The sequence below is a fragment of the Rutidosis leptorrhynchoides genome, chromosome 8 (assembly GCF_046630445.1).
Source record: "Rutidosis leptorrhynchoides isolate AG116_Rl617_1_P2 chromosome 8, CSIRO_AGI_Rlap_v1, whole genome shotgun sequence".
NCBI classification, from domain to species: Eukaryota; Viridiplantae; Streptophyta; class Magnoliopsida; order Asterales; family Asteraceae; genus Rutidosis; species Rutidosis leptorrhynchoides.
Window position 1 is genome coordinate 102,522,424 of NC_092340.1, and position 144,179 is coordinate 102,666,602.

A 144,179-nucleotide genomic window follows, 5' to 3' on the forward strand; every position below is an offset into this window, starting at 1 on the left:
CTTCAATGAATTTATGGATCAATACTTCATCGTTCATTGTTGTAGATACTCCTTGGTATCTATGGTGCGTATGATGTTGATGTTCGTGGGACAGATTGTGATGTTGAGGTATGGGATGCGGATGTTGCTGTTGGTGGTGGTGATGGTACTGTTAATGTTGCTGATGGTGGTACTGTTGGTGCCAGTGACGTTGTTGAAGATGGTACGTTTTGCACCATATTTTTCAAGGCTACAACTCGGGTGCAAAGCTCGTTGACTTCTGTTATTACTCCGGGATGATTGTCGATAGGAACAAGTGGATGAATAAGGTTTAGAATTTGGGATATCATATAATCGTTGTGAGATATCCTGGCAATGAGGGTGAATATGGTGTTTCGGACAGGTTCACCGGTAAGTGCTTCAGGTTCTTCACCAAGAGGTGAATTCGGTTGATGGGAGGGATCGCCTCCTTCGCGTCTCCATTGATTAAGTCGACTACGAACCCATCCCCAATTCATCCAGAATTGATGATGGGTAATTGGTTGATCCATTCCGGTCACACTGCTTCCGGAGCTTAGGTGAACATCCATGTCGGAATAGCTGTCGGGTTCCGAAGAACTTGAACTAGTGACGAGTTCCATTTCATAAGATTGAGTAAATGATTTTTCGATATGAATGATTTCCGTCTATCGGATGGTATTCTAATTACATAGAATATATATATATATATATATATATATATATATATATATATATATATATATATATATATATATATATATATATATATATATATATATAGAATAAAAGATTTCGTAGATTACGGAGGAATTTACAGAATATATCAGGCAAGGTTTACAGTAACAGATACGCTAAGATATGATTTAGCAGATACGCTAAGATATGAATTTTGTCTATACACTATTCATGCAATCAATGCAGTAAGATGTGTCTAGACTAAGAATGATAAGCATGTAATTTCCTACGGATGATAAGTAGATGATTTCCGACTAGGAATGATAAGCAAAACTTTTGACATGCAGACACGGTCGAAGTCCAGACTCACTAATGCATCTAAAAAACTATCAGTTAGACACACTAATGCAAGACCTGGTTCGCTAAGACCACCGCTCTGATACCACCTGTAGTTAGTGGGGACGCATCCCACTCAGTGCCTTCCCAGCTAACTGCCTGGTGACCACTGAGCGTACCTCAGACACTGATTTTAGTACCATGCCTCTCGGCAAAACCAACCATATTTGGACCGCGAGGAGTAAGAGCCAATGCTTCGTCACATGTAACACTGTGAGAACCCCCTCTACGATTAAGCTGACGACACAGCTTAAACAAGCTCTGATACCACCTATAATGACTAGTCCTAATCCATCTGGAATTAATACATTACATTTGGTTACATCGCGAGGTACTTGACCTCTATATGATACATTTTACAAACATTGCATTCGTTTTTAAAAGACAAACTTTCATTTCAATGAAAGTTGATGGCATGCATACCATTTCATAATATATCCAACTATAATTGACTTAATAATAATCTTGATGAACTCAACTACTCGAATGCAACGTCTTTTGAAATATGTCATGAATGAATCCAAGTAATATCTCTAAAATGAGCAAATGCACCACGGAAGATTTCTTTCATACCTGAGAATAAACATGCTTTAAAGTGTCAACCAAAAGGTTGGTGAGTTCATTAGTTTATCAAATCAATCATTTTCATCATTTTAATAGAGCACAAGATTTCATATATTTAATTGTACACGTAACCCGAGTACAAAATAACACGCGTAACCCGCGAATTAAAAATCATTCATATGGTGAACGCTTGATAACCGACTTAACTTTAATGCATAGAATATCCCCAAACAAAACCTCTCGTCTGTATAATAATAATAATCTCGAAGTACTAAAGCATCCATAACCCGGATGAGACTTGTCGAGGTCCATAGATCTATCTTTAGGATTCGCGTCAATTAGGGGCCATACCCGTTTTCTAATTATTAGGTTACCAAGCTAAAAAGGGGTGATATTCAATATTCATAATCCAGCCATAGAATGTAGTTTTTGATCATTTGTATCTATTTCGTAAAACATTAATAAAATCAGTGCATGTATTCTCAGTCCCAAAAATATATATAAAAATGGAGTAATGAAACTCACAATACTGTATTCTGTAGTAAAAATACATATGACGGCATTGAACAAGTGTAGGGTTGACCTCGGATTCACGAACCTATATCATTTGTATATTCATTAATACATATAATAGTAATCGAACAAATATTTATATTATTATTAGTGATAATTTTTATATTAATAACTTATATATTTTATTATATATTCATTTTGTATATTTTAAATAAAGTATTTATATATATTTAAGTTATGGTTATTATGTATATTTTTATATAAATAATCTTTTGTTTACAAAATAATAGTTATAGTAATACTAGAGTAATATTATTAATAATAAAAATGATAATAATTATAATACTTAATATTACTAATTAAGATAATAATGGTTATGATTTCATTAGTGATAAAAATAATGATATTAATACTAATAATATACTTATATTAATAATAATGGTTCTAATATTTATAAAGCGATAATAATACTAATATTTATGAAAATAATAATAATTTGTATTATTTTCACAATAATAATAATAATAATAACAATAATAATAATAATAATCATTTTCATATACTCATAACAATAATACTAATAATAATAATAATAACCAAAATCATAATAATAACAATGGTAAAAATTATAATTTTAGTAATAATAATAATAGTAGTTGATCGATCCTAAATCAAGTTATTACTTAATTAAGGATCGAGTGCAATAATAAGATGGAAGATGGGATGTTTGATGATTATTTTGGGCCCCGATGATCATCTTTCACTTTAGCAATCAAGTGATCAACCACCCCGACCCAGTCTTGATTGTCAATTAGCATGATTTACCTTAGCGCGATGTAAAAATCCCTTGGGCAAGATCACAAGTGGAAATCACAAAGGCTCGGGCGAATGGCAGAGAATCAACAACCTATAAATGAGAGGCCATGCTCTCTATTTATAGTATTCGAAATATCCGCGGTTTGTGGATTGCTTAACTATCCGCAGAAACTTAGCGGATTAAACCGTAGTCTTTTGTTAATGCGAAAACATAACTGATGTGCTTATTTTCAGCGAATGTTGCATAACTTTGGATTATAATTCGCGTAATTCTGTTTTTAGCTCTTGGCAAATAAAATATACATATACAATACTATGTATATGATCAAGTCCCTCAGTTTATTATGATACATCTCGCATAGCAGATGTATCATGATAAACTCTAAAAATAAAACCATGCCTCCTTAAAATATATTCGTGATGTGTGCAGCGTGGGGTACGAAATACTATATATTTATAATACGAAATACGATACAAATTACATAAATTTTAATTATTTATTTACAGATGAGATATACCTAAACCTTGCAACAACACTATAGGCAGTGTACCTAATCGTAGAGTAGTATAATTTTTAGTAAGTCCGGTTCGTTCCACAGGGAGACGGCTTATTTTACACTATATTTTTAAATAACTATATTTGTAGAAAAAATATATATATATATATATATATATATATATATATATATATATATATATATATATATATATTACAATTATTATTATTATTATTATTATAAAAGGGGGTTTTACCGTTTAATGACTGGTTTGTCGATTTTATATTTTAAGCGAATCGTAATGTAAATGACAATAATTAAAGTGCGTAAACTAAATAACAATAATTAAAATAACAAAAAAATTAAAGTTACGAGGAAATATGAAATAAAATATATTATGCTTATTTAAACTTCCGTACTCATGATGTTTGACGTTTTGATTTTTATTTATTACCCTGGGTTAATTGTCCTTTGTCCTGGATTATTCGATAAGTCCATCTGGTTTTGCCCATAATAGTCCATCGGTCATAATTATAAAGTGCGAGGGTCTTCTCCAAATTAACCTTATACCCGAAGTCAAATATTCCAACTAATTGGGGATTTTAACCGTAATAAGGTCTTAATACTTTGTTTAATGATTACACCAGGTTATCGACTGCGTGTAATCCAAGGTTTTAATACTTTATTAACAATTACACCAATTACCCTTGTATGTAATCCACCCCTGTTTTAATGAGTCCATTGATTATTAATCCATTCCCCGTGTCCGATCAAATGAACAATTATTAGTATTTATAAATATCCCGCCTACCGTACCCGATCAAGCGTATGTGGTTATATATAACTACGTCAAATTGTAAATCTCTATATTAATCAAATATAAAGTCCATTAATAACCCATAGTCTCATTTCCACAAGTGTCGTTGTTTTGTCCAAACCCCAATTATGGCCCAAAGCCCAATAACCCCGTTTTAATATTTAGCCCAACATCATGATTACTTCGGCTTAAATAAGCATAATAATAACTTAAGTACGAGACATTATTTAAAAAGGAGAACATAGCTTACATTGATTATTTATCGCGTTGTGTTACACGGACAGAACTTCGACTTCAAAACCCGTAAAATAACTGTTACAATACCCAAACTAATCTAATATAAAACTAAACTATATTTATATTATATATAATATATATTATAGACAGAGAGATAGATTGATGGTGGTTCTCTCGGCTGAATTCGATGGCTTTTATAGGCCATTTCTGAAACAGACAGCTCTGCGAGTGCGGAGTTTTTACCCTTTACAGCTTCGCGAGTGTGGAGTTTCAGATTCCAGCTCACCAAATTTTGGATCCTAGCTTTGTCTAAATATTTATTATATATATATATAATATATAAATAATTTATATAATTATTTATATATTATATTTTATTCTTGTGCATAGTTGACTTGTAATTTTAGGTCCGTTGCGTCGCGCATTTACGCCTGGTTTATGTCCTGGTTCCGGATTTTCGAACGTCCTTTCGTACGCGTAGATATCTTGTACTTTGCATTTCGCGTCTTGTACTCTTGTAATTTTTAAACGTTTCTCATCAATAATTTAAACCACTTGAATTGTACCTTGTACATTTGAGCTTTTTGGACGTTTGCGTCTTCAAATCGTCGTTTTTGCCTTTTGTCTTCGCACTTATTTATTTAAATGAATATTACATAAAAATAGAACAATTGCAACTAAAAGCTTTACATATTGGAAGGATATTGCTACTAAATATATGTTCATTTGGAGCACTATCAAATATCCCCACACTTGAGCGTTGCTTTTCCTCAAGCAATACAGAACTTGAAATTAAATCACACTTCACTCAAATCACTTTTTTTATTCTCACACTTTATACATCAGTGATTTTGATACGGCGGTATAAACAATGATAGTAACGATGTGATTTACAGTCCCACATGACTATGAAAATTTAGATCCTTTAAGGAAATTAGATCTTTATGAAAACATTTGATCTTTTGAAAATTCATTCTAGCTTTTACCCTAGATAAGTTTTCCGGAATAACCCTTCACCGGTGTTTGCAAAATATTTTTGTGGGTTGCGTGGGTTTCAGATTTGAAAATTTTAGCTCAAAACTTATGGTTTTGTGTGACCCACTTGCTAACCTTGTATTGGGAAAGCAACACGTCTAGTATACTTGCTCCGTATATTACCTTTCGGTAAACTACCATCCGGTTGTAAAGGAAAGCGTTGAACAAGCAACTGTTAAGGTAATGTCCCGTGACATGCTTTTAATTATGGTCTATATCGTGTCGGATGCAATTACTATCCTTTGTAGGAGCAATAGTAAAGATCACCCTATAGTTTTTCGGACTGGCACAAGGTCTTGTCTTCGACCATGCTATGCAACCACCGTTCTTACGGTTGACACCCGATTTGGTTCAGGTGACCTAATGAATTCCAGGTGAATTCCTAGGATTTTACGTTCAATGGTAATGAACGCATTGAAAATAGGTTTTCAGAAAACAAATCGGTTTTAATTTGATCAAAATATTTTCTCGTTCAAGCTCGAGTTTAGATTTCATCGAATTCCATGAGTTTGTAATTCTCAATCTTTAAAGTCAATCTCAAGGATTGAGTAATATCAGGCTTAAAAACTGATTTTTAATCTTTAAGGAGATTATCCTTTCTGGGGGTCTGATTCATTAGTCTTATCAAGCTAATTTGCACGGCGCCCTCCCCATTTTACGAGGCAGATCCTCTCATGGTTAGGATAAGTCTGACCACTTGGTGACCCTGTTTGATGCTGAAGTCTGTGAATTTCCTGCTGATTTTAGAGATGACTTTTCTAGATTTTTCGTCAACCTACAGCTGGTCTGGACGACAACTTCCTGACCTAAATCAAGAAGCGCGTGTCTTTTTCGGAAGACTTTACTTCCTTTTAATGATGGAATTAATTCATCGTGTAGATCCATCTTTTCTTTCAAATATATTATAAGAAATTGGGTAAAACTGATAAAATTGTCCAAAACAAAAGTATCTTCAGTTATTTGTACAAAAATATGTGATATATGTTTTAAATAACTTGGTAAATTTTTCCCACACTTGGCTTTTATTTTCCTTTCTTTGCCTTTTTATTGTCCTCTATTCCATTTTAAATGAATTCTAACATTTTGGGTTGTTTCTCAATTTATGTTCTTTCCGAGGTAACAATAATTTCGGTGTTAACACCTAGTTTTATCGTTCATAAATATGTATAAACATGATTTTGAATTCATTTATTTGAAAATTTTGAAATTTTTTACTAGAATTGGGTAGTCAGTATATAAGATTAGGGCTGTTCTTTATTATCAGAGAGCACTAGATTCTAATACAACTACTGTGTTACTAGTATTTTTAATGGTAACCAATTGTATAAGTCAAAAAAATTTTAAAAATCCGAAAGAATTTAACCCCTTCCCACACTTAAGATCTTGCAATGCCCTCATTTGCAAGAAATTAGTACAATTTAAATTATTGAGGGTGATTAGTATAGAAAAATGATTAAATTTTACCAAAGTTTCCAAACATATTGGCGTTTGTTTTTTTTAAATGTTTTTGGCATACCTTAATTCAATAAGATTAAAAATAATGATAATAAAAGTTCTCGTCCCTCCCTTAGGTAAAGCAATTTCGGTTCAACGACCTAGTCTTCAACTCACGACGAATTTTAAAAATCATTTTTTTAACTCAATAAAATAAAGTAAATTTTTGTTTTTAAATTCACACCAAACTTAAATTTAAAATGCATAAAATTAAAAATTCATATAAATATTATTAATAATTTTATACATTAATTTTACAAACTTATATTAAAAATAATAATTTTTTAAAATATTTACAAACTTAAATATATGAATTTATAAAAATTTATAATATTAATTTAATATTTATATATTAATTTTAAAAACAAGTTAAAAATAAAATTAAAAATCTTTTTGGTCTTTTATCCCACTTTAATCAATCAAATATAATCAAAAATATACGCCCCTCTTTTGGGTAAAGTAATTTCGACTATATTACCTAGTTTTACTCCTGACGAATTTTTGAAATATTTTGGGTTGATTGATTAAAGATATTTATACCTTAAGAATAAACGGTAAATTTCGCAGTGATGTAATAAATTTTTGTATGATATCAATAATTTCGGTTACGCATACCTAATTTTATTGAATACCAATTTAATACTTTATAGCGAACGATTCAGCGTTTATTATCAAAAGGTTAAAAGCAATAAAATAAAAATAAAAATAAAAATTGTACATACTTACCTGTGAGAAAGAATTCTCAGAGACCTGCTTTAGCCGACTCATAGGAGAGTCGTGTGATTTGGTTCTCCATAGCTACATAAGCGTAACCTTGATTCTTCAATATCTTTTCTTCTAAACATATGAACGGTCCTTCTCTGCATAGAGTAACAAATTCGGTATTTGAATATGTTTGATTATTTGAACATTTTCCTTCGTGTGACCATTTTCCGCATTTATAACATCTTTCAAGGTGTCGTGCTCTTATTTTTGTTGCGGATTTTGATTTTTCTTTACCAAAATGTATCTTATGATGATCTTTCTTGAGTTCTTTTCTTACTCCGTCCATTTTTTCTCTTATGAATGATACCAATTCACTCGGAAGTGTGTCATTATTACGTTTAGTAATCATAGCATGTAGCATTAGACCATGGTTCAGATCAAAGGAATTCTTCATCTCGTAAAACCTAAAAAAATAAAAATTCAAAATGGGGGGAGAAGACTAGTTCTTTAGGGTCTGCTAGGGAAAGACCATTCGGATTCTATTCTCGGAAATTACACGAAAACAGAATATCTAACTCTAACAGAAATATATATTACCCTAAAAATATTCGAACCTTCCCACACTTAGTTAGCTGTGGTGTCGAAATTGTGATTAACTTCATCTTCAACTTCCATTGGACTATCTATGTAATGTTTAACTCTGTGACCATTAACTTTAAATTCAATCCCATTTGAATTTATTAACTCTACTGTTCCATATGGAAAAACTATTTTGACTATGAATGGTCCAGACCATCTTGATTTCAATTTTCCAGGAAATAGCTTGAATCGTGAATTGAAAAGAAGAACTCTGTCTCCTTCTTTAAATTCTTTTGAACTTCTGATTCTTTTATCATGCCATTTCTTCGTTCTTTCCTTATAGATTAATGAATTTTCATATGCTTCAAGTCTTAATTCTTCTAATTCATTTAGTTGACTTAATCGTAGACGTCCGGCTTCATGTAAATCAAGATTACATGTCTTCAAAGCCTAAAATGCTTTGTGTTCAATTTCTACTGGAAGATGACATGCTTTTCCGTAAACGAGTTTAAAAGGTGTGATTCCAATTGGAGTTTTGTAGGCTGTTCTAAAAGCCCAGAGTGCATCCTCCAATTTCATGGACCATTCCTTCGGATTTGATCCTATGGTTTTCTCTAGAATACATTTTAAAGCACGGTTGGTATTTTCAACTTGTCCACTTGTTTGTGGATGATAAGCGGTTGAGATTTTATGAGTTACTCCATATCTTTTAAGAACTTTCTCAAGTTGATTATTACAGAAATGAGTACCCCGATCACTTATTAAAGCTTTTGGTGTTCCGAACCTTGCAAAAAGACGTTTTAAGAAGTTGACTACAACTCGTGCATCGTTAGTTGGGAGAGTTTGTGCTTCCGCCCATTTAGATACATAATCAATGGCAACGAGAATGTAGAGATTATTATGAGATTTTGGAAATGGACCCATAAAGTCAATACCGTAAACGTCAAATACTTCACATACTTGAATGACATTTTATGGCATTTCATCACGTTGACTTATTTTTCCGACCCTTTGACAAGCATCACAGGATTTGCAAAGAAGGTGTGCGTCTTTGAAAATTGTAGGCCAATAGAATCCAGCATTGTAAACTTTTCTTGCTGTAAGTTGAGGCCCATAATGCCCTCTTGTTGGTCCTGTGTGACAATGGTTTAAGATTTGACTAGCTTCATCTCCGAATATACATCGGCGTATTATTCTATCGGGACAACTTTTAAGCAAATGTGGATCTTCCCAGAAATAGTGTTTTATATCACTAAAGAATTTCTTTCGTTTTTGGTACGACAACCCTTTTTCAAGGAATCCACATACTAAGTAGTTTGCATAGTCTGCAAACCATGGAATTTCATTATAATTTATCTTCAAAAGATATTCATCAGGGAAGTTATCTTGTATGTCCGATTCATTTAGAACTTCTAATTCAGGATTTTCATGACGAGAAAGATGATCAGTGGCGAGATTTTCTGCTCCCTTTTTATCTCGAATTTCAATATCGAACTCTTGTAAGAGTAAGATCCAACGGATTAATCGTGGTTTAGCATCTTGTTTCGAAAATAAGTATCTAAGAGCAGAATGGTCGATATAGACCACAGTTTTAGCTAGAACGAGATATGAACGAAATTTGTCAAAAGCAAAGACAATAGCAAGGATTTCTTTTTCAGTAGTTGTGTAATTTGTTTGTGCTCCTTGTAACATCTTACTAGCATAATATATAGGTTGAAATCGTTTTTCAATCCTTTGTTCTAAAACGGCTCCCATTGCAAAATCACTTGCATCGCACATAAGTTCAAACGGTAGATTTCAATTTGGAGTTATCATAATCGGCGCATTAGTGAGTTTCTCTTTAAGAATATTAAAATATTTGATGCATTCATCTAAAAAGATGAATGTAACATCTTTTTCTAGGAGTTTATTCATAGAAGTGGCAATTTTAAAAAAATCTTTTATGAAACGTCGGTAAAAACCGGCATGCCCTAAAAAACTCCCAACTCCTCTAACATTGGTGGGATGTGGAAGTTTAGCAATTACATCTACTTTAGCTCTATCCACTTCAATTCCTTCCTTTGAAATTTTATGACCAAGAACGATGCCTTCTTTAACCATGAAATGACATTTCTCCCAATTTAGTACTAGATTTGATTGTTCGCATCTAATAAGCATTCGTTCAAGATTAACTAGACATGATTCAAAAGTATCACCGAAGACTGAAAAGTCATCCATGAAAACTTCCATGCATTCTTCTATCATGTTGTGAAAAATCACCATCATGCACCTTTGAAAGGTTGCAGGGGCGTTGCAAAGTCCAAATGGCATGCGTTTGTAAGCAAAAGTACCATAAGGACACGTGAAAGTGGTTTTCTCTTGGTCCTCAGGTGCTATTGGAATTTGAAAGTATCCGGAAAAACCGTCAAGAAAACAATAGTAACTATTTCCGGCTAATCTTTCCAACATTTGATCAATGAAAGGTAAGGGAAAGTGATCTTTTCTGGTGGCGTCATTTAATTTTATATAATCAATACAAACACACCATCCTGTTACAGTCCTAGTAGGAATAAGCTCATTTTTTTCATTTGTGATGACAGTCATGCCACCCTTCTTAGGTACACATTGAACTGGGCTTACCCATGGACTATCAGAGATTGGATAAATTAAACCTGCATCGAGCAGTTTAATAATTTCTTTCTTAACAACATCTTGCATATTAGGATTTAGTCTTCGTTGGCGTTGCACATACGTTTTATGACCTTCTTCCATAAGGATTTTATGTGTGCAATACGAAGGACTTATTCCTTTAATATCATGAATCTTCCATGCAATAGCTGGTTTATGAGCTTTTAGCACAGAAATGAGTCGAGATTTTTCATTTTTCGTAAGAGAAGACGATATTATTACAGGTAATTCAGATTCACCATGTAAATTAGCATATTCTAAATGGTTTGGAAGTGGCTTTAACTCTAATGTCGGTGGTTCTTCTATCGATGATTTATATCGATATCTGTCTTCCTCTTTTAGCATTTGAATTTCTTTTGTTGTTGGTGCATATCCATTAGCCATAAGTGTAGCTAACATTTCAGTTTCATCAATTGGTTCAGTTCCTTCAGATAAAGAACATTCTCCCGTTCCTTGTAATTCTGGAAATTCTTCTAACAATTCTGCATGTGAATCTATAGTTTGAATATAATAACATGTATCATCTACAGATTGCGGTTGTTGCATGGCTCTATCAACTGAAAAGGTAACACTCTCGTCCTCTATACTTAGGGTCAATTTCTTACCGAACACGTCTATTATTGCTTTAGGCGTGTTTAAGAATGGTCTTCCTAATATGAGAGGAACTCGAGAATCTTCTTCCATGTCTAGAATAATAAAATCTACTGGAAATACTAAAGTACCAACTTTAACTAGCATGTTCTCTGTAGTGACCCGAACTTTTCCATGTTTATATATATTAATTGAGATTGATAGTTACATGATTAAATGTTTCCAACATGTTAAGCAATCAAACTTGTTAAGACTTGATTAATTGAAATATGTTTCATATAGACAATTGACCACCCAAGTTGACCGGTGATTCACGAACGTTAAAACTTGTAAAAACTATATGATGACATATATATGGATATATATATAGTTAACATGATACTATGATAAGTAAACATATCATTAAGTATATTAACAATGAACTACATATGTAAAAACAAGACTACTAACTTAATGATTTTTAAACGAGACATATATGTAACGATTATCGTTGTAAAGACATTTAATGTATATATATCATATTAAGAGATATTCATACATGATAATATCATGATAATATAATAATTTAAAATCTCATTTGATATTATAAACATTGGGTAAACAACATTTAACAAGATCGTTAACCTAAAGGTTTCAAAACAACACTTACATGTAACGACTAACGATGACTTAACGACTCAGTTAAAATGTATATACATGTAGTGTTTTAATATGTATTTATACACTTTTGAAAGACTTCAATACACTTATCAAAATACTTCTACTTAACAAAAATGCTTACAATTACATCCTCGTTCAGTTTCATCAACAATTCTACTCGTATGCACCCGTATTCGTACTCGTACAATACACAGCTTTTAGATGTATGTACTATTGGTATATACACTCCAATGATTAGCTCTTATCAGCCCATGTGAGTCACCTAACACATGTGGGAACCATCATTTGGCAACTAGCATGAAATATCTCATAAAATTACAAAAATATGAGTAATCATTCATGACTTATTTACATGAAAACAAAATTACATATCCTTTATATCTAATCCATACACCAATGACCAAAAACACCTAAAAACACTTTCATTCTTCAATTTTCTTCATCTAATTGATCTCTCTCAAGTTCTATCTTCAAGTTCTAAGTGTTCTTCATATATTCTACAAGTTCTAGTTACATAAAATCAAGAATACTTTCAAGTTTGCTAGCTCACTTCCAATCTTGTAAGGTGATCATCCAACCTCAAGAAATCTTTGTTTCTTACAGTAGGTTATCATTCTAATACAAAGTAATAATCATATTCAAACTTTGGTTCAATTTCTATAACTATAACAATCTTATTTCAAGTGATGATCTTACTTGAACTTATTTTCGTGTCATGATTCTGCTTCAAGAACTTCGAGCCATCCAAGGATCCGTTGAAGCTAGATCCATTTTTCTCTTTTCCAGTAGGTTTATCCAAGGAACTTAAGGTAGTAATGATGTTCATAACATCATTCGATTCATACATATAAAGCTATCTTATTCGAAGGTTTAAACTTGTAATCACTAGAACATAGTTTAGTTAATTCTAAACTTGTTCGCAAACAAAAGTTAATCCTTCTAACTTGACTTTTAAAATCAACTAAACACATGTTCTATATCTATATGATATGCTAACTTAATGATTTAAAACCTGGAAACACGAAAAACACCGTAAAACCGGATTTACGCCTTCGTAGTAACACCGCGGGCTGTTTTGGGTTAGTTAATTAAAAACTATGATAAACTTTGATTTAAAAGTTGTTATTCTGAGAAAATGATTTTTATTATGAACATGAAACTATATCCAAAAATTATGGTTAAACTCAAAGTGGAAGTATGTTTTCTAAAATGGTCATCTAGACGTCGTTCTTTCGACTGAAATGACTACCTTTACAAAAAAGACTTGTAACTTATTTTTCTGACTATAAACCTATACTTTTTCTGTTTAGATTCATAAAATAGAGTTCAATATGAAACCATAGCAATTTGATTCACTCAAAACGGATTTAAAATGAAGAAGTTATGGGTAAAACAAGATTGGATAAATTTTCTCATTTTAGCTACGTGAAAATTGGTAACAAATCTATTCCAACCATAACTTAATCAATTTGTATTTTATATTATGTAATCTTGAGATACCATAGACACGTATATAATGTTTTGACCTATCATGTCGACACATCTATATATATTTCGGAACAACCATAGACACTCTATATGTGAATGTTGGAGTTAGCTATACAGGGTTGAGGTTGATTCCAAAATATATATAGTTTGAGTTGTGATCAATACTGAGATACGTATACACTGGGTCGTGGATTGATTCAAGATAATATTTATCGATTTATTTCTGTACATCTAACTGTGGACAACTAGTTGTAGGTTACTAACAAGGACAGCTGACTTAATAAACTTAAAACATCAAAATATATTAAAAGTGTTGTAAATATATTTTGAACATACTTTGATATATATGCATATATTGTTATAGGTTCGTGAATCAACCAGTGGCCAAGTCTTACTTCCCGACGAAGTAAAAATCTGTGAAAGTGAGTTATAGTCCCACTTTTAAAAATCTAATATTTTTGGGATGAGAATACATGCAGGATTTATAAATGATTTACAAAATAGACACAAGTACGTGAAACTACATTCTATGGTTGAATTATCGAAATTGAATATGCCCCTTTTTATTAAGTCTGGTAATCTAAGAATTAGGGAACAGACACCCTAATTGACGCGAATCCTAAAGATAGATCTATTGGGCCCAACAAGCCCCATCCAAAGTACCGGATGCTTTAGTACTTCGAAATTTATATCATATCCGAAGGGTGTCCCGAAATGATGGGGATATTCTTATATATGCATCTTGTTAATGTCGGTTACCAGGTGTTCACCATATGAATGATTTTTATCTCTATGTATGGGATGTGTATTGAAATATGAAATCTTGTGGTCTATTATTATGATTTGATATATATAGGTTAAACCTATAACTCACCAACATTTTTGTTGACGTTTTAAGCATGTTTATTCTCAGGTGATTATTAAGAGCTTCCGCTGTCGCATACTTAAATAAGGACGAGATTTGGAGTCCATGCTTGTATGATATTGTGTAAAAACTGCATTCAAGAAACTTATTTTGTTGTAACATATTTGTATTGTAAACCATTATGTAATGGTCGTGTGTAAACAGGATATTTTAGATTATCATTATTTGATAATCTACGTAAAGCTTTTTAAACCTTTATTGATGAAATAAAGGTTATGGTTTGTTTTAAAATGACTGCAGTCTTTGAAAAACGTCTCATATAGAGGTCAAAACCTCGCAACGAAATCAATTAATATGGAACGTTTTTAATCAATAAGAACGGGACATTTCATTCTCCATTATCCCTCTAGGATATTTTACTGATCGATTGACTAGTTGTATGCTTATTCGTGTTGGTTTCAATTCTCCAAGGTCTAGTTTAGCGTATAATGAATACAATATTAAATTTATACTAGCAACTAAGTCTGCCAATGCTTCTATTGAACTAAGACTTCCCAGAAAACATGGAATTGTGAAACTTCCTGGATCTGAAAGTTTTTTTGGTATCTTATTCAACAGCACTGCAGAACAATTAGCATTCATAGTAACAACCGAGAGTTCTTCCATTTTCTTTCTATTTGTGATTAGATCTTTCAGAAATTTAGCATATCTAGGCATTCCTGAAATCACATCAGTGAAAGGAAGATTTACATTTATTTGTTTAAACATATCCAAGAATTTGGATTGTTCAGCTTCAAGTCTCTCTTTTCTCATTTTACTCGGGTAAGGAAGTGGTGGTTGGTATGGTTTAACATAAGGTTTTGCCTTAACTGTGTTATCCTCATTAACCTTTTCAACTACCGGTTCTTTTTCCCTATCTTGTTCAGATTGTAGTTCTTGTGGAGTAGGAATAGAGTCATCAGAAATTACAGGCATTTCAGGTGGTTTAAGTGTAATACCACTTCTTGTGGTAATGGCTTTAGCTGTTTCATTCCGGGGGTTAGCATTTGTATCGCTAAGTAGACTTCCCGGTTTTCTTTCACCTATCAACCTTGCTAGGTTGCTCACTTCTTGTTCCAAATTTTGAATAGAAGCTTGTTGATTTCTAAATGCTTGAGCATTTTGTTTATTCGTTTGTTTCTGAGATGTGAAAAATTGAGTTTGAGATTCAACTAGCTTCGACATCATATCTTCAAAATTTTGCTTTTTATCATCGGTTTGTAGTGGTTTATTTTGAAAAATAGGTCTTTGCTGATTGTAAGTATTGTTGGATACTTGTTGATTGCTAGGACCTTGTTGGTTGTTGTATGGAACATTTCGGTTATAATTCTGGTTTTGATTGTAAATTGGTCTTGGCGGTTGATAATTATTCTGATAATTATTTCCAGTCCTTTGGTTCATATATGAAACATTCTCTCTTTGTTCCATTGTTTGTTCAATACTGAGACAATCTTTTGTCAAATGTGGTCCTCCACATTGCTCACAACTAATTCGTATTGAGTGAATATCTTTAGTCATCTTTTCCATTCGTCTCTCGACAGCATCTATCTTTGCAGAAATGGAATCAAAGCAATGGCTAGAATTGGCTCTAGCCGCTTTAGATGATCTAACGATATCTTTTTCTTGGTGCCACTCATGTGAGTGGGAAGCAGTGTTATCAATAATTTTGTAAGTTTCAGTTGCTGTTTTCTTCATAATGGAACCACCAGCTGCTATATCGATGTCTTTTCGTGTAGTGATGTCGCATCCTTGTTAGAATATTTGTACTATTTGATAAGTGTCTAAACCATGTTGCGGACATACTCTTAACAACTTTCCAAATCTTGTCCCCTGCTTCATATAAAGTTTCATTTGGCTTTTGTGTGAACGTAACTATTTCTCCTTGAAGTCTCACGGCTTTAGATGCCGGAAAGAATTGTTTAAGAAAATTTTCAACTAAAACGTCCCATGTATCAATCGCCCCTTCAGGTAACGATTCTAACCAATCTTTGGCTTCTCCCTTTAAAGTCCAGGGAAATAACAAGAGATATTGATGTGTGCGAGGTGGTGAATAAAATAGTTTATATTTTTACAAGAAAATACTATTAAATACGATACAATTTTACACAAGATATTTTTTATTTATAGAATGGATATACCTAAACTTTGCTACAACACTTATAGGCAGTGTACCTAATCGTACAGTAGTGTAGTTTTTAGTAAGTCCGGTTCGTCCACAGGGAACTCTAATAAACTAGTTCAACGCTATATTTTTTTAAAACTATATTTGTAAAAGTATAAATATAAATATAAATATAAATATAAGTAGTATTATTATTATAAAAGGGGGGGGGGGGGTTTACCATTTAATGACCGGTTTGTCGATTTTAAAACTTTAGTCGCAGTTAAAACCTAATGTAAAATATTAAAAATAAATATAACTTAATTTAAAGCGTAAAGTAAATAACGATAATGAAATTGCGATAAATCAAAATGCGATAAATTAAATGACAATAAATAAAAGTGCGATAATTAAAAGTGCAATTAAATATGAAATAAAGGAAATTAAATATGAAATAAAGGAATTATGCTTATTTAAACTTCCGTAATCATGAAGTTTGACGTGTTGATTTTAGTTTATTCCCATGGGTTAATTGTCCTTTGTCCTGGATTATTCAATATGTCCGTCTGGTTTTTGTCCATAACAGTCCATCAGTCATAAATATAAAGTGCGAGTGTCCTCGTCAAATTATCCTTATATCCGAAGTCAAATATTCCAACTAATTGGGGACTTAAACTATAATTACACCAAGTGTCCTTGTATATAATTCACCCCTATTTTAATAAGTCCATTAACTATTAATCCATTCCCGTGTCCGGTTAAATGAACGATTATTAATATTTATAAATATCCCGCCCATTGTGTCCGATCGAGTGTATATGGTTATTTATAGGTACGTCCAATTGTAAATCTTTATATTAAATTAACAAACTATCATTTAATTAAACAAATATAAAGCCCACTAATAGCCCATAGTCTAATTTTCACAAGTGTCGTTCTTTTGTCCAAACCCCAATTATGGTACAAAGCCCAATTACCCAATTTTAATATTTAGCCCAACATCATGATTACTTTGGCTTAAATAAGCATAATAATAACTTAGCTACGAGACATTAATTTAAAAAAGCTGAACATAACTTACAATGATTAATAATAGCGTAGCGTTACACGGACAGAATTTCGACTTACACCCTTACAACATTTGCTTACATACCCTTATTATTAAAATTAAAATTATAATATATATATATATATATATATATATATATATATATATATATATATATATATATATATATATATATATATATATATATATATATATATATATATATTACGAGTGAGAGATAGGAAGAGAAAAGATATGTTAATTGATCACCAAACTGCAAAATTTATAGGAGTGTGGCCAGCTACCTACTGCCATGCGATCGCATGGAAAATGCACCTCCAGGCCATGCGATCGCATGGCCTCTTTTTCCAGCTCACATGAGCTTGTTTTCTTTCTTGCCGACGGTATTTAATAACAATATATAAATAATTTATAGAATTATTTAAATATTATATTATATTCGTGTGCATAGTTGACTTATAATTTTTAGTCCGTTGCGTCGAGCGTTGAGAGTTGACTCTGGTCCCGGTTCCGGATTTTCGAACGTCTTTTCGTATAATTTAATATCTTGTACTTTGCTTTTGATATTATGTGATAGATGTCTACCTCTAGAACAAGTCCCATTGACTCACCTAATAATAATGAAGAGTCAAATGTAAATTGGAATAATTCGTGGACTGATTCACAAGTTCCCGAAAAGGAACCGGAAGAAGAGTCGGAACCGGAAGAAGAATTGGAACCGGAAGAAGAATCGGAACCGGATGAAGAAATAGAATCGGTGGGGGAAATAATAAAACGGTTAAGTAAAAGAAAATCCTCAACCAACCGACCAAGGTTAATTATGGTCAATGGTGTTTCCGCCAAGGAAGCAAAATATTGGGAGGATTACCAATTCTCCGATGAATCAGATTCCGACGAGAATTCCGATGATGTTATAGAAATTACCCCAACTGAATTTAAAAAGGCAAAAGAAAATAATAAGGGAAAGGGCATAAAAATAGAGAAATCTAATTCCAACCCTGATGAACTTTATATGTATCGTCAACCCCCGAAGTCCTTAAGTTGTAACAATGACCCGGGAACCTCTAAACCACCAGGTTTTTCTAAACCAATGTGGAAAACGATGGCTCGTTTTAGGGGAACATCATATATCCCTAGAAACTTGGCAAAACGAACCAAAACCGAAGAAGAAGAAACAAGCGAGTCGAAATAAGATAGTTGTATTCGTGTGGTGTAATATATGTAATATAGTGTGCTTATGCTTTATGATATATGTAAAAATTGCTTGTACTAATAAGTATTTTTTTTATGAATCTAACTCTTGTCTATTTTACAGTATAAAAACACAAAATGGATAGACAATCCAATATTTTAAGAGACCTACCCGGAGACATGATTGATGAAATCTTGTCTAGAGTCGGTCAGAATTCCTCGGCACAACTATTTAAGGCGAGATCAGTTTGTAAGACATTCAAAGAACGTTCCAAGAATGTCTTGGTTTATAAGAGACTTTCGTTTGAAAGATGGGGGATATCACATTGGGAAACCCATAAGTTACGATGTGTTTACTTTGACGCATATATTGCGGGGAACCCAAATGCTATTTTACGCAACGGGTTAAGAAATTATTTTGACTCAATATATCCGAATATTGGACTTCGTGATTTAGAAAAAGCGGCTAACATGCAACATAAAGAAGCATGTTATGCTTACGGGTTAGTAATGTTCGCTTCTCACCAAAGTGAGAACAAGAACATCGGGCTACAACTATTAAACAAAACGTTTCCACAAGTGACGGAGTCGGTAATTGGGGTAAGAAATGAGGTTTTTAGATTGTTACGGGACTGTTGGACATTACGTAACCCTCGTCCCTTTGACAACGTTACAACACGCTGTCTTATCAACGGCCATAACGGTTATGTTCCACAAGATCAAGGATGGGAAGTAATCCTAGTAAAACCAGAATGCATGACTTGTTTCTGGACGTATGAATTACGTGTCTTTATTGCCTTTACTGAACAACTTGTGTACTAGCTAGAATTATCTTCACAACCATCTTGTATCAAATTTATTGTGTGCTATATTTCATGCTATATGTAAAATAAGCGGTATTGTAAGTTTGTAAAATATTGTGTAAAAGTTTGAACGCGAAATATTATTATAATCAGTTTTTCATATAGAATTGTAGTAATTGAATTGTATATTAGCTACTAAGTATGAACTTAACGGGTAGGTACTACCCGAATTTAAACTTATAAAACGCTAATATGAAGAAAAAGCTTTTATAAATGAGTTCATATTATGCTATGAAATACTATTAACTACTCTTAATATTCTGTATGATTAACTTGTTCCATTTGACTATTTTGAAGGAAATGGCACCGACTACTCGACACACCGTGAATATGAATGAAGAGGAATTCCGTACTTTTCTAGCTTCAAACATAGCCGCAGTACAGGCTGCGCTACATACCAACAATAACCTTGGATCTAGCAGTACAGGAAATCGTGTAGGATGCACCTACAAAGAATTCACTGCCTGCAAACCTTTGGAATTTGATGGAACCGAAGGACCGATCGGATTGAAACGGTGGACCGAGAAGGTCGAATCGGTGTTTGCCATAAGTAAGTGTACTGAAGAGGACAAAGTGAAGTACGCTACGCATACCTTCATAGGTTCTGCGTTAACATGGTGGAATACCTATCTAGAGCAAGTGGGACAAGATGATGTGTACGCACTACCGTGGTCAGCATTCAAGCACTTGATGAACGAGAAATACCGTCCCAGAACCGAGGTCAATAAGCTCAAGACAGAACTTAGAGGGTTACGAACCCAAGGATTTGATATTACCACGTACGAAAGACGATTCACAGAATTGTGCCTATTGTGTCCGGGAGCATTCGAAGATGAGGAAGAGAAGATCGACGCGTTTGTGAAAGGATTACCGGAAAGAATCCAAGAAGATATAAGTTCACACGAGCCCGCCTCCATACAACAGGCATGTAGAATGGCTCACAAACTAGTGAACCAGATTGAAGAAAGAATTAAAGAACAGACTACTAAAGAGGCCAATGTGAAGCAAGTCAAAAGAAAGTGGGAGGAAAACGGTGATAAGAATCACCAATACAACAACAACAGCAATTACAACAATAATCGTAACAATTATCCCAACAATCGCAACATCAATCGCAACTACAACAAACGGCCCAACAACAACAACAACAACAACAACAACAGCAACTACAACAACCATCCCAACAACAATAATAACCGCAACAACAACAACAATCAGAAGCAGCTATGCCAAAGGTGTGAAAAGTATCACTCGGGGTTCTGCACCAAATTTTGCAACAAGTGTAAAAGAAATGGTCATAGCGCGGCGAAGTGTGAGGTCTACGGACCAGGGGTTAATAGAACGAAAGGAACAAATGGTGTCGGAACGAGTAATGGTGGAGCAAGTAGTGTCGAAGCAAGTTATGCAAATGTAGTTTGTTATAAATGTGGAAAACCGGGCCACATTATTAGAAATTGCCCGAACCAGGAGAACACGAATGGACAAGGCCGCGGAAGAGTTTTCAATATTAATGCGGCAGAGGCACAGGAAGACCCGGAGCTTGTTACGGGTACGTTTCTTATTGACAATAAATCTGCTTACGTTTTATTTGATTCGGGTGCAAATAGAAGCTATATGAGTAGAGATTTTTGTGCTAAATTAAGTTGTCCATTGACGCCTTTGGATAGTAAATTTTTACTCGAATTAGCAAATGGTAAATTAATTTCAGCAGATAATATATGTCGGAATCGAGAAATTAAACTGGTTAGCGAAACATTTAAGATTGATTTGATACCAGTAGAGTTAGGGAGTTTTGATGTGATAATCGGTATGGACTGGTTGAAAGAAGTGAAAGCAGAGATCGTTTGTTACAAAAATGCAATTCGCATTATACGAGAAAAAGGAAAACCCTTAATGGTGTACGGAGAAAAGGGCAACACGAAGCTACATCTTATTAGTAATTTGAAGGCACAAAAACTAATAAGAAAAGGTTGCTATGCTGTTCTAGCACACGTCGAGAAAGTACAAACTGAAGAAAAGAGCATCAATGATGTTCCCATTGCAAAAGAATTTCCCGATGTATTTCCGAAAGAATTACCGGGATTACCCCCACATCGATCCGTTGAATTTCAAATAGATCTTTTACCAGGAGCTGCACCAATAGCTCGTGCTCCTTACAGACTCGCACCCAGCGAGATGAAAGAACTGCAAAGCCAATTACAAGAACTTTTAGAGCGTGGTTTCATTCGACCAAGCACATCATCGTGGGGAGCTCCTGTTTTGTTTTTCAAGAAGAAAGATGGTACATTCAGGTTGTGTATCGACTACCGAGAGTTGAACAAACTTACCATCAAGAACCGCTACCCACTACCGAGAATCGACGACTTATTTGATCAACTACAAGGCTCGTCTGTTTATTCAAAGATTGACTTACGTTCTGGGTATCATCAAATGCGGGTGAAAGAAGATGATATTCCAAAGACTGCTTTCAGAACACGTTACGGTCATTACGAGTTTATGGTCATGCCGTTTGGTTTAACTAATGCACCAGCTGTGTTCATGGACCTTATGAACCGAGTGTGTGGACCATACCTTGACAAGTTTGTCATTGTTTTCATTGATGACATACTTATTTACTCAAAGAATGACCAAGAACACGGTGAACATTTGAGAAAGGTGTTAGAAGTATTGAGGAAGGAAGAATTGTACGCTAAGTTTTCAAAGTGTGCATTTTGGTTGGAAGAAGTTCAATTCCTCGGTCACATAGTGAACAAAGAAGGTATTAAGGTGGATCCGGCAAAGATAGAAACTGTTGAAAAGTGGGAAACCCCGAAAACTCCGAAACACATACGACAGTTTTTAGGACTAGCTGGTTACTACAGAAGGTTCATCCAAGACTTTTCCAGAATAGCAAAACCCTTGACTGCATTAACGCATAAAGGGAAGAAATTTGAATGGAATGATGAATAAGAGAAAGCGTTTCAGTTATTGAAGAAAAAACTAACTACGGCACCTATATTGTCATTGCCTGAAGGGAATGATGATTTTGTGATTTATTGTGACGCATCAAAGCAAGGTCTCGGTTGTGTATTAATGCAACGAACGAAGGTGATTGCTTATGCGTCTAGACAATTGAAGATTCACGAACAAAATTATACGACGCATGATTTGGAATTAGGCGCGGTTGTTTTTGCATTAAAGACTTGGAGGCACTACTTATATGGGGTCAAAAGTATTATATATACCGACCACAAAAGTCTTCAACACATATTTAATCAGAAACAACTGAATATGAGGCAGCGTAGGTGGATTGAATTATTGAATGATTACGACTTTGAGATTCGTTACCACCCGGGGAAGGCAAATGTGGTAGCCGATGCCTTGAGCAGGAAGGACAGAGAACCCATTCGAGTAAAATCTATGAATATAATGATTCATAATAACCTTACTACTCAAATAAAGGAGGCGCAACAAGGAGTTTTAAAAAAGGGAAATTTAAAGGATGAAATACCCAAAGGATCGGAGAAGCATCTTAATATTCGGGAAGACGGAACCCGGTATAGGGCTGAAAGGATTTGGGTACCAAAATTTGGAGATATGAGAGAAATGGTACTTAAAGAAGCTCATAAAACCAGATACTCAATACATCCTGGAACGGGGAAGATGTACAAGGATCTCAAGAAACATTTTTGGTGGCCGGGTATGAAAGTCGATGTTGCTAAATACGTAGGAGAATGTTTGACGTGTTCTAAGGTCAAAGCTGAGCATCAGAAACCATCAGGTCTACTTCAACAACCCGAAATCCCGGAATGGAAATGGGAAAACATTACCATGGATTTCATCACTAAATTGCCAAGGACTGCAAGCGGTTTTGATACTATTTGGGTAATAGTTGATCGTCTCACCAAATCAGCACACTTCCTGCCAATAAGAGAAGATGACAAGATGGAGAAGTTAGCACGACTGTATTTGAAGGAAGTCGTCTCCAGACATGGAATACCAATCTCTATTATCTCTGATAGGGATGGCAGATTTATTTCAAGATTCTGGCAGACATTACAGCAAGGATTAGGAACTCGTCTAGACATGAGTACTGCCTATCATCCACAAACTGATGGGTAGAGCGAAAGGACGATACAAACACTTGAAGACATACTACGAGCATGTGTTATTGATTTCGGAAACAGTTGGGATCGACATCTACCGTTAGCAGAATTTTCCTACAACAACAGCTACCATTCAAGCATTGAGATGGCGCCGTTTGAAGCACTTTATGGTAGAAAGTGCAGGTCTCCAATTTGTTGGAGTGAAGTGGGGGATAGACAGATTACGGGTCCGGAGATTATACAAGAAACTACCGAGAAGATCATCAAAATTCAACAACGGTTGAAAACCGCCCAAAGTCGACAAAAGAGCTACGCTGACATTAAAAGAAAAGATATAGAATTTGAAATTGGAGAGATGGTCATGCTTAAAGTTGCACCTTGGAAAGGCGTTGTTCGATTTGGTAAACGAGGGAAATTAAATCCAAGGTATATTGGACCATTCAAGATTATTGATCGTGTCGGACCAGTAGCTTACCGACTTGAGTTACCTCAACAACTCGCGGCTGTACATAACACTTTCCACGTCTCGAATTTGAAGAAATGTTTTGCTAAAGAAGATCTCACTATTCCGTTAGATGAAATCCAAATCAACGAAAAACTTCAATTCATCGAAGAACCCGTCGAAATAATGGATCGTGAGGTTAAAAGACTTAAGCAAAACAAGATACCAATTGTTAAGGTTTGATGGAATGCTCGTAGAGGACCCGAGTTCACCTGGGAACGTGAAGATCAGATGAAGAAGAAATACCCGCATCTATTTCCAGAAGATTCGTCAACACCTTCAACAGCTTAAAATTTCGGGACGAAATTTATTTAACGGGTAGGTACTGTAGTGACCCGAACTTTTCCATGTTTATATATATTAATTGAGATTGATATTTACATGATTAAATGTTTCCAACATGTTAAGCAATCAAACTTGTTAAGAATTGATTAATTGAAATATGTTTCATATAGACAATTGACCACCCAAGTTGACCGGTGATTCACGAACGTTAAAACTTGTAAAAACTATATGATGACATATATATGGATATATATATAGTTAACATGATACTATGATAAGTAAACATATCATTAAGTATATTAACAATGAACTACATATGTAAAAACAAGACTACTAACTTAATGATTTTTAAACGAGACATATATGTAACGATTATCGTTGTAAAGACATTTAATGTATATATATCATATTAAGAGATATTCATACATGATAATATCATGATAATATAATAATTTAAAATCTTGTTTGATATTATAAATATTGGGTTAACAACATTTAACAAGATCGTTAACCTAAAGGTTTCAAAACAACACTTACATGTAACGACTAACGATGACTTAACGACTCAATTAAAATGTATATACATGTAGTGTTTTAATATGTATTTATACACTTTTGAAAGACTTCAATACACTTATCAAAATACTTCTACTTAACAAAAATGCTTACAATTACATCCTCGTTCAGTTTCATCAACAATTCTACTCGTATGCACCCGTATTCGTACTCGTACAATACACAGCTTTTAGATGTATGTACTATTGGTATATACACTCCAATGATCAGCTCTTAGCAGCCCATGTGAGTCACCTAACACATGTGGGAACCATCATTTGGCAACTAGCATGAAATATCTCATAAAATTACAAAAATATGAGTAATCATTCATGACTTATTTACATGAAAACAAAATTACATATCCTTTATATCTAATCCATACACCAACGACCAAAAACACCTACAAACACTTTCATTATTCAATTTTATTCATCTAATTGATCTCTCTCAAGTTCTATCTTCAAGTTCTAAGTGTTCTTCATATATTCTACAAGTTCTAGTTACATAAAATCAAGAATACTTTCAAGTTTGCTAGCTCACTTCCAATCTTGTAAGGTGATCATCCAACCTCAAGAAATCTTTGTTTCTAACAGTAGGTTATCATTCTAATACAAGGTAATAATCATATTCAAACTTTGGTTCAATTTCTATAACTATAACAATCTTATTTCAAGTGATGATCTTACTTGAACTTGTTTTCGTGTCATGATTCTGCTTCAAGAACTTCGAGCCATCCAAGGATCCGTTGAAGCTAGATCCATTTTTCTCTTTTCCAGTAGGTTTATCCAAGGAACTTAAGGTAGTAATGATGTTCATAACATCATTCGATTCATACATATAAAGCTATCTTATTCGAAGGTTTAAACTTGTAATCACTAGAACATAGTTTAGTTAATTCTAAACTTGTTCGCAAACAAAAGTTAATCCTTCTAACTTGACTTTTAAAATCAACTAAACACATGTTCTATATCTATATTATATGCTAACTTAATGATTTAAAACCTGGAAACACGAAAAACACCGTAAAACCGGATTTACGCCTTCGTAGTAACACCGCGGGCTGTTTTGGGTTAGTTAATTAAAAACTATGATAAACTTTGATTTAAAAGTTGTTATTCTGAGAAAATGATTTTTATTATGAACATGAAACTATATCCAAAAATTATGGTTAAACTCAAAGTGGAAGTATGTTTTCTAAAATGGTCATCTAGACGTCGTTCTTTCGACTGAAATGACTACCTTTACAAAAAAGACTTGTAACTTATTTTTCTGACTATAAACCTATACTTTTTCTGTTTAGATTCATAAAATAGAGTTCAATATGAAACCATAGCAATTTGATTCACTCAAAACGGATTTAAAATGAAGAAGTTATGGGTAAAACAAGATTGGATAAATTTTCTCATTTTAGCTACGTGAAAATTGGTAACAAATCTATTCCAACCATAACTTAATAAATTTGTATTTTATATTATGTAATCTTGAGATACCATAGACACGTATACAATGTTTCGACCTATCATGTCGACACATCTATATATATTTCGGAACAACCATAGACACTCTATATGTGAATGTTGGAGTTAGCTATACAGGGTTGAGGTTGATTCCAAAATATATATAGTTTGAGTTGTGATCAATACTGAGATACGTATACACTGGGTCGTGGATTGATTCAAGATAATATTTATCGATTTATTTCTGTACATCTAACTGTGGACAACTAGTTGTAGGTTACTAACAAGGACAGCTGACTTAATAAACTTAAAACATCAAAATATATTAAAAGTGTTGTAAATATATTTTGAACATACTTTGATATATATGTATATATTGTTATAGGTTCGTGAATCAACTAGTGGCCAAGTCTTACTTCCCGGCGAAGTAAAAATCTGTGAAAGAGAGTTATAGTCCCACTTTTAAAAATCTAATATTTTTGGGATGAGAATACATGCAGGATTTATAAATGATTTACAAAATAGACACAAGTACGTGAAACTACATTCTATGGTTGAATTATCGAAATCGAATATGCCCCTTTTTATTAAGTCTGGTAATCTAAGAATTAGGGAACAGACACCCTAATTGACGCGAATCCTAAAGATAGATCTATTGGGCCCAACAAGCCCCATCCAAAGTACTGGATGCTTTAGTACTTCGAAATTTATATCATATCCGAAGGGTGTCCCGGAATGATGGGGATATTCTTATATATGCATCTTGTTAATGTCGGTTACCAGGTGTTCACCATATGAATGATTTTTATCTCTATGTATGGGATGTGTATTGAAATATGAAATCTTGTGGTCTATTATTATGATTTGATATATATAGGTTAAACCTATAACTCACCAACATTTTTGTTGACATTTTAAGCATGTTTATTCTCAGGTGATTATTAAGAGCTTCCGCTATCGCATACTTAAATAAGGACGAGATTTGGAGTCCATGCTTGTATGATATTGTGTAAAAACTGCATTCAAGAAACTTATTTTGTTGTAACATATTTGTATTGTAAACCATTATGTAATGGTCGTGTGTAAACAGGATATTTTAGATTATCATTATTTGATAATCTACGTAAAGCTTTTTAAACCTTTATTGATGAAATAAAGGTTATGGTTTGTTTTAAAATGAATGCAGTCTTTGAAAAACGTCTCATATAGAGGTCAAAACCTCGCAACGAAATCAATTAATATGGAACGTTTTTAATCAATAAGAACGGGACATTTCATTCTCCATTATCCCTCTAGGATATTTTACTGATCGATCGACTAGTTGTATGCTTATTCGTGTTGGTTTCAATTCTCCAAGGTCTAGTTTAGCGTATAATGAATACAATATTAAATTTATACTAGCAACTAAGTCTGCCAATGCTTCTATTGAACTAAGACTTCCCAGAAAACATGGAATTGTGAAACTTCCTGGATCTGAAAGTTTTTTTGGTATCTTATTCAACAGCACTGCAGAACAATTAGCATTCATAGTAACAACCGAGAGTTCTTCCATTTTCTTTCTATTTGTGATTAGATCTTTCAGAAATTTAGCATATCTAGGCATTCCTGAAATCACATCAGTGAAAGGAAGATTTACATTTATTTGTTTAAACATATCCAAGAATTTGGATTGTTCAGCTTCAAGTCTCTCTTTTCTCATTTTACTCGGGTAAGGAAGTGGTGGTTGGTATGGTTTAACATAAGGTTTTGCCTTAACTGTGTTATCCTCATTAACCTTTTCAACTACCGGTTCTTTTTCCCTATCTTGTTCAGATTGTAGTTCTTGTGGAGTAGGAATAGAGTCATCAGAAATTACAGGCATTTCAGGTGGTTTAAGTGTAATACCACTTCTTGTGGTAATGGCTTTAGTTGTTTCATTCCGGGGGTTAGCATTTGTATCGCTAAGTAGACTTCCCGATTTTCTTTCACCTATCAACCTTGCTAGGTTGCTCACTTCTTGTTCCAAATTTTGAATAGAAGCTTGTTGATTTCTAAATGCTTGAGCATTTTGTTTATTCGTTTGTTTCTGAGATGTGAAAAATTGAGTTTGAGATTCAACTAGCTTCGACATCATATCTTCAAAATTTGGCTTTTTATCATCGGTTTGTAGTGGTTTATTTTGAAAAATAGGTCTTTGTTGATTGTAAGTATTGTTGGATACTTGTTGATTGCTAGGACCTTGTTGGTTGTTGTATGGAACATTTCGGTTATAATTCTGGTTTTGATTGTAAATTGGTCTTGGCGGTTGATAATTATTCTGATAATTATTTCCAGGCCTTTGGTTCATATATGAAACATTCTCTCTTTGTTCCATTGTTTGTTCAATACTGAGACAATCTTTTGTCAAATGTGGTCCTCCACATTGCTCACAACTAATTCGTATTGAGTGAATATCTTTAGTCATCTTTTCCATTCGTCTCTCGACAGCATCTATCTTTGCAGAAATGGAATCAAAGCAATGGCTAGAATTGGCTCTAGCCGCTTTAGATGATCTAACGATATCTTTTTTTTGGTGCCACTCATGTGAGTGGGAAGCAGTGTTATCAATAATTTTGTAAGCTTCAGTTGCTGTTTTCTTCATAATGGAACCACCAGCTGCTATATCGATGTCTTTTCGTGTAGTGATGTCGCATCCTTGTTAGAATATTTGTACTATTTGATAAGTGTCTAAACCATGTTGCGGACATACTCTTAACAACTTTCCAAATCTTGTCCCCTGCTTTATATAAAGTTTCATTTGGCTTTTGTGTGAACGTAACTATTTCTCCTTGAAGTCTCACGGCTTTAGATGCCGGAAAGAATTGTTTAAGAAAATTTTCAACTAAAACGTCCCATGTATCAATCGCCCCTTCAGGTAACGATTCTAACCAATCTTTGGCTTCTCCCTTTAAAGTCCAGGGAAATAACAAGAGATATTGATGTGTGCGAGGTGGTGTATAAAATAGTTTATATTTTTACAAGAAAATACTATTAAATACGATACAATTTTACACAAGATATTTTTTATTTATAGAATAGATATACCTAAACCTTGCTACAACACTTATAGGCAGTGTACCTAATCGTACAGTAGTGTAGTTTTTAGTAAGTCCGGTTCGTCCACAGGGAACTCTAATAAACTAGTTCAACGCTATATTTTATTAAAACTATATTTGTAAAAGTATAAATATAAATATAAATATAAGTAGTATTATTATTATAAAGGGGGGGGGGGGGGGGGGGGTTTACCATTTAATGACCGGTTTGTCGATTTTAAAACTTTAGTCGCAGTTAAAACCTAAAGTAAAATATTAAAAATAAATATAACTTAATTTAAAGCGTAAAGTAAATAACGATAATGAAATTGCGATAAATCAAAATGCGCTAAATAAAATGACAATAAATAAAAGTGCGATAATTAAAAGTGCAATTAAATATGAAATAAAGGAAATTAAATATGAAATAAAGGAATTATGCTTATTTAAACTTCCGTAATCATGAAGTTTGACGTGTTGATTTTAGTTTATTCCCATGGGTTAATTGTCCTTTGTCCTGGATTATTCAATATGTCCGTCTGGTTTTTGTCCATAACAGTCCATCAGTCATAAATATAAAGTGCGAGTGTCCTCGTCAAATTATCCTTATATCCGAAGTCAAATATTCCAACTAATTGGGGACTTAAACTATAATTACACCAAGTGTCCTTGTATATAATTCACCCCTATTTTAATAAGTCCATTAACTATTAATCCATTCCCGTGTCCCGTTAAATGAACGATTATTAATATTTATAAATATCCCGCCCATTGTGTCCGATCGAGTGTATATGGTTATTTATAGGTACGTCCAATTGTAAATCTTTATATTAAATTAAAAAACTATCATTTAATTAAACAAATATAAAGCCCATTAATAGCCCATAGTCTAATTTTCACAAGTGTAGTTCTTTTGTCCAAACCCCAATTATGGTACAAAGCCCAATTACCCAATTTTAATATTTAGCCCAACATCATGATTACTTAGGCTTAAATAAGCATAATAATAACTTAGCTACGAGACATTAATTTAAAAAAGCTGAACATAACTTACAATGATTAATAATAGCGTAGCGTTACACGGACAGAATTTCGACTTACACCCTTACAACATTTGCTTACATACCCTTATTATTATAATTAAAATTATAATATATATATATATATATATATATATATATATATATATATATATATATATATATATATTACGAGTGAGAGATAGGAAGAGAAAAGATATGTTAATTGATCACCAAACTGCGAAATTTATAGGAGTGTGGCCAGCTACCTACTGCCATGCGATCGCATGGAAAATGCACCTCCAGGCCATGCGATCGCATGGCCTCTTTTTCCAGCTCACATGAGCTTGTTTTTTTCTTGCCGACGGTATTTAATAACAATATATAAATAATTTATAGAATTATTTAAATATTATATTATATTTGTGTGCATAGTTGACTTATAATTTTTAGTCCGTTGCGTCGAGCGTTGAGAGTTGACTCTGGTCCCGGTTCCGGATTTTCGAACGTCTTTTCGTATAATTTAATATCTTGTACTTTGCGTTTTGCAATTTGTAATTTGCACAAAAAATTATTTTCCTTAACTCCCAAAATCCGCGCAAGTCTTTAACTCACTTTTAGTGGCACTTTTGAGTGCACTATGGCTTTAGTGGCACTTTTCAGGCTTTAGTGGCACTTTTTCTTCAATTCTTTAATCTTCGTGCTTTGTCTTCACGTTTATTTATTTAAACGATTAAAACTTAAAAATAGAATAATTACAACTAAAAACTTTACATATTGGGATGATATTGCGACTAAATATATGTTTGTTTGGAGCACTATCAAATATCCCCACACTTGAGCGTTGCTTGTCCTCAAGCAATACAGAACTTGAAATTAAATCACACGAATCACTTCTTTATTCTTCACACTTTATACATTAGTGATTTTGATATGGTGGTATAAACAATGATAGTAACGATGTGGTTTACAGTCCCACATGACTATAAAAATTTAGATCCTTAAGGAAATTGGATCTTTATGAAAACATTTGATCTTTTGAAAATTCATTCTAGCTTTTACCCTAGATAAGTTTTTCAGAGTAACCCTTCACCGGTGTTTGCAAAATGTTTTTGTGGGTTTGGTGGGTTTCAGATTTTAAAATTTTAGCTCAAAACTTGCGGTTTTGTGTCACCCACTTGCTAACCTTGTATTAGGAAAGCACACGTCCAAAATACTTGCTCCGTATATTACCTTTCGGTAAACTACCATCCGGTTGTAAAGGAAAGCGTTGAATAAGCAACTGTTAAGGCGATGTCTAATGACTTGCAGATGTTCATGGTCTAAAATGTGTCAGATGCAGTTACTATCCTTTGTAGGAGCAATAGTAAAGATCACCCTATAGTTTTTCGGTCTGGCACAAGGTCCTGTCTTCGACCATACTATGCAACCACTGTTCTTAGGGTTGACACCCAATTTGGTTCAGGTGACCTAATGAATTCCAGGTGAATTCCTAGGATTTTACGTTCAATGGTAATGAACGCATTGAAAATTGGTTTTCGAAAAACAAATCGGTTTTAATTTGATCAAAATATTTTCTCGTTCAAGCTCGAGTTTAGATTTCATCGAATTCCATGAGTTTGTAATTCTCAATCTTTAAAGTCAATCTCAAGGATTGAGTAATATCAGGCTTAAATGCTGATTTTTTAATCTTTAAGGAGAGTATCCTTTCTGGGGGTCTGATTCATTAGTCTTATCAAGCTAATTTGCACGGCACCCTCCCCATTTTACGAGACAGATCCTCTCATGGTTAGGATAAGTCTGAATACATGGCGACCCTGTTTGATGCTGAGGTCCGTGGATTTCCTGCTGATTTTAGAGATGACTTTTCTAGATTTTTCGTCAACCTACAGCTGGTCTGGACGACAACTTCCTGACCTAAATCAAGAAGCGCGTGTCTTTTTCTGAAGACTTTACTTCATTTTAATGATGGAATTGATTCATTGTGTAGATCCATCTTTCTTTCAAATATATTACAGTTTTCCGAGTAAAGCGATTAATTTTGTCCAAAACAAAAGTATCTTCAATTATTTGTACAAAAATATGTGATATATGTTCAAAATAACTTGGTAAATTTTTCCCACACTTGGCTTTTATTTTCCTTTCTTTGCCTTTTTATTGTCCTCTACTCCATTTTAAATGAATTCTAACATTTTGGGTTGTTTCTCAATTTATGTCCTTTCCGAGGTAACAATAATTTCGGTGTTAATACCTAGTTTCATCGCTCATAAATATGTATAAACATGATTTTGAGTTCATTTAATTGAAAATTTTGAAATTTTTTTACTAGAATTGGGTAGTCAGTATATAAGACTAGGGCTGTTCTTTATTATCAGAGAGCACTAGATTCTAATACAACTACTGCGTTACTAGTATTTTTAATGGTAACCAAGTGTATAAGTTAAAATTTTAAAAATCCGAAAGAATTTAACCCCTTCCCACACTTAAGATCTTGCAATGCCCTCATTTGCAAGAAATCAGTAACAATTTTAAATTATTGAGGGTGATTAGCGTAGAAAAATGATTAAATTTTACCAAAGTTTCCAAACATATTGGCGTTTGTTTGTTGAATGATAAATGGTGCACATCATTTGTTCATTCCGTCTTGTTGTTACATCACATTTGTTTTTCGTTTTGTCATCAAAATTAGTAGCTTTTGCTAAACTTAATGCCAGTCTTTGAAAATGCGCTGTTTTACCCTGTTGTGTACAATTGACAATATACATACATACAAATAATAACATGCATGGTAATTTGAAATGGGACTTAAAATCCCACTTTCAAATCAAATATGAAACATTAGTACAACATAATAAAAATATTAAACAATACATAAAAGTATCAAAATATTATATGTTTAAACATAAATAAATAAAAATAATAAATAATAAAAATCATAGAAATCACCAACTGGAACTATATCAATCTGGATAGGGGTTCCAGTTCATGTTGTCGTCCGGGTTCCATGGTTGGTGATAGGTGTACTGGTAGGCCTGGTTAGGGTCGTGGAGAGTATATGGTGGTCTCATCTCGGGCTGGTGTGGAGGATAGTAAGTGGGTCGGGTCAGTACGTAGTGATCCTGAGGTGATAGCTGGCTCATGATCTGACGCTGATGATAGTCCCATCTATCATGCTGTCGTTTCCTGGAATGCTCGTAATCATTCCGGGCTTGCCACTGTTCCATCCGACTAAATCTCTTCCCGTTTGTCATATCTACCTCATCTACACGCTGGTAGACGTTAGTCATAGCCTCCCTAATGACATCCCTAATGTCATCCGCTTCCTCCATTTCCTCATCTGATCCTCTCTCTACCTGTGGATGACGACCTTCATAGGGTACTGCCTGGTTGCGTCTGCTCTTTAATACCTTAGCACCCTGATAGACCCTCAATCCTAAAGGCTCAACCTGTTCCCTACATTCCAAAAGTGGACCCCCTTGATCCCTATCTACACCCAAATAATCTCCAATGAGAGTAACAAAAATACCACCTCCTATTATTCCCCCTACCTGTATTCCTTCTACCATCTTAGACAAATAAAAACCAACACAGTAAGGGATATTAACAAAGCCTCTTGGGTCTCGAATACACTTTAGGAAAAATAAATCATGTAAGGTCATTTTCTCCTTATTATGACCTCTCTGTGTAATCGAGTTAGCCAAAAATCTATGAATTATACGAAGCTCAGCTTTGTTAATATGTAAGTAGGAGTGTCTTCCTCCCAGTGTAAAAACATTATAATCTGACATACGCCTCCAGACGGCGTTCGCGTCAAAATTCCTATCTACCCTTTCACCACGATAAATCAAATTCATATAATCGGGTAGTAGTAATTCACCAGGAGTATATATCTGCAAAGCCCTGGCCATGTCCAGCATGGACATCCTGTACATCCTACGGCCAAGTATAAATCTAAGAAAACTTCTATCATCTAATCTATCTACATCTGCATTTAACGCTATAGTACTCATAAGCTCAATACACCATTCCTTATATACAGGTCTACGAATGGTGAATAGACGTTCCCAATCGTGAAAAGAAGAGCGGCCGTACCTTTGGATCAAATACTGTCTAACTGAGTTAGCAAGTTGGACCCTTTCCAAAGGCTCCCAATCGATTACCCTTGGCACTTCTACATTTTTCGGTATCATTTTGAATTTGTTACTTTGATATGTCGGGTAATCTCTCCAGCTTCTATCGAATCTCATATTAGGATGCAACGTGTGTTCATGAATCGTTGGGTATTCTACTGGCGGATGCATCGGAAATACTATAAAGGCATCAACAAATTGTAGCGGATCATAATAAGGTACGTGTTGATCAGGTTACTGTTGTTGTTCCTGTTGTGGTTCTTGTTCAGGTTCATATTGCATTTTTGGTTCAGGCTCTGGAGCAGGTTGTCTAGATGATGATGATGCACCTCCAGTTTCAGTATTAGTAAATCTCTGCAAAACACATTAAACACAAAATTTGTGCATCCAAATATGCATTAGTTTTAGCAAAATAACAACTTGAAACAATTATAATAACATGTTTAATCAAAATTAAACTTATACACATTTTCACAATTTTAACAATTCTACACTTTTTCAAATAAGCATATATGAAAATGTTTACAAAGTTCATAAGCATTCAATTCAAATATCATGTTAAAACAACTATTACTAGCAATTAAACAAGTTTCAAATGGCATTTACATCAATTTAATCAAGTTCATGAATTTTATACCTAAAAAGTCCACTTTAATTCTCAAAAATCATGTTTAGGATCAAAGTTTGGATCATTTAGCTACCTAAACATGTTACACTACTTAATTTAGCAATAATTCATGACAAAAATCTGCCATAACCTGTTTATATCAAAAAGCCCCAAATTGCTCAAGAACACAAACCCCTAGATTCCTAAAAATTTTGAAGTTTTTGGCTTCAAATCATGTTAAATAGCATCAATCTAGGTTATACATGCATAAAATACTAGCAATTTAACTCTAATTACACTAGAAATTAACAAAATAAAATTAGGTAAAATATAGCTCAAGAACACTAAAAATTAAATTTAAAGAGGTTTAGGGGTGAAATTGTTACCCTTCTTGATAAACTTCTTATCAAATTCATGTTTAGAGCGGATTGTAGCAAGAAATTTGGTGAATAAATGATGATTTTAGGGTGATATGTGTGTATGTGTTCGTGTGTTTGTGTACGTGTGGAGTGGAGACAGAAGCAGAACTCGCTGGCCTTAAGTTTCTGCCCAGATATTTGGCACCATGCGATCGCATGGTGTTTGTGAAGGAACCCCATGCGATCGCATGGGATCTGTTTTTTTTTTTATTTTTATAAAACCTTTAACTTATTAAAACATAAATTAATAAAATTTTAAAAATTTGTTTCTTTTTAGGAGTGAGGGCGTTTCGAATCGTTGTCCTAGTCCGTCCCTCGACAAAATTTTAAAATTTGTCAAATTAAAGCGCGGTTTTAAAAGTAAAGATTTTTGGGTTTTTAATGTTTTTGGCTTACTTTAATTCAATAAGATTAAAAATAATGATAATAAAAGTTCTCGTCCCTCCCTTGGGAAGAGCAATTTCGGTTCAATGACCTAGTTTTCAACTCACGACGAATTTTAAAAATCATATTTTTATCTTAGTGAAATAAAGTAAATTTTTGTTTTTAAATTCACACCAAACTTAAATTTAAATTGCATAAAATCAAAAATTCATATTATTAAAATTTTAAAAATTCACACCAAATTTATATTATATTTTTGTTTTTATACATACAAACTTATTTTAAAAATATTAATTTTTCTTCAAATATTTACAAACTTAAATATATTGATTTTAAAAAGTTTACAATATTAATTTAATATTTATATATTAATTTTAAAAATATGGTAAAAATTAGAAATTAAAAATCTTTTTAGTTTTTTTATCCCACTTTAATCAATCAAATATTATCAAAAATATATGCCCCTCTTTTCGGTAAAGTAATTTCGGCTATATTACCTAGTTTCACTCCTGACAAACTTTTGAAATATTTTGGGTTGATTGATTACAGATATTTATACCTTAAGAATAAACGTTAAATTTCGCAGTGATGTAATAAATTTTTGTATGATATCAATAATTTTGGTTACGCATACCTAATTTTATTGAATACCAATTTAATACTTTATAGCGAATGATTCAGCGTTTATTATCAAAAGGTTAAAAGCAATAAAAATAAAAATAAAAACTGTACATACTTACCTGTGAGAAAGAAGTCTCAGAGACCTGCTTTAGCCCACTCATAAGATAGTCGGACTAATTGGTTTTCCATAGCTACATAGGCATAACCTCGAGCATTCAACGATTTTTCTTCGAAACATATGAACGGTCCTTCTCTGCATAAAGTAACGAACTCGGTATTGGAATATGTCTGATTCGTCGAGCATTTTCCTTCGGGTGACCATTTTCCGCATTTGTGACATCTTTCAAGGTGTCGTGCTCTTCTTTTCGCTGTGGATTTTGATTTTCCTTTACCAAAATGTAACTTATTATGATCGTTCCAGAGTTCTTTTCTTACTCCGTCCAATTTGGCTCTTATTACTGATATCAGGTCACTCGGGAGTGTGTCATTATTACGTTTAGTGATCAAAGCGTGTAGCATTAGATCATGGTTTAGTTCACAGGAATTCTTCATCTCGTAAAACCTAAAAAAAATAAAAATTCCGAATGGGGGGAGAAGACTAGTTCTTTAGGGTCTGCTAGGGAAAGACCATTCGGATTCCATTCTCGAGAACTACACGAAAACAGAATATCTAACTCTAACAGAAATACATATTACCCTAAAAAGATTCGAATCTCCCCATACTTAGTTAGCTGTGGTGTCGAAATTATGATTAACTTCGTTGTCAACTTCCATCAGACCATGTATGTAATGTTTAACTCTGTGACCATTAACTTTAAATTCAATCCCATTTGAATTTATTAACTCTATTGTTCCGTATGGGAAAACTCTTTTGACTATAAATGGTCCAGACCATCTTGATTTCAATTTTCCAGGAAATAGCTTGAATCGTGAATTGAAAAGAAGAACTCTGTCTCCTTCCTTAAATTCTTTTGAACTTCTGATTCTTTTATCATGCCATTTCTTCGTTCTTTCTTTATAGATTAACGAATTTTCGTATGCTTCATGTCTTAATTCTTCTAATTCATTTAGTTGACTTAATAGTAGACATCCGGCTTCATGTAAATCAAGATTACATGTCTTCAAAGCCCAAAATGCTTTGTGTTCAATTTCTACTGGAAGATGACATGCTTTTCCGTAAACGAGTTTAAAAGGTGTGGTTCCAATTGGAGTTTTGTAGGTTGTTCTAAAAGCTCAGAGTGCATCCTCCAATTTCATGGACCATTCCTTCAGATTTGATCCTACGGTTTTCTCTAGAATACGTTTTAATGCTCGGTTGGTATTTTCAACTTGTCCACTTGTTTGTGGATGATAAGCGGTGGAGATTTTATGATTTACTCCATATCTTTTGAGAACTTTCTCAAGTTGATTATTACAAAAATGAGTACCCCGATCACTTATTAAAGCTTTCGGTGTTCCAAACCTTGTAAAAAGATATTTTAAAAAGTTGACTACAACTCGTGCATCGTTAGTTGGGAGAGCTTGTGCTTCCGCCCATTTAGATACATAATCAATGGCAACGAGAATGTAGAGATTATTATGAGATTTTGGAAATGGACCCATAAAGTCAATACCCCAAATGTCAAATACTTCACATACTTGAATGACATTTTGTGGCATTTCATCACGTTGACTTATTTTTCCGGCCCTTTGACAAGCATCACAGGATTTGCAAAGAAGGTGTGCGTCTTTGAAAATTGTAGGCCAATAGAACCCAGCATCGTAAACTTTTCTTGCTGTGAGTTGAGGCCCATAATGCCCTCCTGTTGGTCCTGTGTGACAGTGGTTTAAGATTTGACTGGCTTCATCTCCGAATACACATCGGCGTATTATTCCATCGGGACAACTTTTAAACAAATGTGGATCTTCCCAGAAATAGTGTTTTATATCACTAAAGAATTTCTTTCGTTTTTGGTACGATAATCCTTTTTCAAGGAATCCACATACTAAGTAGTTTTCATAGTCTGCAAACCATGGAATTTTATTATAATCTATCTTCAATAGATATTCATCAGGAAAGTTGTCTTGTATGGCCGATTCATTTAGAACTTCTAATTCAGGATTTTCAAGACGAGAAAGATGATCAGCTGCGAAATTTTCTGCTCCCTTTTTATCTCAGATTTCAATATCGAACTCTTGTAAGAGTAAGATCTAACGGATTAATCGTGTTTTAGCATCTTGTTTCGAAAATAGGTATCTAAGAGCAGAATGGTCGGTACAGACCACCGTTTTTGCTAGAACGAGATATGAACGAAATTTGTCAAAAGCAAAGACAATAGCAAGGAGTTCTTTTTCAGTAGTTGTATAGTTTTTTTGTGCTCCTTGTAACGTCTTACTAGCATAATATATAGGTTGAAATTGTTTTTCAATCCTTTGTCCTAAAACGGCTCCCATTGCAAAATCACTCGCATCGCACATGAGTTTAAACGGTAGATTCCAATTTAGAGTTATCATGATCAGCGCATTAGTGAGTTTTACATTAAGAATATTAAAAGATTTGATGCATTCATCTGAAAAGATGAATGGTTCATCTTTTTCTAGGAGTTTATTCATAGGAGTGGCAATTTTAGAAAAATCTTTTATGAAACGTCGGTAAAAATCGGCATGCCCTAGAAAACTCCTAACTCCTCTAACATTGGTGAGATGTGGAAGTTTAGCAATTACATCTACTTTAGCTCTATCCACTTCAATTCCTTCCTTTGAAATCTTATGACCAAGAACGATGCCTTCTTTAACCATGAAATGGCATTTCTCCCAATTAAGAACTAGATTTGATTGTTCGCATCTAATAAGCATTCGTTCAAGATTAACTGGACATGATTCAAAAGTATCACCGAAGACTGAAAAGTCATCCATGAAAACTTCCATGCATTCTTCTATCATGTGGTGAAAAATCGCCATCATGCACCTTTGAAAGGTTGCAGGGGCGTTGCAAAGTCCAAATGGCATGCGTTTATAAGAAAAAGTACCATAAGGGCACGTGAACGTGGTTTTCTCTTGGTCCTCAGGTGCTATTGGAATTTGAAAGTATCCGGAAAAACCATCAAGAAAACAATAGTAACTATTTCCGGCTAATCTTTCCAACATTTGATCAATGAAAGGTAAGGGAAAGTGATCTTTTCTGGTGGCGTCATTTAATTTTCTATAATCAATACAAACACGCCATCCTGTTACAGTCCTAGTAGGAATAAGCTCATTTTTTTCATTTGTGATGACAGTCATGCCACCCTTCTTAGGTAGGCATTGAACTGGGCTTACCCATGGACTATCAGAGATTGGATAAATTAAACCTGCATCAAGTAGTTTAATAATTTCTTTCTTAACAACATCTTGCATATTAGGATTTAGTCTTCGTTGGCGTTGCACATACGTTTTATGACCTTCTTCCATAAGGATTTTATGTGTGCAATACGAAGGACTTATTCCTTTAATATCATGAATTTTCCATGCAATAGTTAGTTTATGAGCTTTTAGCACAGAAATGAGTTGAGATTTTTTATTTTCAGTAAGAGAAGACGATATTATTACAGGTAATTCAGATTCACCAGGTAAATAAGCATATTCCAAATGGTTTGGAAGTGGCTTTAACTCTAATGTCGGTGGTTCTTCTATCGATGATTTATATCGATATCTGTCTTCTTCTTTTAGCATTTGAATTTCTTCTGTTGTTGGTGCATATCCATTAGCCATAAGTGTAGCTAACATTTCAGTTTCATCAATTGGTTCAGTTCCTTCTCCTAAAGAACATTCTCCAGTTGCTTGTAATTCTGGAAATTCTTCTAACAATTCTGCATGTGAATCTATAGTTTGAATATAATAACATGTATCATTTGCAGATTGCGGTTGTTGCATTGCTCTATCAACAGAAAAGGTAACACTCTCGTCCTCTATACTTAGGGTTAGTTTCTTACCAAACACGTCTATTATTGCTTTGGTCGTGTTTAAGAATGGTCTTCCTAATATGAGAGGAACTCGAGAATCTTCATCCATGTCTAGAATAACAAAATCTACTGGAAATACTAAAGTACCAACTTTAACTATCATGTTCTCCATTATCCCTCTAGGATATTTTACTGATCGATCAGCTAGTTGTATGCTTATTCGTGTTGGTTTCAATTCTCCAAGGTCTAGTTTAGCGTATAGTGAATACGGCATTAGATTTATACTAGCACCTAAATCTGCCAATGCTTCTATTGAACTAAGACTACCCAGAAAACATGGAATCGTGAAACTTCCTGGATCAGATAATTTTTCTGGTATCTTATTCAACAGCACTGCAGAACAATTAGCATTCATAGTAACAGCCGAGAGTTCTTCCATTTTCTTTCTATTTGTGATTAGATCTTTCAAGAATTTAGCATATCTAGGCATTCCTGAAATCACATCAATGAAAGGAAGATTAATATTTATTTGTTTAAACATATTCAAGAATTTAGATTGCTCGGCTTCAAGTCTCTCTTTTCTCATTTTACTCGGGTAAGGAAGTGGTGGTTGGTATGGTTTAACATAAGGTTTTGCCTTAACTGTGTTATCTTCATTAACCTTTTCAACTACCGGTTCTGTTTCCTTATCTTGCTCAGGTTGTGGTTCTTGTGGAGTAGGAATAGCTTCATCAGAAATTACAGGTATTTCAGGTAGTTTAAGTGTAATAACACTTCTCGTGGTAATGGCTTTAGCCGTTTCATTCTGGGGGTTAGCATTTGTATCACTAGGTAGACTTCCCGGTTTTCTTTCACCTATTAACCTTGCTAGGTTACTTACTTCTTGTTCCAAATTTTGAATAGAAGCTTGTTGATTTCTAAATGCTTGAGCATTTTGTTCATTGGTTTGTTTCTGGGATGTGAAAAATTGAGTTTGAGATTCAACTAGCTTCGACATCATATCATCTAAATTTGGCTTTTTATCATCGGTTTGTGGTGGTTTGTTTTGAAAAATAGGTCTTTGTTGGTTGCAAGTATTATTGGATACTTGCTGATTGCTGGGACCTTGTTGGTTGTTGTATGGAACATTTCGGTTATAATTCTGATTTTGATTGTAGATTGGTCTTGGCGGTTGATAATTTTTCTGATAATTATTTCCTGGCCTTTGGTTTATGTATGAAACATTCTCTCTTTGTTCCATTGTTAGTTCAATACTGAGACAATCTTTTGTCAAATGTGGTCCTCCACACTGCTCACACCTAATTCGTATTGAGTGGATATCTTTAGTCATCTTTTTCATTCGTCTCTCGACAGCATCTATCTTTGCGGAAATGGAATCAAGGTCATGGCTAGAATTGGCTCTAGCTGCTTTAGATGATCTAACGATATCTTTTTCTTGGTGCCAATCATGTGAGTGGGAAGCAGTGTTATCAATAATTTTGTAAGCGTCAGTTGCGGTTTTCTTCATAATGGAACCACCAGCTGCTATATCGATGTCTTTCCTTGTAGTGATGTCGCATCCTTGGTAGAATATTTGTACTATTTGACAGGTGTCTAAACCATGTTGCGGAAATCCTCTTAATAACTGATGTGGTAGCGTGGGGGTACGTGATAGTACTATATTTTACTACGAAATACGACGAAATATAATACAAGTTTTAATTAATTTATTTACATATGGGACATACCTAAACCTTGCTACAACACTATAGGCAGTGTACCTAATCGTAGAGTAGTATAGTTTTTAGTAAGTCCGGTTCGTTCCACAGGGAGCGGGCTTATTGCACACTATATTTTTAAACAACTATATTTGTACAAAATATATATAATTATATATAATAATATATAAAAGGGGATTTTACCGTTTAATGACCGGTTTGTCGATTTTATATTCTAAGCGAAGCGTAAAGTAAATGACGATATTTAACTAACAATATAAAATAAATAACAATAATTAAAATGACAATAAATAAAAGTACGAGGAAATATGAAATAAAATATATTATGCTTATTTAAGCTTCCGTAACCATGATGTTTGATATTTTGATTATTTATTACCCTGGGTTAATTGTCCTTTGTTCTGGATTATTTGATAAGTCCATCTGGTTTTTGTCCATAACAGTCCATCAGTCATAAATATAAAGTGCGAGTATCCTCGTCAAATTATCCTTATACCCGAAGTCAAATATTCCAACTAATTGGGGACTTAAACTGTAACAAGGTTTTAATACTTTATTTAATAATTACATCAGGATGTCAACTGCGTATAATCCAAGGTTTTAATACTTTGTTATCAATTATGCCAAGTGTCCATGTACATAATTTCACCCCTGTTTTAATAATTTTAGTGATTAGTGACTATTAATCCATTCCCGTGTCCGGTTAAATGAACGATTATTCGTACATATAAATACCCCGCCCATCGTGTCCGATCGAGTGTATATGGTTATTTATAGGTACATCTAATTGTAAATCTTTATATTAAAATTAACAAACAATCATTTAGCTAAACAAATATAAAGCCCATTAATAGCCCATAGTCTAATTTCCACAAGTGTCGTTCTTTTGTCCAAACCCCAATTATGGTACAAAGCCCAATTACCCAATTTTAGATATTTTTAGCCCAACATCATGATTACTTCGGATTAAATAAGCATAATAATAACTTAGCTACGAGACATTAATGTAAAAAGGAGAACATAACTTACATTGAGTATTTTGTCGCGTAGTGTTACACGGACAGAATTTCGACTTCAAAACCCGTAAAATAACTTTTACATAACCCAAACTAATCTAATATAACACTAATCTATACTATATATATATATATATATATATTATATATATATATATATATTTATTTATATTATACTACAGAGTATTATTATTATTTATTATATTTTTACTCGGCAGAATGCATGACCTTTTATAGGCGTTTTGATTTCTGATAGCTCCGCGAGTCGTGGAGTTTTAAGCCTGCAAACTCCGCGAGTCGTGGAGTTTGAAAATCCAGCTCACATAATTTTAGAACCTTGCTTGTCGACATAATTTATATATAAATATAAAATATAAATAATTAATATAATTATTTATATATTATATTATATTCTTGTGCATAGTAGACTTGTAATTTTTAGTCCGTTGCGTCGGGCGTTGATAGTTGACTCATATCCTGGTTCCGGATTTTCGAACGTCCTTGCGTACAATTTAATATCATGTACTTTGCATTTTGTAACTTGTACTCTTGTCATTTTGAGACGTTTCTCATCAATAAATTGAACCACTTGGATTGTATCTTGTACATTTGAGCTTTTTGGACATTTTTGTCTTCAAATCTTCGTTTTCGCCTTTTGTCTTCGCACTTATTTATTTAAACAATTACAATGAAAATATAATTGTATTACATATGAAAACCTATTATTTAGGAGGGATATTGCTATGAAATATATGTTCCTTTTTAGTCTTATCAAATATCCCCACACTTGAGCGTTGCTTGTCCTCAAGCAATACAGAACATGAAATAAAAACATACATGAATCACTTTTTTATTCATCACACTTTGTACATTAGTGATTTTGATATGGTGGTATAAACAATGATAGTAACGATAGAACCATGGTTAAAGGTGGGTGTGTCATCCACCGTTGCCTCGGGTTTAGGTCAACGACACTTGCAATCAAATAGCCGATTTACTTTAGGTTTCCAAAGCAAAGTGCACATTTGAAAGGCGGTTTACAGTCCCACATGACTATGAAAATTTAGATCCGTTAGGAAATTGGATCTTTATGAAAACATTTGATCTTTTGAAAATTTATTCTAGCTTTTACCCTAGATAAGTTTTCCTTGCAAAATGTTTTTGTGGGTTTTGTGGGTTTCAGATTTGAAAATTTTAGCTCAAAACTTGCGATTTTGTGTCACCCACTTGCTAACCTTGTATTGGGAAAGCAACACGTCAAGTATACTTGCTCCGTATATTACCTTTCGGTAAACTACCGTCCGGTTGTAAAGGAAAGCGATGAACAAGCAACTGTTAAGGCAATGTCCCCTGACATGCTTTTAATTATGGTCTATAACATGTCGGACGCAATTACTATCCTTTGTAGGAGCAATAGTAAAGCTCACCCTTATAATTTTTTGGTCTGGCACAAGGTCCTGTCTTCGACCATGCTATGCAACCACCGTTCTTACAGTTGACACCCGATTTAGTTCAGGTGACCTAATGAATTCCAGGTGAATTCCTAGGATTTTACGTTCAATGGTAATGAACGCATTGAAAATAGGTTTTCAGAAAACAAATCGGTTTTAATTTTGATCAAAATATTTTCTCGTTCAAGTTCGAGTTTAGATATCATTGAATTCCATGAGTTTGTAATTCTTAATCTTTAAGGTCAATCTCAATGATTGAGTAATATCAGGCTTAAAAGCTGATTTTTAATCTTTAAAGAGATTATCCTTTCTGGGGATCTGATTCATTAGTCTTATCAAGCTAATTTGCACGGCGCCCTCCCCATTTTACGAGACAGATCCTCTCATGGCTAGGATAAGTCTGACCACATGGAAACCCTGTTTGATGCTGAGGTCCGTGGATTTCCAGCTGATTTTCGAGAAAAATTTTCAAGGTTTTTCGTAGACTCTACAACTGGTCTGGATGACAACTTCCTGACCTAAATCAAGAAGCGCGTTTCTTTTTCGAAAGACTTTACTTCCTTTTAATGATGGAATTGATTCATCGTGTAGATCCATCTTTTCTTTTCTTTCATCGGGTAAAACAGTTAATTTAGTCCAAAACAAAAGCACCTGTAATAACTTTACAGAAACATGTGATAGATAGTTTTTAATTGAACAACTTGGTACATTCTCCCCACACTTGGCTTTTATTTATTTCTTTCTTTGCCTTTTTATTCTCCTCTTTTCCATTTTAAATGAATTCAAGCATTTTAGGTTGTTTCTCAATTTATGTCCTTTCCGAGGTAACGATAATTTTGGTATTAACACCTAGTTTTTATCGTTCATAAATATATATAAACATGATTTTGAAATCATTTAGTTAAAAAATTTTCAAATTTTCACAAAATTTAGCAAATAAACCAAGTGCAAACTCGAGAGAATTTATAACCCTTCCCCACACTTGAGATCATGCAATGTCCTCATTTGCATGAAATCAGACTCTAATTATAAATTCACGAGGGTGATAAGTATAGAAAAGTAATTAAAAATACCCAGTTTGTAATTACAAAGCTCGTCGAATGATAGATGGCGCGCCTCATCGTTCATTCCTTCTTGTTTTATCACCCATGTTTTTCTTCAAAAACGGTTGCTTTTCTGAACTGTTTGCTAATATTTGAAAATGCGTCTTTTACCCTTACTTATTATGCATGTTTATTTAACGAGTTATGCACTAACCCGAACCCCTAATTTAACGTTAAGTGGGGTTAAACTTCCCCACACTTAGCTGACGACATGTGAAGTCGGTAGAATAAGTTCCACGAATTAAAATAGTGAGCCACTTATTTACATCTCGGGTGGTATAAAATATATCAATGGGTTTAAAGTTTAGACCCACCCGAATATCACTACTTAATTCTTTTTTAAGTGTAGCTTTTAGTAAATGGATATGTCTCTTTTCTGGTTCTTGGTCAAATGGATCGATATACACCGACATACATATTATAGGGTGGACAATTTCTAATGTTTCCTTCCTTTTATTCTCGAGATCAAAGGTTTCACCTCTATTACCCAATTGGGTGAAATTCGAGGTGTCATTATCTATTACAGCTCGTAGTTCATTTCCGTTGGATGACTCGTCTATTGAGAATATTGGGTTGGAAGGTTGTGGAATGGTGAATTTCAGGATCAAAGCAAATTCTTCTTCATTAATGGTACTTATTGGTCTCACCATTTTGGTCTCGGGGGCAAAATTTTCAAAGTTATCGTTTTCCCAAGAGTACCAATTTGTCACCCTTACTTCTTCTTCATTCATTGATGGATCGATGATTTTGTCGGTATAGGCTAATGTGTCAATATATTGTGAAATTGGTAAAACTGAATAAAAAGTATCATCGGGATAGTTGGTGATTTCAAAGCTCTCGAATTCATCAAAATTCGATGATATGAGATTTTCTTGCACACGACTCCTCAGATCAACAGGTGTGTAATCTGATAGAGTTTCAGCTTGCCTATTTACAAACTCTCTCATTTGTTCATTTTGAGCATCAAGTTCTTCGAGTTTAATTTTCATATTGTCTAATAAATTTTCAGACACATAATTTTCCTCGTCTACTGGTTGTTGAGTTTGGAAATATTCTTGGGAATAATCCCAATTTGAATTGTATTCTTCATAATCATTCCATTCAGGTTCCGTGGGTGCGTAATTTTCCATAGGAACGTAATAATAACATTCCCATGTTGAGTGATAATCTCCACAGATTTCACAACCAGTTATTGTTTCGTCATTCGTGATCCAAGATTGACCGAACGAATTGTCATCAACACTCGGTTTAGAGTATTGATTTCGTATGTCGTAAAGAGTTTCCAAAATATCTTCGAGACTTTTCATAATGCGCTTATTACTAAATTTTAATTATCCTATTAGTTATAAAATAAAAAAAATTATATAAGTTATCAAATTAATAGACTTTTCTGCTTTTGCCCACGTTTCGAATAGCCAATAGATGCAGCAGGGAGCCAGAACCCTTTAAATCGGAAGCTCACAACTCAGCCACTAACAAATCCAACTATTACTACGAACCAGAAAATTTGGATGTCTATCAATTTAACCGCTTAAAATAATTTTTCGTTTGGAATTTTAGAGAAGAAGTAGAGAAAATTTCTAAGTCCTAAAAACTAGCGTGTCGAGAAATAAGAAAGAAAAAGAGTGCGCGTCGAAAAAACGTTGAAAAATAAAAATAAGAAAGAAAAACGTCGAAACTTAAAAGTCTAAAAATTAAATCTAAAAAGTTACGCCTAAAGGTATTAAAGCTTAAAGGAATTCTATATCCAAAACGGCAATAACTTAAAAGGCACTTAAATTTAAAATGGCGTTGTAAAATTCTAAAGCGCCTAAATCTTAATCTAAAGAAAAAGCACTTAAGGGATTTTACGGCAAAGCCTAAAAATCTAGAAAATAAAAATAAGCTACGGCAAAATACTAAATTTAAAACTAGCTACGAACAATAAAAATACAAATATTACGATTAACCGATTAAAAAGATACAAAAATAAAAATAAGCTTAAATTTTGATAAAATTATTTATTTTTATAAAAATATTATTTTTATATATTTATTTTATAAAAGTATTAATTTATATATATAAATAAAACTAATTAAAATTTAAAATACAATTTAATTAAAAATTAAAACTAATTATATTAAACTAATAAAGTAATTAGGGTTTAAAAATAATAATAAATAATATTACTCCGTAATTAAAGCGAAAATAGGGTTTCTGTCAGCGCGTCAGGGCGGCTCCGCGAGTCGCGTTGCCACGTGACCTAAAATTCCGCAAGTCGCGGAGTTTGCATTTTCGTTTTTTTATATAATTTTATATTGTTTTTCTAAAAATATATATAAATATATTTATACAAAAATAAATTAAAAATATAGAGTTTCGCCGAGTCCCCGGCAGCGGCGCCAAAAACTTGATGTGGTAGCGTGGGGGTACGTGATAGTACTATATTTTACTACGAAATACGAAGAAATATAATACAAGTTTTAATTAATTTATTTACAGATGGGATATACCTAAACCTTGCTACAACACTATAGGTAGTGTACCTAATCGTAGAGTAGTATAGTTTTTAGTAAGTCCGGTTCGTTCCACAGGGAGCGGGCTTATTGCACACTATATTTTTAAACAACTATATTTGTACAAAATATATATAATTATATATAATAATATATAAAAGGGGGTTTTACCGTTTAATGACCGGTTTGTCGATTTTATATTTTAAGCGAAGAGTAAAGTAAATGACGATGTTTAACTAACAATATAAAAGAAATAACAATAATTAAAATGACAATCAATAAAAGTACGAGGAAATATGAAATAAAATATATTATGCTTATTTAAGCTTCCGTAACCATGATGTTTGACGTTTTGATTATTTATTACCCTGGGTTAATTGTCCTTTGTCCTGGATTATTTGATAAGTCCATCTGGTTTTTGTCCATAACAGTCCATCAGTCATAAATATAAAGTGCGAGTATCCTCGTCAAATTATCCTTATACCCGAAGTCAAATATTCCAACTAATTGGGGACTTAAACTGTAACAAGGTTTTAATACTTTGTTTAATAATTACATCAGGACATCAACTTTGTGTAATCCAAGATTTTAATACTTTGTTATCAATTATGCCAAGTGTCCTTGTACATAATTTCACCCCTGTTTTAATAATTCTAGTGACTATTAATCCATTCCCGTGTCCGGTTAAATGAACGATTATTCGTACATATAAATACCCCGCCCATCGTGTCCGATCGAGTGTATATGGTTATTTATAGGTATGTCCAATTGTAAATCTTTATATTAAAATTAACAAACTATCATTTAGCTAAACAAATATAAAGCCCATTAATAGCCCATAGTCTAATTTCCACAAGTGTCGTTCTTTTGTCCAAACCCCAATTATGGTACAAAGCCCAATTACCCAATTTTAGATATTTTTAGCCAAACATCATGATTACTTCGGATTAAATAAGCATAATAATAACTTAGCTACGAGACATTAATGTAAAAAGGAGAACATAACTTACATTGAGTATTTATCGCGTAGTGTTACACGGACAGAATTTCGACTTCAAAACCCGTAAAATAACTTTTACATAACCCAAACTAATCTAATATAACACTAATCTATACTATATATATATATATATATATATATATATATATATATATATATATATATGTATATATATATTATACTACAGAGTATTATTATTATTTATTATATTTTTACTCGGCAGAATGCATGGCCTTTTATAGGCATATTGATTTCTGACAGCTCCGCGAGTCGTGGAGTTTTAAGCCTGCAAACTCCGCGAGTCGTGGAGTTTGAAAATCCAGCTCACATAATTTTGGAACCTTGCTTGTCGACATAATTTATATATAAATATAAAATATAAATAATTAATATAATTATTTATATATTATATTATATTCTTGTGCATAGTAGACTTGTAATTTTTAGTCCGTTGCGTCGGGCGTTGATAGTTGACTCATATCCCGGTTCTGGATTTTCGAACGTCCTTGCGTACAATTTAATATCATGTACTTTGCGTTTTGTAACTTGTACTCTTGTCATTTTGAGACGTTTCTCATCAATAAATTGAACCACTTGGATTGTATCTTGTACATTTGAGCTTTTTGGACGTTTTTGTCTTCAAATCTTCGTTTTCGCCTTTTATCTTCGCACTTATTTATTTAAACAATTACAATGAAAATATAATACAATTACATATGAAAACCTATTATTTAGGAGGGATATTGCTATGAAATATATGTTCCTTTTTAGTCTTATCTATAACTTTCCAAATCTTGTCCACGCCTCATATAGAGTTTCATTTGGCTTTTGTGTGAACGTAACAATTTCTCCTTGAAGTCTCACGGCTTTAGATGCCGGAAAGAATTGTTTAAGAAATTTTTCAACTAAAACGTCCCATGTATCAATCGCCCCTTCAGGTAATGATTCTAACCAATCTTTGGCTTCTCCCTTTAAAGTCCAGGGAAATAACATGAGATATTGATGTGTGTGAGGTGGTGTATAAAATAGTTTATATTTTTACAAGAAAATACTATTAAATACGATACAATTTTACACAAGATATTTATTTATTTATAGAATGGATATACCTAAACCTTGCTACAACACTTATAGGCAGTGTACCTAATCGTATAGTAGTGTAGTTTTTAGTAAGTCCGGTTCGTCCACAGGGAACTCTAATAAATTAGTTCAACGCTATATTTTTTTAAAACTATATTTGTAAAAGTATAAATATAAATATAAGTAGTATTATTATTATAAAAGGGGGTTTTTACCGTTTAATGACCGGTTTGTCACCTAATGTAAAATATTAAAAATAAATATAACTTAATTTAAAGCGAAAAGTAAATAACGATAATGAAATTGCGATAAATAAAAATGCGATAAATAAAATGACAATAAATAAAAGTGCTATAATTAAAAGTGCAATTAAATATGAAATAAAGGAAATTAAATATGAAATAAAGAAATTATGCTTATTTAAACTTCCGTAATCATGATGTTTGACGTGTTGATTTTAGTTTATTCCCATGGGTTAATTGTCCTTTGTCCTGGATTATTCAATATGTCCGTCTGGTTTTTGTCCATAACAGTCCATCAGTCATAAATATAAAGTGCGAGTGTCCTCGTCAAATTATCCTTATATCCGAAGTCAAATATTCCAACTAATTGGGGACTTAAACTATAATTACACCAAGTTTCCTTGTATATAATTCACCCCTGTTTTAATAAGTCCATTAACTATTAATCTATTTCCATGTCCGGTTAAATGAACGATTATTAATAATTATAAATATCCCGCCCATCGTGTCCGATCGAGTGTATATGGTTATTTATAGGTACGTCCAATTGTAAATCTTTATATTAAATTAACAAACTATCATTTAATTAAACAAATATAAAGCCCATTAATAGCCCATAGTCTAATTTCCACAAGTGTCGTTCTTTTGTCCAAACCTCAATTATGGTACAAAGCCCAATTACCCAATTTTAATATTTAGCCCAACATCATGATTACTTTGGCTTAAATAAGCAAAATAATAACTTAGCTACGAGACATTAATTTAAAAAGGTTGAACATAACTTACAATGATTAATAATAGCGTAGCGTTACACGAACAGAATTTCGACTTACACCCTTACAACATTCGCTAACATACCCTTATTATTAAAATTAAAATTAAAATTAAAATTATAATATATATGTATATATATATATATATATATATATATATATATATATATATATATATATATTACGAGTGAGAGATAGGAAGAGAAAAGATATGTTAATTGATCACCAAACTGCGAAATTTATAGGAGTGTGGCCAACTACCTACTGCCATGCGATCGCATGGAAAATGCACCTCCAGGCTATGCGATCGCATGGCCTCTTTTTCCAGCTCAAATGAGCTTGTTTTCTTTCTTGCCGACAGTATTTAATAATAATATATAAATAATTTATAGAATTATTTAAATATTATATTATATTCGTGTGCATAGTTGACTTGTAATTTTTAGTCCGTTGCGTTGAGCGTTGAGAGTTGACTCTGGTCCCGTTTCTGGATTTTCGAACGTGTTTTCGTATAATTTAATATCTTGTACTTTGCGTTTTGCAATTTGTAATTTGCACAAAAAATTATTTTCCTTAACTCCCAAAATCCGCGCAAGTCTTTAACTCACTTTTAGTGGCACTTTTGAGTGCACTATGGCTTTAGTGGCACTTTTCAGGCTTTAGTGGCACTTTTTCTTTAATTCTTTAATCTTCGTGCTTTGTCTTCACATTTATTTATTTAAACGATTACAACTTAAAAATAGAATAATTACAACTAAAAACTTTACATATTGGGATGATATTGCGACTAAATATATGTTTGTTTGGAGCACTATCAGATATATATGTTCATCCTCCACTTCTCTTATTTTGAATAAAGTACAAATCATATTAAAGGTACGAAGATGTTCGTTTGGATCTTCCTTCGGCGCACCACTAAATTGGCATTGATTAGTTACCATGTGTAGGATTTGTCCTTTGATTTCATAATCTGGCGCATTAATGTCTGGTTGAGTAATTGCGTGACCTTGGCCAGTACGTTTAGCTCTCATTCGGTCTTCCATACTTAGAGGTTCTAGATTTTCCATGATTGAATTTGTTGAATCTGAATCACTAGAGGATTCTGATTTAATGTTTTGTTCCTCGACAATATCTGTTTGAATGATTGGTGGTTCCGGAGGAAAGATTAATGGTTCGGGATCTCTGAATTGTCCCTGAATATCCTCCAGATTCTCAATTGTGAGGTCGGGTTCAAAAAATGGATTATCGAAAATTTGAATTGGAGTACTTGGTCAACTGGATGACGATTCTAAAGAAAAATCAGCGGCAACAATATTGGCTAGATGTCTTGATCGAGTTACAGGTGATGAACGTATAAAAGGTGGTGAACGTTTTGCTCGGTGCATTCACTGAATATCCTATTAGTTATAAAAGATAAAAATTATATAAGTTATCAAATTAATAGACTTTTCTAATTTTGCCCACGTTTCGAATAGCCAATAGATGCAGCAGGTAGCCAGGACCCTTTAAATTGGAAGCCCACAACTCGCCACTAACAAATCCAACTATTACTACGAACCAGAAAATTTTAGATGTCTATCAATTTAACCGCTTAAAATAATTTTTCGTTTTGAATTATTAGAGAAGAAGTAGAGAAAATTCTAAGTCCTAAAAACTAGAGCGGCGAGAAATAAGAAAGAAAAAGAGTGCGTCGAAAAACGTCGAAAAATAAAAGGTCGAAAAATAAGACGTCGAAAAATAAAAATAGAGTAGCGCGTCGAAACTTAAAAAAAACTAAAATTTATAAACAGCGTCGCAAAATTCTAAAGCACCTAAATCATAGTCTAAAGAAAAAGCACTTAAGGGATTTTACGGCAAAGCCTAAAAATCTAGAAATATAAAATAACTACGGCAAATACTAGTCTTAAAACTAATTACGAACGATAAATATATAAGTGACGAATTAATGATTAAAAAGGTACGAAATAAAAATAAAACTTAAAGTTGTAAAAAAAATACAATTTTTATAAAAATATTATTTTTATATTTTTTTTATTTTATAAAAGTAATAAGTTTATAAATTAATAAAACTAATTAAAACTAAAAATATAAAATTAAATAAACTTAAAACTAATTAATATTAAACCAAAACCTAATTATAATTAATTATATATAATTATAAACCCTAAATCATAATTAATGATGTACCAGGTCAGGCGTGTCAGAGGGGCTCCGCGAGTGCGGATTTTCGATACCCCCGAACTCCGCGAGTGTGGAGATTACAGTTTCAAATGAGGTGCAGGTCGAAAATTTGCAGGTTCAAATGTTTTATTATTTTTTTTTCAAAAATTTATATATAGAGAAAATTTATATAAAATAAAATAAACTTATATTTTAAAAATTAAAGTTAAAAACTAATATACTTTATATTTTTTAAAAAAAATATATGTTTTTCTTTTCTTTTTTATATATATTTTTTATTTATTTATATTTTTACAAATATAAATTAAAAATATAGCGGTTCGCTTTTCCCCGGCAGCGGCGCCAAAAACTTGATGTGTGCAGTGTGGGGTACGAAATACTATATATTTTTAATACGAAATACGATACAAATTACACAAGTTTTAATTATTTATTTACAGATGTGATATACCTAAACCTTGCTACAACACTATAGGCAGTGTACCTAATTGTAGAGTAGTATAGTTTTTAGTAAGTCCGGTTCGTTTCACAGGGAGACGGCTTATTTTACACTATATTTTTAAATAACTATATTTGTACAAAATATATATATTACAATTATTATTATTATAAAAGGGGGTTTTACCGTTTAATGACTGGTTTGTCGATTTTATATTTTAAGCGAATCGTAAAGTAAATGACAATAATTAAAGTGCGTAAAATAAATAACAATAATTAAAATAACAAAAAAGTAAAAGTACGAGGAAATATGAAATAAAATATATTATGCTTATTTAAACTTTCGTACTCATGATGTTTGACGTTTTGATTTTTATTTATTACCCTGGGTTAATTGTCCTTTGTCCTGGATTATTCGATAAGTCTATCTGGTTTTGCCCATAATAATCCATCGGTCATAATTATAAAGTGCGAGGGTCTTCTCCAAATTAACCTTATACCCGAAGTCAAATATTCCAACTAATTGGGGATTTAAACCGTAATAAGGTCTTAATACTTTGTTTAATGATTACACCAGGTTATCGACTGCGTGTAATTCAAGGTTTTAATACTTTATTAACAATTACACCAATTACCCTTGTATGTAATCCACCCCTGTTTTAATGAGTCCATTGATTATTAATCCATTCCCCGTGTCCGGTGAAATGAACAATTATTAGTATTTATAAATATCCCACCTACCGTACCCGATCAAGCGTATGTGGTTATATATAACTACGTTAAATTGTAAATCTCTATATTAATCAAATATAAAGTCCATTAATAACCCATAGTCTCATTTCCACAAGTGTCGTTCTTTTGTCCAAACCCCAATTATGGTCCAAAGCCCAATAACCCCGTCTTAATATTTAGCCCAACATCATGATTACTTCGGCTCAAATAAGCATAATAATAACTTAAGTACGAGACATTAATTTAAAAAGGAGAACATAGCTTACATTGATTATTTATCGCGTAGTGTTTCACGGACAGAACTTCGACTTCAAAACCCATAAAATAACTGTTACAATACCCAAACTAAACTAATATAAAACTAAACTATATTTATATTATATATAATATATATTATAGACAGAGAGATAGATTGATGGTGGTTCTCTCGGCTGAATTCGATGGCTTTTATAGGCCATTTCTGAAACAGACAGCTCCGCGAGTGCGGAGTTTCATATTCCAGCTCACCAAATTTTGGATCCTAGCTTTGTCGACATATTTATTATATATATAATATAAAAATAATTTATATAATTATTTATATATTATATTTTATTCTTGTGCATAGTTGACTTGTAATTTTAGGTCCGTTGCGTCGCGCATTTACGCCCGGTTTATGTCCTGGTTCCGGATTTTCGAACGTCCTTTCGTACGCGTAGATATCTTGTACTTTGCGTTTCGCGGCTTGTACTCTTGTAATTTTTAGACATTTCTCATCAATAATTTGAACCACTTGAATTGTATCTTGTACATTTGAGTTTTTTGGACGTTTGCGTCTTCAAATCGTCGTTTTCGCCTTTTGTCTTCGCACTTATTTATTTAAACGAATATTACATAAAAATAGAACAATTGCAACTAAAAGCTTTACATATTGGAAGGATATTGCTACTAAATATATGTTCATTTGGAGCACTATCAATTCGCAGGTGATTTTTTAATAATTTTTACCATCGAATTATTACCGTTGATTTTATGAAGTTCAACGCATAATTACAACGGTAACTATCGCAAAACTGTCAAATTAGAAACGCTGTAACGGCTAGAAAGTTACCGTTTACACGTTGCAGTAATTTTAGCCGTTTAAAAGTAATCATTACTCCTTCGACCTAGTCGCCCTAACTTCAATTATAAATAGCTGAATTACTCGCATAAAAAACTTTACGCTTTCTCACTCAATCACGTGTTCAATCAAATTCATCTGTTCACACGCGTTTTTTGCAATTAATCAAGTCAGCCCTTAATACCTTCAATTCATCATTCGTTTTACTTATCTTACTATAAATGACATCTTCTTGGACTGACCATACTCCTGGAGGTTTCGTTTCATATATGACGGAAGCGAAACTCCGAACCCTACATCAGTGGTATCCCCCACTTGCTCAATTTGTTCCCACCACACCATCAGTGGAAGATCGAGCAAACGCTCCCCTTAAGGGGATGATTACTGTTTATGAGGCCGCCATCTCTCAAGGCAACCTATGCTTTCCACTTACCCAATTTTTTCGCAGTGTTTGCGAATATTACAAGATCGCTATTGCTCAACTTCATCCAAACGCGATTAACAAAATCTTGTTGTTTGAGATGTACTGTAATGCTATTAACAAACAACCGCTGCTTAACGTGTTTCACTCATGCAATAGCCTTGTGCTATACGAGGGGGATGGTTCTCTTTCCGCAGTAAGCTTGGTGTAATGACTTCGCCAAAAGACTCGATTGGCAACTGGCGCAGTTCTTTCTTTTTTATCAACAACACCGCTCATGTGGATAGTAGTATACCAAAAAAGTGGTGCACTGAACTTGATGGCACTCTTAATGACAGGGTTGCGCTTGACGATCTTGAATCTGACATTCTTAAAACAATCAAGGGTGCAGGCCTAATCCTGCGAACATACTCAAACGTACCGCTGTATATTGGTAGGGTTTCGATCCAGTGGCCGTGGAGCGACTGCGATGCACTTTTAATCGACCAAATGAATAATGGTATTTCGCCTAAACTTTTCGCATTATTTAATTTTCTTTTTGCGTCTTCGCATATCCTTATGCGTTTTGATTTTCGCAGTGATTGAGCTTGACCTAATCATGAGGTCAGCAGATATTAGCAGGATCAGACCTGCTCGCCGCTTAAAAAATGGCAACGGCGAGATTATCCCAGTTGATGAACCAATCATCAACACGCTTTTCATTTCCGACAGTGAAGACCGCGGTAAGCGAAAAGCCACAGAAAGTGCAACTACCCCGCGCAAAAGACGCATGCGCACTATATCTGAACAAGAAGCAAGTAAGCAATTGTTAATTTCGCAATATTTGCTCATTACACCCTTATTATTTTCACACAGATTTGCTATATTTGCTTATCTGTTTGTAGTTGTCCTTTCAGATTCAACTGGAGAAGCTACACCGCTCTACAATATTACGGGGAGTATCCCCACGGATATTCTTGAAGAGCCTGGGCATGAGGACTTAACAATTCCTTTCGACGCAGAAGCGTCTAATCAGGAAGAAGAAGAAGAAGAAGAAGAAGAAGAAGAAGAAGAAGGAGAAGAAGAAGAAGAAGAAGAAGAAGATGCGGAGGAAGCCGCAGAGGCAGAAAAAGCCAACCGATCGTACCGCAGGCTCTATAAATTCATTCCCAAAGAAACAAAAGATCAATACCGCAAGCTGACATATCCTCAAGCGGAAAGACAACGACTGCACAATTGCTATAATGCAATTTGCCTAGCTGTTGACAACATTGAGCATTTTACTGAAATTTCAGATGAATATGAAAAGCAAGTCAAAATTGCTACTGCTCATGAAAGAAAAGCGCGGAAGGTTGAGGCACAGCTTAAAAAGGCTGCAAAGGAAAACATCCAACTCAAAAAGAGGGCGGAGAATGCCGAAAAAGAATTCGCTCAGCTTGTCAAATATCTGCCGGAATTCGCAGATAAAGTGATGGATTCGCATCCAGTCACTAAAAAATTCCGAGCATACGCCCAAGCATCCAAACTCGCCACACGCTGCGGGTGGTATGACTTATTGTGCAAACTTGGCGATCTCTCTCAACCCCTCCCCTCAGATATGGCAAGTGAAATATGTGCCACAGATGATGCCCGGGAAGCACTCGCAAGGGCAAAGAAGGAGGTTGAGAAAGTCAGCATACCAGCCTTAGAGGAATTGGTTCAACAATAGGGCGTTACTTTTGCAGACATTAAAGCGCTAGAGCTTTAAATTGTCTTAGTTAGATTTCAAACGCTTATTTCGCAATCCTTAATTGCGTTTTTTGTAATTATTCGCGCTTTTTTGCACGTAATACTAGTAACATATTTTCATTCCGCAGTTGCAACTTATCTTATTTATATAGCGCTTCACTTTATCATATATTCATAATTCAGACTTGCCCTTTGCAATTTCCGCATTCGCTATTGTGCACATAACAAACACGTACTTTATGCGAAACAATCTTTTAATCATTATGAATCTTCTAAGTCATACAAATCGATCCTTAGGCAAATTTAGCATTGCGAAGCATCTAAGCATTGGCAAGATCAAATACTTAGGAAATTTTATCCTTTCTCAATATTTTCAATTTAACACAAGTGGGAAATTTCATCACTTGGTTTTTAACATATTAATTCGCAATGTATGCTTGCATTATTATAGTATTTAAGCAGGTCATGTTTAGCGACACCATGCCATTTTACTAAAGTACCCGCAGAACAAACATTAACTTAGTGTTATAAAAAATAAGCAATTGTATTCTGCAAAATAAGCACTAAGTGTGGCCACACGCAGTGTTTTTGCTTTGTAGAGAAACAACTACTAACACTGAAATTAACTTTGCTTTGTTCATTACTTTTTCGCAATACGAAATTCAGAATACAATCGTAGCATATCAAACATTGATCAAATTTCGACTAAGCATATCATAACTTTTTTCTACTATACATTTTCGCACTTATTCAGAGTGGATTGAATGCCCCTCAACACCCATATTTTCACTTGCCATAATCATAGCGCAAAACGGCTCTTCTTCCGTAGAAGTGAGCGTGCCAATTCCCTTATTAGCAGAAAATTTAACCATGCCATGTATAGTAGAAGGGATAGCGCCAAACATGCGCAAAGCAGTGCGCCCAAGTATCATATTAAATCGCGAATGATTACGCATGATAAGGCTAAAAAGGAACATATATTTCATAGCAATATCCCTCCTAAATAATAGGTTTTCATATGTAATTGTATTATATTTTCATTGTAATTGTTTAAATAAATAAGTGCGAAGACAAAAGGCGAAAACGAAGATTTGAAGACACAAACGTCCAAAAAGCTCAAATGTTCAAGATACAATTCAAAAGGTTCAATTTATTGATGAAAAACGTCTAAAAATGACAAGAGTACAAGTTACAAAACGCAAAGTACAAGATATTAAATTGTACGCAAGGACGTTCGAAAATCCGGAACCGGGACATGAGTCAACTATCAACTCCCGACGCAACGGACCAAAAATTACAAGTCAACTATGCACAAGAATATAATATAATATTTAAATAATTATATAAATTATTTATATATTATATATATTTAAAAATTATGTCGACAAGCTATGAGACAAATGATCCTGAGCTGGATTTTCAAACTCCGCGACTCGCGGAGTTTGAAGGCTAAAAACTCCACGACTCGCGGAGCTGTCAGAAATCAAAACTCCTATAAAAGGTCATGAATTCTGCGAGTAAAAATAACATAATAATAATAATACTCCCTAGTATAATATAAATAAATATAATATATATATATATATATATATATATATATATATATATATATATATATATATATATATATATAATATAGATTAGTGTTATATTAGATTAGTTCAGGTTATGTAAAGGTTATTTTACGGGTTTTAAAGTCGGAGCTCTGTCCGTGTAACACTACACGATAAATAATCAATGTAAGCTATGTTCTCCTTTTTAAATTAATGTCTCGTACTTAAGTTATTATTATGCTTATTTGAGCCGAAGTAATCATGATGTTAAGCTAAATATTAGAGATGGGGTAATTGGGTTTTGTACCATAATTGGGGTTTGGACAAAAGAACGACACTTGTGGAAATTAGACTATGGGCTATTAATGGGCTTTATATTAAATTAACGATACCTCGCTAATTTAATATAAAGGTTATGATTTGACGTATCTATATATAACCACATACGCTTAATCGGACACGATGGGCGGGATATTTATAAGTACGAATTATTGTTCATTTGACCGGACACGGGGATGGATTAATAGTCAATGGACTCATTAAAACAGGGGTGGATTACATTCAAGGGTAATTGGTGTAATTGTTAACAAAATATTAAAACCTTGGTTTACACACAGTCGATAACCTGGTGTATTCATTAAGCAAAGTATTAAGACCTTGTTACAGTTCGAATCCCCAGTTAGTTGGAATATTTGACTTCGGGTATAAGGTTAAATTTGCCGAGCAGTTTATAATTATGACTTATGAACTATTATGGACAAAAACCAGATAGGTTTCAAATACATCCAGGACAAAGGACAATTAACCCAGGACAATAAATTAAAATCAAAACGTCAAACATCATGGTTACGGAAGTTTAAATAAGCATAATATATTTTATTTCATTTTTCCTCGTACTTTTATTTATTGTCATTTTAATTTTTGTTATTTATTTTATATTGTTATTTAAATATCGTCATTTACTATACGCTTCGCTTAAAATATAAATCGACAAACCGGTCATTAAACGGTAAACCCCCTTTTATATATTATTATATATAATTATATATATTTTGTACAAATATAGTTGTTTAAAATTATAGTGTGCAATAAGCCCGCTCCCTGTGGAACGAACCGTACTTACTAAAAACTATACTACTCTACGATTAGGTACGCTGCCTATAGTGTTGTAGCAAGGTTTAGGTATATCCCATTTGTAAAAAAATAATTAAAACTTGTGTAATTTTTAATAGTATTTCTTGTAAAATTAATAGTATTTTATATACACCTCGCACGACATCAAGTTTTTGGCGCTGCTGCCGGGGAACTTGGCGAAACGCTATATTTTTAATATATTTTTAGAAAAACAATATTAAAAAAAAAACCGAAAAAAAATAAATAAATAAAATATATATATAAATCTAGTTTTACGATTTTTTTTTATAAATAGTTCTATTTTTATTTTAGTTTTTAAATATAAGTTTTTATTATATAAATATTTAGATTTTAAAACAAAAAAATATAAAACAGAAAAAAAAACACGTCGAATTAAAAACTGTACCAGAGTTGAATTTTGGAACCCCGCGACTCGCGGGGTTTGCTGCTTGAAATACCGCGACTCGCGGAGACACTCTGACACACGTGACAGAACCCTAATTTCACATTAATTACGGATTTTATTATTATTATTATTAATAAACCCTAATTAGTTTAATTATTATAATTAGTTTAAGTTTTTTTTAATTAAATTGTATTTTAAATTTTAATTAGTTTTATTATATGTAAAATTAATAGTTTTAATAAATAAATAATATAAAAATAATATTTTTATAAAAATTGTACTTTTTACAACTTTTTGTATATTTTTATATTTTGTCCCTTTTTAATCGTTTTAGCGTAATATTTGTATTTTTAGCTCATATTTAGTTTTAAACTTAGTTTTTGCCATAGTTATTTTTACTTCTAGATTTTTAGGCTTTGCCGTAAAATCCCTTAAGTGCTTTTTCTTTAGACTAAGATTTAGGTGCTTTAGAATTTTGCGACGCCGTTTTTATATTTTAGTACCTTTTTAAGTTATTACCATTTGGGATATAGTTTTTCTTTTAAGCTTTAATATTTTTAGACGCAACTTTTAATTCTTAGTTTTTAATTCCTTTTTAAGTTACGACGCGCTATTTTCTTATTTTTATTTTTCGACGTTTTTCGACGCGCATTCTTTTTCTTTCTTATTTCTCGACGCTTTAGTTTTTAGGACTTAGAAATTTTCTCTATTTCTTATCTAATATCTCAAACAGAAAGAAAAATTAATTAAGTGGTTAAATTAATGGACGTTGACAATTTTCTGCTTCGTAGTAATAGTTGGATTTGTTAGTGGCTGTGTTGTGAGCTTCCGATTTAAAGGGTTCTGGCTCCCTGCTGCATCTTTTGGCTATTCGAAACGTGGGCAAAAGCAGAAAAGTCTATTAACTGGACAACTTATATAAGTTTTTCTATTTTTATAACTAATAGGATAATTAGTAAATGCACCACATTGTAGCTAAAATTTGGCCATCGCAATAAAATGGAAAATTTTGAAAACAAGGCTATGGAAACTCTTTTTGATATCCAAAATCAATTAAATCAATACTCTCAAACGAGTGTTGATGACAATTTGTTCGGTCAATCTTGGATCACGAATGACGAAACAATAACTGGTTGTGAAATCTGTGGAGATTATCACTCAACATGGGAATGTTATTATTACGTTCCTATGGAAAATTACGCACCCACGGAACCTGAATGGAATGATTATGAAGAATACAATTCAAATTGGGATTATTTCCAAGAATATATCCAAACTCAACAACCAGAAGACGAGGAAAATTATGTGTCAGAAAATTCTTTAGATTATATGAAAATCAAACTCGAAGAACTCGATGCTCAAAATGAACAAATGAGAGAGTTTGTAAATAGACAAGCTGAAACTCTATCAGATTACACACCTGTTGATCTGAGGAGTATTGTGCAAGAAAATCTCATATCATCGAATTCTGATGAATTCGAGAGCTCCGAAATCACCAACTATCCCGATGATACTTTTTATTCAGTTTTACCAATTTCACAACATATCGACACATTAGCCTCTACCAACGAAATCATCGATCCATCAATGGATGAAGAAGAAGTAAGGGTGACAAATTGGTACTCATGGGAAAACGATAACATTAAAAATTTTACCCCCGAGACCAAAATGGTGGGACCGATTAATGAAGAAGAATTTGCTTTGATCCCGAAATTCACCATTCCACAACCTTCCAACTCAATATTCTCAATAGACAAGTCATCTAACAAAGATGAACTACAAGTTGTAATAGATATTGACACCTCAAATTTCACCCAATTGGGTAATAGAGGTGAAACCTTTAATCCCGAGAATAAAAGGAAGGAAATGTTAGGAATTGTCCACCCTATAATATATATGTCGGTGTATATCGATCCATTTGACCAAGAACCAGAAAAGAGACATATCCATTTACTAAAAGCTACACTTAAAAAAGAATTAAGTAGTGACGATCGGGTGGGTCTAAACTTTAAACCCATTAATATATTTTATACCACCAGAGATGTAAATAACTGGCTCACTATTTTAATTCGTGGAACTTATTCTACCGACTTCACATGTCGTCAGCTAAGTGTGGAGAAGTTTAACCCCACTTAACATTAAATTAGGGGTTCGGGTTAGTGCATAACTCGTTAATAAACATGCATAATAAATTAGGGTAAAAGACGCATTTTTAAAGATTAGCAAACAGTTCAGAAAAGCAACCGTTTTTGAAGAAAAATATGTGTGATAAAACAAGAAGGAATGAACGATGAGGCGCGCCATCTATCATTCGACGAGCTTTGTAATTACAAACTGGGTATTTTCAATCACTTTTCTACACTAATCACCCTCATGAATTTATAATTAGAGTCTGATTTCATGCAAATGAGGGCATTACATGATCTCAAGTGTGGGGAAGGGTTATAAATTCTCTCGGGTTTATACTTGGCTTATTTTCTAAATTTTATGAAAATTTGAAAAATTTTAAACTAAATGAATTTAAAATCATGTTTATATATATTTATGAACGGTGAAAACTAGGTGTTAATACCGAAATTATCGTTACCTCGGAAAGGACATAAATTGAGAAACTCCCTAAAACGATTGAATTCATTTAAAATGGAATAAAGAAGAATAAAAAGGCAAAGAAAGAAACTAAGTGTGGGGAGAATGTGCCAAGTTATTCAATTAAAAACTATCTATCACATGTTTCTGTAAAGTTTATTGCAGGTGCTTTTGTTTTGGACTAAATTAACTATTTTACCCGATGAAAGAAAAGAAAAGATGGATCTACACGATGAATCAATTCCATCATTAAAAGGAAGTAAAGTCTTCCGAAAAAGACACGCGCTTCTTGATTTAGGTCAAGAAGTTGTCGTCCAGACCAGCTGTAGGTTGACGAAAAATCTAGAAAAGTCATCACTAAAATCAGCAGGAAATCCACGGACCTCAGCATCAAACAGGGTCGCCAAGTGGTCAGACTTATCCTAACCATGAGAGGGTCTGTCTCGTAAAATGGGGAGGGCACCGTGCAAATTAGCTTGATAAGACTAATGAATCAGATCCCCAGAAAGGATAATCTCCTTAAAGATTGAGAATTCAAACTCATGGAATTCAATGATATCTAAACTCGAGCTTGAACGAGAAAATATTTTGATCAAAATTATAAACTGATTTGTTTTCTGAAAACCCATTTTCAATGCGTTCATTACCATTGAACGTAAAATCCTAGGAATTCACCTGGAATTCATTACGTCACCTGAACCAAATCGGGTGTCAACCGTAAGAACGGTGGTTGCATAGCATGGTTGGAGACAGGACTTTGTGCCAGACCGAAAAATTATAAGGGTGAGCTTTACTATTGCTCCTACAAAGGATAGTACTAGCATCCGACACGTTTATAGACCATAATCAAAAGCATGTCACGGGACATTGCCTTAACAGTTGCTTGTTCATCGCTTTCCTTTACAACCGGACGGTAGTTTGCCGAAAGGTAATATACGGGATAAGTAAACTGGACGTGTTGCTTTCCTAATACAAGGTTAGCAAGTGGGCGACATAAAACCATAAGTTTTGAGCTAAAATTTTCAAATCTAAAACCCACAAAACCCACAAAAATATTTTGCAACACCGGTGAAGGGTTATTCTGGAAAACTTATCTAGGGTAAAAACTAGATTGAATTTTCAAAAGATCAAGTATTTTCATAAAGATCCAATTTCCTAACGGATCTAAATTTTCATAGTCATGTGGGACTGTAAACCGCCTTTCAAATGTGCACTTTGCTTTGGGAACCGAAAGTAAATCTGCTATTTGATTGCAAGTGTCGTTGACCTAAACCCGAGGCAACTGTGGATGACACACCCACCTTTAACCATGGTTCTATCGTTACTATCATTGTTTATACCACCACATCAAAATCACTGATGTACAAAGTGTGATGAATAAAAAAGTGATTCATGTATGTTTTTATTTCAAATTCTGTATTGCTTGAGGACAAGCAACGCTCAAGTGTGGGGATGTTTGATAAGGCTAAAAAGGAACATATATTTCATAGCAATATCCCTCCTAAATAATAGGTTTTCATATGTAATTGTATTATATTTTCATTGTAATTGTTTAAATAAATAAGTGCGAAGACAAAAGGCGAAAACGAAGATTTGAAGACACAAACATCCAAAAAGCTCAAATGTTCAAGATACAATTCAAAAGGTTCAATTTATTGATGAAAAACGTCTAAAAATGACAAGAGTACAAGTTACAAAACGCAAAGTACAAGATATTAAATTGTACGCAAGGACGTTCGAAAATCCGGAACCGGGACATGAGTCAACTATCAACGCCCGACGCAACGGACCAAAAATTACAAGTCAACTATGCACAAGAATATAATATAATATTTAAATAATTATATAAATTATTTATATATTATATATATTTAAAAATTATGTCGACAAGCTATGAGACAAATGATCCTGAGCTGGATTTTCAAACTCCGCGACTCGCGGAGTTTGAAGGCTAAAAACTCCACGTCTCGCGGAGCTGCACGAATTCTGCGAGTAAAAATAACATAATAATAATAATACTCCATAGTATAATATAAATAAATATATATATATATATATATATATATATATATATATATATATATATATAATATAGATTAGTGTTATATTAGATTAGTTTGGGTTATGTAAAGGTTATTTTACGGGTTTTAAAGTCGGAGCTCTGTCCGTGTAACACTACACGATAAATAATCAATGTAAGCTATGTTCTCCTTTTTAAATTAATGTCTCGTACTTAAGTTATTATTATGCTTATTTGAGCCGAAGTAATCATGATGTTAAGCTAAATATTAGAGATGGGGTAATTGGGTTTTGTACCATAATTGGGGTTTGGACAAAAGAACGACACTTGTGGAAATTAGACTATGGGCTATTAATGGGCTTTATATTAAATTAACGATACCTCGTTAATTTAATATAAAGGTTATGATTTGACGTATCTATATATAACCACATACGCTTAATCAGACACGATGGACGGGATATTTATAAGTACGAATTATTGTTCATTTGACCGGACACGGGGATGGATTAATAGTCAATGGACTCATTAAAACAGGGGTGGATTACATTCAAGGGTAATTGGTGTAATTGTTAACAAAATATTAAAACCTTGGTTTACACACAGTCGATAACCTGGTGTATTCATTAAGCAAAGTATTAAGACCTTGTTACAGTTCGAATCCCCAGTTAGTTGGAATATTTGACTTCGGGTATAAGGTTAAATTTGCAGAGCAGTTTATAATTATGACCGATGAACTATTATGGACAATAACCAGATAGGTTTCAAATACATCCAGGACAAAGGACAATTAACCCAGGATAATAAATTAAAATCAAAACGTCAAACATCATGGTTACGGAAGTTTAAATAAGCATAATATATTTTATTTCATTTTTCCTCGTACTTTTATTTATTGTCATTTTAATTATTGTTATTTATTTTATATTTTTATTTAAATATCGTCATTTACTATACGCTTCGCTTAAAATATAAATTGACAAACCGGTTATTAAACGGTAAACCCCCTTTTATATATTATTATATATAATTATATATATTTTGTACAAATATAGTTGTTTAAAATTATAGTGTGCAATAAGCCCGGTCCCTATGGAACGAACTGGACTTACTAAAAACTATACTACTCTACGATTAGGTACACTGCCTATAGTGTTGTAGCAAGGTTTAGGTATATCCCATTTGTAAAAAAATAATTAAAACTTGTGTAATTTTTAATAGTATTTCTTGTAAAATTAATAGTATTTTATATACACCTCGCACGACATCAACGCATTATATACAGATTCAACAAGGCTTGGCGTCTCAGCGACTCATCGCAATCATCAACTAGTTCCATTTGCAATTCCAACTGGCCAACAGGCCAAGTTGACTCTCCTGAAAATCCAGCAAGTGAAACCGCAGTAGGTTTCATCAAAGCCTGGATATTTTTGGGTAGTTTACTAAAACATTGTTCGTACATGACATCTACACTGCTACCAGTGTCCACATGTACCTTCATGACCATAATTCCAGTGTTTGCAATGCGGCATGAAACTACCACTGATTTATCAACATCCGCGGTCAGACTTGCAAGAGGGAAAGTAATAGAAGGAAATTTCTAAATTACAATATGTTCAGATATTTGAAATATCGACATTTCTCCTTGCACTTCCACCACATTAATGACCTGAATTCCGCGCTGGTTTTCTTTCTTACTCACCATCTTTACTTCCAGATTTTTCACCGCGGGAGCCTTTCGCTCAGCCACGTTTGGTATATTTGGAGCATTGGCTTCTGTAGGCACTATAATCGCATTCGCAGTACTGGCAGTACCCTGCGCGATTAAATGGTCCAGCTTGCCTTGATCATATGCCTCCGCGATCAGTTCCGCTAAGTCTCTACAGCGATTGGTGTCATGACCATAATCATCATGGAAAACACAAAACTTTGACCTATCTCGCCTGCTATGCTCCCCTAAAGGCTGCGGATCAGGAAAAAACTTAGCAACCCTTTCTCGTAACAAAATTTCCTTAGGCGTTTTTGTTAACATCTGAATGATATTGAAAGACTCATTGTTCCATTTTTGCGTAGAATAGCGATCTCGACGGCCATTTCCATGATTGTCATTCTGACCTTGAAACCTATCATTTCGCGGGTAACCGCCGCTGCCATTTCTCCGTGGAAAACCATTACCGTGGTAATTATCACCGTTGCCATCGCGAAAAGAATCATTGTCATCCCGCCAACTTTTTTCCTTACCCCATCCACATGCAGGAGTTATAGTGCTATCTTCTCCACCATGGAGATAGTCATATGTTTCCTGCTGAACTTTAGCGAAAGTTGGCGGAACATCTCTTCGCAATCTTCGCACAAGCGTCGGATGTCGCTGTGGGTTAATAGCATGCAAAAAACTAGAAACTTTTTGGTCTTCATTCAAACTTGGTATTTTTTGACACTCATAAATGTACCGCGTAAGTAACGCGCTCAGAGTTTCTTTGCTACCTTGTTTAATATCATGACATTTTATATGTGTCTTCTTCTGCGGTAAGAGATTCTGAAAATGCAACAAAAACTTATCGCGAAATGAAACCAATAATACTGCGAGCTTGCAGGCTATGAAACCACTCCCTAGCTGATCCTTGCAAGACCATAGGAAATACTCTACACGCAACTGGTTCATCCCAATTATAGGTGCTTACCACACCTTCAAATCGCTGCAAAAAGTCCAAGGGGTCAGTTAACCCTGAATAAACTCCCAACGTCGCTGGCACTATAGGCGGTGTAACAATTGGATAATTAGAAATATACTGGACAAACTTGTCTGCAGCAGTGGTGATTTTAGTGGCCTTTTTTGTGCGAGTATCAGTATTGTCCGCACAAAACTTGGCGATCATATCTTGCAAAAAATTCGGTTGTGTAAACTTATGTTGCATTGACTTAGGCGCAATGATTCTAAAAGCATTCGCTAAAAAATGTTGAGCATCTTCTCTGCGAATATCATCAGATGCTTCTCCTTCATTCCCATGATGAGGGAAAGGTGTTGGTGGTCGCTTTCGCTTAACATGTGGAATTTTTACAAATTCTTCTGCATTGTCCGAATCATCAGAAAATTCATTCTCTTCTCTTTGGCGCTTTCGCAGTCTTCAAATTATAAACAGAATTTAAGATAACACGTTCATCCGCACCATCGCTATCACTATCGCAATGATCAATGACTAAGCGATCAGCTTGTGATCCAGAATCATTCAACGGCCGTAAATAAGTTTGCGGTACACGAGTTTCGCGAAAATCTTTTCTAGCTTGCTCAATAGCAGTACCAAGTACTTTGTCTGCTTTTTCAGCCAAAATCTTTAATCGCTTACCATCAGCGATGGTTTCTTCGCGATGTTGCTGCAAATTCCTACGTACGACCATTTTTTCAGCAGCGACCTTTAGTTGTGAATCAGCGTTGATAGGATTGCCACTAGGCTCCTTAACTAGCGATTCTTTCCCTGAACCACCCGCGATAGTGTTAGCGTTTGCCTGCGTACTACTTGACAAAGCATTTTGCAAATCATTAACTAACGCATCATCATTGATAGAACTTCCTGTTTGTTTTATGTTAGTTGCCATATTCAACGATCAAATCAACTAATACACTTCAGCGACTTCCTGCAATTCATCATAACAATACACGATTTAAATTAAACCAAGGAATTGATTGTTTGACAGCACAAAACAAAAAATTTCAAGTTTAATTCGTAAAACGCGTCCCACGGATGGCGCCAATTGATCGATCCTAAATCAAGTTATTACTTAATTAAGGATCGAGTGCAATAATAAGATGAAAGATGGGATGTTTGATGATTATTTTGGGCCCCGATGATCGTCTTTCACTTTAGCAATCAAGTGATCAACCACCCCGACCCGGTCTTGATTGTCAATTAGCATGATTCACCTTAGTGCGATGTAAAAATCCCTTGGGCAAGATCACAAGTGGAAATCACAAAGGCTCGGGCGAATGACAGAGAATCACAACCTATAAATGAGAGGCCATGCTCTCTATTTATAGTATTCGAAATATCCGCGGTTTGCGGATTGCTTAACTATCCGCAGAAACTTAGCGGATTAAACCGCAGTCTTTTGTTAATGCGAAAACATAACTGCTGTGCTTATTTTCAGCGAATATTACATAACTTTGGATTATAATTCGTGTAATTCTGTTTTTAGCTCTTGGCAAATAAAATATACAAATACAATACTATGTATATGATCAGTAGTAATAATAAAAAAAATTAGAATGGAAAACTACCTTCCAAAGCCCCTTTAAAAAAAATTACACCAAACCGGGCTTGAACCCGTGACCTCCCGTTCACCCGACATACGCCTAACCATCCCTCAGATTCTATTTATCTGACTAAACCACACCCCATATTTATTTAACCCGTTTTATTTCTGCATTCTTTTTCTTCTTCATGAATCAAATTGATCAGGGAACCAACCAAGATTATAACAGCTAATTCAAGTTTGATTTAGGACCCTCAATATGAAATATAAATAACTTGACATGGTGATTTAGTTAACAGAAAAAAAAAATTAGAACAGCAGCAGCTGTAACTCGAAAGGAAAAAAAAATATGAACTCAAATCCTGATTTTAAAATCTGAAACCTTTTAGACTACGATTATTACATGAATTATGTTTTAAATCAACCATAGAACCTTCGGAACTAGTCAATTGGTTCAGAAACATCAAACAAATTTCAAATTTCATGATAAACACATCCTTTGACTTTTTATTTTTTAAAACTTTGACTCCTGAATTCGTAACCGATATGAGGAATTAGAACTTGATATTTTGAATTAAGTTCGACCAATAAATTCCTAATACAACTACACTTTTAGATTTTGAAGAATAACTCCAATTATCATAAAGGAAAATTTAAATATTAGCTGAAGAATACTAGAAGAACTCAAACCTTGATTTTGATTTTAAGACTGTTATAGACCACTCTTTCTTCATGAAAAAGGTTCAAAATCATTATTAAAAACTTTCGGAATCTTCAATTTAACTAGAAACATCAAAACGAACTCGAATTTCTTGATGAACACTTCGTTTGACTTTTTGAAAAATAAGTTTGACTTCAAAATTAGAAATTAATAGAATGAATTGGAGTTTGTAAATTTGCAGAATGTTTGAGTAAAGGATTTCTAATAAAACCACATTAATAGATTTTGAAATTAATTTAGAAATCAAGCTTTTGTAAAAATTGAAACAAGAACAGGGGAGACAACTGGTTCGCTAAATTTTTTGATTTTTAATTCGATAATTGGTAAGTAGTTTGATTGATAATGATAGTGAGGAGTTGACTGGTTTACAAATCAAAGAAAGAATGTTCAATTGTTATATATCCAATTGTGTCGACAGGTTTGAATCAATTAGTACAGAAATAATAAAAAAAATAAAAAGTTGAAAGTGATTGCAACTGATTTTGGATATTTCTAAAATTGAGATCGACTAGTACCAATCTAATACAGTTTTGATTGATAATTACAGCTAGATTTGATTCTGAAAATCTTACGTATGATTTATTTAATTATTAATAATAATTAATAATTATAATTATAATAATAATCCAAATATTAATACTACTAATATTAATAATAATAATAATAAGATTAATAATAATAGTAAATCACAATAATAATAATTTTAGTGAAATTGATAATGATAATATTATTAATTTTAATTGTACTAATTATATTAGCAATAATCTTTACATATATAAAATATCATATTTATATTTTTTTAAAATAATAATATTAATAACACTAGCATTAATGTTAAAGGAAATAACAATATTATTATGACAACTATATTTAATATATTAGTACTACATATTATAGGTTATGTAATCTAACTATATAATATATATATTATAATAATGAATTTTATACATATTAATAATAATAATAATATCTAATAAAAATGAAGACATAATAAGTTACATGTTTCCATTTTTATATAATAATATTCATAATACCGATATTGATATTAGTAATAATAAAATCAATAATAATATTATAACAAATATATTTTTAACTTGTAATTACATTTAACATTTATTGAGTATTTAATATTTATACATTCTATATGTATTATAATATATATAATATTACTTATGTATAGTATTCATATATATATATATATATATATATATATATATATATATATATATATATATATATATATATATATATATATATATATATATACACTTATATGTATATATACACATTTATTTACACACTATTGTTCGTGAATCATCGGTAATAGTCGAAGGTCAAATGCTTTCATGTAAACAGTTCAAAAATTTTGAGACTCAACATTATAGACTTTGCTTATCGTCTTGAAATTATATAAGAATAAAGTTTAAATTTGGTCGGAGATTTTCGGGTCGTCACAGTTCGAGCCGCCAAACTAAGTATGAAAGATATCAGATAACTGGAAAACACCCGTGTGAATTAAGGTATGGGTTTTAACCCTCTTAAGTGTAATATATCTGCTTCTTTCCTCATTCACTTTACAGAAACTTCACAAACACCTCGTACCTAACTCTTCATCCTTTTGAAATTTTAGCCATCAAATCTCGTTTCTGTAGTTTGATTGTGTAATAAATTAGTTGCTATTGGTATCTAAGATTCAAACAAGGTAAGAATCATGTCTTTCATGTCTAAATCAGTGTAAATTTGGGTGTTTATGTTAGGTTTTGTCATAAAATAATTTTGGTGTCAAATTGCTTGATTTTGATGCAATACTTGTGGTTTTATGCCCCAAAAGGTTTAATAAACAAGGTGTGTTCAGTTTTGAGGTCAAAATCGAGCCCAAGATCGAGATATGGTGAATTTGGCTCGAACCCTGTATGTTTGTTGCTGCCGCTGCAGCTGAAGAATACAGTGAACCGACTGTCTAGACAGTCGACCGTCGAAGTGTTTCAGTCGATCGTCGAACTATGACAGTCGACCGTTTTTGTTTGTAGAGACAATCGACCATCAGACTAGATAGTTGACCTTCAGATTAGAGACAGTCGACCGACTATCTAGGACAGACTACCGACAATGTGATTTTTGGGAAATTTATGCTAAGTGTCAGTTGTTAGCTGTTATGCTACTTGTGTGTCTAATTTTTTATTAGAGCACTATACTAACTTGGTTTATATCATTTTTAGGAGATAAGAACAAGGAAGAAGCTCAGAAGTCAGATAACAGAGTTGTAGCTGGTAATTGGTGAGTAGGTCTATCTGCGGATAGAGTTTAAGTAGCATATCATGCTACTATGTTGTACCGTTTTGCCATGCTTTAGTGTATTTCATACCATGTTTACATGATGGTTATCATGATTAGATTGATGATGTATGCTTATTGTGGCTATGTGATCTTATGTGTGCACTATGTTTGACACCATCCGGGCCTTTGGAGGTTGGGGGCTCATAACCGGGCCTGTGGAGGTTAGAGTTCGTATGAGGTCAATCGGGCCTGAGGAGGTTGAGTCCAAGTCCTGTAGTCCGTGTACTGATTCAGCAGGATGGACTATCAGTAGACACTAGCCTGATCAGCTAGGGTCATGTGCTCGTACAAGCCACCAATCCTTGTATTGTCTTTACCTGTATGCCAAATGGTTGTTAGCATGATTGTATTGTTGCATGCATGTATAATAATTAAGTATGTTCTGTTAAGTAGATTCTATTCAGTTAGCTTTATGCTAATTCTTCACATTTCCAAACTTGTAGGTTTAGGTACTGCTAGTTAGGATGGGTACAGGTGTTGATGACATGTTTGACGTGCGAACTCTGATGTGAACTTTTGTAACCTGTATTTTGTAATAAGTAACACCGTTGTGTAAACCTACACTTAATTACGTGTATTTATGTAATAATGTAATTAATGTTGTGTTTCATATATTAAAGTCTTCTGCTGTGCTATAAAAAATTGCCGGTGTTTCAAGTTTGTATCAGAGCATAGGTTTGGTAGCAAGTGCATGCGTGTATCTTGTTCCCAAACCTTGTGATATGTCAACCATGACAGTGCGTGGGGTTAAGTGAATGCATGGATAAGAGTGTGTGTGTGTGTGTGTGTTAGTAGTGTTTTGCTAACCAATTATCTATTAAGCTTTTGTGTGAGTTTTTTTTTGTAGAACATGTATGGCTAACAGGGATGCAAACGCTACTGGAATGTCAAACCCTGGAACATACAAGGCACCCATGGGGGTTATGAATCTGATGATGACCAATAAATTCACATTTATGAATTAGAGAGTAAGCCAAAAGAGGCTGAGGATAGAGTGGTTGAGCTTGAATTGGCACAACCAGCGAAAAATGATGATACACCACTGGGATATCCAGCCGCGTAATCCCAAACAATACCTAATGTGAACCAGACCCAATTTCAATATCCGATTCGGAACAAAATGCCACCTCGATATTATATGCCGCCATAAAACGCTTTCCCTTACCAAAACCCAGTAATGATGAACCCATACCAAATGCCAATGTTTCCATAACCATTTATCCAACCTCAAAAGAAATTCACTTGCAAGAATTTTCGCGACTGCAAACCCCCATAATTTTCAGGAATTACTGATCCGATAGTAACCCTAAATTGGTTGCGAGCACGAATTTGAAGCTTGTAAGTGTTAGCCCGAGTTACTAGTTACTTATGTCAGTCGGTTGTTGAAAGGTAGGGCAATGATTTAGTGGGATTCCTTAATTTCTATAATTCTAAAGGAACATGTAAGCATGATTACGTGGGAACAATTTCATGGGAAGGTCTGTGAACAGTACTGCAATCCATTTGACATCAACCATATTAAGACTGAGTTTTTATAGATGAAAATGATGCCTCAAATGACGATTGATGAAATAGCATAATAGTATATGTATAAGTTGCTGTTTGTTCAACAGTGGGTGCTGGATGAATCATCTCGAATTCCTCATTTTGTTAACATACTACTACCTGAGTACAGAACTTTTGTATGGACAACTACATTATTGTCTCATGCTATTGTGATGGCAAAGATAGTGAAAAGTGATGTCATGACTTCTAGAAAATAGAATGTTTAGTAATGTGGCGTACCAAGGTGGACAGGTGCCCAGTCAGCCAGGATCTAAGTTCAAGAAGTCTAGTGGGTTTAGATCAAAGGGTAAAAGTAATCAAAGTGGTTCAGGGTCTGGATCAGGTCAAGGGGATTAGTGCCACAACTGTAAAGCATCTCATAGTGGTCAGTGTACTGATGCTACGAGGCGGTGTTTAAGGTGTGGTTTTGTTGGTCGTGAGTATTAAAATGTGTACATTTACGAGTAGTGTGTGCTGGAGTTGTCTTCAGCCAGGGCATCGTGCAGCTAGTTGTCCGTCAAAAAGTGGTAGTTCCGGGGCAGGATCAGATGCGCGTTTGGCATCAGCCAGAGGGTCTACTGCCTCTAGTGCACAGAAGAGGAAGAACCTCCAACATCAGAGGCAAGAGCATTTCAGATGTTGAACAATACCTGCTAGAGTATTATTTGATTTAGGTGCGAATAGGACATTCATGTATTTGGGATTATGTGCTAAGCTTAAGTTACCTGCTATTGCGTTGTCCGAGCCTGTAAGAGTAGAGGTAGCTGATGGTAAGATGATCCAAGTTACCACATATGTGTCTGGGGTTAGCATAGAAATTTATGGAAGACCTTTTGCTATGTCCTGCTTAGGGTTGCATATTAGAAGCTTTGATGAAGTAATAGGCATGAACTGGCTAAGCCTCCATAGGGCCAACATTAAGTGTGATAAAAAAAATTATTACCTTTCGTATAACCGTTAAAACTCGTGTTGTGGCCCGAGGGGTACGAGGTGGGTTTGGTTTTCTAATATAAATGAAGAAAGCAAAGAATTCGTTAGAGAAGGGTTGTGAATTGTTTTTAGCGTATGTGATTGACGCTAAGAAAGAAAAGAAAACGATAGCTGATATTCCGATACTCTCAGAATTTCCTAAGTGTTTTCTGATGAGTTACCATGATTACCATCAGTAAGTGAGGTCGAGTATATAATTGAGTTAGTTTCGGGAACCACTCTAATTACTAAAGCTCCGTATCATTTAGCTCTTTCCGAGATCCGAGAAATGATGTCTCAGATTCAGGAATTGTTTGATCGCTGGTTTATTCGTCCTAGTTCTTCTCCGTGGGGTGCTCTAGTGTTGTTTGTTAAGAAGATTGATGGAACCCTCAGAATGTGTATCGATTAGTGTGAGTTGAATAAGAGAACTGTTAAGAATAAGCACGCGCTACGTAGAATCAACGATCTATTTGATCAATTACAAGGATCTTCATACTTCTCTAAGATAGATTTACGTTCAGGGTATCATCAGGTTTAGGTTTGGGAATCGGATATACCTAAGACATCATTCAGAACGAGGTATGGTCATTACGAGTTTTTGGTCATGCCGTTTAGGTTGACAAATGTGTCGGCAATCTTCATGGATCTGATGAACAGAGTGTGTCATCCATTTTTATACAAGTTTGTGATAGTGTTCATCAATGATATACTTTTGTATTCTAAGATAGAAGCCAAGCATGTGTTTCATTTAAGACAGGTTTTGGAACTGTTAAAATGTGAAAAGTTGTATGAAAAATTCTCAAAGTGTGAGTTCTGGTTAAGAGAAGCTCAGTCTTTGGGTCACATGATTTTTGCTGAAGTTACAAAAGTTTATCCGACCAAGATAGAAGAGGTAATGAATTGGATTCTTCGAGGACTCCGACTGAGATTATGAAGTTTCTGGGATTAGCTGGTTATTATCGCAGGTTTATTAAAGATTTTTCAAAAATCGCCAGTCCGTTAACTAAATTGACTCGAAATGACATAGCCTTTCGATGGAGTAATGAACAAGAAAATACTTTTCAGACTTTAAAACAGTTGTTATGTCAGGCACCATTGTTAGCTTTACCAGAAGGTTCATATGACTTCGTGGTTTATTGTGATGTGTCATTAGCCGTGTAAAGTTTTGTATTAATACAGAGAGATAAAGTAATTGTCTAAGACTCGCGACAGTTAAAAATTCATAAGAAGAATTAGCTAATGCATGATCTTGAAATGGCTGCGGTAGTGTTTGCTTTGAAATTGTGGAGACACTATTTGCAGTATATCTTCTTGCCGAAAGAATTGAATATGCGTTAGACACGATGGCAATAACTGATTAAAGATTATTATTGTGAAATTAAATACTATCTGGGTAAAACGAACGTAGTTGCAGATGCGTTAAGTCGTAAAAAGTCTGGTGAGAATGTGAAATTTCTTCGTTTGAATATAATGTCAGATTTATTGACCAATTAAGAACTTTTCAGGCCTTTGCTTTGGAGGATGAACATATTAAATCTGAACAAATGACTAAATGAAAATGTGATCTAACTGAAGACTCACGTGGACTTAAGACTTTAAATAACCATATTTGGGTGTCTAAGCTTGGAGAATTGATGGATTTAATCATGATTGAAGCTCATAAATCCAGACTGACAATACATCAGTACATCCAGGTATTAATTAAATGTATCATGACTTGAAATCTTTGTATGGTGGCCTACTATGAAAACAACGATCGCTCATTTTATTGATAAGTTTCATGTATGTGCGCAAGTGAAAGCTAAACATTAGAAACCGTATGGGTCGTTACGCCAGTTAGAAATTCCAGAGTGGAAGTGGGAACATATCATAATGGATTTTGTCACCAAACTACCCCGAATCCAGAAAAGACACGACATGATCTGAGTGATAGTTTATTGATTGACCAAGAGTGTTCACATTCTGGCTACTCGTGATACAGCATCATTAGGTGAACTCGCCGAGTTGTATGTGAATCAAAAAGTCAGTCGTCATGTGTGCCATTATTGATTGTGTCAGACAGAGATTCTAGATTTGTGTCAAACTTCTGGAACAGTCTTCAACAAAATCTAGGTACACGTGTGAATTTAAGTACATCTTATCATCCTCGAACAGATCAAACAGACCACAGAGGATATGTTAAGATCCGGGGAGAAACAGTTTGTAGGTCCCGGAATTTTTCAAATGACAGCTGAAAAAGTTGCTGTTGCGCGAGAAAAGTTTTAAGCCGCTAGAGACGAACAGAAAATGTATGTTAATCTGCATAGACATCTGGTAACCCTTTAGTGTGGGTGATCGTGTGTATCTGAAAGTTTCGCCGTGGAAAGGGGTTATTAGATTTTGGAAACGTGTTGCAAGAAGGTTTATTGGGCCGTTTCCGATTAGTGAGATCTTTAATGACCAGACAGTGGGATTGGATCTTCCGCCTGAGTTAGCAGGGATTTGATGTTATGCGAGGTGTATATAAAATAGTATTATTTTTAGTGCGAAAATACTATTAAATACGATACAATTTTACACAAGATATTTATTTATTTATAGAATGGATATACTTAAACCTTGCTACAACACTTATAGGCAGTGTACCTAATCGTAAAGTAGTGTAGTTTTTAGTAAGTCCGGTTCGTTCCACAGGGAAATCTTTAAACAAAGCTCAACGCTATATTAGTTTACTTTTATAAAAATACAAATATATATATAAGTAATATTATTATTATAAAAGGGGGGTTTTTACCGTTTAATGACCGGTTTGTCGATTTTAAGACTTTAGTCGCAGTTAAAACCTAATGTAAAATATAAAATAAATACAAGACTTAAATTAAAGCGTAAAGTAAATAACGATAATGAAATTGCGAATAATAAAAGTGCGATAAAATAACAATAAATAAAAGTGCGATAATTAGAAGTGTAATTAAATATAAAATAAAGGAAATTAAATATGAAACAAAAGAATTATGCTTATTTAAACTTCCGTAATCATGATGTTTGACGTGTTGATTTTAGTTTTATGCCCATGGGTTAATTGTCCTTTGTCCTGGATTATTTAATATGTCCGTCTGGTTTTCGTCCATAACAGTCCATCAGTCATAAATATAAAGTGCAAGTGTCCTCGTCAAATTATTATTATACCCGAAGTTAAATATTCCAACTAATTGGGGATTCGAATTGTAACAAGGTTTTAATACTTTGTTTAATGAATACACCAGGTTATCGACTGCGTGTAAACCAAGGTTTTACTACTTTGTTAACAATTACACCAATTACCCTTGAATGTAATTTCACCCCTGTTTTAATTATTCTAGTGGCTATTAATCCATTCCCGTGTCCGGTTAAATGAACGATTATTCGTACATATAAATACCCTGCCCATCGTGTCCGATCGAGTGTATATGGTAATTTATAGGGACGCCCAATTGTAAATCTTTATATTAACATTAACAAACTATCATTTAGTTAAACAAATATAAAGCCCATTAATAGCCCATAGTCTAATTTCCACAAGTGTCGTTCTTTTATCCAAACCCCAATTATGGTACAAAGCCCAATTACCCAATTTTAGTAATTAGCCCAACATCATGATTACTTCGTTTTAAATAAGCATAATAATAACTTAGCTACGAGACATTAATGTAAAAAGGTTGAACATAACTTACAATGATTAAAAATAGCGTAGCGTTACACGGACAGAATTTCGACTTACACCCTTAAAACAATCCTTAACATAACCTTATTATTATTAAAATTAAAATTATAAATATTTATTTATATCATATGTTTGAGATAGAGGGAGATAGATATCATGGTGTACATCAAACTGAATCACGAACTCGCTTTATATAGAAGGTGGCCTGGAAAAGTAAGCCATGCGACTCGCATGGGCTTACCCTTCCTGCCATGCGACTCGCATGGCTGGTGATGACAGCTCACATTCTTTTATCTGATTGCTTGCCGACATAATAAATAAATAATATAAATATATAAATAATTTTAATAATTATTTATATATTATATTATATTTATATGCATAGTTGAGTAGATATTTTTAGTCCGTTGCGTCGGACGTTTCTTCTAGGTTCAGGCCCCGGTTCCGGATTTTCGGACGTCCTCGCGTATTATTTTAAATCGCGTACTTTGCGTCTTGTAACTTGTACTCTTGTCATTTTGAGACGTTCCTTATCAATATTTTGAACCTTTTTAATTGTATCTTGTACTTTTTAGCTCTTTGGACCTTTTTGTCTTCAATTTGTCGAATATGCCTTTTATCTTCTCTTTTTAATATTTAAACGAATATCGCTTGTAATTTGAACAATTGCAACTAAAATCTTGTCTTTTCTGAGGAATAATGCTATAAAATATGTGTTCATTTTTGGCATTATCAATATTCCCACACTTAAGCGTTGCTTGTCCTCAAGCAATATAGTCTTGAAACACTTGAATCACTTCTTTATTCTTCACACTTTGTACATCAGTGACTTCAATACGGCGGTATGAACAATGGTAGTAACGATGTGGTTAAAGGTGGGTGTGTCTTTTTATGGTTGCCTCGGGTTTAGGTCAACGACACTGGCAATCAAATAGCCGATTTACTTTCGGTTTCCAAAGCAAAGTGCACATTTGAAAGGCGGTTTACAGTCCCACATGACTATAAAAATTTAGATCCTTAAGGAAATTGGATCTTTATGAAAACATTTGATCTTTTGAAAATTCAAGCTAGATTTTACCCTAGATAAGTTTTCTGATTTAATCCACCATCGGTGTTGCAAAATATATTTGTGGATCAATAGTTTGGCTAAAACTTTTAGGTTCGTGTAATCCACTGCTATCCCGGTATCGGAAAGCACACATCCACTTTACTTGTTCCGTATATTACCTTTCGGTAAACTACCGTCCGGTTGTAAAGGAAAGCGATGAACAAGAAACTGTTAAGGCAATGTCCTATGACATACAGATGATTATGGTCTTATTAAACGTGTCGGATGCTAGAACTATCCTTGGTAGGAGCGATAGTAAAGATCATCCTATGATTTTTCGGTCTGGCACAAGGTCCTGTCTCCGACCATGCTATGCAACCACCGTTCTTACGGTTGACACCCGATTTAGTTCAGGTGACCTAATGAATTCCAGGTGAATTCCTAGGATTTTACGTTCAATGGTAATGAACGCATTGAAAATGGATTTTCAGAAAACAAATCGGTTTGTAGTTTTGATCAAAATATTTTCTCATTCAAGCTCGAGTTTAGATATCATTGAATTTCATGAGTTTGAATTCTCAATCTTTAAGGTCAATCACAAGGATTGAGTAATATCAGGCTTAAAAGCTGATTTTTAATCTTTAAGGAGATTATCCTTTCTGGGGATCTGATTCATTAGTCTTATCCAGCTAATTTGCACGGTGCCTCCCCATTGTACGAGATAAATCCTTCTCATGGTTAGGATAAATCTGACCACTTGGCGACCCTGTTTGATGCTGAGGTCCGTGGATTTCCAGCCGATTTTAGTGATGACTTTTCTAGATTTTTCGTCAACCTACAGCTGGTCTGGACGACAACTTCATGACCTAAATCAAGAAGCGCGTGTCTTTTTTGGAAGACTTTACTTCCTTCTAATGATGGAATTGATTCATCGTGTAGATCCATCTCTTCTTTTCTTTCATCGGGTAAAACATTTGATTATTGTTCAAAACAAAAGTATTTTCAATTGTTTGTACAAAAATATGTGATATGTTTTGAATAACTTGGCAAACTTTTCCCACACTTGGCTTTTATTTATATTTTTCTTTGCCTTTTTCTCTTCTATTCCATTCTTATTAAATGAATTCTAACGTTTTGGTTGTTTCTCAATTTATGTCCTTTCCGAGGTAACGATAATTTCGGCTCAATGACCTAGTTTTAATCGTTCATAAATATGTATAAACATGATTTTGAATCCATTTTGTTAAATATTTTGAAAAATTTACTAGAAGTGGGTAGTCAGTATATAAGACTAGGGCTGTTCCTTGTTATCGGAGAGCACTAGATTCTAACACAACTACTGCGTTACTAGCATTTTTAATGGTAACCAAGTGTTTAAAAAAAAATTTTAAAATCCGAAAGAATTTAACCCCTTCCCACACTTAAGATCTTGCAATGCCCTCATTTGCAAGAAATCAGAAATAATTTAAATTATTGAGGGTGATTATCGCAGAAAAATGATTAAATTTTACCAAAGTTTCAAACATATTGTCGTTTGATTGTTTGAATGATAAATGGTGCACGTCATTTGTTCATTCCGTCTTGTTGTTATTTCACATATATTTTGCATCATTGTCGTCAAAAATTACTTGCTTTTGCTGAACTTAATGCCAGTCTTTGAAAACGCGTTGTTTTACCCTGTTTTGTGCATAAAATAGAATACATACAATACAAATATAATCATACATGCAATTTGAAATGGAACTTTGGCATCCCACTTTCAAACTATAAGAAAAATATTAGTACACAATAATAATAAGAATATCAAACATTACATAAACGTAATAAAATGTTAAGTGTTTAAAATAAAAATAAAAATTACCAACTTATCTCTACTCATCAGGAGGCGGGTTAGGAGGAAAATTAGGATATGGATCCCAATTCATGTTCGGATCAGGGTTCCATGGCTGGTGATAGGTGAACTGGTATGCTGCGTCATAATCATATAAATCATAGGGTGGTCTCATTTCTGGCTGATGTGCAGGATAGTATGCGGGTCGGGTCGGATAATACATCTCGCCAGGCTGCAACTGGCTTATAATTTGGCGCTGATGATAATCCCATCGGCCATGCTCTCATTGCCGGGAATGCTCGTAGTCATTCCGACGTTGCCATGCCTCGTACTGCATATGCCTATCATAGTTCGTCATGTATTCATCCTCCATACGAACGCCTAAATCAAGAGCAGTCTCCCGAACAACTCCTATAATGTTGTTCGCCTCTTCCATTTCGTCATCCGAACCTCTTTCTACCTGTCGCTGAGGTCCCTCGTATCGATATACCCGACCACGTCTCATCAATAATACCCTTGCACCGTGATAAAGGTTTGAACTTATAGTTTCACCTTCGTCCTCTATTTCATTCATTGGACCCCCTTGGTGCTTATCCACACCTAAATACTCTCCAATGAGAGTAATGAAAATAAAACCACCTATAATACTCCCCGATTTCATCCTCGAAACTACATTAGCGAGATAATAACCAACACAATAGGGAATGTTAACGAAACTCCTCGGGTCTCTAATACACTTGAGGTAGAACAAATCGTTTACGGTCAATTTCTCCTTATTCTTACCCCTTTGTGTAATTGTGTTTGCTAAGAATCTATGAATCACCCGGAGTTCAGCTCTATCTATATCTAAGTATGTATGATTTCCACTGGCGTGAAATTCATTAAAGTGGGACATACGCCTCCAGACGGCGTTAATATCAAATTCCCTATCTATCCTTTCTCCTTGGACAATCAGGCTATTACAGTCGGGGCTCAAAAGTTCAGCAGGGGTGTAAATCTGTAAGGCCCTGGCTAAATCTATCATGGACATTCTGTACATGCGTCCACCTAACAGAAATCTAATAAAGCTTCTATCATCTATCCTCCTAACATCACTGTTTAACTTAATAGTACTAAGTAATTCTATACACCATTCCCTATATATGGTTCTACGAATGGAAAATAGGCGCATCCAATCGTTAAACTGAGAATTACCATACCTTTGCACCAATAATTCCCGAATCGGTTCGGCAAGGTCAACTGTTTCCAAAGGTACCCAGTCAATTGCCCTTGGCATTTCAACAACCTTAAAGTAGAGAATGTGCATGTTCTTTTGATAATCTGGATACTCTATCCAACATCGATCAAATCTCAGATTTGGGTGTAACTGATCTTCATTAATGTCTAAGCTCAGAATCATTTGATGTGGAGCGAATTGACGAAACTGATTCATGAATAATTGATCTTGATCGTGATATGGAATATGTTGATCCTCATGTTGTTCTTCTTCTTGTTGCATATGTTGTTCTTGTTCATAAAACATTTCCGGTTCGGGCTCTGGTTGTCTGGACGATGATGCACCGTCCGTATCTGTATTTCTCTGCAAAACACATTAAACACAAAATTTGTGCATCCAAATATGCATTAGTGTTAGCAAAATAATAACTTGAAACAATTATGATGACATGTTCAACTCATAACACATTTTATACACATTTTCTTAACAATAACAATTCTACACTTTTACATACGAAAATGTGTACAATGTTTTATCACATTTAAACTCTTAAACATGTCAACAATAATCATTATAGCAATTAAACACTTGTTACATGGCATTCAAATCAAACTAGTGCTCATTTTCATATTTTTGTCAAGTCTACACTTTGTCAAATAAGCATATACGAAAAATGTACATCAAGTTCATAAGCATTTATCTCAAATAACATGCCAAAATAATCACTACTAGCAATGAAACAAGTTTCAAATGGCCTTTATATCAAATTATCCAAGTTCATGAATTTTTAGACTTAAAAAGTCCACTTTAATTCTCAAAAACATGTTTAGGCTCAAAGTTTGGATCAATTAACTACCTAAACATGTTACACTACTTAATTTAGCAACAATTCATGACCAAAATCGGCCATAACCTGTTTATATCAAAAAGCCCCAAATTGCTCAAGAACACAAACCCTAGATTCTTAAAAATTTGAAGTTTTTAGCTTCAATTCATGTTAAATAGCTTCTATCTAGGATATACATGCATAATATAACATCAATTTAACACTAATTTCACTAAAAATTAACAAAAATTAAATTAGGTAAAATGGCTCAAGAACACACATAATTCGAATTTAAAGAGATTAGGGGTGAAATCTTTACCGTTCTCCTGAAGGGGTTGAGACTACTGAATCTAGGCATGATTGTTGTGAAGTTTTGCAAGAAATTTGGTGAATTTTGGTGAAAAATTGAGAGAGTTTTGAGAGATTTTCGTGTTTGTGTATGTGTGTTGTGAAAGAAAAACAGATCGACTGAGCTTTTGAACCTGACCAGTTTTCTGTGGCCATGCGACTCGCATGGATTATGCCTTTCCCCCATGCGAGTCGCATGGGGTTGAAATCCAGTTTTTTTTTTTTTTTTTTTTTTTTTTTTTTTTAAACCTTATACTTTTAAAACATAGAATTAAATAAAATTTTAAAAATTTTGTTTCTTTTTAGGACGAGGTCGTTTCGGGACGATGCCCTAGTCCGTCCCTCGACAAAATTTTAAAATTTTGTCATTTTCAAGCGATTGTTTTAAAAGCTTAGATTTTTGGATTTTTTAATTTTTTTTTTTTTTGGCATACTTTAAATCAATAAGCTTAAAAATAATGATAATAAAAATTCTCGTCCCGCCATCGGGTAAAGCAATTTCGGTTCAAAGACCTAGTCTTCAACTTACGACGAATTTTAAAGATCATATTTTTAACTTAATGAGATAGAGTAAATTTTTGTTTTTAAATTCACACAATTTAAATATAAAATTCAAAATTAATATTAAAAAAAATCACACCAAACTTAAAATTTGAAATGCATAAAATTAAAAATTCATATTTTAAAAATTCACACCAGACTTAATTTAAAAATTCATATTATAAATTCACACCAAACTTATATTAATTTTTCAAATATTTACAATTTTAAATATATTGTTTTTACAAAGTTTACAATATTAATTTAAGATTTAAATATTAATTTTAAATACATGGTAAAAAATAAATTTAAAAATCTTTTTGTCTTTTTATCCCACTTTAATCAATCAAATATTATCAAAAATATGCGCCCCTCTTTTCGGTAAAGTAATTTCGGTTCCAAGACCTAATTTAACTCATGACGAATTTTTGAAATATTTTGGGTTGATTGATTAAAGATATTTATACCTTAAGAATAAACGTTAAATTTCGCAGTGATGTAATAAATTTTTGAATGATATCAATAATTTCGGTCGCCAAACCTAATTTTATTCAATACCAATTTAATACTTTTTAGCGAACAATTTAGCGTTTATTATCAAAAGGTTAAAAATAAAAATAAAAATAAAAACTGTACAGACATACCTGTGAAATAGATTTCTTAGTTATATGATCTATTCCATTCATAAGATAGTCGGTTTAATTGATTTTTCATGGCTACATAGGCGTAACCTCGAGCATTCAGTGTCTTTTCTTCTAAACATATGAACGGTCCGTCTCTGCATAAAGTAACAAATTCGGTATTTGAATAGGTTTGATTATTTGAACATTTACCTCCATGTGACCATTTTCCGCATTTGTGACATCGTTCTAGGTGTCGTGCTCTTCTTTTCGCTGCGGATTTTGATTTTCCTTTACCAAATTGTAACTTATTATCTTCGCATCTGGATTCTTTTCTAACTCCGTCCATTCTTTATCTGATTACTGATACTATTTCACTCGGTAGTATGTCATTATTTCTTTTAGTGATCAAAGCGTGTAGCATTAGACCATGGTTTAGTTCACAGGCAGTCTTCATTTTGTAAAAACCTAAAAAAAATAAAAATTCAGAATGGGGGGAGAAGACTAGTTCTTTAGGGTCTGCTAGGGAAAGACCATTCGGGTTCCATTTTCGAGAACTACACGAAAACAGACAATCTAACTCTAACAGAAATACATATTATCCTTTAAAGACTTGATTCTCCCCACACTTAGTTAGCTGTGGTATCGAAATTGTGATTAACTTCGTTGTCGACTTCCATCGGACCATGTATGTAATGTTTAACTCTGTGACCATTAACTTTAAATTCAATCCCATTTGAATTTATCAATTCTATCGTTCCGTATGGGAAAACTCTTTTGACTATGAATGGTCCAGACCATCTTGATTTCAATTTTCCAGGAAATAGCTTGAATCGTGAATTGAAAAGAAGAACTCTGTCTCCTTCTTTAAATTCTTTTGAACTTCTGATTCTTTTATCATGCCATTTCTTCGTTCTTTCTTTATAGATTAACGAATTTTCGTATGCTTCATGTCTTAATTCTTCTAATTCGTTTAGTTGACTTAATCGTAGACGTCCGGCTTCATGTAAATCAAGATTACATGTCTTCAAAGGGCAAAATGCTTTGTGTTCAATTTCTACTGGAAGATGACATGCTTTTCCATAAACAAGTCTAAAAGGTGTGGTTCCAATTGGAGTTTTGTAGGCTGTTCTAAAAGCCCAGAGTGCATCCTCCAATTTAATGGACCATTCCTTCGAATTTGATCCTACGGTTTTCTCTAGAATACGTTTTAAAGCTCGGTTGGTATTTTCAACTTGTCCACTTGTTTGTGGATGATATGCGGTGGAGATTTTATGAGTTACTCCATATCTTTTAAGAACTTTCTCAAGTTGATTATTACAGAAATGAGTACTCCGATCACTTATTAAAGCTTTCGGTGTTCCAAACCTTGCAAAAAGACGTTTTAAAAAGTTGACTACAACTCGTGCATCGTTAGTTGGGAGAGCTTGTGCTTCCGCCCATTTAGATACATAATCAATGGCTACTAGTATATATAGATTATTATGAGATTTTGGAAATGGACCCATAAAGTCAATACCCCAAATGTCAAATACTTCACATACTTGGATGACATTTTGTGGCATTTCATCACGTTGACTTATTTTTCCGGCCCTTTGACATGCATCACAGGATTTGCAAAGAAGGTGTGCGTCTTTGTAAATTGTAGGCCAATAGAATCCAGCTTCATAAACTTTTCTTGCTGTTAGTTGAGGCCCATAATGCCCTCCTGTTGGTCCTGTGTGACAATGGTTTAAAATTTTAATAGCTTCATCTCCAAATACACATCGGCGTATTATTCCATCGGGACAACTTTTAAACAGATGTGGATCTTCCCAGAAATAGTGTTTTATATCACTGAAGAATTTCTTTCGTCTTTGGTACGATAATCCTTTTTCAAGGAATCCACAAACTAAGTAGTTTGCATAGTCTGCAAACCATGGGATTTCTTTATAATCTATCTTCAATAGATATTCATCAGGAAAGTTGTCTTGTATGGCCGATTCATTTAGAACTTCTAACTCAGGATTTTCAAGACGAGAAAGATGATCAGCGGCGAGATTTTCTGCTCCTCTTTTATCTCTGATTTCAATATCAAACTCTTGTAAGAGTAAGATCCAACGGATTAATCTTGGTTTAGCATCTTGTTTTGAAAATAGGTATCTAAGAGCAGAATGGTCGGTATAGACCACCGTTTTTGCTAAAACGAGATATGATCGAAATTTGTCAAAAGCAAAGACAATAGCAAGGAGTTCTTTTTCAGTAGTTGTATAGTTCGTTTGTGCTCCTTGTAATGTCTTACTAGCATAATATATAGGTTGAAATCGTTTTTCAATCCTTTGTCCTAAAACGGCTCCCATTGCAAAATCACTTGCATCGCACATTAGTTCAAATGGTAGATTCCAATTTGGTGTTATCATGATCGGCGCATTAGTGAGTTTCTCTTTAAGAATATTAAAAGATTTGATACACTCATCTGAAAAGATGAATGGCGCATCCTTTTCTAGGAGTTTATTCATAGGAGTGGCAATTTTAGAAAAATCTTTTATGAAACGTCGGTAAAAACCGGCATGCCCTAGAAAACTCCTAACTCCTCTAACATTGGTGGGATGTGGAAGTTTAGCAATTACATCTACTTTAGCTCTATCCACTTCAATTCCTTCTTTTGAAATTTTATGTCCAAGAACGATGCCTTCTTTAACCATGAAATGGCATTTCTCCCAATTAAGTACTAGATTTGATTTTTCGCATCTAATTAGCATTCGTTCCAGATTAACTAGACATGATTTAAATGTATCACCGAAGACTGAAAAGTCATCCATGAAAACTTCCATGCATTCTTCTATCATGTCATGAAAAATCGCCATCATACACCTTTGAAAGGTTGCAGGGGCGTTACAAAGTCCAAATGGCATGCGTTTGTAAGCAAAAGTACCATAAGGGCACGTAAATGTGGTTTTTTCTTGGTCTTCGGGTGCTATTGGAATTTGAAAATATCCGGAAAATCCATCTAGAAAACAATAGTAACTATTTCCGGCTAATCTTTCCAACATTTGATCTATGAAAGGTAAGGGAAAGTGATCTTTTCTGGTGGCATCATTTAATTTTCTATAATCAATACATACACGCCATCCTGTTACAGTCCTAGTAGGAATAAGCTCATTTTTCTCATTTGTAATGACAGTCATGCCACCCTTCTTAGGCACGCATTGAACTGGGCTTACCCATGGGCTATCAGAAATTGGATATATCAAACCTGCATCTAGCAGTTTAATAATATCTTTCTTAACTACATCTTGCATATTAGGATTTAGTCTTCGTTGGCGTTGCACATACGTTTTATGACCTTCTTCCATAAGGATTTTATGTGTGCAATACGAAGGACTTATTCCTTTAATATCATGAATCTTCCATGCAATGGCTGGTTTATGAGCTTTCAACACAGAAATGAGTTGTGATTTCTCATTTTCAGTAAGAGAAGACGATATTATTACAGGTAATTCAGATTCACCATGTAAATAAGCGTATTCCAAATGGTTTGGAAGTGGCTTTAACTCTAATTTCGGAGGTTCTTCTATTGATGTTTTATATCGATATCTGTCTTCTTCTTTTAGCATTTGAATTTCTTCTGTTGTTGGTTCATATCCATTAGCTATAAGTGTAGCTAACATTTCAGCTTCATCAATTGGTTCATTACCTTCTCCTAAAGAACATTCTCCTGTTCCTTGTAATTCTGGAAATTCTTCTAATAATTCTGCATGTGCATCTATAGTTTGAATATAATAACATGTATCATCTGCAGATTGTGGTTGTTGCATTGCTCTATCAACTGAAAAGGTAACACTCTCATCCTCTATACTTAGGGTCAATTTCTTACCGAACACGTCTATCATTGCTTTAGCCATGTTTAAGAATGGTCTTCCTAATATGAGAGGAACTTGAGAATCATCTTCCATGTCCAAAACAACAAAATCTACTGGAAATACTAAAGTACCAACTTTAACTAGCATGTTCTCCATTATTCCTCTAGGATATTTTATTGATCTATCGGCTAGTTGTATGCTTATTCTGGTTGGTTTTAATTCTCCAAGGTCTAGTTTAGCGTATAGTGAATACGGCATTAGATTTATACTAGCACCTAAGTCTGCCAATGCTTCTATTGAACTAAGACTACCCAGAAAACATGGAATTGTGAAACTTCCTGGATCAGATAGTTTTTCTGGTATCTTATTCAACAGCACTGCTGAACAATTAGCATTCATAGTAACAGCCGAGAGTTCTTCCATTTTCTTTCTATTTGAGATTAGATCTTTCAAGAATTTAGCATATCTTGGCATTCCTGAAATCACATCAATGAAAGGAAGATTTACATTTATCTGTTTAAACATATCCAAGAATTTGGATTGCTCGGCTTCAAGTTTTTCTTTCTTCATTTTACTCGGGTAAGGAAGTGGTGGTTGGTATGGTTTAACATAAGGTTTATCCTTAACTGTGTTATTTTCATTAACCTTTTCAACTACCGGTTCTTTTTCCTTATCTTGATCAGGTTGTGGTTCTTGTGGAGTAGGAATGGTTTCATCAGAAGTTACAGGTATTTCAGGTGGTTTAAGTGTTGTACCACTTCTTGTGGTAATAGCTTTAGCTGTTTCATTCTGGGGGTTAGCATTTGTATCACTAGGTAGACTTCCCGGTTTTCTTTCACCTATTAACCTTGCTAGGTTACTTACTTCTTGTTCCAGATTTTGAATAGAAGCTTGTTGATTTCTAAATGCTTGAGCATTTTGTTCATTTGTTTGTTTTTGAGATGTGAAAAACTGCGTTTGAGTTTCAACTAGCTTCGTCATCATATCTTCTAAATTCGGCTTTTTATCATCGGTTTGTTGTGGTGGTTTGTTTTGAAAATTCGGTCTTTGCTGATTATAAGTATTATTGGATACTTGTTGATTGCTAGGACCTTGTTGGTTGTTGTATGGAATATTTCGGTTATAATTCTGGTTTTGATTGTAAATCGGTCTTGGCGGTTGATAATTATTCTGATAATTATTTCCAGGCCTTTGGTTTATGTATGAAATATTCTCTCTTTGTTCCATTGTTAATTCAATACTGAGACAATCTTTTGTCAAATGTGGTCCTCCACACTGCTCACAACTAATTCGTATTGAGTGAATATCCTTAGTCATCTTTTCCATTCGTCTCTCCACAGCATCTATCTTTGCGGAAATGGAATCTAAGTCATGGCTAGAATCGGCTCTAGCTGCTTTAGATGATCTAATGATATCTTTTTCTTGGTGCCACTCATGTGAGTGGGAAGCAGTATTATCAATAATTTTGTAAGCATCAGTTTCGGTTTTCTTCATAATAGAACCACCAGCTGCTATATCTATGTCTTTCCTTGTAGTGATGTCGCATCCTTGGTAGAATATTTGTACTATTTGACAGGTGTCTAAACCATGTTGCGGACATCCTCTTAACAACTTTCCATATCTTGTCCACGCCTCATATAGAGTTTCATTTGGTTTCTGTGTGAAAGTAACAATTTCTGCTTGAAGTCTTACGGCTTTAGATGCAGGAAAGAATTGTTTAAGAAATTTGTCAATTAAAACGTCCCATGTATCAATCGCCCCTTCAGGTAACGATTCCAACCAATCTTTGGCTTCTCCCTTTAAAGTCCAGGGAAATAACATGAGATATATCTGTTCATCCTCCACTTCTCGGATTTTAAATAGTGTGCAGATCCTATTAAAGGTACGTAGATGTTCATTTGGATCTTCCTTCGGCGCACCACTAAATTGGCATTGATTAGTCACCATGTGTAGAATTTTTCCTTTGATTTTATAATCTGGCGCATTAATGTCTGGATGAGTAATTGCGTGACCTTGACCAGTGCGTTTAGCTCTCATTCGGTCTTCCATACTTAAAGGTTCCAGATTCTCCATAATTGAATTTGTTGAATCGGTATCACTAGATGATTCTGATTTAATGGTTCGTTCCTCAACAATCTCTGTTTGAATGATTGGTGGTTCCGGAGGAAAGTTTAATGGTTCAGGATCTATGAACCGTTCCTGAATATTCTCTGGATTCTCAATTGTGAGGTTGGGTTCAAAAAATGGATTATCGGAAATTTGAACTGAAGTACTTGGTTGACTGGATGACGATTCTAAAGAAAAATCAGCGGCGACAATATTGGCTAGATGTCTTGATCTAGTTACAGGTGGTGAACGTACAAAACGTGGTGAACGTCTTGCTCGGTGCATTCACTGAATATCCTATTAGTTTTTAAAAAGGAAAGAAAAATTATAATAAGTTATCCAATCAATAGACTTTTCTGATTTTGCCCACGTTTCGAATAGCCAAAAGATGCAGCAGAGGGGCAGGATTCGTTTGGTCTCAATATAATTGAGGACTGTTTGGCTCCAATAACCCGGTCCACGTACAAATCCAACTATTACTACGAACCAGAAAATTTTGATGTCTATTAATTTAACCACTTAAAATAAATTTTCGTAATTTTAAGAAATTTAGATAAGAAGTAGAAAAAATTCTAAGTCCTAAAAACTAGAATGGCGAGAAATAAGAGAGAAAAAGAGTTCGTCGCAAAAGGTCGAAAAAGAAAAATGGTTGAAAAATAAAAGGTGACGGAAAAATAAAAGAAACTTATAAAAACTTAAAAATACTTGACTAACCTAACCTTATTACTACAACTAACTTAAAATTATAATCGCAAATTGAAATTACTAATTGGAATGATAATTGATACATAGTAAAAGGTGTCTAAAAATATTAAAGCTTACAGGAAAAACTAAATCCCAAATGGAAATAACTTAAAAAAAAACTAAAACTTAAAAAGGGGTCGCAAAATTCTAAAGCACCTAATACTTAATCTAAGGAATAAGCACTTAAGAGAGTTTACGGCAAAGCCTAAAAATCTAAAATTACTACGGTAAATACTATGTCTAAAAACTAAGTACGAATAATAAAAATATAAAAATTACGCTAAAACAATTAAAAGATACAAAAATATAAAAGTTATAAAAAGTTATAAAAATATTAGATTTTATAAAAATATTATTTTTATATTTTTTTATATTATAGTATTAAGTAAATAAATAATAAAACTAAACAAAAGTAAAAATAACTAAATAAATTAAAAACTTAATTATAATAATAATAATAGTTTTAGGGTTTAAATAATAATAATTAAATAATATCCGTAATTAATACGGAATTAGGGTTCGTTTGTGGCCTGGTCAACCCCTTCATGCGAGTCGCATGGAATAAGGGGGTGGGTCATGCGAGTCGCATGACCTGCCTTGCAGGTTCAAATCAGGGAGTCAAATGACAGGTTCAACGTAATATTTAATATTTTATTTTCTTTTTTTTCTGTTTTAAATTTAAATAAAATATATATATATAATTAAAATAAAAACTTAAAAATAAACTTAAAATACTTTATAATTTTGTAAAAATAAAAGAAAAACTTAAAAATATATTTAAAATACTTTTTTTTTTTCGGTTTTAAAAGATTTTTTTTTTCTTTTTAATTTTTATAATTTTTAAAAAAAAATATATATATAACAAAAACTAATTAAAACTTAAAATATAAAATTTTTTTTTTTTTTTATATTGACGTTTCGCTTCGGTGATCCCCGGCAGCGGCGCCAAAAATACTTGATGTTATGCGAGGTGTATATAAAATAGTATTATTTTTAGTGCGAAAATACTATTAAATACGATACAATTTTACACAAGATATTTATTTATTTATAGAATGGATATACTTAAACCTTGCTACAACACTTATAGGCAGTGTACCTAATCGTAAAGTAGTGTAGTTTTTAGTAAGTCCGGTTCGTTCCACAGGGAAATCTTTAAACAAAGCTCAACGCTATATTAGTTTACTTTTATAAAAATACAAATATATATATAAGTAATATTATTATTATAAAAGGGGGGTTTTTACCGTTTAATGACCAGTTTGTCGATTTTAAGACTTTAGTCGCAGTTAAAACCTAATGTAAAATATAAAATAAATACAAGACTTAAATTAAAGCGTAAAGTAAATAACGATAATGAAATTGCGAATAATAAAAGTGCGATAAAATAACAATAAATAAAAGTGCGATAATTAGAAGTGCAATTAAATATAAAATAAAGAAAATTAAATATGAAATAAAAGAATTATGCTTATTTAAACTTCCGTAATCATGATGTTTGACGTGTTGATTTTAGTTTTATGCCCATGGGTTAATTGTCCTTTGTCCTGGATTATTTAATATGTCCGTCTGGTTTTCGTCCATAACAGTCCATCAGTCATAAATATAAAGTGCAAGTGTCCTCGTCAAATTATTATTATACCCGAAGTTAAATATTCCAACTAATTGGGGATTCGAATTGTAACAAGGTTTTAATACTTTGTTTAATGAATACACCAGGTTATCGACTGCGTGTAAACCAAGGTTTTACTACTTTGTTAACAATTACACCAATTACCCTTGAATGTAATTTCACCTCTGTTTTAATTATTCTAGTGGCTATTAATCCATTCCCGTGTCCGGTTAAATGAACGATTATTCGTACATATAAATACCCCGCCCATCGTGTCCGATCGAGTGTATATGGTAATTTATAGGGACGCCCAATTGTAAATCTTTATATTAACATTAACAAACTATCATTTAGTTAAACAAATATAAAGCCCATTAATAGCCCATAGTCTAATTTCCACAAGTGTCGTTCTTTTATCCAAACCCCAATTATGGTACAAAGCCCAATTACCCAATTTTAGTAATTAGCCCAACATCATGATTACTTCGTTTTAAATAAGCATAATAATAACTTAGCTACGAGACATTAATGTAAAAAGGTTGAACATAACTTACAATGATTAAAAATAGCGTAGCGTTACACGGACAGAATTTCGACTTACACCCTTAAAACAATCCTTAACATAACCTTATTATTATTAAAATTAAAATTATAAATATTTATTTATATCATATGTTTGAGATAGAGGGAGATAGATATCATGGTGTACATCAAACTGAATCACGAACTCGCTTTATATAGAAGGTGGCCTGGAAAAGTAAGCCATGCGACTCGCATGGGCTTACCCTTCCTGCCATGCGACTCGCATGGCTGGTGATGACAGCTCACATTCTTTTATCTGATTGCTTGCCGACATAATAAATAAATAATATAAATATATAAATAATTTTAATAATTATTTATATATTATATTATATTTATATGCATAGTTGAGTAGATATTTTTAGTCCGTTGCGTCGGGCGTTTCTTCTAGGCTCAGGCCCCGGTTCAGGATTTTCGGACGTCCTCGCGTATTATTTTAAATCGCGTACTTTGCGTCTTGTAACTTGTACTCTTGTCATTTTGAGACATTCCTTATCAATATTTTGAACCTTTTTAATTGTATCTTGTACTTTTTAGCTCTTTGGACCTTTTTGTCTTCAATTTGTCGAATTTGTCTTTTATCTTCTCTTTTTAATATTTAAACGAATATCGCTTGTAATTTGAACAATTGCAACTAAAATCTTGTCTTTCCTGAGGAATAATGCTATAAAATATGTGTTCATTTTTGGCATTATCAGGATTTTATAATACTTTTAACGTGTGTTACTTATGTAAGTGTAAAGTAGATGATGAGACGCAACTTTTACCCTTGAAAGATTTGAAGATTGACATGAGTAAGAAATTGGTTGAGGAATAGATTTGAATAGTTGATCGAAAAGTAACAAGGTTGAGAAAGAAACAGATTCCAATGGTGTTGATTGAGTGGAAACACAGTTTGGGGTCTAACCTTACTTAGGAAACTGAGGAGTTGATGAAGACTCGTTACCCTTAAATGTTTAACCAGAACTAGATTCCGAGGATGAATTCTTTTTCAGGGTGTTGGATCTGTAATAGACAGAACCCTGAGCAAGATGTAAGATGACGATTTTCCCTTAGGGTTTTATTATGTGTCTTTATGTGCTTTTATTTTAATTAATTGTTTAGTGTTATCTGATTATTTGGTTAAGACCAGTTTATGACAAGGGTCACGGAACAGTTTGTTTATTAATTGGACTTCGTTAGGACTGCCTAACTAAATACTAAAGATATCAGATAACTGGTAAATACCCGTGTGAAATGGGGTATGGGTTTTAACCAAAATATCTGCTTCTTTCCTCATTCACTTTCCAGAAACTTCACAAAGAACTCATACCTAACTCTTCACCCTTTTGAAACCCTAACCATCAAATCTCATTTAGAGTTTGATTTTGTAAGAAATCAATTTCTAGTGGTTTCTAAGATTCATACAAGGTAAGATTCGTGTCTTTTCATTTTCAAGTCAGTGTAAAGTTGGGTGTTTATGTTAGGTTTTGCCAAGAAGTAATTTTGGTGTCACATTGCTTAATTTTCTTGTTGTTTTGATGTAAAACTTGTGGCTTTATGTCCCAAAAGGTTTTATAAACAAGTTGTGTTCAATTTTGATATCAAAATCGAGTCCAGGATCGAGATTTGGTGAATTTGAGTTGAAAACCCGTAAGTTTCCTACTGCAGCTGAAGAACACAGTCGACCCGGAGTGTGTCATGCGACCGTCGGACTATGACATTCGACCGTTTGTGTTTGTAAAGACATCGACCACCGGACTAGAGACAGTCGACCGACTGTCTAGGACAGACTACTGATAGTGTGATTTTCGGGAAATTTATGCTAAGTGTCAGTTTTTAGCCGTTATGGTGCCCGTGTGTCTAATTTTTCGTTAGAGCACTATACTAACTTGGTTTATATTGTTCTTCTGCGATAAGAACAAGGAAGAAGCACAAAAGTCAGATAACTGAGCTGTAGCTGGTAATCGGTGAGTGTGTCTATCTGCGGATAGAGTTTAAGTAGCATGTCATGCTACTATCTTGTACAGTTTTACCATGCTTTAGTGTATGTAATACCATGTTTAGATAATGGTTTTCATAATTAGATAGATGATGTATGCTTGTTGTGGCCATGTGATCTTACGTGCGCACTGTGTTTGACACCAGCCGGGCCTGTGGAGGCTGAGGACTCATAACCGGGCTTGTGGAGGATAGAGTTCGTATTAGGTCAACCTGGACTGAGGAGGTTGAGTCCAGGTCCTATTATATGTGTACTGATTTAATAGGATGGACTATCGGTAGACATTAGCCTAATCAACTAGGGTCGTGTGCCCGTACACGCCACTGATCTTCGTATTGTCTTTACTTGTATGCTAGTTAGTTGTTAGCATGATTGTATTGTTGCCTGCATGTATGATATTTAAGCTTGTTATGTTAGATAGATTCTATTCACTTAGCGTTATTATAATCCCACATATTTTCACCCTTGCAGGTTTTGGTACTGCTACTTAGGATGGGTGCATGTGTTAATGACATGTTTGACTTACGAATTCTGATGTGGACTTTCGTAATATGTATTTTGTAATAAGTAACACCATTGTGTAAACCTAAACTTAATTACGTGCATTTATGTAATAATGTAATTAATGTTGTGTTTTATATTTTAAAATCTTCCGATGTGATATAAAAAAGGGCTAGTGTTTCAGTTCTTATAACGCAATCTGGGTTAGGAGAATAAATCCTAAGTTTTTAGTTTTTAATTTAGTTTTAATTCAAAATTAATCAGACCCCTTTTCTACTTTAACTAATCATTATTAATTTCTTGAATACATTGCTCGATGAGGAATGAACTTGACTTACCTAGTATCTATTACTGTATGACCAGGACTAGTTGTCTGTAGTATGGTAATATTTACTAGCTAGTTTTGTTTTGAAATTTAAAAGTTAGATTTATCACAACACATACACATTTATATTGAGAACATGCAGAGTGGAAGAGAATGTTTCAACATTTCCTTTTCAGAACTGTTTCAATGTTCCCTCCCTTCATTTCCTCCCTTTTCGAACCCGATATTTAGTTGAAGGGCCCAGTGTCAATGCCAGGTCAGTTTTCATGAATTAAGATGGGCTCGAAAATATAATTCTCGAAAAATATAAGAACAAAAAAAAAATACTTTTCGATTTCTTCTGCTCTATATTAGAATATGTAGATAGACTATGGACTGACCCTGTCCAATTGAATTGTCCCTGTCCGTTAAGTTTTAAGTTGGTGATTAGGGTTTTTGTACTCTATAAATAGTTATCTGTAATAACGTATTAACGTACGAGGTTTCTATTATTCTACATGGTATCAAAAGCCATATGGTTCCAACATATCTCTTCTTTTCTTTCTTTGCCGCCGCCACCTTAAACGTTTTGCCGCCGCCACCAAAAACGGTTGGCCGCCGCCTTTCTTGCTCCCTTTTCTTCGCGTTCGCCTTCCGCGTGTATATGATTCTTTTATTTTGTCTTCTTTTGAAAAAAGGATTTTGCTAACGACAGCCTAAGGGCTGTCGTTAACACGCATAAAGTTCTTGTACAATTCATTAACATTCATCATGAAAGTGACATGTAAGTGTCGTGTACAACAATTTACTGCATATCAACGACAACATAAAAGCTGTCATTAGACCACTCTTATCCATGACACCTTTCATACAACCATATTGTGTCACATCAGCGCCACCTAAAAACTTCTTCCTATCACTTAACACATCACACTCCCTAGTATCCATCACATACACCTTTACAATAAAATGGACCCACCAAAATTAATTAATTAATACAATGTACAACATTTAATCTGTATAGTACAAACAAGAAAAGCAAGTAGTTGCACGGTTCAACATGCTATCCAATGACATTTAGCATCACTGGCTTTCCAATGGAGGTCCAAACACAGTTGATAGCAATGGAGTCTTTGCAAGGAAGCTCCAATCACGGAGTCGTTAAAAGTGGTCTTAGAAAAATTAAAAAAAATTTATTTTGTCTTTTTTTTTTCTGCCACCGTCGAGAACTAATCTATTGTCTACTTCACACATCTTGTCCGCTGCACCCAACCTATTAGATTTCTCAATATTGAACCAACACACGTGCAATTTCGTTGTCTAATTTTGTTTCGCAAAATCAATCCTGAAGAAACGATTCTATTGTTCATCTTTCTTGACGTACCCGCATTGTCTATATCTAATGTTCTCTTGTTTATTTTTTCTCTTTCTAAATCTCAAAAAAAGAAAGAAAAAAAAAAGAAAAAGAAAACTTAGAGCATATCTCTTATATATCTTCATTCTATTTTTAGTTATTTGTTTTATATTATTTTTCCAAAAAATATCCAATAATATCTTCTCCATATTTTGCATCTCTTAATTATTTTGTTTCCTTTAAAAAAAGGGAAAAAAATTAATTTTCTTTCTTCTTTTTTGAAACAGTAAAATTTTATCAGCAACAACCCTCCCTAGCGAGCAGCTAGGAAGGGCTAAAAACAACTTACAACTTCTTTATTAGCCATGAGTCTCAACGTAAATTACAAGAACATCTACTATTAATCTAGTTAAAAGAAACAATACAAGTAGAATGGCCTTTTTAGGCCTAAATCCATCTATTTCTTGTGGCAATTCTGGATTGTTGTCCGGAAAACTGATATCACTTGGAAATTATTCTTGATCCTATGTTTTATTAGTCGCATGGACTGAAATCACTGATGATAATATGCTCTCCTCCAACTCCTTTAGACGAAGCCAAAAAAGCAGAATCACCATTATAAAAGGCATCAATGAGATATCCTCATTAACATAGGACTCTCTGTTGGTGCATAATTAGTCCCCGAGTTCATTATGATTAAGTTAAAGTGCTAAATTGTTTAACTTTCTCTGTTCGTATGCAACCGCACGGTTGCATAATGCAACCGTAACGTTAGACAGGCAACCGCACGGTTGCAAGGTGCAACCGCACGGTTGCAACGTGCTGTGTGTATTTAAAGGGGATTTCGGGTTCATTGTGAGGGTTACGTATCCTAGCCTATACTACACGTACAATCCGATTCCCTGTTGTTCTAGCATTCAATATAGTCGATCTTTAACATATCTAAGTCTATTTTATCATTAAGATCAAAGGTTTTCATCGAGTTTTGAGTATAAAACCCAATAACGAGATTTTCCGCACTCGTTATTGAATCTAAGATCATTTAATTCTGTTTACACGATCCTACAAGTGGTATCAGAGCTGAAAACAACCGAGCTCTTGATTCGGATCGATCGAAGACGTTAAATTGAAGAAGTGTTAAAAAAATTCTGAGTTTTTGGAGCTGTTGCGGGAGAAAATTCGTAACAGGAACGTCAACCGTTGGATTGCCTTAAAAATTATACTGTAAGTTACTCATTCACATATCTAATAGCAGTTAAAATTTTAAGACGATCAGACCGTTCAATTGTGAGATATGATTTTCCGAAGTTCACAGCCATTTTTGAAAAACTCTTGGAGTTTGATTGTGTTGCTGTGAGAGAAAATTCATAACAGTTTCGTTAACCGTTAGATCTACTTCATTTTTGGACTGTGGGATCTATACACGTAGATCTAAGAGTGGTTATAATTTCATAGCGATCGGACCATTGAATGTCGAGATATGAATTATTAAAGCTGCTATGGCAGTTTAGAAATACTTGCTAGATTTTTAACTGTGCAACAGTAAATCGTAAAATTCTTAACGGGTTATTGAACCGTTGGATCGGTGTCAAATTTTTCCTGTAGATGTTTTACACGTTTATCTAACTTAGGTTAAAATATGATAGTGATCGGATACCTAAATATGGAGATATTATTTTCGGAAATTGACAGCTATTCTTAGAAACTTATTGAGCTGTCGTGAAAGAAAAATTATTGTGACTTCTTCAACCGTCGGATCTTGCTGAAATTTTTACTGGAGATTTAAGTCGAATATTAAAAGATTTGAAAAAAAATTGGTGTCGATCAGATTGGTAGATTTTCAGATGTCGTTTTCAGAATTTTCTGAAGATTTAAGAAAATCTTTCATGTTAAATAAAGATTTCATAAAATATGTTCGGGTGTTGATAGTGCTCCAAATGAACATATATTTCATAGCAATATCCTTTCAAGATGTAAAGCTTTTAGTTGCAATTGTTCTATTTTTATGTAATAATCGTTTAAATAAATAAGTGCGAAGACAAAAGAAGAAAATGACGATTTAAAGACGCAAATGACCAAAAAGCTAAAAAGTACAAAGTACAATCCAAGTGGTTCAATTTATTGATGAGAAACGCCTAAAAATGACAAGAGTACAAGCCGCGAAATGCAAAGTACAAGATATCTAAGCGTACGAAAAGGCGTTCGAAAATTCGGAACTGAGACATAAACCGAGCATCAACGTACAACTCAACGGAGCTAAAATTACAAGTCAACTATGCACAAGAATATAATATAATATATATCTAATTATATAAAATTTTATATTATTATATTATATATTATAATATTCAGCAGCCCACGTTTAACTCAATTTGGTGAGCTGGAATCCGAAGCTTCGCATTCGCGGAGCTGTAAGGCACAAAATGTAGTGACCCGAACTTTTCCATGTTTATATATATATTAAATGAAATTGTCATTTACATGATTAAGTGTTTCCAACATGTTAAGCAATCAAACTTGTTAAGACTTGATTAATTGAAATAGGTTTCATATAGACAATTGACCACCCAAGTTGACCGGTGATTCACGAACGTTAAAACTTGTAAAAAATATACGATAACATATATATGGTTATATATATAGTTAACATGATTTTATTATAAGTATGTATCTCATTAGGTATTTTAACAATGAGTTATGTACATAAAAATGAGACTATTAATTTAAGAAACTCGAAAACGATATATATAACGATTATCGTTATAACAACGTCTTACTAGGTACATATGAATCATATTAAGATATTGATACACTTGGTTAATTATGTTAAATGATAAGTAAATATATTATTAAGTGTATTAACAATGAAATACATATGTAAAAATAAGACTACTAACTTAATGATTTCGAAACGAGACATATATGTAACGATTATCATTGTAACGACATTTAACTGTATATATATCATACTAAGATATATTATATATCATAATATCATGATAATATAACAATTTAACATCTCATTTGTTAATAAACAATGGGTTAACAACATTCAACAAGATCGTTAACCTAAAGGTTTCAAAACAACATTTACATGTAACGACTAACGATGACTTAACGACTCAGTTAAAATGTATATACATATAGTGTTTTAATATGTATTCATACACTTTTTAAAGACTTAAAGACACTTATCAAAATACTTCTACTTAACAAAAATGCTTACAATTACATCCTCGTTCAGTTTCATCAACAATTCTACTCGTATGCACCCGTATTCGTACTCGTACAATACACAGCTTTTAGATGTATGTACTATTGGTATATACACTCCAATGATCAGCTCTTAGCAGCCCATGTGAGTCACCTAACACATGTGGGAACCATCATTTGGCAACTAGCATGAAATATCTCATAAAATTACAAAAATATGAGTAATCATTCATGACTTATTTACATGAAAACAAAATTACATATCCTTTATATCTAATCCATACACCAACGACCAAAAACACCTACAAACACTTTCATTCTTCAATTTTCTTCATCTAATTGATCTCTCTCAAGTTCTATCTTCAAGTTCTAAGTGTTCTTCATAAATTCCAAAAGTTCTAGTTTCATAAAATCAAGAATACTTCCAAGATTGCAAGTTTACTTCCAAGTTTTCTAAATCCATTCCAAGTAATCATCCAAGATCAAGAAACCTTTATTACTTACAGTAGGTTATCTTTCTAATACAAGGTAATAATCATATTCAAACTTTAATTCAATTTCTATAACTATAACAATCTTATTTCGAGTGGAAATCTTACTTGAAATTGTTTTCGTGTCATGATTCTGCTTCAAGAACTTTTAAGCCATCCAAGGATCCTTTGAAGCTAGATCTATTTTTCTCATTTCCAGTAGGTTTATCCAAGGAACTTGAGGTAGTAATAATGTTCATAACATCATTCAATTCATACATATAAAGCTATCTTATTCGAAGGTTTAAACTTGTAATCACTAGAACATAGTTTAGTTAATTCTAAACTTGTTCGCAAATAAAAGTTAATCCTTCTAACTTGACTTTTAAAATCAACTAAACACATATTCTATATCTATATGATATGCTAACTTAATGATTTAAAACCTGAAAACACGAAAAACACCGTAAAATCGGATTTACGCCGTCGTAGTAACACCGCGGGCTGTTTTGGGTTAGTTAATTAAAAACTATGATAAACTTTGATTTAAAAGTTGTTATTCTGGGAAAATGATTTTTATTATGAACATGAAACTATATATAAAAATTATGGTTAAACTCAAAGTGGAAGTATGTTTTCTAAAATGGTCATCTAGACGTCGTTCTTTCGACTGAAATGACTACCTTTACAAAAACGACTTGTAACTTATTTTTCCGACTATAAACCTATACTTTTTCTGTTTAGATTCATAAAATAGAGTTCAATATGAAACCATAGTAATTTGATTCACTCAAAACGGATTTAAAATGAAGAAGTTATGGGTAAAACAAGATTGGATAATTTTTCTCATTTTAGCTACGTGAAAATTGGTAACAAATCTATTCCAACCATAACTTAATCAACTTGTATTGTATATTATGTAATCTTGAGATACCATAGACACGTATACAATGTTTTGACCTATCATGTCGACACATCTATATATATTTCGGAACAACCATAGACACTCTATATGTGAATGTTGGAGTTAGCTATACAGGGTTGAGGTTGATTCCAAAATATATATAGTTTGAGTTGTGATCAATACTGAGATACGTATACACCGGGTCGTGGATTGATTCAAGATAATATTTATCGATTTATTTCTGTACATCTAACTGTGGACAACTAGTTGTAGGTTACTAACGAGGACAGCTGACTTAATAAACTTAAAACATCAAAATATATTAAAAGTGTTGTAAATATATTTTGAACATACTTTGATATATATGTATATATTGTTATAGGTTCGTGAATTAACCAGTGGCCAAGTCTTACTTCCCGATGAAGTAAAAATCTGTGAAAGTGAGTTATAGTCCCACTTTTAAAATCTAATATTTTTGGGATGAGAATACATGCAGGTTTTATAAATGATTTACAAAATAGACACAAGTACGTGAAACTACATTCTATGGTTGAATTATCGAAATCGAATATGCCCCTTTTTATTAAGTCTGGTAATCTAAAAATTAGGGAACAGACACCCTAATTGACGCGAATCCTAAAGATAGATCTATTGGGCCTAACAAACCCCATCCAAAGTACCGGATGCTTTAGTACTTCGAAATTTATATCATATCCGAAGGGTGTCCCGGAATGATGGGGATATTCTTATAATATGCATCTTGTTAATGTCGGTTACCAGGTGTTCACCATATGAATGATTTTTATCTCTATGTATGGGATGTGTATTGAAATATGAAATCTTGTGGTCTATTGTTACGATTTGATATATATAGGTTAAACCTATAACTCACCAACATTTTTGTTGACGTTTAAAGCATGTTTATTCTCAGGTAAATACTAAGAGCTTCCGCTGTTGCATACTAAAATAAGGACAAGATTTGGAGTCCATGTTTGTATGATATTGTGTAAAAACTGCATTCAAGAAACTGATTTCGATGTAACATATTTGTATTGTAAACCATTATGTAATGGTCGTGTGTAAACAGGATATTTTAGATTATCATTATTTGATAATCTACGTAAAGCTTTTTAAACCTTTATTTATGAAATAAAGGTTATGGTTTGTTTTAAAAATGAATGCAGTCTTTGAAAAACGTCTCATATAGAGGTCAAAACCTCGCAACGAAATCAATTAATATGGAACGTTTTTAATCAATAAGAACGGGACATTTCAGTTGGTATCCGAGCGTTGGTCTTAGAGAACCAGAAAATTTGCATTAGTGTGTCTTATCGAGTTTGTTAGGATGCATTAGTGAGTCTGGACTTCGACCGTGTTTTCTTTAAAAATGATTGCTCAACATTTTTGTTGGAAACTATATATTATTAACATGTATATATTATGTGATATATTAATCTCTTAACATGTTTGATATTGTGTGATAGATGTCTACCTCTAGCACAATTCCCATTGACTCACCTAATAATAACGAAGAGTCGAATATATATTGGACTGATTCACAAGTTCCCGAAGAAGAACCGGAAGAAGAATCAGAACCGGAAGAAGAATCAGAACCGGAAGAGGAGGAACCGGAGGAGGAAATAGAACCAGTGGGGGAAATAATAAAATGGTTAAGTAAAAGAAAATCCTCAACCAACCAACCAAGGTTAATTATGGTCAATGGTGTTTCCGCCAAGGAAGCAAAATATTGGGAGGATTACCAATTCTCCGATGAATCAGATTCCGACGAGAATTCCGATGATGTTATAGAAATTACCCCAACTGAATTTAAAAAGGCAAAAGAAAATAATAAGGGAAAGGGCATAAAAATAGAGAAATCTAATTCCAACCCCGATGAACTTTATATGTATCGTCAACCCCCGAAGCCCTTAAGTTGTAACAATGACCCGGGAACCTCTAAACCACCAGGTTTTTCTAAACCGTTGTGGAAAACGACAGCTCGTATTAGGGGAACATCATATATCCCTAGAAACTTGGCAAAACGAACCAAAACCGAAGAAGAAGAAACGAGCGAGTCGGAATAAGATAGTTGTATTCGTGTGGTGTAATATATGTAATATAGTGTGCTTATGCTTTATGATATATGTAAAAATTGCTTGTATTAATAAGTATTTTTTTTTATGAATCTAACTCTTGTCTATTTTACAGTATAAAAACACAAAATGGATAGACAACCCAATATTTTAAGAGACCTACCTGGAGACATGATTGATGAAATCTTGTCTAGAGTTGGTCAGAATTCTTCGGCACAATTATTTACGGCAAAATCAGTTTGTAAGACATTCGAAGAACGTTCCAAGAATGTCTTGGTTTATAAGAGACTTTCGTTTGAAAGATGGGGGATATCACATTGGGAAACCCATAAGTTACGATGTGTTTACTTTGACGCATATATTGCGGGGAACCCAAATGCTATTTTACGCAACGGGTTAAGAAATTATTTTGACTCAATGTATCCGAATATAGGACTTCATGATTTAGAAAAAGCGGCTAACATGCAACATAAAGAAGCATGCTATGCTTACGGGTTAGTAATGTTCGCTTCTCACCAAAGTGAGAAAAAGAACATCGGGCTACAACTATTAAACAAAACGTTCCCACAAGTGACGGAGTTGGTAATTGGGGTAAGAAATGAGGTTTTTAGGTTATTACGAGACTGTTGGTCATTACGTAACCCTCGTCCCTTTGACGACGTTACAACACGCTGTCTTATCAACGGCCATAACGGTTATGTTCCACAAGACCAAGGATGGGAAGTAGTCCTATTAAAACCTGAATGCATGATTTGTTTCTGGACGTAGGAATTACGTGTCTTTATTGCCTTTGCTGAACGACTTGTGTACTAGCTAGAATTATCTTCACAACTATCTTGTATCAAAGTTATTGTGTGCTATATTTCATGCTTTATGTAAAATAAGCGGTATTGTAAGTTTGTAAAATATTGTCTAAAAGTTTGAACGCGAAATATTATTATAATCAGTTTTTCATATAGAATTGTAGTAGTTGAATTGTATATTAGCTACTAAGTATGAACTTAACGGGTAGGTACTACCCGAATTTAAACTTATAAAACGCTAATATGAAGAAAAAGCTTTTATAAATGAGTTCATATTATGCTACGAAATACTATTAACTACTCTTAATATTCTGTATGATTAACTTGTTCCATTTGACTATTTTGAAGGAAATGGCACCGACTACTCGACACACCGTGAATATGAATGAAGAAGAATTCCGTACTTTTCTAGCTTCAAACATAGCCGCAGTACAGGCTGCGCTACATACAAACAATAACCTTGGATCTAGCAGTACAGGAAATCATGTAGGATGCACCTATAAAGAATTTACTGCCTGCAAACCGTTGGAATTTGATGGAACCGAAGGACCGATCGGATTGAAACGGTGGACCGAGAAGGTCGAATCGGTGTTTCCCATAAGTAAGTGTACTGAAGAGGACAAAGTGAAGTATGCTACGCATACCTTCATAGGTTCTGCGTTAACATGGTGGAATACCTATCTATAGCAAGTGGGACAAGATGATGCGTACGCACTACCGTGGTCAGCATTCAAGCACTTGATGAACGAGAAGTACCGTCCCAGAACCGAGGTCAATAAGCTCAAGACAGAACTTAGAGGGTTACGAACCCAAGGATTTGATATTACCACGTACGAAAGATGATTCACAGAATTGTGCCTATTGTGTCCGGGAGCGTTCGAAGATGAGGAAGAGAAGATCGACGCGTTTGTGAAAGGATTACCGGAAAGAATCCAAGAAGATATAAGTTCACACGAGCCCGCCTCCATACAACAGGCATGTAGAATGGCTCACAAACTAGTGAACCAGATTGAGGAAAGAATTAAAGAACAGACGGCTGAAGAGGCCAATGTGAAGCAAGTCAAAAGAAAGTGGGAGGAAAACGGTGATAAGAATCACCAATACAACAACAACAGCAATTACAATAATAATCGCAACAATTATCCCAACAATCGTAACATCAATCGCAACTACAACAAACGGACCAACAACAACAACAACAACAACAACAACAACAACAGCAACTACAACAATCATCCCAATAACAATAACAACCGCAACAACAACAACAATCAGAAGCAGCTATGCCAAAGGTATGAAAAGTATCACTCGGGGTTCTGCACCAAATTTTGCAACAAGTGTAAAAGAAATGGTCATAGCGCGGCGAAGTGTGAGGTCTACGGACCAGGGGTTAACAGAACGAAAGGAACAAATGGTGTCGGAACGAGTAATGGCAGAGCAAGTAGTGTCGGAGCAAGTTATGCCAATGTAGTTTGTTATAAATGTGGAAAACTGGGCCACATTATTAGAAATTGCCCAAACCAGGAGAACACGAATGGACAAGGCCACGGAAGAGTTTTCAATATTAATGCGGCAAAGCACAGGAAGACCCGGAGCTTGTTACGGGTACGTTTCTTATTGACAATAAATCTGCTTACGTTTTATTTGATTCGGGTGCGGATAGAAGCTATATGAGTAGAGATTTTTGTGCTAAATTAAGTTGTCCTTTGACGCTGTTGGATAGTAAATTTTTACTCGAATTAGCAAACGGTAAATTAATTTCAGCAGATAATATATGCCGGAATCGAGAAATTAAACTGGGTAGCGAAATATTTAAGATTGATTTGATACCAGTAGAGTTAGGGAGTTTTGATGTGATAATCGGTATGGACTTGTTGAAAGAAGGTGAAAGCAGAGATCGTATGTTATAAAAATGCAATTCGCATTGTACGAGAAGAAGGAGAACCCTTAATGGTGTACGGAGAAAAGGGCAACATGAAGCTACATCTTATTAGTAATTTGAAGGCACAAAAACTAATAAGAAAAGGTTGCTATGCTGTTCTAGCACACGTCGAGAAAGTACAAACTGAAGAAAAGAGCATCAATGATGTTCCCGTCGCAAAAGAATTTCCCGATGTATTTCCGAAAGAATTACCGGGACTACCTCCACATTGATCTGTTGAATTTCAAATAGATCTTGTACCAGGAGCTGCACCAATAGCTCGTGCTCCTTATAGACTCGCACCCAGTGAGATGAAAGAACTGCAAAGCCAACGTGAAGAACTATTAGAACGTGGTTTCATTCGACCAAGCACATCACCATGGTGAGCTCCTGTTTTGTTTGTCAAGAAGAAGGATGGTACACTTAGGTTGTGTATTGACTACAGAGAGTTGAACAAACTTACCATCAAAAACCGTTATCCACTGTCGAGAATTGACGACTTATTTGATCAACTACAAGGCTCGTCGGTTTATTCGAAGATCGATTTACGTTCTGGATATCATCAAATGCGAGTAAAGGAGGATGATATTCCAAAAACTGCTTTTAGGACGCGTTATGGTCATTACGAGTTTATGGTTATGCCGTTTGGATTGACTAACGCACCAGCTGTGTTCATGGACCTTATGAACCGAGTGTGTGGGCCATATCTTGACAAGTTTGTCATTGTTTTCATCGATGACATACTTATTTACTCAAAGAATGATCAAGAGCACGAAGAACATTTGAGAAAAGTGCTAGAAGTATTGAGAAAAGAAAAACTGTACGCTAAGTTTTCAAAGTGTGCATTTTGGTTGGAAGAAGTTCAATTCCTCGGTCACATAGTGAACAAAGAAGGTATCCAAGTGGACCCGGCAAAGATCGAAACCGTTGAAAAGTGGGAAACCCCAAAAACTTCGAAGCATATACGTCAATTTTTAGGATTGGCTGGTTACTACAGAAGATTCATCCAAGATTTCTCCAAAATAGCAAAACCCTTGACTGCATTAACGCATAAAGGGAAGAAATTTGAATGGAAGGATGAACAAGAGAAGGCGTTTCAATTATTGAAGAAAAAGCTAACTACGGTACCTATATTTTCATTGCCTGAAGGGAATGATGATTTTGTGATTTATTGTGACGCATCAAAGCAAGGTCTTGGTTGTGTATTAATGTAACGGACGAAGGTGATTGCTTATGCGTCTAGACGATTGAAGATTCACGAGCAAAATTATACGACGCATGATTTGGAATTAGGCGCGGTTGTTTTTGCATTAAAGACTTGGAGGCACTACTTATATGGGGTCAAAAGTATTATATATACCGACCACAAAAGTCTTCAACACATATTTAATCAGAAACAACTGAATATGAGGCAGCGTAGGTGGATTGAATTGTTGAATGATTACGACTTTGAGATTCGTTACCACCTGGGGAAGGCAAATGTGGTAGCCGACGCCTTGAGCAGAAAGGACAGAGAACCCATTCGAGTAAAATCTATGAATATAATGATTCACACTAACCTTACTACTCAAATAAAAGAGGCGCAACAAGGAGTTTTAAAAGAGGGAAATTTAAAGGATGAAATACCCAAAGGATCGGAGAAGCATCTTAATATTCAGGAAGACGGAACCCGGTATAGGGCTGAAAGAATTTGGGTACCAAAATTTGGAGATATGAGAGAAATGGTACTTAGAGAAGCTCATAAAACCAGATACTCAATACATCCTGGAACGGGAAAGATGTACAAGGATCTTAAGAAACATTTTTGGTGGCCAGGTATGAAAGCCGATATTGCTAAATATGTAGGAGAATGTTTGATGTGTTCTAAGGTCAAAGCTGAACATCAGAAACCATCAGGTCTACTACAACAACCTGAAATCCCGGAATGGAAATGGGAAAACATTACCATGGATTTCATTACTAAATTGCCAAGGACTGCAAGTGGTTATGATACTATATGGGTAATAGTTGATCGTCTCACCAAGTCAGCACACTTCTTGCCAATAAGAGAAGATGACAAGATGGAGAAGTTAGCACGACTGTATTTGAAGGAAGTCGTCTCCAGACATGGAATACCAATCTCTATTATCTCTGATAGGGATGGCAGATTTATTTCAAGATTCTGGCAGACATTACAGCAAGCATTGGGAACTCGTCTAGACATGAGTACTGCCTATCATCCACAAACTAATGGGCAAAGTGAAAGGACGATACAAATGCTTGAAGACATGCTACGAGATTGTGTTATTGATTTCAAAAACAGTTGGGATCAACATCTACCGTTAGCAGAATTTTCCTACAACAACAGCTACCATTCAAGCATTGAGATGGCGCCGTTTGAATCACTTTATGGTAGAAAGTGCAGTTCTCCGATTTGTTGGAGTGAAGTGGGGGATAAATAGATTACGGGTCCGGAGATAATACAAGAAACTACCGAGAAAATCATCCAAATTCAACAAAGATTGAAAACCGCCCAGAGTCGACCAAAGAGCTACGCGGACAGTAAAAGAAAAGATATAGAGTTTGAAATTGGAGAAATGGTCATGCTTAAGGTTTCACCTTGGAAAGGCGTTGTTCGATTTGGTAAACGGGGGAAACTAAATCCAAGGTACATTGGACCATTCAAGATTATAGATCGTGTCGGACCAGTAGCTTACCAACTGGAGCTACCTCAACAACTCGCGGCTGTACATAACACTTTCCACATCTCAAATTTGAAGAAATGTTTTGCTAAAGAAGATCTCACTATTCCGTTGGACGAAATCCAAATCAATGAAAAACTTCAATTCATTGAAGAACCCGTCGAAATAATGGATCGTGAGGTCTAGAGACTTAAACAAAACAAGATACCGATTGTTAAGGTTCGATGGAATGCTTGTAGAGGACCCGAGTTCACCTGGGAGCGTGAAGATCAGATGAAGAAGAAATACCCGCATTTATTTCCAGAAGATACGTCAACACCTCCAACTGCTTAAAATTTCGGGACGAAATTTATTTAACGGGTAGGTACTGTAGTGACCCGAACTTTTCCATGTTTATATATATATTAAATGAAATTGTTATTTACATGATTAAGTGTTTCCAACATGTTAAGCAATCAAACTTGTTAATACTTGATTAATTGAAATAGGTTTCATATAGACAATTGACCACCCAAGTTGACCGGTGATTCACGAACGTTAAAACATGTAAAAACTATACGATGACATATATATGGTTATATATATAGTTAACATGATTTTATTATAAGTATGTATCTCATTAGGTATTTTAACAATGAGTTATATACATAAAAATGAGACTATTAATTTAAGAAACTCGAAAACGATATATATAACGATTATCGTTATAACAACGTCTTACTAGGTACATATGAATCATATTAAGATATTGATACACTTGGTTAATTATGTTAAATGATAAGTAAATATATTATTAAGTGTATTAACAATGAAATACATATGTAAAAATAAGACTACTAACTTAATGATTTCGAAACGAGACATATATGTAACGATTATCGTTGTAACGACATTTAACTGTATATGTATCATACTAAGATATATTATATATCATAATATCATGATAATATAACAATTTAACATCTCATTTGTTAATAAACAATGGGTTAACAACATTCAACAAGATCGTTAACCTAAAGGTTTCAAAACAACATTTACATGTAACGACTAACGATGACTTAACGACTCAGTTAAAATGTATATACATGTAGTGTTTTAATATGTATTCATACACTTTTTAAAGACTTCAAGACACTTATCAAAATACTTCTACTTAATAAAAATTCTTACAATTACATCCTCGTTCAGTTTCATCAACAATTCTACTCGTATGCACCCGTATTAGTACTCGTACAATACACAACTTTTAGATGTATGTACTATTGGTATATACACTCCAATGATCAGCTCTTAGCAGCCCATGTGAGTCACCTAACACATGTGGGAACCATCATTTGGCAACTAGCATGAAATATCTCATAAAATTACAAAAATATGAGTAATCATTCATGACTTATTTACATGAAAACAAAATTACATATCCTTTATATCTAATCCATACACCAACGACCAAAAACACCTACAAACACTTTCATTCTTCAATTTTATTCATCTAATTGATCTCTCTCAAGTTCTATCCTCAAGTTCTAAGTGTTCTTCATAAATTCCAAAAGTTCTAGTTTCATAAAATCAAGAATACTTCCAAGATTGCAAGTTTACTTCCAAGTTTTCTAAATCCATTCCAAGTAATCATCCAAGATCAAGAAACCTTTGTTACTTATAGTAGGTTATATTTCTAATACAAGGTAATAATCATATTCAAACTTTAATTCAATTTCTATAACTATAACAATCTTATTTCGAGTGGAAATCTTACTTGAAATTGTTTTCGTGTCATGATTCTGCTTCAAGAACTTTCAAGCCATCCTAGGATCCTTTGAAGCTAGATCTATTTTTCTCATTTCCAGTAGGTTTATCCAAGGAACTTGAGGTAGTAATGATGTTCATAACATCATTCGATTCATACATATAAAGCTATCTTATTCGAAGGTTTAAACTTGTAATCACTAGAACATAGTTTAGTTAATTCTAAACTTGTTCGCAAATAAAAGTTAATCCTTCTAACTTGACTTTTAAAATCAACTAAACACATGTTCTATATCTATATGATATGCTAACTTAATGATTTAAAACCTGGAAACACGAAAAACACCGTAAAATCGGATTTACGCCGTCGTAGTAACACCGCGGGCTGTTTTGGGTTAGTTAATTGAAAACTATGATAAACTTTGATTTAAAAGTTGTTATTCTGGGAAAATGATTTTTATTATGAACATGAAACTATATCCAAAAATTATGGTTAAACTCAAAGTGGAAGTATGTTTTCTAAAATGGTCATCTAGACGTCATTCTTTCGACTGAAATAACTACCTTTACAAAAATGACTTGTAACTTATTTTTCTGACTATAAACCTATAAATTTTCTGTTTAGATTCATAAAATAGAGTTCAATATGAAACCATAGCAATTTGATTCACTCAAAACGGATTTAAAATGAAGAAGTTATGGGTAAAACAAGATTGGATAATTTTTCTCATTTTAGCTACGTGAAAATTGGTAACAAATCTATTCCAACCATAACTTAATCAACTTGTATTGTATATTATGTAATCTTGAGATACCATAGACACGTATACAATGTTTCTACCTATCATGTCGACACATCTATATATATTTTAGAACAACCATAGACACTCTATATGTGAATGTTGGAGTTAGCTATACAGGGTTGAGGTTGATTCCAAAATATATATAGTTTGAGTTGTGATCAATACTGAGATACGTATACACTGGGTCGTGGATTGATTCAAGATAATATTTATCGATTTATTTCTTTACATCTAACTGTGGACAACTAGTTGTAGGTTACTAACGAGGACAGCTGACTTAATAAACTTAAAACATCAAAATATATTAAAAGTGTTGTAAATATATTTTGAACATACTTTGATATATATGTATATATTGTTATAGGTTCGTGAATCAACCAGTGGCCAAGTCTTACTTCCCGATGAAGTAAAAATCTGTGAAAGTGAGTTATAGTCCCACTTTTAAAATCTAATATTTTTGGGATGAGAATACATGCAGGTTTTATAAATGATTTATAAAATAGACACAAGTACGTGAAACTACATTCTATGGTTGAATTATCGAAATCGAATATGCCCCTTTTTATTAAGTCTGGTAATCTAAGAATTAGGGAACAGACACTCTAATTGACGCGAATCCTAAAGATAGATCTATTGGGCCTAACAAACCCCATCCAAAGTACCGGATGCTTTAGTACTTCGAAATTTATATCATATCCGAAGGGTGTCCCAGAATGATGGGGATATTCTTATAATATGCATCTTGTTAATGTCGGTTACCAGGTGTTCACCATATGAATGATTTTTATCTCTATGTATGGGATGTGTATTGAAATATGAAATCTTGTGGTCTATTGTTACGATTTGATATATATAGGTTAAACCTATAACTCACCAACATTTTTGTTGACGTTTAAAGCATGTTTATTCTCAGGTGAATACTAAGAGCTTCCGCTGTTGCATACTAAACTAAGGACAATATTTGGAGTCCATGTTTGTATGATATTGTGTAAAAACTGCATTCAAGAAACTGATTTCGATGTAACATATTTGTATTGTAAACCATTATGTAATGGTCGTGTGTAAACAGGATATTTTAGATTATCATTATTTGATAATCTACGTAAAGCTTTTTAAACCTTTATTTATGAAATAAAGGTTATGGTTTGTTTTAAAAATGAATGCAGTCTTTGAAAAACGTCTCATATAGAGGTCAAAACCTCTCAACGAAATCAATTAATATGGAACGTTTTTAATCAATAAGAACGGGACATTTCACAAAAGTACCGTACTCGCGGAGCTGTACAGTTCAAAGTGGGCCTATAAAAGTTCACGCATTCTGCTCGAATTCTACACACCTTTTTCTTTTTCTTTCTTTCAATCTATCGATACATATATATTTATATTTATAATTTTAAGTTTAATTTAATAATAATAATAAGGTTATTGTAAGAAATGTTTTACGGGTTTTAAAGTCGGAACTCTGTCCGTGTAACGCTACGCGATAAATAATCACTGTAAGCTATGTTCTTACTTTTTAAATTAATGTCTCGTAACTAAGTTATTATTATGCTTATTTGAGCCGAAGTAATCATGATGTTGGACTAAAATATTAAGACGGGTTTATTGGATTTTGTACCATAATTAAGGTTTAGACAAAAGACCGACACTTGTGAACATTGGACTATTGACTATTAATAGGTAGGGGGTATTGTCTAATTGAATGACAACTCATTGAAACCTGTCGAACCTATCTTCAAATTAGTTAATCTAATAATTATTAAAATGATTATGTATGTCCTATTTAGTGACGTTTATACGACATCTTTTACAATCATTTAATTAATTATCCGGGTTGGGTAATTGATTATTCATTCTGATCAAGTGGGTAAATTAATATTCATATCTCATTAAAACAGGGGTGGATTACATACAAGGATAATTGGTGTAATTGTTAACAAAGTATTAAAACCTTGGATTACACGCAGTCGATAACCTGGTGTAATTATTAACAAAGTATTAAAACTTTGTTACAGTTTGAATCCCTAATTAGTTGGAATATTTGACTTTGGGAATAAGGTTAATTTGACGAACATTTTATAATTATGACCAATGGACTATTATGGACCAAAACCAGATAGGTATCAAATAAACCAGGACAAAGGATAATTAACCCGGGTAATAATAAATTAAAATCAAAACGTCAAACATCATGATTACGGAAGTTTAAATAAGCATAATTCTTTTATTTTATATCTCATCGTACTTTTATTTTCTGTCATTTTATTTATTGTCATTTTATTTCTTATCGCAATTTTAATTATCGCAACTTTAAATATTGTTATTTATTTTACGCATTTTAATTATCGTCATTTATCTTTACGCTTTATTTAAAATCGACAAACCGGTCATTAAACGATAAAACCCCCTTTTATAATAATTACTACCTATATATAATTATATATATTTTATATAAATATAGTTGTTAAAAATATAGTACGTAATCACTATGTGACGATCGCTCCAAATCCTTATGGACAATACGTCATCGATTTCATAGCGAGGTATTTGACATCTATATGATACGTTTTATAAACATTGCATTCTTTTGAAAAGATATACCATAGATGAATATTTAAATTCAAGGTTTTCGACATCTGATGATTTCTACATATAGACAATCACCGTAAATAATAGTTTACAATAATACTTCCGTTGACAATGCAGTCAAAATAAGATACATGGTGATGATTTGATGAATGCAACGTTTCCTTGAAAAATATGCCATGTATGACTCCATGCACATAGCTTGTCTAACATATAAGCAAACAGCAGAAGACTTCTAGGAAACCTGAGAATAAACATGCTAACAAGTGTTAACACAAAGGTTGATGAGTTCATAGTTTTAGTGTTTCGCATAATCTGTATATAAAAGTGGATCACAAGATTTCAGTTGTTTCATTCAGAAACGTTTATCAATAGATTCTACATAATAGAGCACCCTGGTAACAAAACTTAACGTATATATAATTTATACCCTTTGTATAATCATCTTAATAATACACGCAAACCAACGTGTATGCATCTCATGCTTCTCAAATAGCATACGTCCGTTAAAAGGCTAGTGCTCTAGCTCGGACGGGGATGTCAAGCCCTATGGATCCATATACTGTTATTCGCGCCCACCAGTCCATATCCTATGTACTGGCAGCTACTAGTTACCAAAGCTAAGGGATTTTTGGTTCAAACTCAGTGTAGAATTTAGTATGTACTTGTATCCATTGCGTTTAAAATAAATTGCATGTATTCTCAGCCCAAAAATATAGATTGCAAAAGCAATTAAAAAGGGAGCAAATGAAACTCACCTTAGCAGCATATAAAGTCGTTCACCAAAATGTGATCGAAACTCGGATTACAAAATAACCGTAGATCTCAACCTAGAGAATATATATTGGTAAATAAATGTCTATCAAGCTAGGTCAAGTCATAGTGTATTACAATCCTAATGCTCGAGATCGACATACAAAAGTTATCCAAAGTCGTTTCAAAAAGTCAATTTTGACAGTTGTTTAACAAAACGAGACGTACCTTATATAAGGAGTCATTTACTCGGTTGGTAATATTCAAAAATCCATTTTATCAATCTCGTAAACAAATTATTTAAATCTTAATTGCAGATTCAAAAGCAATTTCAATTAACGTCAATCATAATTCAGTTGATCATATCTCTTAATCCGTTCATAGAAACTATTCGATATCTAAATGAAAAGTCATTGATTTTTCGCCAGATTTCCAAAAACATGCATATCATATACCTTTTACCAGTAATATATGTATTTAATTCGCGATTACCCATAACCTCCTTGGCAATAACCCATAATTTCCTTAGCTCTATCCCGCTTGAAAACCATTTTGAAAGTGACACGCTCATAACCTCGTCGTAGTATTTTATGTATAATAATAATTAATAATAATAATAATAATAAGATTACTAATAATATTAATCTTAATAATAATAATAATAATAATAATAATAATAATAATAATAATAATAATAATAATAATAATAAATAAAATAAATACGGAGTAATATATGATTAGAGAAAGAAGTGTGTGAAAACTGAGCCTAAATTCGAGCAATTTATAGAACCTTTTCTGAAAAAGTACCCCATGCGATCGCATGGGATTTGTGCTTCAAGGCCATGCGATCGCATGGCACCCTAGGACAGCTTACAAATTTTTAACTTCTTGTTTGTCGACATAATTTTATATTATTGATGTTATGCGAGGTGTATATGAAATAGCTTATATTTTACTAGGAAAAACTATTAAATACGATACAATTTTACACAAGATATTTATTTATTTATAGAATGGATATACTTAAACTTTGCTACAACACTTATAGGCAGTGTACCTAATCGTACAGTAGTGTAGTTTTTAGTAAGTCCGGTTCGTCCACAGGGAATCTTTTAAACAAAGCTTAACGCTATATTAGTTTTAATTTATAAAAATACAAATATATATAAGTAATATTATTATTATAAAGGGGTGTTTTTACCGTTTAATGACCGGTTTGTCGATTTTTAAAACTTTAGTCGCAGTTAAAACCTAATGTAAAATATTAAAAATACATATAACTTAATTTAAAGCGTAAAGTAAATAACGATAATGAAATTGCGATAAATAAAAGTGCGATAAAATAAAATTGCGATAATTAAAAAGTACGATAATTAAAAGTGCAATTAAATACAATAACAATAAATAAAAGTGCCATAATTAGAAGTGTAATTAAATATAAAATAAAGGAAATTAAATATGAAATAAAATAATTATGCTTATTTAAACTTCCGTAATCATGATGTTTGACGTGTTGATTTTAGTTTTATTCCCATGGGTTAATTGTCCTTTGTCCTGGATTATTCAATATGTCCGTCTGGTTTTTGTCCATAACAGTCCATCAGTCATAAATATAAAGTGCGAGTATCCTCGTCAAATTATCCTTATACCTGAAGTCAAATATTCCAACTAATTGGGGACTTAAACTGTAACAAGGTTTTAATACTTTGTTATCAATTATGCCAAGTGTCCTTGTACATAATTTCACCCCTGTTTTAATAATTCTAGTGGCTATTAATCCATTCTCGTGTCCAGTTAAATGAACGATTATTCGTACATATAAATATCCCACCCATCGTGTCCGATCGAGTGTATACGGTTATTTATAGGTACATCCAATTGTAAATCTTTATATTAAAATTAACAAACTATCATTTAGTTAAACAAATATAAAGCCCATTAATAGCCCATAGTCTAATTTCCACAAGTGTCGTTCTTTTGTCCAAACCCCAATTATGGTACAAAGCCCAATTACCCAATTTTAATATTTTTAGCCCAACATCATGATTACTTCGTCTTAAATAAGCATAATAATAATTTAGCTACGAGACATTAATGTAAAAAGGTTGAACATAACTTACAATGATTAAAAATAGCGTAGCGTTACACGGACATAATTTTGACTTACACCCTTACAACATTCGCTAACATACCCTTATTATTAGGATTTAAAATTAAAATTAAAATATAAATATATATATATATATATATATATATATATATATATATATATATATATATATATATATATATATATATATATATATATATACGTTTACATATAGATAGAGAGATTGACATATGATTCTATAAAACTCGTCGAATTCGCTGCCTTTTATAGACATTCTGGGACCTGGTTTCTCCGCGAGTCGCGGTACTCTAACCCTTCAAACTCCGCAAGTCGCGGAGTTTGCTTTTACAGCTCTCCCTTTTTGGATCTTCTTTGCCGACGGTTTATTATATAAATATAATATATATATAATTTATATAATTAATTATATATTATATTATATTTATATAAATAATTAATTTGTAACTTTCGCTCCGTTGCGTCGTGCGTTGAGAGTTGACTCATGTCCCGGTTCCGGATTTTCGAACGTCCTTTCGCACTATTTTATATCGTGTACTTTGCGTTTTGCGTCTTGTACTCTTGTCATTTTTAGACGTTTCTCATCAATAATTTGAACTTTTTTTATTGTATCTTGTACTTTTTAGCTTTTTGGACCTTTGCGTCTTCAATTCGTCGAATCTGCCTTTTGTCTTCACCTTTTAATATTTAAACGAATATCACTTGTAAATAGAACAATTGCAACTAAAATCTTGTCTTTCTTGAGGAATAATGCTATGAAATATGTGTTCATTTTTAGCATTATCAATATTCCCACACTTAAGCGTTGCTTGTCCTCAAGCAATATAGTCTTGAAATAAAAATACTTGAATCACTTCTTTATTCTTCATACTTTGTACATCAGTGATTTCAATACGGCGGTATGAACAATGATAGTAACGATGTGGTTTACAGTCTCACATGACTATAAAAATTTAGATCCTTTAGGAAATTGGATCTTTATGAAAACATTTGATCTTTTGAAAATTCATGCTAGATTTTACCCTAGACAAGTTTTCTGATTTGATCCACCATCGGTGTTGCAAAATATATTTGTGGATCAATATTTTGGCTAAAACTTTTATTCTCGTGTAATCCACTGCTATCCCTGTATCGGAAAGCACACATCGAGTTTACTTGTTTCGTATATTACCTTTCGGTAAACTACCGTCAGGTTGTAAAGGAAAGCGATGAACAAGAAACTGTTAAGGCAATGTCCCGTGACATGCAGATGATTATGGTCTATAATGTGTCGGATGCTAGTACTATCCTTGGTAGGAACAATAGTAAAGATCATCCTATGATTTTTCGGTCTGGCACAAGGTCCTGTCTCCGACCATGCTATGCAACCACCGTTCTTACGGTTGACACCCGATTTGGTTCAAGTGACCTAATGAATTCCAGGTGAATTTCTAGGATTTTACGTTCAATGGTAATGAACGCATTGAAAATGGGTTTTTAGAAAACAAATCGGTTTGAAATTTTGATCAAAATATTTTCTCGTTCAAGCTCGAGTTTAGATATCATTGAATTCCATGAGTTTGTAATTCTCAATCTTTAAGGTCAATATCTAGGATTGAGTAATATCAGTCTTAAAAGCTGATTTTTGATCTTTAAGGAGATTATCCTTTCTGGGGATCTGATTCATTAGTCTTATCCAGCTAATTTGCACGGCGTCCTCCCCATTTTACGAGACAGATCCTCTCATGGTTAGGATAAGTCTGACCACTTGGCGACCCTGTTTCATGCTGAGGTCCGTGGATTTTCTGCTGATTTTAGAGATGACTTTTCTAGGTTTTTCGTCAACCTACAGCTGGTCTGGACGACAACTTCATGACCTAAATCAAGAAGCGCGTTTCTTTTTCGGAAGACTTTACTTCCTTTTAATGATGGAATTGATTCATCGTGTAGATCCATATTTCTTACAGTAAATCGGGTAAAACTTTTTAGTTTAGTCCAAAGCAAAAGTGTTTTCAGTTATTTGTTACAGAAATATGTGACATATGTTTAAAATAACTTGGTAAATTTTCCCACACTTGGCTTTTATTTTCCTTTTTATTGTCCTCTATTCCATTTTAAATGAATTCTAACATTTTGGTTTGTTTCTCAATTTATGTCCTTTCCGAGGTAACAATAATTTTGGTGTTAACACCTAGTTTTATCGTTCATAAATATGTATAAACATGATTTTGAGTTCATTTAATTAAAAATTTTGAAAAATTTTACTAGAATTGGGTAGTCAGTATATAAGACTAAGGCTGTTCTTTATTATCAGAGAGCACTAGTGAAATGTCCCGTTCTTATTGATTAAAAACGTTCCATATTAATTGATTTCGTTGCGAGGTTTTGACCTCTATATGAGACATTTTTCAAAGACTGCATTCATTTTTAAAACAAACCATAACCTTTATTTCATAGATAAAGGTTTTAAAAAGCTTTACGTAGATTATCAAATAATGATAATCTAAAATATCCTGTTTACACACGACCATTACATAATGGTTTACAATACAAATATGTTACAACAAAATAAGTTTCTTGAATGCAGTTTTTACACAATATCATATAAGCATGGACTCCAAATCTCGTCCTTATTTAAGTATGCGACAGCGGAAGCTCTTAATAATCACCTGAGAATAAACATGCTTAAAACGTCAACAAAAATGTTGGTGAGTTATAGGTTTAACCTATATATATCAAATCATAATAATAGACCACAAGATTTCATATTTCAATACACATCCCATACATAGAGATAAAAATCATTCATATGGTGAACACCTGGTAACCGACATTAACAAGATGCATATATATGAATATCCCCATCATTCCGGGACACCCTTCGGATATGATATAAATTTCGAAGTACTAAAGCATCCGGTACTTTGGATGGGGTTTGTTAGGCCCAATAGATCTATCTTTAGGATTCGCGTCAATTAGGGTGTCTGTTCCCTAATTCTTAGATTACCAGACTTAATAAAAAGGGGCATATTCGATTTCGATAATTCAACCATAGAATGTAGTTTCACGTACTTGTGTCTATTTTGTAAATCATTTATAAAACCTGCATGTATTCTCATCCCAAAAATATTAGATTTTAAAAGTGGGACTATAACTCACTTTCACAGATTTTTACTTCGTCGGGAAGTAAGACTTGGCCACTGGTTGATTCACGAACCTATAACAATATATACATATATATATCAAAGTATGTTCAAAATATATTTACAACACTTTTAATATATTTTGATGTTTTAAGTTTATTAAGTCAGCTGTCCTCGTTAGTAACCTACAACTAGTTTTCCACAGTTAGATGTACAGAAATAAATTGATAAATATTATCTTGAATCAATCCACGACCCAGTGTATACGTATCTCAGTATTGATCACAACTCAAACTATATATATTTTGGAATCAACCTCAACCATGTATAGCTAACTCCAACATTCACATATAGAGTGTCTATGGTTGTTCCGAAATATATATAGATGTGTCGACATGATAGGTCGAAACATTGTATACGTGTCTATGGTATCTCAAGATTACATAATATACAATACAAGTTGATTAAGTTATGGTTGGAATAGATTTGTTACCAATTTTCACGTAGCTAAAATGAGAAAAATTATCCAATCTTGTTTTACCCATAACTTCTTCATGTTAAATCCGTTTTGAGTGAATCAAATTGCTATGGTTTCATATTGAACTCTATTTTATGAATCTAAATAGAAAAAGTATAGGTTTATAGTCGGAAAAATAAGTTACAAGTCGTTTTTGTAAAGGTAGTCATTTCAGTCGAAAGAACGACGTCTAGATGACCATTTTAGAAAACATACTTCCACTTTGAGTTTAACCATAATTTTTGGATATAGTTTCATGTTCATAATAAAAATCATTTTCTCAGAATAACAACTTTTAAATCAAAGTTTATCATAGTTTTTAATTAACTAACCCAAAACAGCCCGCGGTGTTACTACGACGGCGTAAATCCGGTTTTACGGTGTTTTTCGTGTTTCCAGGTTTTAAATCATTAAGTTAGCATATCATATAGATATAGAACATGTGTTTAGTTGATTTTAAAAGTCAAGTTAGAAGGATTAACTTTTGTTTGCGAACAAGTTTAGAATTAACTAAACTATGTTCTAGTGATTACAAGTTTAAACCTTCGAATAAGATAGCTTTATATATATGAATCGAATGATGTTATGAACCTCATTACTACCTTAAGTTCCTTGGATAAACCTACTGGAAAAGTGAAAAATGGATCTAGCTTCAACGGATCCTTGGATGGCTCGAAGTTCTTGAAGCAGAATCATGACACGAAAACAAGTTCAAGTAAGATCATCACTTGAAATAAGATTGTTATAGTTATAGAAATTGAACCAAAGTTTGAATATGATTATTACCTTGTAGTAGAATGATAACCTACTGTAAGAAATAAAGATTTCTTGAGGTTGGATGATCACCTTACAAGATTGGAAGTGAGCTAGCAAACTTGAAAGTATTCTTGATTTTATGTAACTAGAACTTGTAGAATATATGAAGAACACTTAGAACTTGAAGATAGAACTTGAGAGAGATTAATTAGATGAAGAAAATTTAAGAATGAAAGTGTTTGTAGGTGTTTTTGGTCGTTGGTGTATGGATTAGATATAAAGGATATGTAATTTTGTTTTCATGTAAATAAGTCATGAATGATTACTCATATTTTTGTAATTTTATGAGATATTTCATGCTAGTTGCCAAATGATGGTTCCCACATGTGTTAGGTGACTCACATGGGCTGCTAAGAGCTGATCATTGGAGTGTATATACCAATAGTACATACATCTAAAAGCTGTGTATTGTACGAGTACGAATACGGGTGCATACGAGTAGAATTGTTGATGAAACTGAACGAGGATGTAATTGTAAGCATTTTTGTTAAGTAGAAGTATTTTGATAAGTGTATTGAAGTCTTTCAAAAGTATATAGATACATATTAAAACACTACATGTATATACATTTTAACTGAGTCGTTAAGTCATCGTTAGTCGTTACATGTAAGTGTTGTTTTGAAACCTTTAGGTTAACGATCTTGTTAAATGTTGTTAACCCAATGTTTATAATACCAAATGAGATTTTAAATTATTATATTATCATGATATTATGATATATTAATATATCTTAATATGATATATATTCATTTAAATGTCGTTACAACGATAATCGTTACATATATGTCTCGTTTCGAAATCCTTAAGTTAGTAGTCTTGTTTATATGTATGTAACTCATTGTTAATATACTTATGGAGATACTTACTTATCATAATCTCATGTTAACCATATGTATATCCATATATATATATATCGTCATGTCATTTTTACAGGTTTTAACGTTCGTGAATCGCCGGTCAACTTGGGTGGTCAATTGTCTATATGAAACATATTTCAATTAATCAAGTCTTAACAAGTTTAATTGCTTAACATGTTGGAAACATTTAATCATGTAAATATCAATCTCAATTAATATATATAAACATAGAAAATTTCGGGTCACTACAGTACCTACCCGTTAAATAAATTTCGTCCCAAAATTTTAAGCTGTTGAAGGTGTTGACGAATCTTCTGGAAATAGATGCGGGTATTTCTTCTTCATCTGATCTTCACGCTCCCAGGTGAACTCGAGTCCTCTACGAGCATTCCATCGAACCTTAACAATTGGTATCTTGTTTTGCTTAAGTCTTTTAACCTCACGATCCATTATTTCGACGGGTTCTTCGATGAATTGGAGTTTTTCGTTGATTTGGATTTCATCTAACGGAATAGTGAGATCTTCTTTAGCAAAACATTTCTTCAAATTCGAGACGTGGAAAGTGTTATGTACAGCCGCGAGTTGTTGAGGTAACTCAAGTCGGTAAGCTACTGGTCCGACACGATCAATAATCTTGAATGGTCCAATATACCTTGGATTTAATTTCCCTCGTTTACCAAATCGAACAACGCCTTACCAAGGTGCAACTTTAAGCATGACCATCTCTCCAATTTCAAATTCTATATCTTTTCTTTTAATGTCAGCGTAGCTCTTTTGTCGACTTTGGGCTGTTTTCAACCGTTGTTGAATTTGGATGATCTTCTCGGTAGTTTCTTGTATAATCTCCGGACCCGTAATCTGTCTATCCCCCACTTCACTCCAACAAATTGGAGACCTGCACTTTCTACCATAAAGTGCTTCAAACGGCGCCATCTCAATGCTTGAATGGTAGCTGTTGTTGTAGGAAAATTCTGCTAACGGTAGATGTCGATCCCAACTGTTTCCGAAATCAATAACACATGCTCGTAGCATGTCTTCAAGCGTTTGTATCATCCTTTCGCTCTGCCCATCAGTTTGTGGATGATAGGCAGTACTCATGTCTAGACGAGTTCCTAATGCTTGCTGTAATGTCTGCCAGAATCTTGAAATAAATCTGCCATCCCTATCAGAGATAATAGAGATTGGTATTCCATGTCTGGAGATGACTTCCTTCAAATACAGTCGTGCTAACTTCTCCATCTTGTCATCTTCTCTTATTGGCAGGAAGTGTGCTGATTTGGTGAGACGGTCAACTATTACCCAAATAGTATCAAAACCACTTGCAGTCCTTGGCAATTTAGTGATGAAATCCATGGTAATGTTTTCCCATTTCCATTCCGGGATTTCGCGTTGTTGAAGTAGACCTGATGGTTTCTGATGCTCAGCTTTGACCTTAGAACACGTCAAACATTCTCCTACGTATTTAGCAACATCGGCTTTCATACCCGGCCACCAAAAATGTTTCTTGAGATCCTTGTACATCTTCCCCGTTCCAGGATGTATTGAGTATCTGGTTTTATGAGCTTCTCTAAGTACCATTTCTCTCATATCTCCAAATTTTGGTACCCAAATCCTTTCAGCCCTATACCAGGTTCCGTCTTCCCAAATATTAAGATGCTTCTCTGATCCTTTGGGTATTTCATCCTTTAAATTTCCCTCTTTTAAAACTCCTTGTTGCGCCTCCTTTATTTGAGTAGTAATGTTATTATGAATCATTATATTCATAGATTTTACTCGAATGGGTTCTCTGTCCTTCCTGCTCAAGGCATCGGCTACCACATTTGCCTTCCCCGGATGGTAACGAATCTCAAAGTCGTAATCATTCAATAATTCAATCCACCTACGCTGCCTCATATTCAGTTGTTTCTGATTAAATATGTGTTGAAGACTTTTGTGGTCGGTATATATAGTACTTTTGACCCCATATAAGTAGTGCCTCCAAGTCTTTAATGCAAAAACAACCGCGCCTAATTCCAAATCATGCATCGTATAATTTTGTTCGTGAATCTTCAATTGTCTAGACGCATAAGCAATCACCTTCGTTCGTTGCATTAATACACAACCGAGACCTTGCTTTGATGCATCACAATAAATCACAAAATCATCATTCCCTTCAGGCAATGACAATATAGGTGCCGTAGTTAGCTTTTTCTTCAATAACTGAAACGCTTTCTCTTGTTCATCATTCCATTCAAATTTCTTCCCTTTATGCGTTAATGCTGTCAAGGGTTTTGCTATTCTGGAAAAGTCTTGGATGAACCTTCTGTAGTAACCAGCTAGTCCTAAAAACTGGCGTATGTGTTTCGGAGTTTTCGGGGTTTCCCACTTTTCAACAGTTTCTATCTTTGCCGGATCCACCTTAATACCTTCTTTGTTCACTATGTGACCGAGGAATTGAACTTCTTCTAACCAAAATGCACACTTTGAAAACTTAGCGTACAGTTTTTCCTTCCTCAATACTTCTAACACCTTTCTCAAATGTTCACCGTGTTCTTGGTCATTCTTTGAGTAAATAAGTATGTCATCAATGAAAATAATGACAAACTTGTCAAGGTATGGTCCACACACTCGATTCATAAGGTCCATGAACACAGCTGGTGCATTAGTTAAACCAAACAGCATGACCATAAAATCGTAATGACCGTAACGTGTTCTGAAAGCAGTCTTTGGAATATCATCTTCTTTCACCCGCATTTGATGATACCCGGAACGTAAGTCAATCTTTGAATAAACAGACGAGCCTTGTAGTTGATCAAATAAGTCGTCGATTCTCGGTAGTGGGTAGCGGTTCTTGATGGTAAGTTTTTTCAACTCTCGGTAGTCGATACACAACCTGAATGTACCATCTTTCTTCTTGACAAACAAAACAGGAGCTCCCCACAGTGATGTGCTTGGTCGAATGAAACCACGCTCTAAAAGTTCTTGTAATTGGCTTTGCAGTTCTTTCATCTCGCTGGGTGCGAGTCTGTAAGGAGCACGAGCTATTGGTGCAGCTCCTGGTACAAGATCTATTTGAAATTCAACGGATCGATGTGGGGGTAATCCCGGTAATTCTTTCGGAAATACATCGGGAAATTCTTTTGCAATGGGAACATCATTGATGCTCTTTTCTTCAGTTTGTACTTTCTCGACGTGTGCTAGAACAGCATAGCAACCTTTTCTTATTAGTTTTTGTGCCTTCAAATTACTAATAAGATGTAGCTTCGTGTTGCCCTTTTCTCCGTACACCATTAAGGGTTTTCCTTTTTCTCGTATAATGCGAATTGCATTTTTGTAACAAACGATCTCTGCTTTCACTTCTTTCAACCAGTCCATACCGATTATCACATCAAAACTCCCTAACTCTACTGGTATCAAATCAATCTTAAATGTTTCGCTAACCAGTTTAATTTCTCGATTCCGACATATATTATCTGCTGAAATTAATTTACCATTTGCTAATTCGAGTAAAAATTTACTATCCAAAGGTGTCAATGGACAACTTAATTTAGCACAAAAATCTTTACTCATATAGCTTCTATCCGCACCCGAATCAAATAAAACGTAAGCAGATTTATTGTCAATAAGAAATGTACCCGTAACAAGCTCCGGGTCTTCTTGTGCCTCTGCCGCATTAATATTGAAAACTCTTCTGCGGCCTTGTCCATTCGTGTTCTCCTGGTTCGGGCAATTTCTAATAATGTGGCCCGGTTTTCCACATTTATAATAAACTACATTGGCATAACTTGCTCCGACACTACTTGCTCCGCCATTACTCGTTCCGACACCATTTGTTCCTTTCGTTCTATTAACCCCTGGTCCGTAGACCTCACACTTCGCCGCGCTATGACCATTTCTTTTACACTTGTTGCAAAATTTGGTGCAGAACCCCGAGTGATACTTTTCACACCTTTGGCATAGCTGCTTCTGATTGTTGTTGTTGTTGCGGTTATTATTGTTGTTGAGATGATTGTTGTAGTTGCTGTTGCTGCTGTTGTTGTTGTTGTTGTTGTTGGGCCGTTTGTTGTAGTTGCGATTGATGTTGCGATTGTTGGGATAATTGTTGCGATTGCTGTTGTTGTTGTATTGGTGATTCTTATCACCGTTTTCCTCCCACTTTCTTTTGACTTGCTTCACATTGGCCTCTTCAGCAGTATGTTCTTTAATTCTTTCTTCAATCTGGTTCACTAGTTTGTGAGCCATTCTACATGCCTGTTGTATGGAGGCGGGCTCGTGTGAACTTATATCTTCTTGGATTCTTTCCGGTAATCCTTTCACAAACGCGTCGATCTTCTCTTCCTCATCTTCGAATGCTCCCGGACACAATAGGCACAATTCTGTGAATCGTCTTTCGTACGTGGTAATATCAAATCCTTGGGTTCGTAACCCTCTAAGTTCTGTCTTGAGCTTATTGACCTCGGTTCTGGGACGGTACTTCTCGTTCATCAAGTGCTTGAATGCTGACCACGGTAGTGCGTACGCATCGTCTTGTCCCACTTGCTCTAGATAGGTATTCCACCATGTTAACGCAGAACCTGTGAAGGTATGGGTAGCGTACTTCACTTTGTCCTCTTCAGTACACTTACTTATGGCAAACACCGATTCGACCTTCTCGGTCCACCGTTTCAATCCGATCGGTCCTTCGGTTCCATCAAATTCCAAAGGTTTGCAGGCAGTGAATTCTTTGTAGGTGCATCCTACACGATTTCCTGTACTGCTAGATCCAAGGTTATTGTTGGTATGTAGCGCAGCCTGTACTGCGGCTATGTTTGAAGCTAGAAAAGTACAGAATTCCTCTTCATTCATATTCACGGTGTGTCGAGTAGTCGGTGCCATTTCCTTCAAAATAGTCAAATGGAACAAGTTAATCATACAGAATATTAAGAGTAGTTAATAGTATTTCGTAGTATAATATGAACTCATTTATAAAAGCTTTTTCTTCATATTAGCGTTTTATAAGTTTAAATTCGGGTAGTACCTACCCGTTAAGTTCATACTTAGTAGCTAATATACAATTCAACTACTACAATTCTATATGAAAAACTGATTATAATAATATTTCGCGTTCAAACTTTTTCACAATATTTTACAAACTTACAATACCGCTTATTTTACATATAGCATGAAATATAGCACACAATAAATTTGATACAAGATGGTTGTGAAGATAATTCTAGCTAGTACACAAGTCGTTCAGCAAAGGCAATAAAGACACGTAATTCATACGTCCAGAAACAAATCATGCATTCTGGTTTTACTAGGATTACTTCCCATCCTTGGTCTTGTGGAACATAACCGTTATGGCCGTTGATAAGACAGCGTGTTGTAACGTCGTCAAAGGGACGAGGGTTACGTATTGTCCAACAGTCCCGTAACAATCTAAAAACCTCATTTCTTACCCCAATTACCGACTCCGTCACTTGTGGAAACGTTTTGTTTAATAGTTGTAGCCCGATGTTCTTGTTCTCGCTTTGGTGAGAAGCGAACATTACTAATCCGTAAGCATAACATGCTTCTTTATGTTGCATGTTAGCCGCTTTTTCTAAATCACGAAGTCCAATATTCGGATATATTGAGTCAAAATAATTTCTTAACCCGTTGCGTAAAATAGCATTTGGGTTCCCCGCAATATATGCGTCAAAATAAACACATCGTAACTTATGGGTTTCCCAATGTGATATCCCCCATCTTTCAAACGAAAGTCTCTTATAAACCAAGACATTCTTGGAACGTTCTTCGAATGTCTTACAAACTGATCTCGCCTTAAATAGTTGTGCCGAGGAATTCTGACCGACTCTAGACAAGATTTCATCAATTATGTCTCCGGGTAGGTCTCTTAAAATATTGGGTTGTCTATCCATTTTGTGTTTTTAAACTGTAAAATAGACAAGAGTTAGATTCATAAAAAAATACTTATTAATACAAGCAATTTTTACATATATCATAAAGCATAAGCACACTATATTACATATATTACACCACACGAATACAACTATCTTATTCCGACTCGCTCGTTTCTTCTTCTTCTGTTTTGGTTAGTTTTGCCAAGTTTCTAGGGATATATGATGTTCCCCTAATACGAGCCGTAATTTTCCACATTGGTTTAGAAAAACCTGGTGGTTTAGAGGTTCCCGGGTCATTGTTACAACTTAAGGACTTCGGGGGTTGACGATACATATAAAGTTCATCGGGGTTGGAATTAGATTTCTCTATTTTTATGCCCTTTCCCTTATTATTTTCTTTTGCCTTTTTAAATTCTGTTGGGGTAATTTCTATAACATCATCGGAATTCTCGTCGGAATCCGATTCATCGGAGAATTGGTAATCCTCCCAATATTTTGCTTCCTTGGCGGAAACACCATTGACCATAATTAACCTTGGTCGGTTGGTTGAGGATTTTCTTTTACTTAACCGTTTTATTATTTCCCCCACCGGTTCTATTTCTTCATCCGGTTCCGATTCTTCTTCCGGTTCCGATTCTTCTTCCGGTTCCGACTCTTCTTCCGGTTCCTCTTCGGGAACTTGTGAATCAGTCCACGAATCATTCCAGTTTACATTTGACTCTTCATTATTATTAGGTGAGTCAATGGGACTTGTTCTAGAGGTAGACATCTATCACATAATATCAAACGCGTTAAGAGATTAATATATCACATAATATTCACATGTTAAAAATATATAGTTTCCAACAAAATTTGTTAAGCAATCATTTTTCAACTAAACACGGTCGAAGTCCAGACTCACTAATGCATCCTAACAAACTCGATAAGACACACTAATACAAAATTCTGGTTCTCTAAGACCAACGCTCGGATACCAACTGAAATGTCCCGTTCTTATTGATTAAAAACGTTCCATATTAATTGATTTCGTTGCGAGGTTTTGACCTCTATATGAGACATTTTTCAAAGACTGCATTCATTTTTAAAACAAACCATAACCTTTATTTCATAGATAAAGGTTTTAAAAAGCTTTACGTAGATTATCAAATAATGATAATCTAAAATATCCTGTTTACACACGACCATTACATAATGGTTTACAATACAAATATGTTACAACAAAATAAGTTTCTTGAATGCAGTTATTACACAATATCATATAAGCATGGACTCCAAATCTCGTCCTTATTTAAGTATGCGACAGCGGAAGCTCTTAATAATCACCTGAGAATAAACATGCTTAAAACGTCAACAAAAATGTTGGTGAGTTATAGGTTTAACCTATATATATCAAATCATAATAATAGACCACAAGATTTCATATTTCAATACACATCCCATACATAGAGATAAAAATCATTCATATGGTGAACACCTGGTAACCGACATTAACAAGATGCATATATATGAATATCCCCATCATTCCGGGACACCCTTCGGATATGATATAAATTTCGAAGTACTAAAGCATCCGGTACTTTGGATGGGGTTTGTTAGGCCCAATAGATCTATCTTTAGGATTCGCGTCAATTAGGGTGTCTGTTCCCTAATTCTTAGATTACCAGACTTAATAAAAAGGGGCATATTCGATTTCGATAATTCAACCATAGAATGTAGTTTCACGTACTTGTGTCTATTTTGTAAATCATTTATAAAACCTGCATGTATTCTCATCCCAAAAATATTAGATTTTAAAAGTGGGACTATAACTCACTTTCACAGATTTTTACTTCGTCGGGAAGTAAGACTTGGCCACTGGTTGATTCACGAACCTATAACAATATATACATATATATATCAAAGTATGTTCAAAATATATTTACAACACTTTTAATATATTTTGATGTTTTAAGTTTATTAAGTCAGCTGTCCTCGTTAGTAACCTACAACTAGTTGTCCACAGTTAGATGTACAGAAATAAATTGATAAATATTATCTTGAATCAATCCACGACCCAGTGTATACGTATCTCAGTATTGATCACAACTCAAACTATATATATTTTGGAATCAACCTCAACCCTGTATAGCTAACTCCAACATTCACATATAGAGTGTCTATGGTTGTTCCGAAATATATATAGATGTGTCGACATGATAGGTCGAAACATTGTATACGTGTCTATGGTATCTCAAGATTACATAATATACAATACAAGTTGATTAAGTTATGGTTGGAATAGATTTGTTACCAATTTTCACGTAGCTAAAATGAGAAAAATTATCCAATCTTGTTTTACCCATAACTTCTTCATGTTAAATCCGTTTTGAGTGAATAAAATTGCTATGGTTTCATATTGAACTCTATTTTATGAATCTAAATATAAAAAGTATAGGTTTATAGACGGAAAAATAAGTTACAAGTCGTTTTTGTAAAGGTAGTCATTTCAGTCGAAAGAACGACGTCTAGATGACCATTTTAGAAAACATACTTCCACTTTGAGTTTAACCATAATTTTTGGATATAGTTTCATGTTCATAATAAAAATCATTTTCTCAGAATAACAACTTTTAAATCAAAGTTTATCATAGTTTTTAATTAACTAACCCAAAACAGCCCGCGGTGTTACTACGACGGCGTAAATCCAGTTTTACGGTGTTTTTCGTGTTTCCAGGTTTTAAATCATTAAGTTAGCATATCATATAGATATAGAACATGTGTTTAGTTGATTTTAAACGTCAAGTTAGAAGGGTTAACTTTTGTTTGCGAACAAGTTTAGAATTAACTAAACTATGTTCTAGTGATTACAAGTTTAAACCTTCGAATAAGATAGCTTTATATATATGAATCGAATGATGTTATGAACCTCATTACTACCTTAAGTTCCTTGGATAAACCTACTGGAAAAGAGAAAAATGGATCTAGCTTCAACGGATCGTTGGATGGCTCGAAGTTCTTGAAGCAGAATCATGACACGAAAACAAGTTCAAGTAAGATCATCACTTGAAATAAGATTGTTATAGTTATAGAAATTGAACCAAAGTTTGAATATGATTATTACCTTGTATTAGAATGATAACCTACTGTAAGAAATAAAGATTTCTTGAGGTTGGATGATCACCTTACAAGATTGGAAGTGAGCTAGCAAACTTGAAAGTATTCTTGATTTTATGTAACTAGAACTTGTAGAATATATGAAGAACACTTAGAACTTGAAGATAGAACTTGAGAGAGATTAATTAGATGAAGAAAATTTAAGAATGAAAGTGTTTGTAGGTATTTTTGGTCGTTGGTGTATGGATTAGATATAAAGGATATGTAATTTTGTTTTCATGTAAATAAGTCATGAATGATTACTCATATTTTTGTAATTTTATGAGATATTTCATGCTAGTTACCAAATGATGGTTCCCACATGTGTTAGGTGACTCACATGGGCTGCTAAGAGCTGATCATTGGAGTGTATATACCAATAGTACATACATCTAAAAGCTGTGTATTGTACGAGTACGAATACGGGTGCATACGAGTAGAATTGTTGATGAAACTGAACGAGGATGTAATTGTAAGCATTTTTGTTAAGTAGAAGTATTTTGATAAGTGTATTGAAGTCTTTCAAAAATGTATAGATACATATTAAAACACTACATGTATATACATTTTAACTGAGTCGTTAAGTCATCGTTAGTCGTTACATGTAAGTGTTGTTTTGAAACCTTTAGGTTAACGATCTTGTTAAATGTTGTTAACCCAATGTTTATAATACCAAATGAGATTTTAAATTATTATATTATCATGATATTATGATATATTAATATATCTTAATATGATATATATTCATTTAAATGTCGTTACAACGATAATCGTTACATATATGTCTCGTTTCGAAATCCTTAAGTTAGTAGTCTTGTTTATATGTATGTAACTCATTGTTAATATACTTATGGAGATACTTACTTATCATAATCTCATGTTAACCATATGTATATCCATATATATATCGTCATGTCATTTTTACAAGTTTTAACGTTCGTGAATCGCCGGTCAACTTGGGTGGTCAATTGTCTATATGAAACATATTTCAATTAATCAAGTCTTAACAAGTTTAATTGCTTAACATGTTGGAAACATTTAATCATGTAAATATCAATCTCAATTAATATATATAAACATAGAAAAGTTCGGGTCACTACAACTAGATTCTAATACAACTACTGCGTTACTAGTATTTTTAATGGTAACCAAGTGTATAAAGTAAAAATTTTAAAATCCGAAAGAATTTAACCCCTTCCCACACTTAAGATCTTGCAATGCCCTCATTTGCAAGAAATCAGTAACAATTTAAATTATTGAGGGTGATTAGCGTAGAAAAATGATTAAATTTTACCAAAGTTTCCAAACATATTGTTGTTTGTGTTGAATGATAAATGGTGCACATCATTTGTTCATTCCGTTTGTTGTTACATCACATTTGTTTTTCAATTTTTTTTATTTTATAAAACCTTACACTTTTAGAACATATAATTAATTAAATTTAAAATTTTGTTTCTTTTTAGGATGAGGGTGTTTCGGAACAATGTCCTAGTCCGTCCCTCGACAAAATTTTAAAATTTGTCAATTCAAAGCGCGGTTTTAAAAGTAAAGATTTTTGGGTTTTTAATGTTTTTGGCATACTTTAATTCAATAAGATTAAAAATAATGATAATAAAAGTTCTCGTCCCTCCCTTGGGTAAAGCAATTTCGGTTCAACGACCTAGTCTTCAACTTACGACGAATTTTAAAAATCATATTTTTAACTTAGCGAAATAAAGTAAATTTTTGTTTTTAAATTCACACCAAACTTTAAATTTAAAATGCATAAAATTAAAAATTCATATTTTAAAAATTAAGAATTCACACCAAACTTATATTATATTTTTGTTTTTATACATACAAACTTATATTTTGAGAATCAATCAATCAAATATTATCAAAAATATACGCCCCTCTTTTTGGTAAAGTAATTTCGGTTCCATGACCTAATTTAACTCATGACGAATTTTTGAAATATTTTGAGTTGATTGATTAAAGATATTTGTACCTTAAGAATAAACGTTAAATTTCGCAGTGATGTAATAAATTTTTGTAAGATATCAATAATTTCGGTCGCAAGACCTAATTTTATTGAATACCAATTTAATACTTTATAGCGAACAAATTAGCGTTTATTATCAAAAGGTTAAAAATAAAAATAAAAATAAAAACTGTACAAACTTACCTGTGAAATAGTATTCTTAGTGATATGCTCTAGCCCACTCATAAGATAGTCGGACTAATTGATTTTCCATGGCTACATAGGCGTAACCTCGAGCATTCAATGTTTTTTCTTCTAAACATATGAACGGTCCATCTCTGCATAATGTAACAAATTCGGTGTTTGAATAGGTTTGATTATTTGAACATTTACCTTCGTGTGATCATTTTCCGCATTTGTGACATCTTTCAAGGTGTCGTGCTCTTCTTTTCGTTGCGGATTTTGATTTTCCTTTACCAAATTGTAACTTATTATCTTCGCATCTGGATTCTTTTCTTACTCCGTCCAATTTTTCTCTGATTACTGATACCAGTTCACTCGGAAGTGTGTCATTATTACGTTTAGTAATCAAAGCGTGTAGTATTAGACCATGGTTTAGTTCACAGGAAGTCTTCATTTCGTAAAAACCTAAAAAATAAAAATTTAGAATGGGGGGAGAAGACTAGTTCTTTAGGGTCTGCTAGGGAAAGACCATTCGGGTTCCATTTTCGAGAACTACACGAAAACAGAAAATCTAAATCTAACAGAAATACATATTATCCTTTAAAAGACTTGATTCTCCCCGCACTTAGTTAGCTGTGGTGTTGAAATTGTGATTAACTTCGTTGTCAACTTCCATCGGACTATCTATGTAGTGTTTAACTCTGTGACCATTTACCTTAAATTCAATCCCATTTGAATTTATTAATTCTACTGTTCCGTATGGGAAAACTCTTTTGACTATGAATGGTCCAGACCATCTTGATTTCAATTTTCCAGGAAATAGCTTGAATCGTGAATTGAAAAGAAGAACTCTGTCTCCTTCTTTGAATTCTTTTGAACTTCTGATTCTTTTATCATGCCATTTCTTCGTTCTTTCTTTATAGATTAACGAATTTTCGTATGCTTCATGTCTTAATTCTTCTAATTCGTTTAATTGATTTAACCGTAGACGTCCAGCTTCATGTAAATCAAGATTACATGTCTTCAAAGCCCAAAATGCTTTGTGTTCAATTTCTACCGGAAGATGACATGCTTTTTCGTAAACGAGTTTAAAAGGTGTGGTTCCAATTGGAGTTTTATAGGCTGTTCTAAAAGCCCAGAGTGCATCCTCCAATTTAATGGACCATTCCTTCGGATTTGATCCTACGGTTTTCTCTAGAATACGTTTTAAAGCTCGGTTGGTATTTTCAACTTGTCCACTTGTTTGTGGATGATATGCAGTGGAGATTTTATGAGTTACTCCATATCTTTTAAGAACTTTCTCAAGTTGATTATTACAAAAATGAGTACCCCGATCACTTATTAAAGCTTTCGGTGTTCTAAACCTTGCAAAAAGACGTTTTAAAAAATTGACTACAACTCGTGCATCGTTAGTTGGGAGAGCTTGTGCTTTCGCCCATTTAGATACATAATCAATGGCTACGAGAATCTATAGATTATTATGAGATTTTGGAAATGAACCCATAAAGTCAATACCCCAAATGTCAAATACTTCACATACTTGAATGATATTTTGTGGCATTTCATCACGTTGACTTATTTTTCCGGCCCTTTGACAAGCATCACAGGATTTGCAAAGAAGGTGTGTGTCTTTGTAAATTGTAGGCCAATATAATCCAGCATCATAAACTTTTCTTGCTGTAAGTTGAGGCCCATAATGCCCTCCTGTTGGTCCTGTGTGACAATGGTTTAAGATTTTACTAGCTTCATCTCCGAATACACATCGCATATTATTCCATCGCGACAACTCTTAAACAAATGTGGATCTTCCCAGAAATAGTGTTTTATATCACTAAAGAATTTCTTTCGTTTTTGGTACGACAATCCTTTTTCAAGGAATCCACATACTAAGTAGTTTGCATAGTCTGCAAACCATGAAATTTCATTATAATCTATCTTCAATAGATATTCATCAGGAAAGTTGTCTTGTATGGCCGATTCATTTAGAACTTCTAATTCGAGATTTTCAAGACGAGAAAGATGATCAGCGGCGAGATTTTCTGCTCCTCTTTTATCTCGGATTTCAATATCGAATTCTTGTAAGAGTAAGATCCAACGGATTAATCTTGGTTTGGCATCTTGTTTCGAAAATAGGTATCTAAGAGCAGAATGATCGGTATAGACCACCGTTTTAGCTAGAACGAGATATGAACGAAATTTGTCAAAAGCAAAGACAATAGCAAGGAGTTCTTTTTCAGTAGTTGTGTAGTTCGTTTGTGCTCCTTGTAACATCTTACTAGCATAATATATAGGTTGAAATCGTTTTTCAATCCTTTGTCCTAAAACGGCTCCCATTGCAAAATCACTTGCATCGCACATAAGTTCAAACGGTAGATTCCAATTTGGTGTTATCATGATCGGCGCATTAGTGAGTTTCTCTTTAAGAATATTAAAAGATTTGATACATTCCTCTGAAAAGATGAATGGAGCATCCTTTTCTAGGAGTTTATTCATAGGAGTGGCAATTTTAGAAAAATCTTTAATGAAACGTCGGTAAAAATCGGCATGCCCTAGAAAACTCCTAACTCCTCTAACATTGGTGGGATGTGGAAGTTTAGCAATTACATATACTTTAGATCTATCCACTTCAATTCCTTCTTTTGAAATTTTATGTCCAAGAACGATGCCTTCTTTAACCATGAAATGGCATTTCTCCCAATTAAGTACTAGATTTGATTGTTCGCATCTAATAAGCATTCGTTCAAGATTAGCTAGACATGTTTCAAATGTATCACTGAAAACTGAAAAGTCATCCATGAAAACTTCCATGCATTCTTCTATCACGTCGTGAAAAATTGCCATCATGCACCTTTGAAAGGTTGCAGGGGCGTTGCAAAGTCCAAATGGCATGCGTTTGTAAGCAAAAGTACCATAAGGGCATGCGAATGTGGTTTTCTCTTGGTCTTCGAGGGCTATTGGAATTTGAAAATATCCGGAAAATCCATCAAGAAAACAATAGTAACTGTTTCCGGCTAACCTTTCCAACATTTGATCAATGAAAGGTAAGGGAAAGTGATCTTTTCTGGTGGCGTCATTTAATTTTCTATAATCAATACATACACGCCATCCTGTTACAGTCCTAATAGGAATAAGCTCATTTTTCTCATTTGTAATAACAGTCATGCCACCCTTCTTAGGCACGCATTGAACTGGGCTTACCCATGGACTATCAGAAATTGGATAAATTAAACCTGCATCAAGCAGTTTAATAATTTCTTTTTTAACAATATCTTGCATATTCGGATTTAGTCTTCGTTGGCGTTGCACATACGTTTTATGACCTTCTTCCATAAGGATTTTATGTGTGCAATACGAAGGACTTATTCCTTTAATATCATGAATCTTCCATACAATGGCTGGTTTATGAGCTTTCAACACAGAAATGAGTTGAGATTTTTCATTTTCAGTAAGAGAAGACGATATTATTACAGGTAATTCAGATTCACCATGTAAATAAGCGTATTTCAAATGGTTTGGAAGTGGCTTTAACTCTAATGTCGGTGGTTCTTCTATCCATGATTTGTATCGATATCTGTCTTCTTCTTTTAGCATTTGAATCTCTTCTGTTGTTGGTTCATATCCATTAGCTATTAGTGTAGCTAACATTTCAGTTTCATCAATTGGTTCAGTTCCTTCTCCTAAAGAACATTCTCCTGTTCCTTGTAATTCTGGAAATTCTTCTAACAATTCTGCATGTGAATCTATAGTTTGAATATAATAACATGTATCATCTGCAGATTACGGTTGTTGCATTGCTCTATCAACTGAAAAGGTAACACTCTCATCCTCTATACTTAGGGTCAATTTCTTACCAAACATGTCTATCATTACTTTAGCCGTGTTTAAGAATGGTCTTCCTAATATGAGAGGAACTTGAGAATCTTCTTCCATGTCCAGAACAACAAAATCTACTGGAAATACTAAAGTACCAACTTTAACTAGCATGTTCTCCATTATCCCTCTAGGATATTTTATTGATCTATCGGCTAGTTGTATGCTTATTCTTGTTGGTTTCAATTCTCCAAGGTCTAGTTTAGTGTATAGTAAATACGGCATTAAATTTATACTAGCACCTAAGTCTGCCAATGCTTCTATTGAACTAAGACTACCCAGAAAACATGGAATTGTGAAACTTCCTGGATCTGATAATTTTTCTGGTATCTTATTCAACAGCACTGCTGAACAATTAGCATTCATAGTAACAGCCGAGAGTTCTTCCATTTTCTTTCTATTTGAGATTAGATCTTTCAGAAATTTAGCATATCTAGACATTCCTGAAATCACATCAATGAAAGGAAGATTTACATTTATCTGTTTAAACATATCCAAGAATTTGGATTGCTCGGCTTCAAGTTTCTCTTTTTTCATTTTACTCGGGTAAGGAAGTGGTGGTTGGTATGGTTTAACATAAGGTTTAGCCTTAACTGTGTTATCTTCATTAACCTTTTCAACTACCGATTCTTTTTCCTTATCTTGTTCAGGTTGTGGTTCTTGTGGAGTAGGAATAGCTTCATCAGAAATTACAGGTATTTAAGGTGGTTTAAGTGTTGTACCACTTCTTGTGGTAATGGCTTTAGCTGTTTCATTCTGGAGGTTAGCATTTGTATCACTAGGTAGACTTCCCGGTTTTCTTTCACCTATTAACCTTGCAAGGTTACTTACTTCTTGTTCCAGATTTTGAATAGAAGCTTGTTGATTTCTAAATGCTTGAGCATTTTGTTCATTCGTTTGTTTCTGAGATGTGAAAAACTGCGTTTGAGTTTCAACTAGCTTCGTCATCATATCTTCTAAATTCGGCTTTTTATCATCGGTTTGTGGTGGTTTGTTTTGAAAATTAGGTCTTTGCTGGTTGTAAGTATTGTTGGATACTTGTTGATTACTAAGACCTTGTTGGTTGTTGTATGGAACATTTCGGTTATAATTCTGGTTTTGATTGTAAATTGATCTTGGCAGTTGATAATTATTCTGATAATTATTTCCAGGCATTTGGTTTATGTATGAAATATTCTCTCTTTGTTCCATTGTTAATTCAATACTAAGACAATCTTTTGTCAAATGTGGTCCTCCACACTGCTCACAACTAATTCGTATTGAGTGAATATCTTTAGTCATCTTTTCCATTCGTCTCTCGACAGCATCTATCTTTGCGAAAATGGAATCTAAGTCATGGCTAGAATCGGCTCTAGCTGCTTTAGATGATCTAACGATATCTTTTTATTGGTTCCACTCATGTGAGTGGGAAGCAGTGTTATCAATAATTTTGTAAGCATCAGTTTCTGTTTTCTTCATAATAGAACCACCAGCTGCTATATCGATGTCTTTCCTTGTAGTGATGTCGCATCCTTGGTAGAATATTTATACTATTTGACAGGTGTCTAAACCATGTTGCGGACATCCTCTCAATAACTTTCCAAATCTTGTCCACGCCTCATATAGAGTTTCATTTGGTTTCTGTGTGAACGTAACAATTTCTCCTTGAAGTCTTACGGCTTTAGATGCCGGAAAGAATTGTTTAAGAAAATTTTCAACTAAAACATCCCATGTATCAATCGCCCCTTCAGGTAACGATTCTAACCAATCTTTGGCTTCTCCCTTTAAAGTCCAGGGAAATAACATGAGATATATCTGTTCATCCTCAACTTCTCGGATTTTAAATAGTGTACAGATCCAATTAAAGGTACAAAGATGTTCATTTGGATCTTCCTTCGGCGCACCACTAAATTGGCATTGATTAGTCACCATGTGTAGAATTTGTCCTTTGATTTCATAATCTGGCGCATTAATGTCTGGATGAGTAATTGCGTGACCTTGGCCAGTGCGTTTAGCTCTCATTCCATCTTCCATACTTAGAGGTTCCAGATTCTCCATTATTGAATTTGTTGAATCTGAATCACTAGAGGATTCTGATTTAATGGTTCGTTCCTCAACAATCTCTGTTTGAATAATTGGTGGTTCCGGAGGAAAAATTAATGGTTCAGGATCTATGAATCCTCCCTGAATATTCTCCGGATTCTCAATTGTGAGGTCGGGTTCAAAAACTGGATTATCGAAAATTTGAATTGGAATACTTGGTCGACTGGATGACGATTCTAAAGAAAAATCAACGGCGACAATATTTGCTAGATGTCTTGATCTGGTTACAGGTGGTGAACGTACAAAAGGTGGTGAACGTCTTGCTCGGTGCATTCACTGAATATCCTATTAGTTTTTAAAAGGAAAGAAAAATTATATAAGTTATCCAATTAATAGACTTTTCTGATTTTGCCCACGTTTCGAATAGCCAAAAGATGCAGCAGAGGGGCAGGATTCGTTTGGTCTCAATATAATTGAGTACTGTTTGGCTCCAATAACCCGGTCCACGTACAAATTCAACTATTACTACGAACCAGAAAATTTTGATGTCTATCAATTTAACCACTTAAAATAAATTTTCGTAATTTAAAGAAATTTAGAGAAGAAGTAGAAAAATTCTAAGTCCTAAAAACTAGAATGGCGAGAAATAAGAAAGAAAAAGAGCGCGTCAGAAAAGGTCGAAAAAAAATAAAAGGCGTCGAAAAAGAAAAAAAATGACTAAAACTTTAAAACACTCGACTAACCCAACCTTATTACTATCACTAACTTAAAATTAAAATTGCAAATTGAGATTACTAATTGGAGTGATAATTGATACATAGGTAAAATGCGTCGAAAAATAAAAATAAGAAAGTAGTGCGTTAAAACTTAAAAAAAAAACTAAAAATTAAGAATTAAAAGTTGCGTCTAAAAATATTAAATCTTAAAAGAAATACTATATCCCAAATGGCAATATCTTAAAAAGGTACTAAAACTTAAAAAAAAAACGTCGCAAAATTCTAAAGCACCTGAATCTAAGTCTAAAGAAAAAGCACTTAAGAGATTTTACGGCAAATCCTAAAAATCTAGAAGTGAAAATAAGCTACGGCAAAATACTAGAACTTACAACTAGCTACGAACAAATAAAAATACAAATATTATGATTAAATGATAAAAAGATACAAAAATAAAAATAAGCTTAAATTTGATAAATTTATTTATTTTTATAAAAATATTATTTATTTATTTTAATTTATAAAAGTATTAATTTATATATATATTTAATAATACTAATTAATATTTAAAATACAAATTAATTTAAAAACTAAAACTAAATATTAATATTAAATATAAACCTAATTAAGTTTTAATAATAATAATTAAATTATACTCTGTAATAAATGCCAAATTAGGGTTCTGCTCGTGTCAGGGTGGCTCCGCGAGTTGCGGTACACCTGGCAACAAACTCCGCGAGTCGCGGGGTATGAAATTTTAGATTAGGTGGTTTCGTTTGACAGGTTTCGTTTTTAATATTTTTATATATATATATATATAATATATATTTTTTTTATTTTTCTATTTTAATAATTATATAAAATATTTATATTAAATAAATAAAACTTATATTTAAAAACTAAAATAGAAATAAAAATACTTTATAATTTTATAAATAAAAATCTTAAAAATAAATTTATATATATATTTTTTTTCCGGTTTTTAATTTTTTATATATATATTTTTTTTATTTAAAAAGTATATATTTTATAAAAACTAATTAAAACTTAATAAATTTTTTTTATGTGTGTGGCGTTTCGCTTCGGCGTTCCCCGGCAGCGGCGCCAAAAATACTTGATGTTATGCGAGGTGTATATGAAATAGCTTATATTTTACTAGGAAAAACTATTAAATACGATACAATTTTACAAAAGATATTTATTTATTTATAGAATGGATATACTTAAACCTTGCTACAACACTTATAGGCAGTGTACCTAATCGTACAGTAGTGTATTTTTTAGTAAGTCCGGTTCATCCACAGGGAATCTTTTAAACAAAGCTTAACGCTATATTAGTTTTAATTTATAAAAATACAAATATATATATATATATATATATATATATATATATATATATAAGTAATATTATTATTATAAAGGGGGTTTTTACTGTTTAATGACCGGTTTGTCGATTTTTAAAACTTTAGTCGCAGTTAAAACCTAATGTAAAATATTAAAAATAAATATAACTTAATTTAAAGCGTAAAGTAAATAACGATAATGAAATTGCGATAAATAAAAGTGCGATAAAATAAAATTGCGATAATTAAAAAGTACGATAATTAAAAGTGCAATTAAATACAATAACAATAAATAAAAGTGCCATAATTAGAAGTGCAATTAAATATAAAATAAAGGAAATTAAATATGAAATAAAATAATTATGCTTATTTAAACTTCCGTAATCATGATGTTTAACGTGTTGATTTTAGTTTTATTCCCATGGATTAATTGTCCTTTGTCCTGGATTATTCAATATGTCCGTCTGGTTTTTGTCCATAACAGTCCATCAGTCATAAATATAAAGTGCGAGTATCCTCGTTAAATTATCCTTATACCCGAAGTTAAATATTCCAACTAATTGGGGACTTAAACTGTAACAGGGTTTTAATACTTTATTATCAATTATGCCAAGTGTCCTTGTACATAATTTCACCCATGTTTTAATAATTCTAGTGGCTATTAA